The following is a 144,179-nucleotide window of genomic DNA, read 5'->3' on the forward strand; positions in this document are numbered from 1 at the left end:
CTTCCCCTTTGCAAGGTGTTCACTGAGGTTCCCCATTGTTTTCTGTACAGACTCTCCTGCAGCCATGTTTTGCTCACGGTCTGTCCTTTCATTCTGTAGTCTATTCACTGGGCTCCCAGGGACCTTAGTTTTTCCTAGAAACCATCCTGTCCAGAAACTCACCAGACAAAGGCTTACTCTCTGTTCTTACACATTTGTTTGTTTACTTTTGTATGTGTGTGCATGCTCTGCCTCAGTGGCACACGTGTTAAAGACAGAGGACAACCTAGTGAAATTTGTTCTTTCCTCCCACCCTGTGGGTTCAAGGGATCAAACTCAAGCCATGAAGCTTGGCTGCAAGCACCCTTACCCAATGGGCCATCTTGCAGGTCCAAAGGTCCTTTTTTGGAGATAATTGATTTCACAGGGAGTGTTTTTATTGTTGTTGTTTAATAATTTATTTTTATTTTATGCTTATTGGTGTTTTGCCTGTATGTATGTCTGTGTGAGAAGCCTGGAGTTACAGACAGGTGTGAATTGCCATGTGGGTGCTGAGAATTGAACCCAGGTCCTCTGGAAGAGCAGACAGTGCCCTCAACCACTGAGCCATCTCTCCAGCCCCCTACAAGGAGTGTTTTGTTTTGTTTTTGCTTTGCTTTGTATTTTAGTATGGGATTCCTATCTGGTTGCCTCTGGTCTCCTAGTGTATGCTCCATGCTTTAATTCATTAGGGAGTGGAAACAGTAATACTGAACCCATCATTCCTGTTTATTGACTTGTTGGAATACTTAGAAAGTAAGTCTTCACAACATCTGTTTAGTTACCCCATAATATTAGTGTTTGCACATGCACACATGCACACACACACACACACACACACACACACACACACACACACACACGTGCAGAAGGCAGGGAGATAGTAAGGAAACTTCTGCTCATCTCTTCCTTCATTGAGCTGGTTTAAAAGGTTGATTCCTTGGTATCTCCCAAGGGTATTTAGTGGCTTTCTGGCACTGCAACAAAATAATAGACATATGAAGAAGAAGGCGGCTTTATTGGCTGTATTCTGACGTACTGTTTCAGTATGTGGTCAGATGTCTGCATTCTTTTGGGGCCTGTAGTGATATGTGATAGCACGGTGGAAGCATGTAGTGGACTAGAACTGCGAGAGAGAGAGAGAGAGAGAGAGAGAGAGAGAGAGAGAGAGAGAGAGAGAGAGAGAGAGAGAGAGAGAGAGAGAACGCTACAATCCTTCTCAAGGGCATGCCCCCAGAGACTGGATGGTTTCCCACCTCCTAAGATTTCCACTACCTCTCAACTACACCAACAGAGACCCAGCCTTTAACACGCAGCTTGTGGGGGCCTCTTTATATCCAATCTATTGCAGACTAATTGTTTTTTGTTTTGCTGGTTTTTATTTCACAGTTGTTGGGGCTTGAACCCAGAGCTTCCTATGCACTGGGCAAATGCTGCACCACTGAGCTACACTCCCAGCACAATCTGTTGCTTTTATAGGACAGGATGCTGAGGACTTAAACTTGGTTCACGTTCGTCCTTGAGCATTTGCATGTTTAAAGTATGCTCTCTTTGACCAGTGGGAGTCGCTTCAGCTGCCAAGAGTCCTTTGACTCAGTCCCAGGCATCTTTACATGCACATCTTTCTTGCACTTTCACCGTGTACATTGCTCCCACTACCCACCAGCCATTTCTTTAATATATCCTGATGTCACTTAGAGAAAGAAATGTGAAGGTCTTAATCTGCGCACAGGGTATGTGCCTTGGTCCTTCGCTTGTTGTTTTGTGGCCTTTCAGTTAGAAAGGTAGGTTTTGTTTGTTTTTGCCTTTTTAAATTATTTTTATTATTATTATTTTTAATCGATGCTGGAGGCCAAACCCATGTGCTGTAACTCTGAACTCAGGAAGCTGGAACCTTTAGAAGAAATAAAGTACCCTTTGTGCTCCAATTGAGACTTTCATTTACAGTTGAGGACCACACGGTATTAACTTGTTCTATCTGCATCTGTATTTTCTTCTCCACTCACGGAGACCCTTTCTATGACTTTGGCTGTTACTCTAGCCACACTGAGGATTGAACCTGAGGTCTCATGCATGCTGGGTAAGTACAGTCCCAGCCCCCACTTGGTTTTTAACCTTAGCCTTTTATTTTTAATTATTTTTATTTATCTTTTTTTAGGTTTTAAAAACTTTTTTTTTTTTTTTTTTTTTTTTTTTTTGGTTTTTCGAGACAGGGTTTCTCTGTGTAGCTTTGCACCTTTCCTGGGACTCACTTGGTAGCCCAGGTTGGCCTCGAACTCACAGAGATCCGCCTGGCTCTGCCTCCCGAGTGCTGGGATTAAGGTTTTTAAAACTTTTTAAGTGTTCTACCTGCCATGCACGCACGAGCATCATTGCATGCCTGCTGACCACAGAGGGCAGAAGGCGGCATCAGATCCTCTGGAACTGGAGTTACCAACGGTTGTGAGCCTCTATGTGGGTGCTAGGAACTGAACCAGGTCCTCTGGAAGAGCACGAAGTATCCTTAATTGCTGAGCCATCTCTCCAGCTCCCTTAACCCATTTTATTTTGTTTTGTTGTTGTTTGTTTTTTATTTTTTGTTTTTGTTCTTCAAGATAGGGTTTCTTTATGTAGTCCTGGCTATCCTGGAACTTGCTCTGTAGACCAGGCTGGCCTTGAATTCAGAGATTTGCTGGGAGTAAAGCCATGTGCCACCACCACCTGGCCAACCCTAGTTTTTTAAAAAATAAGGCACCTGGTAATTTCTTCCAGGAGAGGCCAGAGAACTTGTCCTTAGTGGTGTGTTGCCCACACACCAGTGAACAAACCACAGAGCATTAGATGAGCAAAGAAAAGGGGAGAGGCAGGAATTTTTTTCCTGGTAAGAATTTTTTTTTTGAGAATTTCTTTTTTTTTTTTTTTAAAGCTTTTGTTTGTTTGTTTTTGTTTTGTTTTTTGTTTTTGTTTTTCGAGACAGGGTTTCTCTGTGCAGCTTTGTGCCTTTCCTGGATCTCGCTCCGTAGACCAGGCTGGCCTCGAACTTACAAAGATCCGCCTGCCTCTGCCTCCTGAGTGCTGGGATTAAAGGCATGCGCCACCACCACCCGGCTGAGAATTTCTTAAATACATAGAACATGCTGCGGTCAAGTCCATCCCTCATTACCATCCCTCCAGTTGCTCCTCTATTTCCCCTCCCCAAAATTCCCCATCCCCAGTTTCATGTGTTCGTTTTTCTAACCCACTAAGTCCACTTAATGCTGCCAATATGTACACGAGTGTAGGGCCATCTGCTGAGCACGGGCAGACTCTCAGGCTGTGTACCTGAAGAGAACTGACTTCCATTCTCCCAGCAGCCATCAACTGCCAACTAACTCCTCAGCTATGGGTGGGACTTCACGACCTTTCTTCTCCATTCTCAAATTTCATCTGGCTTGATATTGAGGCGTTGTGCGTGCTTGTCACAACGGTTGTGAATTCATGTGTGCAACTGCCCTGTTGTGTCCAAGAAGCACTCTTGGCTATAGTCATCCCCTGCCTCTGGCTCCTATAATCTTTATACCCACTCTTCTACCATGATCCCAGAGTCTTGGGGAGGGATGTCTTTGTGTGTATGATACAGATGTTCCATTTAGAGTTGAGCACTCTGAAGTCTCTTATGCTGGCAATGATGACCAGTTGCGTGTCTCCATGTTAATTACCATCTACTGCAAAAGAAGCTTCTCCACGGAGGGTTGGGAGATGCACTAATCTATGGGTGTGGCAATAAGCCATTAGGACTTGGTTTAATACTATGTCCATTTAGTAGTTGGAGTTCTCCCCTAGAGTCCATGTTCTACCCTGTTAATGGTGCCATGTATGAGTTTCATCTTGTGGAGTGGGTCCTAAATCCAAATAAAGAAGTAGTTGGTAACTCCCATAACAATCAAGCCACTTTTGCGCCAGTGGGCATATGCCAGGTTGGTCATTTTTGCAGCTCCTAACATTCACATCTGGGTAAGACTATTGATTACTTTTCTCCTCCGGTAGCACCTACAAAAGCTAGCCAATAGGGATGAAACTTCTAGGTCAGTACCAGTTTAATTTCTCAATGTCCTATGACTTAAGTATGTGGTACCTTCAAAAAATAGAGTCTTTACCATTAAGTTCTGGAAGGTAAACAAGAGAATGGCAATAGCCTATAATGTTTGGGAGGTCTATAGAACCCTACTGGCCAATAATTGGAAAACATGTAACCTATACCTTTATTTCTGAGACAGGGTCCCACTAAGTAGCCTTGGTTGGCCTGGAGCTCATTATGTAGACCAGAGCTGGCCTCAAACTAATAAAGAGATCTACCTGCCTCTGCCTCTGAGTATTGTGATTAAAGGTGTTTGTCACCACAACTGGCAAACAGTATCTTTCATTTGATAGCCTATGGTATCTAGGAAAGGCTGTTTTCCTGTTAAAGGGTAACTCTTAAAAAGAAATAATAATACAGCTAAGCGAAGGTGGCACACACTTTTAATCCCAGCACTCAGAGCCAGGGGGATCTCTCTGAGTTCGAGGCCAGCCTAGTCTACAGCGCGAGATCCAAGACAGGCACCAAAGCTACACAGAGAAACCCTGTCTCGAAAAACCAAAACCAAAAACCAAAACCAAACAAAAAAACCCAAAAAGGAACTAAAAAAATATACATATATATGTCTATATGTATTTTAGGAAGCCTCTACAGTAGTAGCTTTCCATATGGCATTTTCAGGAGTCTTTAGTGTAAGTCATCCCTCCCTGTACTTACTCTTCTATCCTGCCTTCCCACCCTCCACCCTTCTAATTCTTGTTTCACTTTTCATGGCTGGGGATAATCAAATGATTCTAAGGGAGTCACACAGTGTCTTGGAGAGCCAGAGAGGCAAGAGGGGAAGAAACAGCCAGGAACAAGGTCCACCACACTGAACTGCTCCTACCACAATCCATCACAGAGTCCAGAATCTGGACACCAGCCAGGATGCCATTGCTGCCCACAAAACCAGGTGTTTCCTCCTTGACTCTGGGAAAGCAGATTCCCTGAGCACCTGAGACCTCTTGAAAATCTCTCCTGGACATGTCTCACTGGGTCTGTAGCCTATACATGTAAGCCAAGAACTCTGTCTAGTCAGGACTCGGTGCAAATTCTCCCAATAGAAGAGGACAATTTGAAAGCCAGAGTTGAGTCCAAAGCTATATAAATGCACATACACTGATCCATGGCTTGTATTGCAAATGTCCCCAAAGGCCCCTGTGCTGAGGCATGATTTCATTTTGTGGTGCTATCAGGAGGGGTGGAACCTTTGGGTGGTGGGACATAGTAGAGGCTAGGCCATTGAGGCACGCCCTTGAAGGGAATACCGGGACTCCAGCCCTGTTCTCTCTCTCCTTCACTTTCCAGTGAACAGGTTTCCTCCATCACACACTCCTGCCTTGACGTACTCTGCTGCTATAGACCCAAAGCACAATGGCCAAACAACCACGGGCTAGAAAGTTCTCAACCTGTGGGTCGTGACCCTCTTGTGGGTCAAACAACTTTTCCACAGGGGTTGCATATCACATACCACAGTAGCAAAATTACAGTTAGGAAGAAGCAACGCAACAGCTTTATGGTTGGGGGTCACCACACCATGAGGAACTGTACTAAAGGGTCGCAGCGTTAGGAAGGTTGAGAACCACTGGGCTAGGAGCTCTGAAACCATGAAGCAAAACAAGGCCTTCCTCTTTTGAAGCTGTTTCATCTGGAGCATTGTCCCAGCAGAGACTGTGAACACAGCTGCAATGCTCACTTGGGATCTGTTCTCAGAGCCTGTCTAGAAACGCATCTCACCCCGGGCGATTCCACATTACCCTTCTCTGATTTCTCCTGCCCCGTCTACTGCATCAGTATATCTAGGCTCATCCTTCCTACCATGCAGTATGTGCAGCTATGGTGTAGCCTACTGTCTGGTCCACAGTGCCACGTAGGCTTTATTAAAATCAAAGTCCACTGAGTCACTCGCTCACATGTTTCAATCAGTGCTTAGGTGAAAATGCTTATCATTTGATAAAAACATGGCCAAGCCAGACAGTGGGGTGGCGTATGCCTTTAATTCTTGCACTCGGGAAGCAGGCAGATCTCTGTGAGTTCGAGGCCAGCCTGATCTACAAAATGAGTTCCAAGACAGCCAGGACTGTTACACAGAGAAACCCTGTCTTAAAAAAACAAAAAACCAACCAAACAAACAAACCATGGCCAAGTCATTTTTTACCATTTTATTTATCAGATATATATATATATATATACACATATATGTATATACGTATACACACACACTTTTGTCTGCATACATGTCTGTGAATCACATGCATGTCTGAAGCCCTGTAGAGGACAGAAGTGTAGTGGGTAGCTGTTCCAGCTTTGACCTGGAAGTACTACCCCCAGTGAGGCTTCCGGTAACTGTCAGGCCTACCTATGACTGGCCCCTAGGCAGGGCGAGACAGGAGCCCTTAAGACCCGAGATCTGGATGTGCCGAATGGTTCCTGGTAATCCTGGCTGCTGGATGGTAGACTGAGCCGAGTTCTCCAGAGAACCCAGCTGGACTGAATCTCTCCTCTCCCAGATCCTGTAACCAACCCCTTTACTAGCTGTAAGTTACCCCCCCAAAATAAGCCTCCTTTTTAACTACGTGGAGTTGCTTTAATAAATCCCCCAATACAGAAGGGCATGTTGGATACCCTGGGACTGGAGTTACAGTTTTAAGTTACCATGTGGGTGCCAGGAATATTATAACCCAGGGCCTCTGGAAGAGTAACTAGTGCCCTTAGCTGCTGAGCTATCTCTTTAGCCCCCAAATACTTTTTAAACCATGAAGACCCTGGAGCTTTCCTGACAGCGTCCCCCCACCGTATCCTCAGTTTCCCTTTCTGACATTTTAGTTATCCTTGGTCAACTGCGATTTGAAAATACAACAATCATTTAAAATTGTACACCATTTTGAGCAGTAGTCTTTCTACTTCATCCCACCTAGGATATGAACCATCTGATTTGTCTTCAAACTTTATTTACTCATGCAGGGTTTCAGACAGCCTAGGCTGGCCGCAGATCTGCTCTGTAACTGTCCTCTGCCACTCAGGGGCTGTAATGACAGGTGCACACCACCACGCCTAGTTTATGTGGTGCTGGGAAGTGAGTCCAGGACTTCCTACAGACCAGGCAAGCACTCTACCAACCTGGCTACATTCCCAGCCCATGAGTCATCCAACTGCCCACACACTAATACTGTGTACACCACTTTCCCACTGAGTTACTTAGAGCAATCACCAGTGTATCACAGTGCTTATGTTAAAGGAGCCCTTACCACTGTCATGGTGCCCACACCATTGACCGCACAGGCACTGCATTATGTCACATCATCTCAAGAGAAAGGGTGAGCCCAGTACTGAGAGAATATCAGTATAACTAATTATATTAGTTATAACTATTCCATTCTTATCAATCTCTTACTGTACATAATAAATTGAACCTTTTCCCCCTTTTAAAGTTTCTCGAGACAGAGTTTTTGTGTGTAACTGTCATGGCTATCCTGGAACTCTCTTTGTAGACCAGTCTGGCCTCGAACTCACGGAGATCCACCTGCCTCTGCTTCCCAAGAGCTAGGATTAAAGGCGTGCGCCACCACTGTCTGGTATAAATTGAGCTTGATTATAAGTATGTTAGGCAGCTTTCTATACTGTGATAAATATCTGGATATCAACTTATAAGGAAAAAAAGGCAGCAAATTGAAGAAAAGGCAAAATTGCTCAACCACGACAAGCCAGGGAGAGAAAAACAAGGAAGCCAATCCCCACAATCCCCTTCAGGGGCAGCCCCCCTAGTGACATAAGGACTTCCCACTAGACCTCTTTTGTTTTTGTTTTTTAAATTAAATTTTTTTCATTTATTTTACATACCAACTACAGTTTCCCTTCCCTCCTGTTCCTTCCCTCCACCTCCCTTCTATCCCTCCCCCATCCATTCCTTCTCTGTCTCCATTCAGAAAGGAGCAGGACTCCCATGGGCATCAACAAAGCATGGCACATTAAGTTGAGATCAAGCACCTCCCCCTGCGTCAAGGTTGGGGAAGACAACCCAGCATGGGGATTGGGTTCCCACAAGCCAGTTCAAACGCCAGGGGCAGTAGACCTCATTCTTGAGGATTCCATCACTTCCCAGTACTGCCAACCCAGGGACACATGGCCTTGGAGAGATATAAAGATCCAAACCACAGCAACAGGTATGTGTGGGTAGGAAGCGTTTTTGAAATGTGTTAGCATTATCTGTGGTTTCAGGCAGCCACTGGGGGTCTTGAACTTACTCCTCATGGATAGCAGAGTACCATACTGTTGTGCATATGAAAATGTATGTTGGACCTGAAGGTATAACTAATAAGGTTAACATCACTAATAAGGCTTAAAAATTAAGTGCCCCAGGGTGTAATGGCCCCATCTCTGATCCCAAGCACTCAGAAGCAGAGAGACACAGATCTTGGTGGGTTCCAAGCCAGCCTGGTCTACATAGTAAGTTCCAGGCCAGCTAGAGCTACATAATGAGACTCTTGAAAACAGTACAAAACAAAACAAACGAACAACAACAACAAAAAAAAAAACAAGTGTAGAATCTTTATTATCATTGTGATCGGATCTCATTAAGTTGCCCACGATGGTCTCCAACTCCTGGGCTCAAGTAAGCCTTCTGCTTCAATGTTCCAAACAGCTGGGACTAACAGGTCCACACTATAGAGCTCAGCTTCACTGTTTTTAAACACACACACACACACACACACACACACACACACACACACACGATGAAACAGGTTCTCACTAGCAGTCCTGGCTAGCCTGGAACTCACAATGTAGATCAGGCTGGCCTTCAATTCGGGATCAGATCTGCTTCCCGAGGGCTGGGATTAAGGCATGTGCCACCACCATGCCTGGCTTCACTATATTTTTTTAAATAGACTGGACTTGACCAAGAAAACACTTTACAGGGTCACCTCGTGGTAAAGTGTTCAAGGTGGTTGAGTTTCCAGGTGTTCAGCTTACTTTTCTCTTGCTGTGCCGAAACATTATGACCAAGGCGGCTAAGAGAAGGAAGTACTGAATTGGGCTTGTGCTTTCAGATGCCAGAGCAAAAGCATGATGGCAGAAACGGCTGAGAGCTCACACCTTGATCCACAAGCAGGAAGCAGAGAGGATGCTGGGAATAGCACGAGTCTTTTGCAATTTCAAGCCTTTAAAAAGATACTATTTTTAATTCTGTGCGTGTGCAACGTGTGCATTTGAGTGCTTACAGACGCTAGAAACGTTGGATCACCCAGGCTGTAATAAGAAACAGTTGTAAACTGCTCGATGTAGGTGCTGGGACCTGAACTTGGATGCTCTGCAGGAACAGTTTGTGATTTTAGCCACTTAGCCATCTCTCCATCATCCCTTCTAGTCTGTCTTTGTGAAGTACCCTGTTTTTGTTTTGAGACCGGGTCTCTAGCCCAGGCTGGCCTCAAGCCCCCTACACAGCTAAGGAGGGCCTTAAACTTCTGACCTTCCTGTCTCAACCCAGTGCTGAAAATACAAGCATGTCTCACTTATGTGGTGGTGCCAGTGACGGGACCCACATGTTCTTGAATGCTCTCTATCGCCAGCACTTGTTTACCTTAAAAACAGGAAGCCAGCTTTATTGAGTGTTGCAGTTTAAATATGAAACGTCCCCTATGGGCTCAAGTGTTTGAACATTTGGCTCCCAACTGGTGGTGCTGTGTAGGCATGTTCCCAAAACTTTAGGATGTTATGGAATGTTATGGAAACCTCCTTGCTGGAGGAAGTATGCCACTGGGGTCAAACTCTGGGGTTTGTTTTTGATATGGAATCTCACTGTGTAGCTCTGGCTGGCCTCGAATTCCCAGAGATGCACCTGCCCCTGTCCCTCAGGTGCCAGAACTAAAGGCATGGACCACCATGCCTGGCTGAGTTTGAGATTTCACAGCCTGACTCCATTTCTGTTCACTCTATTTCCTGACTGCCTTCCCCACAATGGATGTCATCACTTCTGGAACTGTGAACCAAAGCGTTTCTCATCTAAGTTATTCTGTGTCTGGGTACTTCGTCACAGCAACAGAAAAGCAAGTAATATATTACAGAATTACTCATACACAATAAAATGTGTATGTGTCTAAGTTCTGACATATATGATACCCGTGGAAACACTACCACCACCTAGAATGTTCTTTCAGTTTTGATCATCATCAAGTACAGCATTGCAACAACCTGACCTTAGAACCAGGCTCTCCAATTGCTCTATTTCAAGGTGTCAAAAACTCAAGTTAAAAAATAGTAAGAAGTGCACAGTCAGCATGATATCACTCTTGACAAAATACCGACTGGACAGCTTCTACAGAGGAAGAACTACTTTTGTTCAGTTTTAGTCCATGCTCACTTGGCCTTATGGCGGGACAACCCATCACATTGGAAAGCATGTAGCAGAGGAGGTCTGCTCACTGCCTAGAGGCCAGGAAGCAGCAGGGTGGGAGGGGAAGGGGTGTATCTCCCAAGGGCATTTCCCCAGTGATCTACCTTCCTCCTCCCAGGCCTCAACAGTATCACATGCTGGAGATCAAGCCTGACAAATGAGCCTTTTAGGATCCAAACTCGACAGAGTTCTCACCAACCAAGCATAAAGTTCAAGGTTGATCTCCAGATCTATATAAACCTGGAATGGTGGAACATGCCAATAATTTTAGTACTTGGGAGGTGGAGGCAACGGAGTTAAACATCTGTGTAACAAATCTGAGGTCAGCCTGAGCTACACCAGACCCTGTCTCAAACTCTCCGGCCCTTTTCAAGCCATAACAGGAGCGCTTCCTCTCCACTCTAAGTATGGGCTACATGTAGCAGTATCTTCCCAAAGACAACATTGTGGGGCAGGGTAAAGAACTTTAAAGTAGGTAAGACTGACACCACCAGGCCACCCACTGATCAAGGTCACCATCAACCGTGATGAGTCCTGTGGACAATATAGTTTTTGTCTCAAGCTCAGAGAGCTGCATTTGTTTAGTGTGTACAAGGTCTTGGGTTTGATCCCAAACGAAGAAATTAAAGTAAAAAACTACACACACACACACACCACCCCCTGAAGCTTTTTACAAGAAAAACAGACACACTCCAACAGTGGACCACCTTACAAAATAGCTAACCAGTACTCACGTGTCAAGACCACCAAGACAAGTCACATTCTAGGACAGAAAGGGGGCAGTAGATAAAAACCAAGGAAACCCACATCAACAATGGATCAGTGAGACAGGGAGAGAGTGCGCTGCGGGGGAGTGCACCGCCTCATACACACGAGAGTGAGCCCAGGAGCCTCTGGCCACCACCGTGTGTAATCTCACCACTGGGGAGGCAGGAACAAGTGGATTGCTGTGAGCTTGAGGCTAGCCTGGTCTATGTAGCTTTATCCTCTCTCTCTTCCCACACACATGCAAGCGCACGCACGCACGCACGCACGCTCGCACAATATGTTACTGGATCCAAACAGCTTTATCACCTTAAGTAAATTATTTGGGAAAAATTATTTCATCTCTTTTCTGTCTCCCAGGTTTCTACTTTGGATACGGGACATACATACTTTAAAACTATGTAAATATTCACATGGTTCTGCTTACTAAAAAATTTCATTGATTCTTTTGGTTCTACTCAGTTACTGACTTAAAGTGGGGAGATGGGAAATTGGTTGTCCAAGTGCTTGCTATGGGAGCAGGAACATCTATCTGACTTTGGTCCCCAGTGTTTCCACAGCAGCAGCACACACTGATCCCAGCACTGGGAGGCAAAGGATTTCCCAGGCTTATTGACCAGTCTAGCCAAAGAGGGGAGATCTAGGTTCAGTGAGAGACGATGTCTCCACAAACGAACAAACAAAACAACAACAAACTCAGATTGGGCTAATGTGCTAGCTCAGCAGTGACAAGAGCACTTGCTGTTCTTCCAGGGGACTGGAGTTCAGGTTCTAGCATTCATGTTGGGCAGCTCTCAAACCCTGTAACTCCAGCTCCTAGGTGTCTGCAGACCTCTGCAAACATGTACACAAGGACAGCATACACGCACAGCATCAGGCATCAAATGCTGGCCTCCATTTGCACACATATACACATATGTGTGCACACACATTCACACATGAACATATGTACAAACACCCAAACACATACTTTTTTTTTTGACAGGGTCTCCTATGTAGTCCAACTTGGTCTTGAACTTACTATGTAAACCAGGCTGGCCTTGAACTTGAAGTGGTCCTCCTGCCTCAGCCTCCCAAATGCTGGCATTATAGGGGTGGACCACTGCAACCCAACATCTGACTTCAAAATTGGGAACCAGAAGCTGGATGTGGTGGCTCACACCTTTGATCCCAGGAACCAGAGGCAGGCGGATCTCTGTGAGTTGGATCTCTGTGAGTTGCAGGATAGCCAGAGCTGTTACACAGAGAAACCGTCTCAAAAAAAAAAAAAAAAAAAAAAAAAAAACCAAAATAAAAATTGTTATCCAGACCTGGATTTTCTTGGCCAGCAATCTGCAGACTTCTCGAGTCATCTCTAACCCACGTCAAAGATTTTAGAGAAAAGGTAATGTCTCTCTAATCTCTGGGCTGCTGGACAGGAGAAGTAACTAATGAAGTCTGTGATCGACAGCATGGAGAGGACAGAAAAGACATCCCTATTTCATAGGCAGAAAGGCAAGAGACACTGGTCTATTTTATAAAGACCACTCTGCTCTTTGTCCTGGGGTCATAATCAGACTTGGGTTCTGCGTCTAGGTGCAGGTGACATTGTAGTTGTGTTTCAACTAAAATCACTATGTCCCCTTTACTTCTGCTTTGTCCTTGTCCATGACTTCTCATAAGAACTTGACAGTGGCCGGGCGGTGGTGGCGCATGCCTTTAATCCCAGCAGATCTCTGTGAGTTTGAGGCCAGCCTGGTCTACAGAGTGAGATCTAGGACAGGCACCAAAACTACACAGAGAAACGCTGTCTCAAAAAACCAAAAAAAAAAAAAAAAGAACTTGACAGTATGTTCCTATGAGTGTGCCCCCTTGGACCCTCTGGAATCTCAGAGACTCATTACAGTCTAACCTGTGTCTTCTAAACTAAGAGGATCCATTGTCACAGCAACTGAAAGCCCACAGACCATCCACACACCTGGGTCTGGCACAGACCTCAGCTGCTGGTCTTGGATTTGCAGTCGAGAGCTGACAGGCAACTAGGACCTTCACACCTACAGAGCAGCCAGCACCTGAGGCTCACTGCAAGGTGGGTAGGGCCACATTCCCCAGAAGTCACAGCTTAGTCATCGAAGCAGAAACCAGGAGATGAGTAAGTTTCTTTCTATACCCACAAGGGAGCTGTCCTCCTAGGGAAAGGTCAAAGAGCAGGTCCTGATTTACATTTCTGTGGGTGTTTCCTTAAAAAATGTAATCACTATATGGCTACCATAAATACAGCTACCTCTATAGTTTAAGGAGAATTCGATTAAATGAGTCCATGCCCTGCTGAGTGCAAAGTAAATCTGTACAGGGTTAGAGAGACAGGGGCCTAGCTGCAATAATTCTTGTGTTCTGATCCGACTTCTGCTGTAGCCAATCCATGCGGGTCGTGCACTGTCTGTTCTCTTACGAGCTCTAAATGTCTCCCAAGACTATGCCACTGTCGGCTGAGTGCTGGTGAGAAGTTCAGAGAACTCACCAGTGGGATGGAATTTGGACAGGGGTTGTTGGTTTGCGAAGATGACCGAGCACCACCGAGCTTGAGAATCAGTGGGCAGACAACAGGCACCAAATAAACAAAGCTCATCTGCTGTATTTGGAATCAGATCATGAATGGCAAAGCTGCTTCCCAGACAGCAATAGAGGGTCCAGGGATATCTCTTTAGAGTGCTCTGAGAGAAACTCACTCCAAATATAAAGTTCTCTCTATGACTCTTAGGCAGCAACCTGAGGGGACGTCATAGGAGAGGCAGCTGGGAGGTGTTGGCTGTTAGAGAAGCGGGGTGCTGAGAGATGCAGCCAAGGTGCTTCCTGGCTTAGAAACTAATACAACGGTCGCTCCCTACCCCAGTGTCCAGAGAAAGATTGCTCATGTGTATGTCCACATGCAGACTACGTGGTATGACCCTAATAACTACAGGTATCATAACATGTATTGAGTCGTGGAGTAGCCGAGCATTGAAGACCGGGTGCTAACTAACAGTGCTCTGCACAAAAAGCTCTGTGAGCAGCTCTGTGCAGCAAGCAGCTAACACCTAAGTCAATGAGCACAGGAGGCCTCCTAGTGGCAAGTTACTTAAAGGCAGAAACCAAAGCCATAGACATGTTCCCAGGAAGTCTTATGTCAGTATTGACAGCCTGACTTTAGTTTTGCATAGGCAGGCTTTCCTTCCTTTTCCTCTGCTCTCCAGATTGCTACGTGGCCAAGGTTGGCCTTCAACTCAACAGTCCCAAGTGCTGAGACTAGAGCCACAACATCCAACTTCCTTGATTGGGGGAAAAAAATAGTCATTTTATGTGTATGAGTGTTTTGCCTGCATGTATGTGACATACCATGTATGTGCCTGACGCTCATAGAGGCCAGAAGAGGGTGTCGGATCTCCTGGAATTAGTTAGAGATGGTTGTGAACTGCCTACGGGTGCTGAGAACCCAACCTGGGTCCTCTGGAAGAGCAGCCAGTGCTCTTCTTCACTGCTGAGCCCTCTCTCCCGCCACTTTCTTCTTCTTTGAACAAAAATGGAGCTCTTGGTTTGACTTACTATGGCCTCTGTAATTCAGGCTGTAATTCTTCACAGAAGGAAGATGCCCTTCATCCCCAAAGCAGGACCAGAAAGTCCCATCATCGAAGATCCAACGCCAGTCAGTAACACAGGTGCTCGGGGGGAGTTAAAGTGTTTATTGATGTGGTTACGTTCTGTACATTCTCCACAGATCATACTAAGGAGTCTGTAGGTGAAGTTTCAATCTGTGCATAGTGGGAGGAGGCATGGCTAGGGCCAAGGGGGAGGAAGGAAGAGGAGGAAGAAATCACAGAAAAATACAAAACACAACAACAACGAAACAGAACCCCAAAACAAAACCAAAAACTTACAACAGGTTACCAGAACCTTCAGATTAAAACAAAACAAAACGAACAACAAAACTCCAACGGTTATGAGCATCAACATCAGCTATAAAAGCATTACAGACTCATGTGAAGGAAACAAAAATTTTCAAAGATTTCCACAGTGTCTACAGATCCAGTTTCATGTACAACCCAGAACATTCTCCTTTCATATAAAGAAGCCTCCTGTGAACTCTCCTGGGTCCTCAGCCACATATTATGGTATTCTCTGAGTGAACAGCAAGGGCTGGGGAGAGTGTTGGGAGTGGAAGTGAGGTACAAGGAGGGCAGAGGGTCAGTGCACTGGAGGGAGATGTCCAGAGAGGAGGGGGCTGCACATCTGGACGCACTTGGTAGAGGAAAGTGGATGGTAACGAGCTACAGTAAACACCAGTGGAATAACAGCACACACTAACTACAGGCTGGCTGCTGTGGAAGAACTGGATTTGAAGGAAAGCACAGTGGATCTCTGTACGCACTGGCCTAACCCCACTTGGTGACAGCTAATACAGAAGCACCCAGACACCCAGCACTGGAAATATCAGGCTTCCAAAGAAACTATACTTTTAAAATAGTTCAGTAACTGTACCACAATGCACTTCAGTTCCACTTAAGTAGCTCAGCAACCTGAAAAGGGGAATACTGCCTTTTTACATAAAAACAAGTAATAAAACCAGCACAGCAAATGAGCCTGAAGAACTGACTTACGTAACGGGGACAGCCTGTGTATATAGTCTATCATCAAAAAATCAACATTTTCCATTTATATAGAGCATGTGTGAGACAATACAATAGAAGTGGCATTTCTAATTTAAAAAAAGAAAACTACATCCATCAGATATCTGCAATAGATCATTTTTTTTTTCATTTCACTTAAGGTTTATATATCATATATTGTTATATTAACATTTTTTAACCCATTTAAAAGAATGGAACTTGCAATCCTACAGTAGTACTTTATAGTCTTAACGATCCAGGAGAGCAGGATGTACGAGGAGGCCTTCCGGCACCACTGGTGGTCAGCAGTCAGGCACAAATGCTGAACCTCTTCTGGCCCACCTGCACCAGCCTCCAGCCAGGGTGTCACACAGCCTGTCCTTAAATCTGCATCTGCTCCAGGTACTTGTAGGTTGGGTTCTCATAACCATGGTTCTGCATCTTGTTCAGGTGACGCTCTTCTGGGGTAAGCATTGGGTCAACCTGTAAGAACAAAGATTGCAGGTCACTGTGGCAGACTAGAGGCCAGCAGAGTGCCAGGACATCAGGCTATTCACTGTCCAATCCCGTGAGACTCAAAGCAGCCCAGCACCCTTTTTTACTGGACAGACCAAACAAGTCCTGGTATCAAGGACACAGAGAAGGGGGGTAAGAAAAAGGTCAGAGAGGTAATGCTTCTCTCTGAAAGCAGAGCTCTGAAAACTTGCTCCAAGTGAGAAAAACAGCTCACTGACAAACTTGACAATTTCAGTTTGGTCCTTGGGATCTACAGGGAAAGAGAAAGACCCCTTCTAACAGTCCTCTGATTTCTATATGCACATCATGTGACCTCACCCAAACGAGCAATTTACAATGACAGGCCATTCCAGAGGCTGTCCCCGGTAGGCAAATCAGTTCTTCAGGCTCATTTGCTGGGCTGCTTTTACTACTTGTTTTTATGTAAAAAGGCAGTATTCCCCTTTTTAGGTTGCTGAGAAACTTAAGAGGAACTGAGGTGCATTGTGGTAGTTACTGAACTATTTTAAAGGACCAGTTTCTTGGAAGCCACAGTGATAACCGGCCAACACTTAGTTTTTGGGCTATTGGAGGCAAGTCATGTCATGCTCAGTTATGAAATTAAGAAAGGGGCCAGATGGTCTGTAGTCATTTCCAGCTTTGGAACTCTACAGCTAAAGCCAGGCTCCAGTACTAACACTTGCATGTCTGCTGTGGAATAATTCCCTTGTACACTGTGAAGATTTGTCACTCGGATTTGTTTAATAAAACAATGACTGGCTGGTAGCTGGGCAGGAAGTTAGGTGGGAAATCCAAACAGAGAATGATGGGAAGAGGGCGGAGTCAAGGAGTTGCCAGCCAGACACAGAAGAAGCAAGATGAGAATGCTGAACTGAGAAAAAGTACCAAGCCATGTGGATAAACATAGATAAGAATTATGGGTTAATTTAAGTGTAAGAGTTAGCAATCAGCCTGAGCTACCAGCCGAGCATTTATAAGTAATATTAAGCCTCTAAGTCAATCATTTGGGAAGCAGCTGCTGGGCATTTGGGAACAGGCAGACAGGAGAGAAACTTCTGCCTACACATGTCTACAGTTTTCTTTGACAGTGCATCATATTCCTTAGTGTATTTATATAATCTAGGAGCAAGAAACATTTTCCACCGTCCACTGAAAAATGACCAGCAAACTACTCCCATTATGCATCAGCAGAGACAGAAGAGAAACAGCTTGCATTTGCTTTTTGTTCCCATCCCCAGCCATTATAAAAGACAGAAAGGTCTGCGAGTGTAACAGAGTACATGCCTAGCATACCCAAGGCTTCTGGCTCGATCCCCAGCAACATAAACAAGTGTGTACACACACACACACACACACCCCTTTCTCACTTTCTAAAAAACACACCAGGGAAATAGTAATATTATTTTTGCTTTCTGAAGCATAAAATGTTATGAACTTCTGATATTGAACCATTTAACTGATTAAAACCCAAATGGATGCGGAAAGTTGGTGACACTCCCTTGAAACAAGGGCAACACAACACAACAATGGCTGGTCTCCAAAATGTAACCCAATAATCCAACGAGTGACACAATTGTTGCCAGCCGCATGTCCAACACAAAACACTCACCCCACCCACCCAACAGTGCAGACCCTCATCAGCTTAGGCCAAGGCAGAAGGCAGCCCAGTCCTTACCTCCACAATCCCATGGCTGATGGTGCCATACTGCCTCTTCCTCAGCATCACCAGGCTGATAACAATGACTGTAGCAATGGCCACGGCAATAACCAGCAAGCCAATAAGGGCACTGCTGCTCAAACTGAAGTCCTCTCTCAAAGGTCCCACAGATTCCTAAAACAACAAGGCACGTAAGAAACCAAGTCCTGGTAACCACCTGGCAGCGTGAGTCAGGAAACCCAAAGAGGACCAGGTGCCTCTCAGCCTGATTCAAAAACTCAGGGCCACATAAAGATCCTGCTTTGTCCACATCATCATCAGATCAGGGAGGATGCCCACTTTTCTAATTTCCACTGAAATTTTCTTTTCTTTTCTTTCTTTCTTTCTTTCTTTTTTTTTTTTTGCATTCTTACGTAGAAATTCGGGAAATCAGGCCAAGAGTCCCTTATTAACTTACTACCAGGGATCTTTCATCTCTACTTGAGCTAAGATGACCGAAAGGAAAAAGAATGAACACTGCCCTTCTGTTCTGGAGTAAACACATACCGGCTCCTCCTCTAGGCCTCCAACTCTCTCGGCATTGAAAATCATTTCCTTAACATCCAGAGTTTCGTCGATGACCTGAAACAGTCACAATTATTAGCATCTACTCAGAAAACGGGAGAGAAATGAACATAAATGTCACTTCTTTTCTATTCCATATGGTGTTGGGAAGCTGTTTCTTTGGTCACACTGATCCAAATCTACTCTCCAAATCTCCAAAAGGAGGGTACAGTAAGTACGGGCAAAGGTGCTGTAAGGTGGCTAGTCCAGTCAGGCTCTTTTTTTGGGAGGGTCGGGAGTGGGGGCGGGTTTCGAGACAATGTTTCTCTGTGTATCCCTGGCCGTCCTTGAACTCTAGAGCTCTGCCTGCCTTTGCCTCTGCCTCCCAAGCGCTGGGATTAAAGGTGTGCACCACCATGTCCAGCTCCAGGCAGCTCTTTATCTGAACTTTCCTCCAAGTAACTGTGGTAGAGACAAAGCTCAGGACAGACAACTAACAAACTACATTTAAATACTGAATCAGGCCAGCAAGACAGCTGAGCAGGTCAAAGTGCTTGCCACCAAACTTGACAGTTTCAGTTTGGTCCCTGGGATCTACACAGAAGGAGAAATGACTCCTAATTGTCCTTTGGCCTCTGCATGCACATGGCATGCATGTGACCACCACCCAAATATTAAAAAAAAAAAAAATTCAGCTGAGAGCAATAAAAAGGAAGTATACAGAAAACACCAGGGAATGCAAGGAGGAATAAGAACAGTGTAAGAAAAACAACAAAAAGCTCCATTTTATTCAGTTTTCTGCTTCATTTTTACTTACTTGAAACTAGCCTCTGATACGTTATTTATATCTTTAGTTGCAGATGAGTTTTTCTACCGTATAGTAAGAGGTGAAGCACTCGAAAAAAAAGCAGCTTCACTGGTCCCCTCCCTTCTACTCTGTGGAGAACTGGCACACACATTAGCCTGGAAGTCCCAAGCACCATGCACCTGCTCCAGTGTACAAGAGGAAATGTGCTGTGCAAAGGACAAGCAGCTCACCATATTTTCATCCATCTTATTCTTACTGTTAATCACTTTTTCTTCTGCACCAATCAGTCCTCCATCTTGCTCTGCCATTCCAGATCCTGTGTAGAAAACGTTCACAGCTGAGTGTGTAGGCAGCCCACCTCAGGCCAGTCTCTCAGAAGCAGCAAATCCCTGCCTGAGGCCCACGACTCCATATGTCACCGCACTGGCATGTCTGAGAATGCACTGTGCTTTGCAAGGATGAATGGTACAAGCATTGCAAAGGACTGATGAAGGAAGACAGGGTGCCTACTGCTCTCCCACCTAGAGGGATGGAATGTAAGTCTTTGGAGAAGCTGAGCGTATCCAGGATGGAAAACATACTCCAACCCTTACATTTACATACTGTAATGAGCACTAGCTATCCAAGAGCACAATTCTTTGGTATCCAGATTCTACTGCATGGATGAAGGAATGCTACCTGTATGTGTGCTTTGAGTCTAGCAGTTTTCTCCATAAGAAATTGCTTCTGCTTTAAATATCAACCCTTGCCATCTTCCACCCTCAAGTCCTCCTATTTGCCCTTCAAGTTTCCGGTTCTCTGGGGAGACATTTCCAGGTTGTAGCACTTAAAGTCAGTTTGTATCTATCTCCTTCTATGTCTCTCAGTGGATTTTCTCCCCCAGACTTCCTACATAGTTACATCCTAAATGATAAGCCTGGGTGAGCACGAGAAAGCAGTTCATCAACAGAGAACCGTAATCGAGGTGGAAAGAGCAAGGATAGCAACTGTCCTTTTTTCAAGGTCAGAAATGGCTTGAGCCAACATCACTGTGTGGCACATAGAATGGCAGCATGTCTGGATTCTGCACAGACGCAGAGAGAGAAAAATCCTTTTTATTTTTAGTTTCAAGCATATGCGTCCTAGCTACCACAAATTTCTTATTAATAACTATATTTAGTTTGTATAGATCTATGATTTGAATCTTTTATAAAGAGACTTGGTAACCAACTTGACGTGCTAAGGTAACTGCCTGCAAGTGAGTGGATTCCAATGTGAGTTTACATTGAGCACTGCGGTCCCGGAGCTGCCAAAGGCAGGCAATAATACGAGGCCCAGCCATAGTGAACTTCTTCATTTCACACCTAGACTTGTTTTCTTAACACAGACCAACAGGAGATTAATAACAATAGACAGCCATGCGGCTGCCTGAGCTTGCAGCCTAGTTAACTTATTAACTCATTACACTATAGCCAAAATGAATCAATTTCTCTCTAAAGCGTCTACTTCAAAAGAAAAGCACAACTTGATACCAGGTAAATCACGGCTGGCTTTGTGTCTCAAATGAAACAACACTGCCTGTCTACCATTCAAGACAGAGGAATCTAGAAGGTATTGACTTACTTAGCACGGATGCTCATAATCAAGACTACTAAATTCTAATTCTGAGCTCTTCCCACCTCATAGTTTTAAAAGCCATAAGGGCAAGATTCTCAGAACACAAAGGGATACTAAACCAACTCATCTAAGGGCTTGCCTTGGTCCGGCTGTCCTAAGGCTTGTCAGTGCTGTAACTCAGGGCTCTTCAACACTGCCTAAGCTTACTTTGGTTTCATAATGCACACAAGTGACTTCAAGAGACCAAAGTTAGTAGTTATATTGTCCCAAAACATTCTTTTAAGTAGGAAAGCAAAAGCCAGTCAAGCTTAACACCTAAGACATACAGTTGAGAGGAATATTAGCATAGTGACTTGCAAGAGGAGGAGACAGAGTTGAATAATACTAACATGCAAAGAATTTCTGAAGAGTTAGATCATACTTTTTGATTCTAAAAATAAAATATGGCATAAATCAGAACACCAGATTCTGAGCCAGGGAATCTCACTTGGTCCACCCATGACCAGACTGCCAAAGCTAAGAGAGTAAGCTCCTAAACTACACGAAGAAGAGGCACTACTGTCAATGACCCAAGAGAGGGACTAGCTAACCATCTGGGGGATTCTGCAGCTGTCACTAGCAACTCAGGCAGTAGAAACCACATGGGCTGTGAAGACAGCCTTGGGTCCAGACCTGGGTCCTCTACTTCTTAAACCTGCCGATTTAGGAAGCAATACCTCAGTGACTTTTTCACCTGCTTAATCTATTAAAACTGAGCAAAAACTCCTACCTAAGAGGGCAGTTTGGCAGGTCAACAAGATGACAATGCAGTTGGTAGAGTGCTTTCCACAGCACACACTGTCTTTGAAGACTGGGGACTCACTGCACCTAGAGTGCCTCTGTCTCTACCTCTTTCCACAGCAGCATCTTGTGTTTAAGGAATACTACAACTCAGGAACATGAGACAAGGGGCACGGATGGAAGGTAAAGACAGCTAAAAGGGGGAAAGGCAACTGGTAATAATAAGAGAAAAAAAGAGAGAGGGAAATTCACAGTCTACCTGACTGTAAAAGTTAAACATATTCTTACATAGACTAGTTATACACAACCATTTGTTAAACTGACATACTTTTTTGACATTGACCCAGACAAAGACTTAGGGAAGCATCTGTTTCCTGGACATCCCCAAAGCCAAGCTTGGGTGGTCACACAGTGACTAGACTCTGCACACTCGGAAAGCCAGGGAGCTTGTTAGTAACATGGAGGCAGGGCTACTCTAGCTCCACTCAGCCATGGCTGAAGAAATGAGGCGGGGAAAGTCAGATGATGGTATGAAACATAAAATGAAACTTCCAACACACTGGGGAAGTGAAAAGGAATGGAGGTCTTAAGGGAACATCTTTGACAAACCAACCTTTTTTCATTGGGTGGTACAACTCCGGCTGAGTGTCTAGCAGAAAGGAAAACAATAAAAAACAATAGCACAAAAGGAGATTAAGAAAGAAAATGGTTTCCTTCTAAGTTCCTCTCTATAAAGTGAACAAAAGGCATTTTTCCTTAAAAAAATATCCCATAAACAAATAACAGTAATCTAAATAGGAAATCACTAGATGTGTCCCTGATGAGAGAGAAAAGTGGGAAGTCAGGATTAGGCCTTTTAAGAGAAATTCTGAAAGAGTCTCATTATTATTTAGCTGACCCCACAAACTATTATTATTTTTAGAAAACAGCAAAAAATGAAGTTAGTATTGATTGTGGTTCGCTGACAGAGAGACAAGGTACTATTAGGCTGAGCTTCACCCATACTGCCCCAACCCAAACAAGCACAGAGAAGGTGCACAATGTGTGGCCGTCCCACAGCCTCATGGAGGTTGGGATCTAGAGTGAGAGTCAGGAATGGAGTGACACCACTTGCCCCACTAGTCTCTTGAGTCCTTAGTACTGGAAGGTCAGGAGCAGTGCAGCTGAACCTCTGAGCTAACGAGTCATGAAGGCACTTCTGTTCAACTCTAAAGGCGGGTTGGATACACATCTTTCCACTGTCTGGTAGCTGCACTAGGCTACTATATCTAATCGGTTATGTGACCATATCCCAGAAGCTGTAGGAACTGAACTGTCAGTGTGGATTCAATTCCACTTTGAATCTAAGCTACGTGACACCCTGGACAAGTATTTAATCTGCTCAAACCTCAGAGTCTCCAAAAGGGACACCCACAGTATCTACCTTCAAAGAGTGCTCTGAGGTCTGAATGAAAGGCATCCAAGTTCAATGCTTAACTAAAGCTGGCACAAAATTAAGATCCCAAAGCCATGGGCCATTTTTATCATTACCACCCTCACCATCAGCAGTAGCAGGAAATAGAATCTGATTATACAAACTAGTCTTAGGGCACAAGTCTCAGCAGCTTGTTTATTTTTGGTACAGACTCTTGATTTTCAGGGACACTTTTAGATCCTGAGAACCAGCAAGAGAATAAAGGAAAACAGGCTTGTGAATCAAAGGATACAGCTTCTCCTCCACCTCACATCAGAGATGGGATCCTGAACCAGTTAGGGCACCTCTTCAGCCTCTCCCCCTAACCTGCCTCCCAAGACTGTTAGGGAAGATAATGATGGAATGTAACTAACCCAAAGGGACCTCATGTAAAAGGGACATCACACAAGAGAAAGCTTGCTATAAAGTGTGAGTAATCAACAAAATGTGAGAAATCTTTCCGATTTCCCTGATATCAAGTGTACTACTTCCTCACAGAACCCAGCACAGTGCCCATATACAGCAGGTGCTTGGGAAATCCATGCCCCCCCCCCCCTCTCACAATGACACACCCTCCCCAAGTCAAGCAGATTTTTAAAAAATGTATTCCATTTTCTAATTTCCTTCTCCTCGCCTCTGCTCCTAGGGATGGCTCTGAGGACCATACATACCTTCATTTTCAGACAGAGATGGGAAGGGATGGAAAGGGTGGAACGGCGGGATCTCCTCACTCTCCTCAGAGCTCACCCGGACATCCACAGGGCTCTCTGAGATGGAGGAGGTGAACTGGTCCATATCTGCTCGCTGTTCCTGAAGGAGCTCATCTAACAAAAATACAGCAGGGAGCAGAGAAGCAGCGTTTGGAAGCAAGTCTAGGCACAGGACCAGCACTCTCAAAAAGGCCAATTCTTGTCACCCCAGAGCTCAAGACCTGGCAAGAGCCCCACAGTCTGCGACCCACCTCCTGCCTAACTCCTGCCCCTATCTACCTCCTGCCAACTGCCTGACTTTATGTGGTCCATCTCTAGAGAAGTCATCATACATAACTGCAACTTCACACTTTTTGGATTATTTCACTATCTGTATCTCTACTTCCACAACGAGAATTCAAGCAGATATTGTCTACTGGTAAACCACTTTACCCTGGAACACACAACAGAAGACAGGATGATATACAGAGTAAACTGGTAACAGGAAACACCCCAGGCCTCTGCAATTTCACACTCTAGAGTTTCTTCCGCTAATAAGAGTGAAGGTCAATGAAATTCAAGGCTCTGTGGCTCCAGGCCAGTACATCTGTCTTCGGAGACTCTGCAGCCTTGTCATGTAAACCTCTAGTCAATTTCAGACTTTCTGAAACCACGGTGTGCTGATGCCTACCTCACCAGCCTTGCTTACTCCTGCCATCACTCCTGAGCCTCACCAAGAGTCCAGTCTGGCCTTGATATAATTGGTACCCACCGATTTCCTCCTGGATTTCTTGAGCCACATAAGGAACTTTGTACAATAGAGAAAGGCTTTGGTTCCTTCTTTCTTCAATTACATGAAGGTGTGTCATCACCTAGAAGCAAGCACAGTATGGAGAAAGGCCTTGTCACTGAAAACGATGAGGTCAGGAGAAAAACACCCACATATAGTTCCAGAGACCCAAAGGCTCTATTTGCTACTGGACAAAGCAGAACAGCTGGAAGAAGTAAGTCTACTACTTTCCTTGCCAGACTAGCAAACCTCTAAAGCATAAGAGAGCACATAGTGTGAGTGATAGCCATTTATCCCCAGAGAGGACAAATTAGAAAAAAGTCATTTTTAAAATATGGTCACGAGGAGCTGCAGAGACGGCTCAGTGGACATGAGCATTTGCTGCTTTTCCAGAAGACTTGTATTCAATGTGTAGCACCCACATGAGAGTTCACACAGGCTGTTAATTCTCCTTCCAGGGATCAGAGATCCTCTTCCAGCCTCCACAGACAACCAGGAAGGCATATAGGCAAAACATTCATCCATATAAAATTTTAAAAAAAAAGCTCACTAGTCAGTTGATTTGGTTTTTATACAAGAAAACTACAATTGTCACTAACTATAGTGAGTAAAGGCCCTGTTTTCTAGGGTGCTAGACTTTAATAAAAACTTCGCTGAGTCTGAGAAAGAGGGGAAGTGCCCGTCACTTTTTTCCCACTAGGAAAAGTCGAGCAGGTACACACACAACTGGACTACTGGCAGGAAGGCTGCTCGTGGACATGGCTTGGTGAAACAATTACCTAAAATTATTAAGGTGAAGACCAGGACTACAAACAAACAAACAAACAAACAAGCAAGCAAACAAGCCAGGTGGCGGTGGTGCAGAGCCAGGCGGATCTCTGTGAGTTTGAGACCAGCCTGGTCTACAGAGTGAGACCCAGGACAGGCACCAAAACTACACAGAGAAACCCTGTCTCAAACAAAACGAAACAAAACAGACCAGGACTAATTTATTCCTATTTAAATTATGGTTCTTTAAAATAAAATTCATAAGGCACGAATAACCCATTTTCATGTGCTCAAGAAAGATTTATCTATGCTAGTGCATTACTTTTCTGAATGCAAAGGCTGTTAATCCAATGATAACAACAAAAGCATCCAAGGGAGGAAAGACAGGTGATGTGATTCAAAGACACAGTAGAGTTCTGCTGCAGCAGCTCAACAAACTCCCGACCACATTACCCCTCCAGCCTAAGCTTGCACTTCCTGAGCTGCTTCTAAAGGGGGCGCTCAAAACTAGTGGACTGGACAGCCCTGAAGCCATTAACATGAAGGGTCAAAATGGAAAAAATTAAAGATGCTTTTACTGTAGATTGATGTGCTTCTGACCTTTAAAAGCAAGATGGAAGCAATTTAATTTTGTATTTGCCATTCTGCCAATCAAATAAATTGATGGGGAAGCACAAGTGTGAGGGCCTTTGCAAAAAATGCAAATGGAATTGCAATGTGCTGCCCGGAGTCCAAGCACATGTAGATACCATTATACTTCCTCAGATGAATTAGGGAGCCATTTGAGAGGACAAGAACCACAGGGTGGAATAGTGGGAATCAGTCATTATAGAAACCTTTGCGCTAAAGAGCCTGAGTGATAGGTTCAAAACACAGGAGCACTAAAAATATATGCAACATAAACCAATTCAGGCTTAAATTTGGGTCAGACCAAAGAAAAAATATTTTACGAGATTGATTTATTTTATTTTATGTGTATGAGTGAGTGTTCTGCCTATATCTAAGTCTGCATATCACATTTGTTCTTGGTACCTCCAGAGGCCAGTAGAGGGCATGTCCCCTGGAACTAGTTAAAGATGATTATGAGTGGATATATGGGTGCTGGGAATCAAACCCCGGTGTTCTAGAAGAACAGCTAGTAATCTTAACCACTGAGCCTCTCTCCAGCTCCCAGGAATCCCTTATTATGTACATAGTAAACCTTTTTTAAAATATCTAATCAGAGATACTTCTGGTCCTAAATATTTGGATAAGGGATACTTATCATGTAACACACTGAGTGTTTATACTGAGTGCTCAGGCAGCACAGGGAACAAGCAATGACAGATGTAATTCAGTGGTCCCATTTCCCTGACATCTCACAAGCTGAGAATAGACTTACAGTTCCCAGGAGAGTTAGGTTTTTCCACAGAATTGCTAATATGGGATGATGGTGTTTTTCAGTTTACTTGCTGTGGATCTTTGTCTCAGGAATTTGCTAATAAATTATCAAATCAGGCTCACAGATGTGTAGCTCAGCTGTGTAGACTATACGCCTAGAATGTGAAAGGCTCCGGATTCTACCTTCAGTACCATAACAAAAAGTCGCTCTCCATTATATTATATTATATATAATAAATATTCCCTCAAAAATATATTTAATATATACCTGAATATATCCCATACAAATTTAATTTAATTTCATTCCTGTGACCCCCTGTAAGATACAACAAAAATATACTAAAAGATTTGGGTCAAACCAATCCAATCCTGACAAGATTCATTTTTCCACCTGTCTTCCAAAGACAGTCCAGAACTCCTGGTGTTTTCCCCCTTCCACTCCATCTAGCGTGAAATGAAACCTTAACACCAGACCTCTACTAGGTGCTTCCTAGGGCCTCGGAAATATCGCTGCCCATAGTCCCACTCTTCAGGCACCGAAGTTCTTTAGTTCTTTCCAACATCCAACTTCTTTTTGTTTTTTGAGACAGGGTTTCTCTGTGTAGTTTTGGTGTCTGTCCTGGATCTCACTCTGTAGACCAGGCTGGCCTCGAACTCTCAGAGATCCACCTGGTTCTGCTTCCCAAGTGCTGGGATCAAAGGCATGCACCACCACCACCCGGTCAAACATCCAACTCTAATGTGAACTCTGTACCTTGGAGGAAAGTAATTCTTCATTTCCTAGTTAACAAACTTAATTTGTATGAGTCCTTGAGTCAAAGGATTCGACTTCATTAGACTCTGTAAAAAAAAAAATTTTTTTTTTTTTTTTTTGGTTTTTCGAGACTGGTTTCTCTGTGTAGCTGTTTTTGGAGCCTGTCCTGGAACTCGATCTGTAGACCAGGCTGGCCTTGAACTCACAGAGATTCACCTGCCTCTGCCTCTCAGGTGCTGGGATTAAAGGCATGTGCCATCACCATGCGACCTGTGAAATTTTTTTTTTTTTAAAGATTTATTTATTTGTTATGTACACAGAAGAGGGTGCCAGATCTCATTACAGATGGTTGTGAGCCACCATGTGGGTGCTGGGACTTGAACTCAGGACCTCTGAAAGAGCAGTCGGTGCTCTTAACCTCTGAGCCATTTCTCCATCTCCCGACCTGTGAAATTTTAACATGCAGATGGTAACACAAACTTCTGCCTAACAAAGGGAGTGAAACTAAGCTCTGAGATCCTATGACTTTTGGGTAAATTATTTTATGATTGTACTCTAAGAAGCTGGGAAGAAGAGTTTCTGGAAGGGCACTCACTCTAAGCACATCTCATGCATATGAATACTCATAATCTGCATGGCTTTCTATTTAAAACAGAAAAATAAAACAAGGATGATGATGATATTAAAGCATCCTCAGAAAAATCAACGAACTATTATATTTGACTTGGCAGTCCTATGCACAGCTCACAGTCTAGGAATACATGAGAAGATTTACTAACATACGGACAAGTACCGAAATAAGAACTAGAAAAACCTGTACAAACGACAGTGGGGTAAACTAAGCTTAGCACAGGACAAACTCACAAATGTGTCTGTCTGAATAAAACTTCAATGGGTACAACAGGAAGTAAAGTGCTGTTTTGTGGCTTTAGAAATCCAATCCCAGGACTCAGACACACTGGGCCAATGTTCCTACCAGCAAGCAAGATCAACGTTTAAGACCCATACAAAGTAATTGCCTAGAAAAGGGTTTCACATACTAATTCAGGTGATAAGTTGAATCAGAAATGAACTGACATAAAAATTTGATTTGGAAACTGGCTTATCTCTTCCTGGCAAAACTCAAGTGGCATACTAAATGTCTTCTAACGAGCACAGCAGCAGTGTGTCTCAGCACCTACTGGAATCCTGTCTACTTTACCTGGGATTTCATCTGGGCAGCCTTTTCTGGGTCAACAGCCAACACGTGCTGGTAATGACGAATGGTATGTAGGCGGTCCTTATTCTCAGCACGGACGTAACGACGCAGAGCTTGTAGAATACGATGTGGCTGCCAAGACCAGAGAATTCAAAGTAGGTGAGGAAAACAAAATCCTCAAAACTGATTAGAGAATAAAAGCTCTACTTGGAAACAAGTAAAGAACTATCTTTCTTGGTAAAAAACCAAACTATGTTCCAGATTCTTCAGCTCAAGGTCCTCCTGTGAACTAATTTTTTTTTCCTGGTGTGGTTTAAAACCTAAATTGTGAGCGAGGTGGTTTTTTGTGTCACTCTAGAGAGAAAGGGATTTCAATGGCATAAATCAAGAAGGACACAAATATTCTCCTGTCAAATACTTCTTAATTAAGAAAAGAATTCCTAGCATGTGTATATCGGAGTCTGTGAGGTCAGTGGGTAATTCTGTGGAGTTTGCTCTCTTCCTCCACCTCTGTGTGGGTTCTGGAGACTGAACTCTGGTTGTCAGGTTTATGCAGCATGTGCCTTTATCCTCTGTGTCACAGCACTGGCTCCTGTCCAGTACTTTCTATGGCTCTCAAAGGAAGAGAGCTTTGATTTAAACACTAAAAAAGCTTGAGACCACTTACTCAGGAGTTCCACTCTGATTATTTTACCCTTTTCCTTTTTTGTTTACTAGGTGGCCCCAGGCTTGCGACTCCCCTGCCTCTGCCTCTGCCTCTGAAGGGCTCAGATTACAAGTGTGCACCACCACTGCCCACATCTTTCCCTTTCCTTTAGAAGATGATTTTGAATGAACTGTTTCAAACTCTTACATTCAGAGGCATGTTTTCCTTCTTTGAAAGTACGGGTACCACAGAGAATCCAGAACTGTAGAACACTAAGTTCCCTGAGCTTATGCTTGTCCACTTGTATATCCCAGGCGGCACACGCAGGCACACCGTGATGGAATGCTACCAAGCTCATATATCCAGATACTAGACTCAGTTCCTTTTCTTTTCTAATCTTTACCTTCAATTTTGTCAAAACTTGTCTTAAAAATCTAATTTTTCACCAAGCTGTATGTTCCATTAAGTACACGCTTTAAACAGGCAACAGTAAGAACATGACTTGGCTTTGAGTCCACTCTGACCCCAACTCACCCGAGGAGGGTCAGACTGCAGGGCAGCCAGGTAATTCTCCAGAGCTATCCGCCGGCGGTCATTCAGCATGGCTTCCACTCGGGCCAAGTGAGTTTCCACAAGCTGCTGCTTCTCGCTGGCTGCTTCCTTCTCTAGAGCTTTAACCATAGCTTGGAAGTGCTAAGCCAAGAAAGAAGGAACAACATGTAATTCATGGCACCAGTAGGAAGTCTAAAAAAGCACCCTCAGGACCTAATACTTTTCTTTGCCTAGTACCTCTGTGTCTCCATAAGACAGTAACAGATTCAGAGTGGCATTAGCTCTGATTTCTATTTAAAAAAAAAAAAAAAAACAAACCTAAATTACATTTCTGTGTTAGAGAGACTTGAGTTTCTGTAGCTAAAATTACTAGGTTTGTAATTTCAACATCTGGTTTTTCAGTGTTCACTATCATCTTTTCCATGTTCTAACAGGACACCAACTTCTAAATCCTGAAGCAGTAACTACCAGGACATGTTTTGAAATAGTTCAGCAATGAATGTGCTGGCTCACACCGGGTTATACCTACTAGAGCTGTGAAGGGAACATTATCTGTGAGCTGCCTGGCCATGTTTACTGGCAGCTTAATGTTGCTGAATCAAATACCCCTATAGAAGATGAAATTGCTTGTGTAAGAATCAAAGCTCTGAGATTTTGAGAGACTGATTAAAAAAAGCCAAGGTCCTCCAGGAAATACACCAGTGATAAGGAGAGAGTTCACCTGATATATACTGAGTTTAAAATGTGTGCTTAGTCTGGGTGGAGGGTCTTTGTTCAGCTTTCAAAGGTACTCTCCCACACACACATAAAAAAATTACAGCATAACACGATCCATTCTCCAAAACCCAGTCAGTCTTATGAACTGCTGTTTCTATCACTAACCCAGCCTGTCCACTGAAGGAGTACAATAGCAATAAATCTGCTGCTAGGATTTTGAGGTTCCGTCTTTACAAAGTCAGGGATAAACTTGCATTCAAGAGCCGTGGTTTTGCCTTTCGGCTTGTCAATGAGTCTGTCAGTTTCTTTTTAATCCAGTAGTGTTGAAAAACAAGTCACAGCCCATGAACAAGATGGCAGAGGGCTTTTGCCAGGAAAGCAGAATTAAGCAACAGCTAAGCCAAGGTTACTTCCTGCACAAATTAGGTGTGCTCTGGGAGAGGGTTTGGTTTCTTTCTACCACGGGCAAGCAAAACTACTGGCGAAAATTCAATGGGAAAGACAGGAGAAAGGAAGGAGAAGGAGAAGAGGGAGGGGGAGAGGGAAGGGGAGGGAAGGGAGAAGAGAGCGGGAGGGAAAAGAGAGAGGGAGGGAGAAGAGAGAGGAAGAGAGACACAACTTCCTTGTAACTTAAGTCCTTGACTAGAAGGAGGAGTTAAATTCAAATTCCTGGGAGTTTGGCCTGACTATATTTGCAGCAGGTCACACTGGACCCTATGTCGCCTTGTCCAGAGAAAGCATCCTACCTGAATTAGGGTCTGTCTCTCTGCTTTGGGGAGGTTCTTGGCTTGAAGCTCTGCCTCTTCCCATTCCTTCTTTACCTAGAACAAAGATCAAAAACACTCAGAGAATAAGCCTCTGAAACAACTTCGCCATTTTCTAAAAATACTGATGGGCACTGAATCCAACTCCGGAAATTGTGCAAAAAGAAACCACATCATATGATCCCTGAGATCAGACTGTTACTCAGAAATGTCTAGGCCTTGGTCATCCCCAGACCTAACCTCAATTCCACGACCTCTTTGTTATATGCCTTGGGCAAGTTACTCTTATGTTTATTCCTCCTTCATTAAAAACTAAAATTAATACCGAATGTTATCAGAACTGATGTCAATATAAGATAATGAGCATTTTGCTAAGAGTAAGTCCAGTGTATAAGACATGAGAGTGGAGCACAAGCCCATCCCAATTCCTCCTGTTATTGCTGTTCTGAGACAGTCTTACGCAGCTCAAGCTGGCCCCAGGCGGCAGGTGCAGCCATGGATGACCTTCAGTTTTGACCTCCCTGCTGCCTCCTTCAAGGGCTGGGTAACAGGTGTGTCCCTCTACCCTGTTTTGTATGGTGCTGGGGACTGAGCCCAGGGCTTTAAGCATGCTAGGCAAGCACTCTCTGAACTGAGTCACATCCAAAGGCTCCAGGCAAGGCCAACCTAGGTTAGACTATGCGTGACCCTGAGGAGGATGTACTAAGGATCTCCTTGCTTTAACTTTTAGAATGCTTCCAAGTAAATAAACATTCCTGAGACTTTAGAATCTTCCCTCTGCAACTAGAAAGTATTAGTAACTATTTTACTTCATCTAATCTACTTTTACAATTTCATAACCCAAGTCTTCATTTCGACAGTGACAAAAAATTGAATTTTTAAAAATAAAAATTTAAAGTCAGCAAGAGCAAAAGAATAACAAGCAAGTACCAGTACAGGACATGTTCAGAAGTGTCTGCGACATCACTGAAAGTAATTTCATAACATGAGAGAGGAGGTGGAGGAAAGGGGTTCATCCACTAGAGGTAGCTCCCCAGAACCTCATGGCATTTTAAACAGCAATGTCCTACTCTTCAACTATAAAATCCTGCCTTGCAGACCAGTTGCCTAGTGTGTATCAGGTCCTGACCCAATCCCTAGCACAAACCAAAAACAATACAAGCACCATTACCCTATCCATTCGATTGCGATGCCGAATTTCCAGTTGTTCCTTAGCCTTCTGGAAGCGGGCGTGCTCATTATCATCCGCTGAGGTCTCAAAATACACATCAACATCATTGGTTGGCAGGGGAGTTGGGGGAACTGAAACAAAGTCACAGAGGGAGTTGTCTTGGGGAGTCAGGCAGATAATAAAGCGCAGGACCCACAGGATGGACTCGATTAGTCTTGTGGCTTTGCTAGAAAGTGCAGGGTGCTGCCGCCTGCCAAGACCCCATTGCTAGACTGCGATGGGCAACCTTCTTGGCATCCTAGTCACTAACCATGTTAGTCCATGTTAACACAGCAGTTTATTGGCAGCCCAAAGCCCTAGCATCTTCAGCACCCACAAGGCATTTTACCTAGGACTGAAGGACAAAGGAAAAAAAAAAAGAGATATACCTGCTTCTACAATCTTCCCTTCAGAGCTTGAAACCTAAAAAATGCCACCCTACTGTTTATTGCTAATGGTATCTAAATGGAAACCAGAGCTGAAATTAGACCTCATGGAGACATTTCCACAAAGGTCTCCACTTTTAAGGAACAGTTTCTTGTCTTTTTTATGGCAATCTTTGGGCCTTAATTTGGAGAAACTGGTTCAAGTGTGCATTCTTTACATATAGGCTGGTGAAGAAAGTCCAAACCACTCTAGTTCTGAAGGACTCTGAGGCCTCTGTCCAGTAACAAGGCTAATGAAGGTTAAACTAAATTTCTTTATTTGATGAGGACACTCTCTACTGATGGGAAGAATGCTTTGGTCTTATTTGATTCATGACAATGACTGAGGATGCTTCCAGGTGTCCTCCAGAGCACAGATCCAGTAAAACAGAAATCTCTTACCACTGCTGCTTAAGCATGAGCTGTTATGGACCCAAGGCAAGTGATTATGTGCATAAAGGACTGATGGGCAAATTCACTTTGTTGTAATGCATAATTTTAACCCATAGAGTAAGGGTGAAACTGCTTTAAAAAAAAAAAAAGCTAGAAATCAGCCAGCCATTCCACAAACTTCATCAGAAGCCACTTTCCCTGCCCCCTTTTAATTTAGTAAGCCTTATAGCTGTAATCTTGTAATACTTTGTCTCTCTGTAATTTGAAAAAGGATCTCAGTATCTTACGTTCAAATGAATTAAATTACAGTATGGGTTTTTTTTAAAAAATTTTTTGGTGAATTCTTATTTATCTTAATTTATTTATTCTTTTTTAATGGTGTTTTGCCTGTATATCTGTGTGAGGGTGTTGGATCCTGGACTTACAGACAGGTGTGAGCTGCCATGTGGGTGCTGGGAATTGAACCCAGGTCCTCTGGAACAGCAGTCTGTGCTCTTAACTGCTGAGCCATCTCTCCAGCCCCAGTATGTTTCTTAGTAAATCATATTCCTCTAGTGTTTATTCAAAGTTCAGTGAAGAATTTCAAATCTATTTGTACCACTCCATACACAGTCATCAGCAACACACATCAGAAGTATAAAGGCTTTCAGCCTGGCCATGGTGACACACGTCTTTAATCCCAGCTCTTGGGAGGCGGAGGTAGGTGGATCTCTGTGAGTTCGAGGCCCGCGTGGGAGTTTCAGGACTGCCAAAGCTACACAGAGAAACCCCGTCTCAGAAAAAGAAAAAAAAGGCTTTCATGCGGTGTGAATGGTTCCAATCTCTGGGCTGGGAGAATGCAAACAGTGAACCTAAACACTCCTCAAAACTAAAAACGAAAAGCACAGCACTTTAGAGACCTCCTTCTAGAGACATGAAGTACAGGTGAGAATCATGACAGGCTCAGCCTACCCACTCACCTCAGCCTCCTTAAGAGACACAATGTGATCACAGAAAAGCTGCTACCTGTAGGTCTTCAAGGTTCTCTAGCTCGAAGTACATACACCACTGCTTCTCCTCAGCAGAGCTCTCCTGATGCACAGGAAACTTCACCTTGTGACAAAGCACTGTCTGAGCTTTGGGGACACAGAGTATCTCCACATTCAGTGAGATCATCAAAGGGCCTCAGCTCTGTAAGCATTAGCCCAAAACAAGGTTTGTACGTTCTTAGATGAGTTCTTTTCAAAAGTAGTAATCATCACAAGAATTCTTATATCTAAATCTTTCCTAAATAAATTTGTGGATGGAAGTTCCCATGGCTCATTTTTTTTTTTTAACGTTTTCAGGACTATTAAATAAAAGTAGTCTTCTTTCCCCAGTATAGCTGGGATGGAAGCAATAAAAGCACACCACAATACATTAAGATCTTAAACATCTTTGGGAAGAGGAAGAAGAAAGTCTGTGAAGATATCCAAATGAAAAACTATCAGAGGCTCCAGCAAACACCAGGGACAGGCAGCATGATGAGTTCCAGAGCAGGAGCCAAGGGAAACTGCCTGGTCTGAGGATTTTCCTGGCACATAAATTCACACTACAAGACAAGATCTTAAAGAAAGTACTAACTAGAAGAGAAGAAAAATTTGCCCTGTTTAACACAAGCCAACTCAACTGAAGCATTGCCCTTCCTCCGAAACCAAAACTACACACAATCAGAAGTACACACTTCCTAGAGCCCTGCAAAACCCATGTAGCCACAATATTAGCAAAGTGGAGTCAAGAGGGTTGGGGCACAACTCTCTTTGTGCACTAGAGTGCACAAAGGAGGTATTTTAATTCTCTGGAATCCCGTAAGTATTCCTGTTGTCAGTCCTTTGGAAGGTGGGGGTCCTAACAGGCAGCATGCTGCACAGGGGTCAGCAGCAGGTTTAGTCAGAGTCAGAACAAGAGGCGAGGCCTAAGGCACATGACTGAGCAGCCTTCAGTGCTACCATGCAATTGCTCTAGGGTCCCTTTCAACAACAGATGACCAGAGGACACAGCTGCCTTCCTACTAACACGAACCCCCACTCCCACAGCCTATGAACTCTACGTCCATGAGAACGAATGAGGCCTGGCTGTGCCACCCACTGCACCAGGGTGGGCATACCACCACTATCAACCATCAGTGGACACACAGGGAGCACAGGACACCAAAAGCTGAGCTCACAACTGCCAGCAGGACACAAAGCCTTGGTCTAGAAAGCACAAAGATGGGGGAAGGACTGACAGCAGACACCTGAGTCAGCATAAACATGACAGATGCAGTCACAAGGACGGCAGGAGACAGAAGGCGGGACAGGATGGCACTGCTGTGCAGGGCCAACACAAGGCGGGACTTACTCATCGCTTTACACACAGCCATACAATAATCCTCAGACTCAAAATTGTTCCTGTTGCCGCCGCAGCCGCCATATATAAAGCGTACGCACTTTCCCTTGGAGAGGTCGAAGTACCAACGAGGCATCACAGCCCGGCAGGGCCCCGTCATCGCCTCCTGGGAGCAGACAGCTGTGTGAAAATGGTCAGAGTGTCAGCAGGGCAGAGGCAGTGCTTCAAATGCTTCACAGTGCTACAGGCCAGCCGGGGCAAGGTGGGAACCACAACTGGCCTAAAAAGTCCTGACTAGCCTCACTCACCAATCCAGGCAGACAGAATCACCTTCATGTGATGAAGACATTTAGGGAGAAAGATAATTTGACTTTTCTGGTCTTTTGCATTGAGTCTAGATTAATACCACAGGCTGATATAAAGGATCTGCTTGTGAGCCTCACACTTCTGAGCTGTGCAGTGGTGACAGGTGCCTGCTTTGTTTGTTCTGAGAGCTCCTAGGATCAAAGGAGTCAGCGTGAGTAGAAAGGCCATTTGAAGTGGTAATTCCTGCAGCAGGGACTGAAGCACTTGAAAGGATCAGTGTTTCCACTGTCACAATCTCCAAAGTAAATCGCACACTACTAGACAAGTATTTCCCTCCAGCCGAGTCCTAATTCTTCAGATCTTACATGGTTTCAAACATACAATCAGCAGTGATTCTATGTAATGGCTCTGGAACCATCATGGCCTTTTCTCGTTCAATTTTATCCTACCCACTACAAACGCCTGACCAGAAGGGTAGGGTAGCCTACAGACAGGAACACACATGGGGAAAGAAAAACCAAGCAAGTCATTCCCTTCTAGAGAGCCGGTTCTTGAGCAGCACCCGAGCGGAGCAGCCCCTGGACGACAGCACATTTTAAGCTGGCTGTGGAAGAATCCCGAGAGTCGCTGCTTCTTTCTCTCTAATTAGAGCCTGTAACGCCAAATTCTGCTTTCTGGTTCCATTCTGGCTCTCTGCTGGGCCTACCCAGCTGCACCTGCTGACAGCTCCACTGCCACACTAGAGAAAACTGCCTTCCTGATGGTGCAGACGCTGCTTTGCCTTCTGAGACTTACCCACGGTGAGTGACGAGACCACCACAACTTCCAAGGAAAGAACCATGTGGATCTTACAGCTTTAGACTGAGTTACCTTTCACATCGTGAGCAATGTCCTTGTCTGAAATAGTGCCATCGCTGCTAGGTTCAGTTGGGTTCTCCTCATTGTAGTCGTCTCCTTTAAAAGAGTCATAGTAGTAATCACGGTCTTCCACCACTTCCCCTTCCTCCTCTTCCTCATCCTCCTCATCTGCAGCTGCTTCTGTGAAGTCTTCCAAATCTGCTTCAGTAGGAAATTCACTAGAGGCCATAAGCCAAAAAGGAAGGTTAGTAGCAATTTCTAAACACAAAGCATGATTCCCTTCCCTATTCTGAAACACAAAAATAGAGACAGGAAATAAGCTCATCTCACAGCCCTCAGCCCAGCTTTACTGGCAAAAGGGAAGTTAGTGAATACAGATTGCATGAACCTATGGAAAATAATGTGGTCCAGGGGCTGGAGATGGTTCATCGGTTCTTATTGCTCTTGCAGAGGACCTGGGTTCAATTCCCAGCACCTACATGGAGATTCACACCATCTATCTCTAACTACAGTCCCAGGAGATTCAGTGGCCCTCTTCAAACTTCCAAGAGCACCAGGCACACAAGTGGTGCACATACATGTGTGCAGGCAAAACACTCATACACGTAAAAAAATAAATCTTAAAAAAATAATGTGGCTGGGTGGTGGTGGCACATGCCTTTTATCTCAGCACTTGGGAGGCAGAGGCAGTTGGAACTTGAGTTCAAGGCCAGTCTGATCTACAGAGCAAGTTCCAGGACAATCAGGGCTACACAAAGAAACCTTGTCTCAATAATAGTAATAATAATGATGATGATGATGATGATGATGATGATGATGATGATGATATAGTCCAAAGACAAAAGCCACAGGTTTTCATATATTCAGGTTATGACCAAAATAAGAAGCAAATGGGATGAAATTTAGCACAAGGGCACAAGGGGATGCCCACTGTCCTGCTTGTTGGGATTTTTGTTGTTTTGTCAACCTGACATAAGCCAGCTATGTCAGGAATCTGGGAGGAGAAACCTCATTAGATAAAATGCCTCCAGCCAGACTGCCTATAGGCAAGTCTGCAAGGCATTTTCTTGATTAATGATTGATTTGGAAGGGCCTCGTCCACTGTGGGTGGTGTCACCCTAGACAGGTGTACAGGGGTACATAACAAAGCAAACTGAGCAAGCCAGTATGCAGTACTCCTTCATGGTCTTTGCTTTAATTCCTGCCTTCGGGTTCCTGACTTCCCTTCATGAAGGACTGAGAAGCTGTACAGTGAAATAAAGCCTTTCCTCACCAAGCTGGTTTTGGTTAGTGTTTTATCACAGCAATAGAAATCCAACTAAGACACTAACCTTATCTTATCCAGCAATGAGGGACCAACAGCCACTTTTACAGAAGCGCAAAAAAACAGGCCAGTCATGGTGTTACAGAACTTTAATCCTAGAACTCAGGAGGCAGAGGCAGGCAGATCTCCAGCTCAAGGCCAGCCTGGTCTGTGTAAGGAATTCAAGGCCAGCTAGGGCTACATAGACCCCCCTACCTCACAAACATACACTTACCCTCACCCCCTATTGGGAGGCCCTGATAGTCAGAGGTTGCAGTCTACCATGGCCTGGCAGCTCTCTCTGAGCTCGGCAACATGGAGGGCCATCCTTTTCCCCCGGATGGGGCTTTCCATTCTCTACCCGAATTATTTGGAGAATGTCTATAGGCCTGGATGCCCAACTTATCTCTAGTGTGACCCTTGACACAGTTCCCTGCGGAAGCTTTCCCCTTGCTGCCCATGGTAATTAGACATTGCACTAGGAGCTTTGGACAGGACCGTGCTTCCACATATGATAACTCAAACATTGCACTAGGAGCTTTAGACAGGACCGTGCTGTTTAATGCATATTAGATAATGCCCCTGCCACTGTCCCCATACTTTGTATCTCCCTTCACTCTGGAATACAGTTGCACTGTCTCCAGGAAGGCTATTTCCACTGTGCTCACAGGCCGTACACAAAGCTCTCTGTCGCCACTTCTGCCCCTTTGTCCCCTTGGACTGGTGACCAAAGGACCGTGAGGAAAAAGGGGACCCCAAAGCCCCCAATCAAACAAAATCAGGAAAAACGAGTTCAACACTCTAAACAACAGTTTACCTTTTATCAAGATCATAGTCTTCCTCTTCCTCCTCCTCCTCCTCCTCTTCCTCCTCTTCTTTGGACATAGTAGAGTCAGAGTCAACAATCTTTGTCTGAGGGCAGCACACATACTCGGTACCGTGGAACTGGTCTACCCCACAAGGCAGCAGCATGCCGTAGCTATATAAGGTCATCCCCTCAGTCAGACACGCCTACAAGAAACCCACAGACCATATCAGGACATTTCCATAAGCTCCCTGGATCCCTAGCTTCACCTAAAAGAAACTCTTATCAAAACACTAGGTGGTAATACATTCTCTTCTGGACACAATAACTGTTTTATAAAGAAGTTATCACGCTATTATTTTAAGGAAACTTTTTACTTAATGTATAACCTCATGTGAGCCAAAAACTGAAAGACCAAACTTAAGACGGAAGGAACAATTTAAAGAGTTTCAGGAATTAACAACAGTTAAGTCTGTCCAATGCCATTACTCCTGGGATAGCCACTACTTGAGAATCTGACCAAAGACAAAATGACTGGAGGGCAATCAAAGCAAGAAAGGGTACCTCCTTACCAGAAGAACGAAATGGCACCCAAGCTTGCCTTGCTGTGTTTGTGTGCATGCACACACCTAGGCTGTCTAGAGTTGGCTAGTTCTGCACTGGCCTCAAGGGCCAGGATGCCTTCCTGGGAGCCCTGCTGACAGCACACATTATCAACTGTCTTTTAACACCCCCCATCCCATTCTGTGGCTTGCACATGCTAGACAACTGCTCTTTTACTAAGCTGTATCACGGCCCAAATGAAAGAGGAAATACCACTAAAGTATTTGTTCCTTTTTTGGCAGTCCGAGGAATAAGTGAAACCCAAGGCTTCAAACATGCTACATAAGAGCTCTGCTACCAGTTTATCTTCTTGGCTCATTGACAGTTTAAACTCTAGGAACAGACTTGCTCATGCTGTATCTCTGCACAAAAACATCTATTCTTCTCCCAAGTGTTTTTTAAAATTATTTTTACTTATGTGTTTGTCACATATATGCAGGTGATTGTGGAGCCCAGATAAGGCCATCAGATCCCAGGGACCTGGTGTTACAGGTGGTTGTGAGTCACTTGATATGGATGCTGGGAACCAAACCCAGGAGGGCAGGAAGCATTTATACCCAGTGAGCCTTGTTCTAGGTATTTTAATTTAACACAGAAATACCCAGATGTGGCAGTATACCCCACTCTGAATTCCAGCATGAGGGGGGCTAAGGCCGAAGGATTATGATGAGTTCCAGGTCAGCCTGAGCTATATTTACCAAGTACCAGGCCAGCTAGAGCTACATAGCAAGAATCTGTTTTAAAAAAAGATAAAAAGTAACTGAAAAACATGATGTGGGTGAACAGAAATGCTATCTCTTCTGGGGAACGGCAAGTGCCTGTTCCACATGTGTTCTTACCTCCTTGACTACGGTGTGCCAACGCTGGTGCTTCTCACACACCTCCATCCGCTCTTGGTGGAAAAACTGGCAGTTTTCTGGAACCAGCAGAACATCACTAACAAACTCACCCACTGGGGGAAAAAAGCCTTTGTCAGAAGCAAATCTGGTTGTGATTCAGGGCACAAACAGTCTTCAGTACAGATCTTCCTAATAAGGTGTGCACAGACACCTGCACAGCCAGGCACATGTAAACACATGTGGGCACCAGAAGAACTCCCATCACACCAGGGACTCCGCCAGTAACATTTCCGGGCTACAGTCCTGTGCAGGAACTACAGGAATACCTTTCAGGGGAGATTTAAGCAGGACTGTCCTTCACGATCACCCCAAGTACACATATAACCACTTCTCACGATCAGTGTGTTGGTACTTTCTTTACACAACCATTAGAACAAGTGATGCAGGTAAAATTTGAAGTGAGTGATTAATCACCAAAGAGAAAGGAACCTTTACAATGGGAAACTGCCAAAACCTGGTCACCGAGATAATGTTCCAATTATGGACAAGCTGACATCTTGTCCTAAGAGTAATCAGTATCACCTACAGTATTTCTGCCAAAATTAATGGAATGTAATCCTAAAAAACAAATCCAAATTCAGAGATACTCTACATTTCAAAGGGTTTTTAGAAATCTGTAATATATGTTGTTACTGAGTATGTGCATATGCACAGGTATGTAGGGAACCCCCTGGAACTAGAGTTACAGGCAGTTTTGAGTTGGGTACTGGGAACCAAACTCTGGTCTTCTACCAAAAGCAAGTGTTCTTAACTGCTGAGTGAGCCATCTCTCCAGCCCTTAGGAGTGCTTTATTAAATGTGGTGGTTTGAATGAAAATGTCCCCCAAAGGGTTATAGGGAGTGGCGCTATTAAGAGGTGTGGCCTTGTTGAAGTATATGTAGCCTTGCTGGAGGAAGTATGTCACTGGGGGTGGTGTCTGAGGTCTCAGATGCTCAAGCCAGGCTCAGTGTCTCACTCTCTTCCTGCTGTCTGCTGATCTAGAGTAGAGCTCTCAACTACATCTCCAGCACCATATCTGCCTGCATGCTTCCATGCTTCCCACCATGATGCTAGTGGACTAAACCTCTGAACTGTGTGTCAGCCCCAATTAAATATTTTCCTTTATAAGAGTTACCATGGGGGCTGGAGAGATGGCTCAGTGGTTAAGAGCACCGACTGCTCTTCCAGAGGTCCTGAGTTCAATTCCCAACAACCACTTGTAATGAGATCTGGTGCCCTCTTCTGGCCTGCAGGGACACATGCAGGCAGAATACTGTATACATAATAAATTAATAAATCTTAAAAAAAAAAAAAAAAGTTACCATGGTTATGGTGTCTCTTCACAGCAATAGAAACCCTAACGAAGACATTATACAAATGGTCTGGACTCTGCCGGGCGGTGGTGGCACATGCCTTTAATCCCAGCACTCGGGAGGCAGAGCCCGGTGGATCTCTGTAAATTCGAGTCCAGCCTGGTCTACAAAGTGAGATCCAGGACAGGCTCCAAAGCTACACAGAGAAACCCTGTCTCAAAAAAAAACAAACAACAAAAACAAATGGTCTGGACTCAAAATATATTATTGTCATTGAAGATAAGAAACTCCCCTGGGTCAAATATAATGTGTGATTCTTTCGTTAAAGGAAACTATAGCCAGGCAGTGATAGCACATGCTTTTAATCACAGCACTGGGGAGGCAGAGGCAGGAGGATCTCTGTGAGTTTGAAGCCAGTCTTATCTACAGAGCTCCAGGACAACCAGGGTTACACAGAGAAACCCTGCCTCAAAAACAAAAAACAAACAACTCAAAAAGGAAACTTAAAAAGGAGATTATTTGAACATTTAGGGAAATTTCTTAAAGTGTGGTAACTGCATTATCATTATATAGTAGACTGCTCCTGCTTTCAAAAGCAAGCTTAAGTTATTTAGAAGTGAGCTGTTTCAGTGTCCCAACTTACTTTCAAATGGTTTAGCAATCAAGAGTGTATGTGGGCCAGGCAGTGGTGACCCAAGCCTTTAATCCCATCACTCGGGAGGCAGAGGCAGGCAGATCTCTGAGTTCCAAGCCAGCCTGATCTACAAAGCTAGTTCTAGGACAGTCAAGGCTACATAGAGAAACCCTGTGACAAAACAAAACTGTATGTGGGAGGTGCTGAGGGGCTGGGAGAAGTCAGGAAAAAAATTTAAAAAATCTAGGCAAAGGGTAGAGATGTTCACTGCTAATTCTTTTCTCTTTAGGTCTCAACTTTGGAGGGATGGAAGGAAGTCTGGCTTGCTTCCAGATACAGTGACAGGGACTCCTGCACTGACTGTTACACAGATGGGAAAAAGATGGATGTGAAGATTAATATTACTAATTCAAATATTTAGATATGTTTATTAATTTTCCAAGGGAGAGAAAAAGAGAGAGAGAGAGAGAGAGAGAGAGAGAGAGAGAGAGAGAGAGAGAGAGAGAGAGAGAGAATGAATATGTAACTGAATTACTGCCCAGAGGTTCTGATTAGGCCATGTAAGGGTGGCCTCAGTAACTTGATTTCCAGGTGATTTTGATTCATCTGTATGTTCATACAGGGTCTAAGTGGAATAAAATAAAGAGGGGCTATGTGTGCTTTCTTTGCTAGGACAAAGATCAAGTAGGAATATAGGAGAGCAAACAAGCTAGCCTGAGGTTAGGTATGGGAAGTGCAAAAAGAAAGCAAAGTGAGCCAGGCGTGGTGGGTGATGGCATACCTTTAATCCCAGCACTCTGGAGAGAGAGGCAGGTAGATCTCTGAGTTAACAGGCCAGCCTGGTTTACTACAGAGGGAATTCTGGGATTGCCAGGGCTATCAGAAACCCTGTCTCAAAAAATAAAGAAAAGAAAAAGAAGAGAGAGAGCGCGCATGGACACAGTATACTAAGAAATGATGTCTGGCTTAGCTCGGAGAAAGACTATGCAGAACCATGGCCAGTTCTGACATCACGCCTGGGTCTGTCAGTTAAGAAAAGGGGAGTCACTCATCTACTAAGTGGGCTGCGGGGATTTGGAAGAGAATGGCTCCCACAGGCTCATACAATTGAATGTTTACTCATCAGGGAGCAGCACCACTTAAAAGGATGAAGAGGTGTGGCCTTGTTGGAGAACTGTCACTGGAGGTGAGCTTTGAGGTTTCAAAGGTCCAAGCTAGGCTCTTTCTTCCTGCTGCCTGTCGATCCAGCTGTAAAGCTCTCAGTTCCTCTCCAGCACCATGTCTGCCTGTGTGCTGCCATGCTTTCCACCATGATGATAAAGGACTGAACCTCTGAAACTGTTAAGCCAGCCCCAATGACATGCTTTCTTTTATAAGAATTGCTGTGGCCATGGCGTCTCTTCACAGCAAAAGAAGAGGGATGAGCCTGTGCCTTTATCCTAAGTTTCAGCAGTAAGCAGTCTCCCTGCATGGGAAACAACGTTACACATGACTACTGGCTTTCACAACACTGTTAAACTCAACTGGACAGGAAAGTAGAACACCAAGTGAAGTTAGAATGCTGCTCTTTGAGGACCCTCAAGACCTAGGCAAGGTAGAACCTATATACAGTAAGAGTCAATTCACCTTAATTCATAACCTCTACCTTTTTATATATAATTGCAACATCAGAAAAAAGTGAAGTCAGCAATTTCACTACTTCATGTATATTCTATAGAAAACAAACATATATAAATGCCTATATGATAGAGTATTGTGTGTGTATCAGGCTTAACAGAATTCCCTTAATCTACTTATATAACATCTTGGATAAACTCCCAAATGATGTCAAATGTACCCTGGTAGTGGTCACTGTTAGAATTCTGCCCTTACTCCAGTTGCTTGACCGTACATGTGCAGTTCAGGAGTTGAGCAGAGGGTCTTGTGTCTTAGGTCATCAGTGTGCGCTGGTGATCACGTAGGCGTGGCGACGCAGACCCCACCCTCTCTCTGTTCTGTCTCTCCTCCACCATCTTTCCCTCTCACCGCACATGCTCCTTTCCCAGGCCTGGTTCTCCTCCCCACCCCTCTTCCTCCTAGTTAAGCTCTAAAACTAATACTGGGTTCTGTTGTGACTGCGACCTTTCCACATGGTAACCAGCGCCCACCAGTGCCGTTTATCATTCATTTCAGTTACCTGCCAGGGAAGGAGTAAAGCAAAGCAAGGACTGAACTTTCCAACATTCTCATCCATGGGGGCGGGGCAGAGAACGCAGGGCAAAACATTAAAGAACTGTTTTTAAACAGGGCGGCAAGTCTACGAATATCATTTTAACTTTTCAGGATGCTTGAAATATTTCAGCATTAAAATTTAAAATAAAATTCTTGTAAATATCAAGTCTTAAAATAAATAAATGGCATTATAAATTAAACACCATCACTTTTTAGCTATTCAATAAATGAATCAATCTTTGAAAAAAAAAAACAGAATAAAGTTAAATTTGAAAATACACTGAACTCCTATTTTGAGGAGTGGGGGTTGAGACAGAGCCTCACTGTGTAGCCCTGGCTGGCCTAGAACTAACTATGTAAATCAGGCTGGCCTCAAATTCATAGCAATCTATCTTACTATGCCTTCTGAATGCTGGGATCAAAGAAAGGTATGGGACCTACTATAAACTAAGCTCTTAAAAAGAAAAAGAAAACAAAAAACTAAGTGATTCCAATTTAAAAATTTTACCCTAAGGAAGTAATAAAACAAATGAACAAAGATATCTGTTTCAGTGTTATTAATATAAGAATAGTCACCAAGAAGAAATTAAATGATGGTATCTATACATGATAGAATACTATCATAAGCAATACAGTTGTATTTAACATGGATTTTCTACCATGGTTTGATAAACTTTCAAAATTAATAAGCAAATGCTAGTTGGGGCAGCATACATCGTGAGTCCTAGCACTGGTGTGCGTGTGTGTGTGTGTGTGTGTGTGTGTGTGTGTGTGTGTGTGTGGTTTTTTTTTTGGGGGGGGGAGGTTTGCTGGCCAGGGCCACACAGTGAGACTTGTCCCAACAAAACAAAACAGTATCATTAAACAAAAGCAAAGAACCTACTCTGCATCCCTACTCCCTTCAAGTTGGTTAACTTAAGGCCAGGCTGTCTCGGGCAATGACAAATGTAACTCTAAAAGTAGCCCAAGGTCGATTTTTAAAGAGCCTAGGCAATCTTATCTCATTTAGGAAAAAAGAGTTAAGCATATACATGTGAACCTGAAGGAAACTTCCCATTTATATAACAAAATGTTCATCATGGCTAACTGAATCCAGAAACTGGAATTGACCATTTTTACTTCCTACCCCATTGCAAACTCCTTTTTACTAAAAAACAAACTTTCCAAACAGCGAACTTCGAGGAAATGCATCTGAACTCCACCAGCAGCTCTATCCTCTCACTGCTCCACTTTGCGTTTTTACAGTAATTTGCTAGAAGACTCTATGGGGAAAACTTACCTAAGCAGATCATTATTTGTTAAGTTTTATAAACACTGAAAATTCTTTGTCTCACTTTAAAAGTTTGTATCTAGCTTTGTAACAGTCCTCAATTTAACCACTTCCAGTATAATATAGTGGCCATATATTTCCTAAATCATTGTACAAACACAGAAGTAAACTGTTTGGGATGTCCAACAAACAGCCATACACAAAACCTACCCTGATAAGCTGCAGTTCTGAGTTGCTTCCAACTCAGCTTTCCTTTTTTATCATTTCATTCAGCCCAGTCAGAAAAAACCATGGCAGGCTTCCAGGTTTTCCAAGACGCTGAAATTCCTTTTAGAATAACAAGGGCTGTTTACCACTTGGGTAAGACCCCAACATCACTACCCATGTAAATAAATCTACTGCAGAAGTACTGCTAGCTGCAAGGAAGAACCATTTATGGGGCTCGGCAGGCTATAGCAGAAAGATAACATAGTCAAGTCTGGCTGGTAAACCCCTGGCAGACATCTCTGAGGTCAGCAGGGCTCTATGGAATCAACTCCAGATTCCCACTGCAGAAACACTAACCTTGCACAAGGATCCATTCTGGCACCAGGGAGAACGTCTGGGGGCTATGGTAAATTCAAAGGCTAAAAGACTTGAAAAGGAACACCTGTAATGATGCACAAGCCATAGAATGTCAGATATGACTACACTCATCCCCCAAACACCTGAAGTTTTACTTTTTCATGCAATTCTGCCTCACTTGGGTCTCTCTATGATGTTTTATAGTTAAACAGAAGGTTCATTTTGAGGCAGGAAAAGATTGAACTGTGCCTTCTGATTAAACATACCGCATATCATCTAAACAAGTCACACTGGTTAACAGCATGGATGCGAGATGCAGTGAACAGACAGACACCTACTGGTAGTGCAACACTGGACCTGATGCAATCCTGCTAGCAGCTCACTTTCAATTTGTGATCAAGACACTGCCCTTGGCACTGGAGATCTAACTCACTTGGTAGAATGCTTGTTCAGCATGCAAGAAGCCCTAGGTTCAGTCTCTAATACTGCCCCCCCCACACAAAAAACCAAAACCAAAACCAAACAAACAAAAAAAAACCCCAAAACTCAGGTATGTGGCATGTGCCCCTGATACCAGCACAAAGGAGCTGGTGACAAAGGATTATAAGTTCAAGGTCATCCTTGGTTACATACAAGTTTGAGGCCAGCCTGGGCTGTATACACCCTATAACAAAACAAAAACAAAGGAAGAAAACTAATTCTTTTCTTTAACCTACCAAAAACAGTAAGAAGTAAACACTCACAGCAGACAGGCACAGCAGCCCCTCCCTATGCTGCTTAGGGCACTGTGTGGACAGACCCAAATACACATTCAACTTTCAAATCCACAAAATGGCCACAACAAAACAAAATGGAGGGGGAGGGGCCTGGAGAGATGACAGAGCCTTTGAGGAGACTCAGCTCTTCCAGAGGACTCAGGTTTAATTCTCAGCACCCACTAAGTGGCTCACAACTGTCTATACCTCCATTTCCAGGGAATCTGATGTCCTGTTTTGGCCTCTGAAGGAGGAACCAGCCACAAAGGTGGTGTGCACACACAACGCACGCGTGCACCCACACACCCACACACACCCACAGGCAAGGCATCCATACACATAAAACAGAAAAAAGAAGACAGAGGTGAGTTGGAGAGATGGCCAAAAGTGTCTATCGCTCTTACAGAAGACCTGAGTTCAGTTCCCAGCTTCCAAATCTGGTGGTTCACAAGCACATCCAACTCTTATCTAGCTCTATAGGGAATCAATGCCTCTGCTTCCAAAGGTACCTGCATTCATGTGTACATTACTCCCATACCTAATTAAAAGTTAAATCTTAAAAAAAAAAAAGAGGTAAGAACTTCAGGATACCCAGACCAATTAACAGAGGTGCCTAATCAATATACAGCTACTTTTCATTTGTTCTCTCTATCTTCTTCAGATTTACCAGGCAGAAGTTTTTTGAGTTTTTTGTTTGTTTTGTTTTGAGTCGTGGTCTCTCCATGTAGCCCTGGCTAACCTGGAACTCACTATGAAGACCAGGTTGGCCTGAAACTCAAAGAGATTCTCCTGCCTCTGCCTCCCAAGAGCTATGATTAAAGGTGTATACAACAACGACTGACTTTAAAATATATATATTTATTATTACTTTGTGTGAGAGAGTGGGTATGTGTAGCAGTCAAAAGACAACTCTTGGTAGTGGGTTCTTTTCTTACACTGTAGATCCCATGTCAAGTGCTTTTGCCTGAGACATTGTTGTTCCTAGGCAACATTATCTTTTTCTTTTTTTAAAGACAGGGCCTCAATATGTAGCCATGGCTGGCCTGGAACTCACTATGTAGACCAGCCTGGCCTCAAACTCACAGAGACCCACCTGTTTGTGCTGCCACCATGCCTGGCTTGAGGCTGTAACATCGTAAGGGAGATTTCAGGCTGAAGCCAACCTCTTTCCTATCATCTCTCTACTCCAATATGCAATGTTCATCTCAGTACATGTCAAAGGACCCGCTGTGACTCTCCGGGTCAATATGGGTATAGGACTGACTCCACTTTTTATTATAGTCTCACCCTTGACATATGGTGTAAAAAGAATTATCAATAGGAGCCAGAGAGGAGGCTCAACAGGCGAAGGTGCTTGCACTGAGAAGCTTGTTGCCTGGGTTTGATCTCAGAGACATGGAGTGGGTAGCTGTTCCCGCTTTGACCTGGAAGTACTACCCCCAGTGAGGCTCCTGGTAACTGCCATGCCTACCTATGACTTGCCCCTGAGGCAGGGCCGAGATGAGAGCCCTTAAGACCTGAGATCCAGATGTGCCGGCTCTCTTGGTTCCTGGTGATCCCGGATGCTGGATGGTAGACCAAACAGAGTTCTCCAGAGAACCCTGCTGGACTGCACTTCACCTCTCCCCGATCCTGTAACCAATCCCTTTACTTGTTGTAAGTTACCCCAAAATAAACCTCCCTTTTAACTACGTGGAGTTGCCTTAATAAATCCCCCATTAGAGACACCTCCCAACAGTGGAGGGAGAGATCTACAAGTTGTCCTCTAACCCTCCCTACACATACTGTAAAAATTAGTAATAGTTATTATTTTCTGTGGGTGGGTAGGTTATTTAGCACATAAATTTTATCTTTTCAAACCTATTTTTTAAGAAACAGAGACTGATTATTCATGATGCATGGAGCAGAATACATGGGAACTGGCTGGCACACTCACTGTGAGCTTATCTGGTATCTGTGTGGTGCACTCATGTGTATGCACATATTCAGGCCAGAGGTAATGTTGGAGGTCTTCCTTTTGTCTCCACCTCATTTTATGAGACAAGGTCTCACATTTAAGGTAGAGCTCACTGCTTTGGTTAAGACTGGCTGGCCAGTAAGATCGCAGTCTCCATCCCAACCCCAGCCCCAGCCCTGGAGTTATAGATACATGCTGCCATGTCTAACTTTTATGTGGGTGCTGATGATCTCAATTCAGGTCCTCAGGTTTTGCAGCAAGCTTCACTCACTGAGCTCCTGATTTTTAATACATACAGAGGTCTATATGGAAATACAGATCTAGGTCCATGTATACATAACACACATAACATATTTCTTAGCTCTGTTGGACAAATGGGCCAAGAAACAGTAACAGCCTTGACAGAACTAAGCTACAACTAATGTCTACCATCTCAGTTGCTAAATACCATCACCACTCAAACCAAGGCTAATTCTTGAAGAAATAGCTAACTTCAGGAGAGAAAAAAAAAAAAATCACAAGATGTGCATGTTTTATACTAGAGAGCAGATCCTCAAAGAAAGATAAAGACATGTTAAAAGGACACAGGAACATAAATCAGCAGCACCTAATGACATGAACACCAGCAACATCTTAACCAGCTGACAAGTTATCAATAGCAGCATAGCAAATTAACATTGTTATTGGGAGTTGTGTGATGTCAATTTTGACACTGCTCTCAAAAATACATAAACCAGAGGTGGACAAGATGGCTCAGCAGGTAAAGGCGCTTGCTGCACAAGCCTAGTAACCTGAGTTCAATTCCAGAACCCACATACAGGTGGAAGGAGAGAGCCAACTCCACAAAGCTTGTTCTCTGACTTCCACATGTACACTGTGGGACACGCCGTCTCTGCCCCGCATCATTCACACACGCAGACAACACTAATAAATGTTTTCAAAAAAGCAGGAAGGACAGACAAACCCAAGCCGTCCAATGGTGACTCAGTGGGAAGCAAAGACCAGGCAGTGCAGATAACGGGCAGGGCTAAAGGAGGGTCAGATCCTGGAGTTTCTAAGTCATGCTAAGGAAAGAGCTCCAGCATTATCTACTTGGATAAAGGAGAGGAACTACCGAATCTTATGCAAGGACACACTTGATCTTCACCTTAAATCTCCAAAGGCAAAAAGCTGGGAGCACGGCTGAGAAACATGCATGCACGCTGCCGTCACAGCCTAGACAAGAATGACAAAAAGCTGAACACGAGAAGAGCAATCTGACGGAAAAAGGTGTACGCCAGAAATTCACATTTTGATTGTCAGCATCCTGGGTGTCTTAATGTTTTTGTTTTTTCACAGCACCTCTGAACAAACCCAAGCTTTAAAGGTAAGTAGTTAGGCCCGACAGCAGCTCACTATCAGGGCCTACCGCCTTAGCACATGCTGCGCACTGTACAACTAACCTCCACAATGCACGCAGACTGAACACTGCCACTTTCATTTCATCTCAGATGATGCTCATGGGACTGACTTTTTACTCACAGAAACCATGAGAAACAGTGTTAGGAAGAGAGGAGGTTGTTCAAAGACTCAAGAATGATCAAACTAAGCTGAGCGTAGTGACACATGTGTTTAATCCGAGACCTTGGGAGGCAGGCAGATCTCTGAATTCTAGGCCAACCTGGTCTACAAAGAGTTCCAAGACAGCAAGGGCTATACGGCTCCAAAAAACAAAACAAAACAAAACAAAACAAAAAAAAAAAAACTGAAACTGGAAACATCCAACGTCAAGTGTTTCAGTTAACGTTTGAGAATTTTACAGACAGATTTCTCGACGCCAAATGAAGGAACACTGTCTTAAAGCACATCATACAAAGATTTTAGCACACTCCACATTACACTGCAAGACGTTCAGATTGAAAGGAGATGGCTAAGCATACACAATGTCCTTCTCCTTTCCACTAGCGAGTGCTATACAGCAACCTAAAGCTGCTGCAGACTCTGTGCAGTTCTTGGTCTCGTTCTTCCTCTGACTTGGCCACTCTTTCTCACTACATGTAAGTCTAATAAAAGCAACCTACTCATTTTGCTGATGTCTGTACTTAAGGGGAAGTTTTAATGAAGTGAGGGAGAAAAATCTATTTTTGCTTTTTGTTTGTTTGTTTTTCAAGACAGAGTTTCTCTATGTAGCCCTGGTTGTCCTGGAATTCACTATGTAGACGAGGCTAGCCTCAAAGGAATGCACCACCACCACATGGCTGAGAGGAATAAACTTTGCAGATGGCTCAAATTAGATCTAAAGAACTCCTCAGGTGTCAGAGTTAGTCTCCCTCCCCTGTGTTAATACTATTTTGGACCAACTACAAGTGTTCTACACTTATGAGCATCTGTGACCCAATCTGTTCTTGAATCTTGCAGACTAGAGTTATTCACATAGGTCAGGCAAGAAAAGGCTAAGACGACTACATTCACTAAGTAACAACCCTGTTTCCGAGGAACACACTGTCAAGCTGGCACTAAATGTTAGCACCAGCAAAAACGTGGCAACACTTGGGTAAAGCCCCAGCACTTCAGAATGGCAGGTCCATACAGCATCTGGCCCTGGCACCTGGCCACATGCCATGAGTCATTTTCCTTTCCCGAGAACTACCACTAATCTGAAAACAGCCAATTTGAATAGGATGAACTGTAGGGAACAGTTTTCCTTGGCTGCTTTCTTTAGTGCCGTTCTCCACTATCTTTCTTAGCATTGATTTCAAATGGTTAATGTTAAGGGTCAATCTGCTTGCTTTGCAGGAAATGCTTCTCTTTGGTGTCCTGGAAAAGGCTTATCCTCCAGAGACAAGAGGTTCACAATGGGAGAGGCAGTAAATTCAGAGAAGTCTACCAACAACACAAGGAGGCACCAAGCACACATAGGAGAAATTCCTCCAGTAACTTTATTTTAACAGATGTAGAGCTACTTTACTGGGAGGCGAGAATAAAGCTTACAGGATGGGGAGGAACACTTCTAAAAGGCAACCAAAGACACTACTCACCAAGACACTTGAACGGAATGACGATGTGACTCTTGCACTGTTTTCTGTCCCTTCGGCACCAGCCATCAATACTGACTGGCTGGTTTGCTTCCATCACATTTGTGATCTGCAGCTCTGGATAGATCTGTTGAAGAACAACAACAACAATTGGTGGCACACACCTTTAGTCCCAGCACTCAGGAGGCAGAGCCAGGCAGAGCTCTGCAAGTTCGAGGCCAGCCTGGTCTACAGAGCGAGATCCAGGAAAGGCGCAAAGCTGCACAGAGAAACCCTGTCTTGAAAAACCAACCAACCAACCAACAAATAAACAAAGAAAAAAAAAAAAAAAAAACTACACTATTCTATGTTCTAACAACAAAAATAAAAAATACTCAACTATTAGTTTTCCTTTGTTGCTGTTTATTTATAACAGATTATTCAATTTCCTCTAGTCAAAAGGGTTTTTTTTTGAGACGCCATCAGCCTTAGCCAATTGGAGAACAGAATCATCTGACTTGAGTATTTTCTAACAGCATACCTTTTAAACTGATCATTGAACCTGCCTGTGACTTGTCAATCTTAGCCACATTTATCTGGATGGACATGGGGTCCCTTGGCACCAATGATGTGGTTGCTCCCTGAGCATTTCCACAGCATGTGCAGGTCCACAAACTTGCCAGCGTTGTTCTGCATGTGGAGGCTGCATCTGCTCCCTCCAGTTCCAGTAAGAGCAGGACAAAGGCTAGCTTTCTTTTGATATCTTGTATTTCTGACTCCTCCCATGGACTGCATTTAAAAAGGGAATCTGGACTGGGTGTGGTGATGCACGCCTTTAATTCCAGCACTAGAGAGGCAGAGGCAGGCGGATCTCTCTGAGTTCGAGGGCAGCCTGATCTACAAAGTAAGTTCCGGGACAGGCTCCAAAATCTCCACAGAGAAACCCTGCCTCAGAAAAAGGGGGGGGGGGGGGGCGGGCACGGGGGTAATCTGTATGTAAGGCAAACGCAGCAGGCTTTCAACCCAAAACAAATCTGACTGAGTATCAAGCTCACACACAGGATGTGTGTACACTCCTGAGCTCTTGAAGTGAAACATAGAGGCAAGTCTATAAAGTATCTGCTAATGGAATTAAAACCATACTTCACCCCTGGTCCTACATGTGAGGCTTCATAAGAAGTTAAACTCTCATTTTTTTGTTACTGAAGCAAAGGGTTAAGTTGACTCATAGCTAGAGGATCCTTCACAACACTGGCAGCTTTCTATGAACAAGCAAAAACCACAAATATACACGTGACATTTTGCTCTCTATCTTCCTAAAACAGAACTAGGTACCTACCAACCTTCCGCAAAGAACTGAGCTCACAACACAAATAAGCAAAACCTCAGCAATATCTAAATTCGGAAACGAAAGGGGGTGGAGCTCCAGTTCTTAGTACTTTGGTCTTGGGCAGGGGAACACATGCAACCCTGACCCAGAAAAAGCAGCGGGTGTTAACTTTCTGGCAACACTTACCTCCTGGCAGTACTGAAGAACTTCTTCCTTTGTTCCAAGGCAGCTCTTGGTACCTGTTGGGTCAGGCTCCCATTTCCCAGTCTGAATGTTCACATGCATGTTCAGCTTCCCACAAAACATCGCAATCTGAGGCTCAGCAACAGCAAAGCCCGTCCCAGCATTGGCTGCAAGAGCCTAGCAAAAGACAAACCGGAGGTTTCAGGGTTAGTCAAAAGGTATGCGGACAGGCACAGCCACTTCACAGTGAATACAGGATCAACATCTTACAGCTGAACTACTCAGTACAGTTCTGTTTGTTATGCTTCAAGATCTGAAAGCTGAAAAAGAACCGAAGGGTGGATGGAAGCTGCTGAAATATGAATCCTATGTGGTCTGGAAAAAAAAAAAAATCACCAAGATGGCTTAACAGGTAAAGGCACTTGTGAAGACCTGAGTTCGATCCCCAGGATGCATGTGGTGGAAGTAGAGAACTGACTCCTGCACATTGTTCTTAGGCCTCCATGTGTGTCAAGGCCCTTGCATCCACTCAAATGCCACCCACCTCTGGGGAGAAGGAAAAAACATACTAAAATAACTACCAAAAACTGCATAGACCTAAAGTCCTTTCAAGTTTCAAAGTTAAGCATTTCAAGACAAATAAAAGGAAACTCAATTTTGTATACATAGAAACCTACCCCTAAATATGAACAGGTTGTGCTGACTGACTCCTGGGATCCAGGCCAAGCTACTGTAAATTAGAGTATCTGAATATCAGGAAGGACGGCCAGTCTCTAACAGCACCTCTACTGGTCTGTTTCAAACTACAGTTGGTAGGAATAGGTATGGTTCAGTATCAACTTTTGTTTGTTACCTCTTTTTCAACGTGTCTTATAATCTCAGGTATTTACTTTTTCTTTCTGCCCTCTTTCAATCTAGGGTCTCAATCAAGCTGGGCGGTGGTGGCACATGCCTTTAATCCCAGCACTTGGGAGGCAGAGGCAGGGAGATCTCTGTGAGTTCAAGGCCACCCTGGGCTACAGAGTGAGTTCCAGGAAAGGTTCCAAAGCTACACAGAGAAACCCTGTCTCAAAAAAAAAAAAAAAAAAAAAAAAAAAATCTATCTAGGGTCTCACACACATGCTAGGCCTGCAGTCTGTCACTGAACTCTAGCCTTGCCCCTTCTAGACACTTTTTATTTTGAGACAAGGTTACTCAGGCTTGTCTTGAACTCTTCCTGCCTCAGCTTCCTGAGGGACTGAGATGGTAGGCCTGTGGTACTTTATATAAACTAATTCTTGTCCCAGGAAGTATGCCAGAATTTTAAAAGGATCTTTGTATATATATATGAAGTGAAAAGCTAATAGGAAATCAAACTCTACTACTGCCTACTTGTAAGACATTGAATATGACTGCTATCTGTTCTAATACAAGCTACCATTCCTTCACACACAAAACATGAAAACAGAAAGTAGTCAAAACTTCCAATAATTTATTTAATTCACTCATGCAACAACAACAAAAAAAAAAAACGTCATCAAGCAACTGTATTAACAACGTGCTAAAGGCTCAGTATACAAGCATGAGCAAAAATTCATGACCCCACTTCCTCAGTCCTCCATCTAGTGTCAAGTCAAAACTTACACCAAAAAAAAAGTGACTGGATTCACAGTCCTAGGAGGAAAAGAATACAGCCTGAGAAAACATTAAAAAGAACATGACCTCAGTTTGAGTAGAGAGCTAATAAAGGAAGCTTCCAGAGGAAAGTGAGGCTAGTGGGGAGGTGTGGATGCTACAAAGGAAGAACAGCCCTGCGGTAGAACCAGGTCTACATTGTCTGGCAGCAGGAGGATCTCAGCCTTCATTACTGGAAGTGCTGAGAGATTTTAAGCCAAAGCAAGACATGGTGATAGATTAGACATGGAGAATGAAGAAGAGGACATCAAGTTGGGTTATTTTCAGGATGCCCAGCATGCAAGGCTCCTCTCAAGCAATGTGTCCTTGAAGAACAACCGTGCATTTAGTGTTACAGTGGTCCTTTATCCATGGAGCTATGTCCCAGGAACCCCAGTGGATGCCTCAAACTATGGAGTACGCTGAATTGAGTATGCTTTTCCCATGTCATAATAAAGTTTAATGTATAAATTAAGCACAGCAAGAAAGAAATAAACACCAAAGGGCTGGAGAGATGGATCAACAGTTAAAAGGATCCGGGTTCAACTCCCAGCACCCACATAGAGGCTTACAAGCAGCTGTAACTCTGGTTCTAAAGAAATGGGCATTCTCTTCTGACCTCTGCATGCACTAAACATGTATACAGTGCACAGGTGTACATGCATGTAAAACCCCCATACACATAAAATTGACACTTCTCTAAAGGGGAGAAACAAATTCAAAACTGTTTCTTCAATCAACAAATGAACTAGAGTTATAAGATTAAAAATTCTTAATGTTTCAACTATGTATGATCTTGTATGAATACTTTAACATTGAAGGCAGCTACTGAACACATAGGATTCGGGGTACCATATCTAATCATTTGGAAGACTAGGATGATAGGGGATAGTATTTGACCCTTAAGTCCCCCAAATGAACATACATGAGAAAGTGTTGATTAGCTGTGTGTGCTCACTGAGCCATGACATTGAAACAGTCAATTCTAGCGCATTCATCAGCCAGGACTACGTTCCACATGTTACTCATTATGGTTGTTGGCTACAAGACCACAAGAGTTTCAACTGTATAAATGCTCAGTTAATGGGTCAACCACGGAGGTCAATACATCAGTGTAAGTGCATTTGATTTCTGCACTGAGATGGTCAGTGTTATCTTCCCTAAAGAGTCTAAGGTATCAGAGGTTAAAGCAACAGGGAGGAGAGCAAAACAGCCAGCTCCTCACATCAGTTACCACCAAGAAAGAGAGTTACTGGAATCAATCCAGACAGCTAATAGGATACAGTGATTCACTTCTGAGTTCAGAAAGATTAATCCTTGTGGTCATGAGAGACTCTCAAGACAGTATCCTCTGAAATATAAAAGGCCTCTGTGGGCCACATCTAAGAATCAACTAATCAAACATACCCCGACCTCACCTAGAATGTGACAGGGTCACCGTTCTATGATGTTTGTACTTCTTTACTTGGAAATGCTCTTATTTAATGTGCTCTCCATTTTCTTAAGCACCGACTGTGCCTTGATCCATTACTTCAACATATAAATCAATCTGCATCCTAATCTAACATGTTACAAATGGGACTTCACTGCCAAGTCAGCACTTCTGACATCCTGTGAACTTGGAATCCTCTATGAAAGAAAATTAATGCCCCACGTGTTGGCACTTAAGCCAGTCCCTGTGATCTATGCACACGGCAGCACTTTCAGGGCTCTGAAAACAAACTGCATCAATTGCTTTCCATCCAGTGCCTCACTTTACTTAATAATTCATCCTTAATAAGAAATGCCATTTTATTAATTTGGCTCAGAAAGGGTTCAGCTATCCAAGGAAAGGAATTCAACTTAGTAGAAGGTGCTCCTAATAATCTGAAGCAGCTTAAAGCATTTACAGTCAATGTACAAAATGTAAGTCTGAGCCTGCAACAAGTCTGTCCGTCCTTGATATCACTTCAAGAGCCCAACCCCTGGGTGGAGCTCATAAGCTAGCTGTCTTCCTTTTCAAAGCTGTTTGGGACCAACGCAGCAGCTCTCCTACCTCAAAGCTTGTGCCTGAACAATTACTGCTTTCCTCACTAAAGCCACTGCCCCCAAATCAAATCAGGCCCTACAGTTTGATTAAGAGCCTATGTACCATCTTCCCAAGGGCAGGGTTTTCTCCTACAGCTGTGGGAATGAGGATTCCTTAGATGGAAAGGTGCTGTTTACAGCCACACTCCACCTAGCTCAGCTCGCACGGTTCTGCTGCATCTAGCTAGGCTTCCAGGCTAGTGATAAGACACTCTTATTCAAATGTCCTTTCCGTTACACCTTAAAATCTTTAAAAAGAAAAATTGGGTAACAATCAAAATTTGAAGAGCCTATATCATTTTCACTCCTGTTCAAGTGTTGAATAAAATTTCATGATCCAGAGGCTGGAGAGATGGCTCAGTGGTCAAGAGTACTGGCTGCTCTTCCAGAACCCAGGTTCAATTCCCAGCACACATGTCAGTCACATCTGTTTGTAACTCCAGTTCCAAGACTTCTGACGCCCATGACATTCATGCAGGCAAAACACAAATGAACATAAAGTAAAAATTAAAAACAAAAAACAAAAACTTTGTGATCCACAAATTCTAACGACCACACCTTTAATCCCAGCACTCAGAAGGTAGAGGCAGGCTGATCTCTGAGTTCCAGGTCTACAGGGAGAGTTCCAGGATGGCCAGGAATACCCAGAAACCCTCTCTCAAAATATAACAATTTAAATCTATACCCACAAATTTTTCACCAAAGATTTCTTATCAAAAGAGAGAGCCAGGCGGTGGTGGCACATGCCTTTAATCCCAGCACTCGGGAGGCAGAGGCAGGCGGATCTCTGTGAGTTCGAGGCCAGCCTGGTCTACAGAGTGAGATCCAGGAAAGGCGCAAAGCTACACAGAGAAACCCTGTCTCAAAAAAACAAAAAAAAAAAAAAACAACAACAACAACAAAAGTGAAATACATTCTGTTCTTAGCACACTTCAAGATATTTGTTCTCAGGAGAAACAACATGAAGTTGGGTTGGGGGAGGGGGATCCGGAAGCAGCTGGGGAAAAGGATATTATCAAATTATAAGAAAAATTGAAAAACTGTGGAAGGATAAAGAGCTCTCACAAGCTCTGACTAACTACAAAAGCAAGGCAATCAGAGTGAGGACAATAAGAGGACACTAGTGTGAATGTCACCATCAACAAGACATTTAAGGAAACCGGTCAAGAAAAAAACTCCAAACGGTTACAAATCAGCAAAGACCAGGCACAAACAACGAATGAATGCAATGTGGGAGCTTGAGCAGGATCCTGGGACAGGAAAGGGACATCGGTCAGGGGAAAGCCGAGTAATCGTTTGCATAAGCTGTGCTAACACACGCCCCTGTGCGTGCTCTATGGGTTATGTAAGGTATTAATTCCACAGCCAGGCAGAAGAGAATTCAGCAGTATTGTCAACTTTTACTTAAGGCCAAAAACTCAATCAAAATAAAACTATTTGAGAGCTGGCTTAGCAAAATAGCACCTGCTCAGCATGCATGACAAGTGAGATAGAGCCCAGTACCACCAAAAAAGCAAGTGTTTTTGTTTTTAATCCTGATCAAACTGCCTGGATTCCACTTTGGAGGGCACAGCTTCAATTTTACAAATCCAATCTGTCAAAAAGAAGACAAGCTGGGTCTGGTGGCATGTACCTGTAGACCAGCTACTGGAAAGGTTGAGGTGGGAGGACTGTTTGAGCCCAGAAGTTTGAAGAAAGATTGGGCAACACAGCCAGGTTGTTTTCAGACACAATAGCTTGTACAAATAACCTCACTGTTATTAGAGCTTTAAATATTAAAGCAGAAATGAAGTATCATTTCCAAGATTAAAAATGGTTTAGACTGTCTCCAGGGCTTTATATAGGAACATGGTAATTTGTCCAACTGGATTATATTGGTAAAAATCCAGGCACCATAATCAAATAGAAGTCTTTTACTTTCCAGGAGATGGAAACTGAGTCTTTCAAAGAAAACTGTAGAAAATATACTGATGCTTAAAACTGGTTCCTGGTTCTGCCTAGTTGCTGTCGTAACACAGAAGTCTAAGAAACGTATTTCCAAGTGTATAGAGCCACTCAGGACCTGTCTTGGATAAACAGCCTTCTCACTGCGTTCTGCCTCAGAGGTATGCATGAGATGGTAGCTAAGAATGTGACAGTAAGTCCAGTTCCATCACCAACTACTTGTACTACCTCTGAAGGTTACCTAGCCTCCTAAGCCTACTTTTTCTATTAAAATGATAGACCAGGAGGGCTGGAGAGACGGCTCAATGGTCATGAGCACTGTTCTTCCAGAGGACCTGGGTTCAATTCCCCAGCACCCACATGGTGGCTCATGGCTGTGACTCCAGTTTCAGGAGATCTAATGCCCTCTTCTGGCCTCCACAGACACCATGCACATACATGGTGCACAGACATACATCCATACATATAAATTAAAAAATTAGAAAAAAGCTTTTAAAAGCTAAGCCAAGCATGATAATTTATACCTGTAGATCTAGCACTTGGGGCAGGAGGGGGTAGGGCTGAATGAAGAGGATTATTACAAGTTCAAGGCCACTGTGGACTGGCTACAGTGTGAGACTCTGTGGGGAAGGGTGTGAGCATGAGGATAGGAGTTGAACAGACTGCATGAGAAACATTACTCAACAGCAGGGGCTTGTACGCCAGTGGTGGTGAAGCAGACAGGAGGGTTCCCATCAAACTCAACTGTGAGCCCCAGGTTTTAGTGAGAGACGCTGTCTCCAAAAAGGGAGAGGCTGGTCAACTCCTGAGGAATGGCACCCAAGGGGAGGGAGCCTCTGGCCTCCATAAGAGTGCACATCCACACTCCTCTGCAAGCCTACTCCTGACCTCCACACACACATCATTTAAAAACAGCAACAAAAAACCATTTGTGAGATTACACGAGCTTATGTAAAACATTTACCAGAGAAACATAACAGATCTACAATAAATAATGATTTTAAAATAAAATTTAAAACAAAGTGCTTGAAATATTACTTATCACACAAAAGGAGTTTGAGTGCTGGTGGCCATTTTATCAGGATTTACATTTCTTCATCTGGAGAACAAGGCTACTAATAGACCTACTCCTCTCTGGCCCGTTGTGGGGATTAAATTAAGATAATGCACAGAAGCATTAGATGCAATGCCTGCTGCAGAACAAGCACCATTATCACTGTGCTCGCTCCTGAAGATTTAGTTCTCTCCTGCTGCAATTACACAGAACTGGGCTTCAATCAGAGGTACTCAAGTGAAGAATACATAAGGATCCCACATGATATCCATCCTTCCAAAGCACAGGCTGGCATGACACAGGTTTAAGAGACTGCACTTTTTTAAAAATGTTATTAAATTTGGAAATGGATTTAAAAAAAAACAAAGAAACAGGTTGCATTATTGCTCCATACTTTATTTTGTGGGAACTCGGTCATCAAATATTTATGTGAACAGCCCTGTCATTTTCAAAGGAAACTACCAGAACTGCTGGTTTCATGGCTCTGAACCTCTTTCCAGATGAATCAGAAGTGAGGTCAAGATGGACTTGCTGCTACGACCAAGGCACACCTGAGACTGGGCTATTACAGCGGCTGGCGGGATGGCTCAGCAGGCAAAGTGCTTGCCACAGACCAGATGATCTGAGTTCAATACCCAAAATTCATATAAAAGAAGAGATTTACTCCACAAAGCTGTCCTCTGACCTCCACAAAAGTACTATGGCCTCGCCTCCATACACACATACAAAATATTAACAACAGCACTCTAAGTTATTTCTTTATGGTTTTGTTTTGTTTACCTTCTTTGTGAGCTTCAAACATATACACGATGTATTTTGATCATATTCACCCCAAATTTGTTTTCTTGATATTATTCATCTACTTATTAGCTAGTTTATACTAGATGAGAAACCACAATTCAAAAGGTGAGCTTCTGTTCACTCAGTAACAGATAGAAGTCTACTTTCTCAAGGAATACCACTTAGAAACTCACTAAATCACACTTCCCTCTGACGACACAGCAGCCATTTACCAAACTCTGCATGTCAGCTAACAGCACAACTCAGGATGCCAAGGGGCTTCTGTATTAATATAATAGGATCTTAATCATGTGAACTCGGGCTTCATCTACTAGCTCTTGGGCATTAGCATTACTTAGGTTGTTACTAAGAGCTGTGTGTGCAAGGTTAGAGAAAATGTACAGGAATGGATTTACTTAAATCTTAATGGGGAGAAAAGATTTCAAGTAACAAACACCCAGGATATGCTATGGATTAAATTTTCATAATGAAATACGTTCAATCTAAATTATTCTTAGTGAGTCACATAATAGAAATGATGGAGTATTTTCTACAGAATACCCAAACACAAGCCTGGCAATCCTCTTACATTATAAGCAGCCTCTGGCTGATCCTCTAGGATGTTTTGTTTTTATATGAATCAAATCACCATCAATCAAGTAATTCTAAGTTCTTATAAATTGTATTTCTTAAAATATTCCACTTAACAGATTTCACTAAAATGAGTATTTAGCTTGGAGATGTTACCAAGGTTGAGAAACTATCCAACATTCAGTTTTAGCTAAAACATATGTAACTACACAGTGTCAAGCCTTCAAATATGGATAGACAATGTGTCAGAGACTTGAAACTGATTCTACACTGACTCACTTTCCCTTTAATATAGCTGGGAAAAGGGAAGAAAACTAATCCATCTAAATGGAAACACTGATGATTTCATATACAGGATTATTGGGGGGTGGGGAGCTCGAGACAGGGTTTCTCTGTGTTGCCCTGGCTGTCCTGGAACTTGCTCTGTAGACTAGGTTGGCCTTGAATTCACAGATGTCTGTCTGCTTCTGCCTCCCAAGTGCTTGGATTAAAAGCATGTGCCACCACCATCACGTTACAGGATCATTTTTTATTATTTATTTTCATGTGTATGAGTCTTTTGCTTGCTTGTATGTCTGTGCACCATGACATACACTGCCTGCACAGGCCAGAAAAGGGTGTTAGATCCCTTTTGGAACTGACATGGAACTGGAGTTAAAGACTGTTTTCAGCTGCCACATGGGTACTGAGAATTGTCTTCTGCAAGAGAAGCCATCTTTCCAGTCCCTAGGATCATTTTACTGATGTTTTAAAGCAGATGTTCCCCCAGACACCTTCTAGAGAGCTAATAAGGTTCACAACAGGTGTTTGGTGACACCCTGAAAAGTGAGAAATATAGAGTAGTTGTGTAGCTAAGTGGAAGGATGCGTGCCTAGACTGCATGAGGTTCTGGGTTCAAACCTCAGCCCTGCACCATAACAAAAAGCTGGAGATAGTGGGGGTGAACACAACATCGGGTACTAGTGTATGCACACAGTATGTAAGGACAGATTCACTGTCCTCTTTTGAGACCCAGTGTCTTGAATTCCAAGATACCTTCCTTCTTTTCATCTTTTGTTATTAAAGTCATAAAATGACAGCAATGATAAAGTCATAAAATGATAAGCAAGTAGGCTTTCTTTAAAAAATATATTCTTTTTACAATGTGAAGTAATTGCAATCTTATCTACCCCAAACTTCCTTGTTGGGCTCGTGAGAGCTCAGGGATAAGGTCATTTGCTGTGAAGCAGAATTTGGCCCCTGTGGTCCACGTGATCAAAAGATAGAACAGACTCTCTCAGGATGTCTCTGGTTGCCACATGCACACTGCTGGCCACAAAATAAATACTTTTTAAAAAACATTAAAAAGGAAAAAAAAAAAAAAAAAACTACTGGCAGCCACAGACTAGCTCTTTATTTCCAAGAGTCTATGATGCAGTGAGTCACCTGTATTTTTCTTTATAACTAAAAAAAAATAATAAATAAAAAAAATGACTAAATGGTTTTCATAGGACAGGAAGAAATTTAAGAAAGAAAAGAAATGTTTAAATAGTTCTGATAAGTATTTTCCTAAGTACAATCAATATAATATATCAATCTTGATTAAAAAAATTTAAGTTAATATCCATCAAAACTGTGAGAATAAGAAAAATATGAAATTGCTCCACCCTCTTCAAGTTCAAACCAAGTCAAAAGACATCTTTCTTATGGTTTATGTAGCGTTTAAATTTAAAAGTAAATAGACTGCACTATCAGCATGCACCAGATCTGCTCTCAAACAATAATTCTTCCTGCCTTGGACCAACGCCCATGTGCATTACTGTAATTATCAGCAATTAAAAAAATAAAGTAATAAAGCTAATACACTCCAAAAGTCAGTATGTTTACTGCTTGCCCAATGGGCCATTAATTAGCCTTTCTTGATACAAGCCACCCTAACTACCAAGCAAATACCTCAAGGGGAGCAGGAAAGGTTACACTCAAGAAGAGAAAGGAGTAAGTAAGGGTGAGACACAGTGAACAGCCCACTCTGCACAAAGTGCAACAGCACTCTAGTTCTGCTAGTCAGGTGGCCACCAGGGTGCTGGGTCAGCCTTTGCCCTCCAGGATCCTGTCTCCACCCAACTCTGGCTCCCAGAAACAGTAGTTTGTTCCAAAAGATCAACAACATGGCTAGTATGGCCTACAAGACCCACAGTGGAATAGTCCCTGATTGAGTCCATCTTCCCACACATTCCAGACCACCCTCACTGTTAGGCCGAGCCACGGTGCCTCATCCCAAGTCTTCCCTTTCCTGGCCTTCCCAAAGCAGCTGTGCTCTCCCCTTTCAGGAGTCTCTCCGTGGACATCCTCAGAGGCTGCCTGACAGTCCTGGCCAAGTAAAGGTTCCTCCCCAGCGTGCTGATGTGCTTGCCATGTCCATCTCACAGAGCCAGAACTGAAGTCACTTTTTCTAACCTCTATCTAGTAATAGTATCTAGAATATAGCAAGTAATCAATTATTCCCAGAGGAGAATCAGGCTCTAAATCCTGAGCCCTTGGATTTTGTTTCTGTATTTCCCTAAAGTACAGTCAACAGTGATTTCGAAGTCAAAACAGCATTAGCTTGTGTATCAGCTTATCAACAAACAAGAACGATGTGCTGAAGAGATGGCAAAGGGTACTTGCTGCTCATGCAGAGTTCTAGCACCTGCAGCAGGTAACTCACAACCACCTCAACTCCATCTCCAGAGGATCAGATACCCTCTTCTTGCCTCCACAGGCACATGTGTGTATGTGACATAAACTCAGACATACATACGTACACATTTGTTTTAAAAAAAAATCTTTTTAAAAGACACTAAGCAAAAATAAATGGCTAAATAAATAAAAAGGAAATCTATGCAGAACGGCAAGCTTCAATTTTAAAAGGCATAATCTTTTCCATGATACATGGTTTGAAAAGCTACACAATACAAGGCAGGAACAATCTACTAGACATATACTAACTCAGCCCAACATGAGCACAACACTCAGAGGTACTTCAAGGCTGCCGGCCACTCAAATCTGTTCACCTCCTCTTTTCTTAACACATCCTTCTGAGACCAGACATAAGCGTTGTGTTTTGTAATTTGAAAATGTCATGTTTCATTTGTGGGACAGGGCGTTTGTGCCATGACACACACATGTAGAAGTCAGAGGACAACTCACAGAAGTCAGCTCTTAAGTCACGGTGGAGGGATTGAAGCTGGGTTGTCAGGCTTGGCCCTAAGCACTTCCTTTACCCACTGAGTCATCTCCCTGGCTCTACATTTTAAAAGTTTTTAACTCTCAAGCCATCACACGATCTTAAAGCATCTACTCCCTTGCCCTGTTGGTTGGTTAAAGCAGTACTCCTCCATAACATACATGTGGGTTACAATTTCTTTCTTTACGACTTATGTTTATTCTACTTTGCCTGCACGTACTTCTGTGTAGCACATGAGTGTCTGGTACCCACAGAGAGGAGAACAAGGTGTCGGATCGCCTGAACCAGAATTAGAGATGACTGTAAGCCACCATATGGGTACTGGGAATTGAACCTGGGTGTGCTCAAGACATCAGTGATCTTAACTGCTGAGCCATTTCTCCAGCCTGTACTTAGGTATCTGTTCTCCCTGGATGTCTTAGCTAGTGTTCTATCTATTGCTGTGAAGAGACACCACTACCAAGGCAACTCTTATAAAACGGCACATTTAATTTGGGGTTCACTTATAGTTTCAGAGGCTTAATCTATTATCATCATGGCAGGGAGCATGGCAGTACACAGGCAGACAAGGTGCTGGAGAGGTAACTGAGAGTTCTACATCCTGATCTGCTCACAGACAGCAGAAGAGGGAAAACTGGGCCTGGCATGGGCTTTTAAAACCTGAAAGTCCACCTCCAGTGACACACGTCCTCCAACAAGGCCACACCTCCTAATCCTTCTCAAATAGTGCCTCCCTAAAGACAGAGCATTCAAACTCATGAGCCTGTGGGGGCCATTCTCATACACAGCACCACATTAGAGTTACCAACTGTGTCTTTCCTTTTACCTGCTTGGTGCCCCACACACGGACCTGACACTGCCAGAAAGGTCCACAAACACCCTGCAGTGCACACACTGAGGGCTGCTGCTTTCGCTGCTTTCTTTCCTGAAGCCAACACCACCCCCACTCTCCACCTCCGTCCTCCATCTGGACCCTCTGTTCTCTAGGCCTGAGGTCATCAGTCCTGAGAGTCCTTCCTCTTTCCTCTGGTTTCCTCACTATTTTTGTCTTTCTTGACTGATTTCCGTTTTAGGAGCTCACAGCTTCCTCAGAAAACACCTAAAAATAGAAAATTTCAAACATAACAGATCTCAAAAGGGCTTTTATATTATGCACACACTTTATGGGTAATGTACGAAGTACTAAATTGTGGCTGGAAATCACATTTTCCCTCAGAATTTGAGGTCTTCCCATACTGCTGCTGATAAACCAGGAGCCCATCTGACCTTCTGTGCAGGCCTGTTTTCCCTGTCTTCCCGATATTTAGCACTGTTAAACCTCAACCTAGTGTGCCTGCTGTGGCTTCTGTGGCCGTCACCAGACCTGGTTCTCAGTGGGCCGTGCAATTTCCCACATGCAGTCTGCTGTCTCCAGTCCTTAAGAGTTCCCAGACCAAGCCTCCAGTTTGTTTTGTCCCCTCTTCTTCCAGTTCATTCCTACTGAATTTTTTCTCAGTGGTATTAGAGGCCCTAGGTTCCATCCTCAGCATCACAAAAAGTAGAAATAAAGAAGTACCGGTAACTCATTTCTAATTTTTCCAGTTGAAATTGGCACTAATGTTCGATGATGGATGCCTCATTGGTACATTTTCTAAGACAGGTCCAGTGTCTTCACCACATTCATCATATACACAAATTCACAACGGCTCTGCTTGGTGAGGAGCTTATCAGGCTTGAGCCCATGCTTTATATTCAATCTTTTAAGATCAATACTACAGATATTTTAATCTGTCCTGAGTATCATTTCCAGTGCTTTAAAAAACACTGAACACCATTCAGTTTCTATGACTTTTGTCAATTCACAAGATTAATCGTTCAAAATAATCACAGCAGGATGTGTATTAATGCAGATCCCGAGGAAGTTAGCAAAGCCTCAAAACACCATTTCTCTACTAGTTTCTGTAAAAGACGGGGGAAGATTTGTTCTAGTTTCCTTCAGTTATGATTAACAGCACTCTGACCAAAAGCAGCTTAGGGGAGGAGAGGACTTATCTGGCTTACAATTCCAGATCACAGTCCAGCACTGAGGGAAATCAAGGCAGGGGTTTGAGGCAAGCACCTGGAAGCAGATCTGCTTGCTATTTCATGCAGAATTAGCTATGACCTCTGAACTCACTCACAGCCTAGGGAGTACAGTAAGAAACCATGATCACTCACAGGAACATGCCTGACTAGCTTTCTTACAAAGCCAGGACCAGCTGCCTGGCTAGCCCTCCCACATCCATTAACAATCACGACAATCCCCCACAAACCTGCCCACAAGGCAATCTGATCTGGGTAATCCCTCAACAGACTCCCTTCTCAGGTGACAGTGGGCTGTGTTAAATTCACAGTTAGAGCTAACTAGGACGAGGTTGCTCTAAAGAAAAAACATGCAAGGTTAAGCAGAAACAGTGGTGGGAAGGGGATAAAGAAGTCACCAAAGGCTCTGCTATAAATTATGGCTCAGGTAGAGCCCATGCCTAGCTCTACCAATTCAGTGCACTGCAGAATGAGAAAAATTACCAGCAGCTCATTACTGAAGTTTCATTTTCCATGGTTTCCATTATCTACAGAGAACTGTGGGCTAAAAATATTAAAAGAGAAATTCTGGAAATAAACAATTCATAAGTTCTAAATTGCTTACCATTCTGAGTTACAAAATGAACTCTGTCCCACCTAGAGCACAAACCATTCCCTTGTCCTATGTTGCTACCCACCTAAGTCATTTAGTAGCTGTCTCAGCAAACTGTTCCAGCAACACAGCATGTGTGTTCAAGTAACCTTCACTCCACCTAATACAAAAGCGGTCATGGTGGCACCTCAAGCCTGCTTGTTCTTGCTTCCTCCCTCCGTTCACTCACGTTTTTGGTATAGATTAAACCTAGGACCTTGTGCATGCATGCACACCATAAAATGCTTCTTTCACATACCATATTACACTAACACAAGGGGCAAGTCCAGTTCACAAGATACGTTTATGCTATCTTAATCACAGTACTGTTAAAACTGTCCTTGCTTATTACTTACTAGTATAGCTTACTGTGCCTAATTTATGAATTAAGCTTTATCACAGGCACACACATACAGGAAAAAACAGCAGATATAGAAGAGTTCAGGGTTCTGCGGGTTCAGAAATCCACTGCACATTTTGGAACAGACCTCTCACAGGTGAAGGGGACCATGAGATCATGTCTAAACCAACTCTTCCTCTTTCCTTTTTAACAAGGGTTGAAAAGTCAAATGCCTATCCGTACAAACAGAAAACAGGATAGGTGGACCACAGCATTTCTTCCCGGACTAAAAGAAGCCTGTTTCGACTTGGCTCCTGCTGTCAGATAGCCTCGTTTCTTCAAAACCTGGCAAGAATTTTTTGCATTGAAACGCCTATTACTTGAAAATAGAAATTTACATTTAAGTCTAACATGGCGAGGGCAAAATAAAACAGGGACAGGCCACACACTGTTTGTAGGCTGCATTCCCCCCCCCTTTTTCTTTTTTCTTTTTTTAAACCTAAATTTAACATACTAGGCTTTGGAGTAAAGAGGACTGACAATCTAAAAGGACAAAATTTAGCAAACCCAAAAGGCAAAGTATAAATTAAAATTTGAATGATCCTGTCAATTACAAAATTATTATAATGATTAACTTTAAAGACCTTAGCATTTGGGCAAACGATGTAACTCAATAGCAGTGGGTATGCTTAGAATGCACAAGGCCCTAGATTCATTCTCAAGACTGAAAGATAATTTTGGCATTTGCTGATGGGAAGACTTAATATTGTTAAAATAACACTACTACCCAAAGCAATCTACAGACTCAGTGCAATCAGAGCTTTTTGAGGAAATAGAAAGGCCACCATAAAGGTCATTATGGGATCTCAGAATTTTGAAAAGGAGCAGTTCAGGAGTAAACCGTATATATGGCCAAGTGATTTCTGACAAGGATGTCAAGACCATGTAACAGGCAAAGGATAGCTCCTTGAAAACCAATGGTCCAACTAGACAGCAACCTCTAAGAATGAAGCTGGATCCCTACCTTAAATTCTGTACAAAATGGAGGGCCTAGGGGGCTGAATCCGTGGTAAGGGCACTCACTGTGAAAGCAAAAGGACTTGCAATCTCACCCCCAGCTTCCACACAGAACCTAGGGCACAGATGAGGCAGGCGGATCTCAGGAGTTTGCCAGACAGCCAGTTCAGCTGAAACACTGAGCCTCAGACTCAGAGGGACCCTGTCTCAGAGGAAGGGACTATATGTCCTTTGGTTTCTTCAGGCACACATGTACACACATTCTCACACAAATTAACTCAAAACTATGGAACACCTAAACTTTAAACTACAGCTCTCAGAAATCTTAAGGGGAAAGCTCCATGACAATAATTTCTCAGATATGACATTAAAATAGGTAACTATAGAGAAGAAATGGAAGATTTTCACTTAAATTAAAAAACTTTGTACATCAAAGGGCATTATCAAGAGTGAAAAGACATGGGACAGAGTATTTGCAAATCACTGCTCTGATCCATATCCACAAAAATAAAAGGAACTCCTGCAATTCAACAGCATCAAACTGTCTAGTTTGAAAACAAACATTTTGAAAAGACATTTCTTCAAAGAAAAGCCCACATGAAAGGACAATTTGGCACCACTAGTTATCAGACCAATAAACACAAACCCACCACAGCAAGATGCTGCTCCAGTTAGAATGCCTGTTATTGAAAATTAGTAACTGTGAGGGGAAAGAATTATTGTCAAGGATATGGAAAGCCTGGAACCCTTGCCCACTGCTAATGGGAATGTGAAATGTACAGTCACTGTCTAAAACAGTTTGGCAGTTTCTCAAAAATGCAAACACAGAACTGTCAAAGCCCAGCAATCTCACATAGGGCTACTTAGCCCATGGACCTACAGCATGATATGGACACTGCTCACTGAAGCACCAACATGCAAGACAGGGTACCCCACTAGCCTAGCACCCACAAGGCCCTTTTTCAATGCCCAGCAAGAAAAGCAAACAAGAGATAATTAAAACTTCAGGCCTGTAATCCCAGAACTAGGTGGCAGGAGAATCAGGGGTCAAACAGTAAAAAGGGGAGGGGGAGTAAATGAGAAGGGAGGGAGGGAGAGAGGGAACCCTGGCTTTGTAACAACACTGATGAGCAGGGAAGACATTGTTGCATAAAATAAACCAGTCAGAGGGCAAAAACTGAATGATCCAACTAGAATATGTCATCTGAAATAGTATAATTCATAGAAACAGATCAGAATTGTGATAACCAGAGGCTGAGGGAGGGAGAAAAAGTTACTATTCAACAGGTTCAAGTTTCTTTATAGACTACCCATAAGTTCCAGAGATCCACTATACAACCCTGTCCAATATTTAACAGTGTATTGTGTACTTAAAATCTTAAGGGGGTGGGCAAGAGAGTATGGTAGGCAAAGTGAATATTGCACAAGAATACAGACCTGAGTTTGATCCCCAGAACCCACATAAAAAATGCCAGGTCCAGTACCGTCCATTACAAATCCCACACACAGGTGTGGGGACAGCAGATCCCTCGAGCTCACCGGACAGCCCACTTCTCCTACCTGGCATGCCAATGAGACCCTGACTCAAAAAACAAGGTGGAAGGTGCCTGAGGAACAAGGCTAACGATCTCACACGTGTACTCAGACATGCGTGCATCAACATATGAATCTACATCCATAGATCTCACATTAAATGTTACCAACAACAAAAAGTTTACTTTCAAAATGATAAATTCTCTATTACATATATCGTACTACAAACTCAAAAAGACGTGGATTTTGAATTGTGTGATTTAGAGAATTTTTGCATCTTTTGGCTGACATGTAAACTATTACGAAATCAGTAAAGAAAGGGGGATAAGATAGAGTAAAATACCCTATATTAAAACACTGATGAAGCACTGACTCTCATTTTGCCCACAGAAGTGTATTTTTCACTCGTCTCAGGAACTATAGTGCCTTCAGCTACACTGTCACAATACCTTACACAGCAGTTCAACTCACGTTCACTAGCAATGATTAACTATGCAGAACTTCAAATGAACCGATCACCATGCCAACACCTTCAAGTTTTGCAGTTATAGCCTGAAGTGATTTAAAAGAAGTTGAAACGTATCTTTTATTTTGTGTGTGCCTGCTTCTCAGTATGTGCACCATGGGTGCAGATGCCTTCAGAGACTACAGGAGGGTGTCAAACCCCCGGGAACTGGAGTTGCAAGTGTTTGTGAGCACTCCCAATGTGAGTGCTGGGACTGGAACTCGGGTCTTCTGCTAAGTGCTCTTAACCACTGTGTCATCTCTCCAGCCCTCCAGACAGTCTTTTAAATATCAATTTAGGCTATAGCTTAAAGAATTTTAAAACTCCACTACATGCTATTTTTATTAGAGAAATATAAAAACATGTAAGATGGAGAAATGGGTCAGTAACTGAGAGTACTTGCTGCACAATCACGAAGACTGGTTTAGATCCCCAGAAGACACGAAGCGAGCATAGAGCAGCTACCTGCAATCTAATTGTCAGGAGAAAGGGGGTGGTCCTTGAAGCTCACTGGCCAACCGATCTAGCTGAATTTGAGAGCCCCAGGCTCAGTAAGAGACCCTGTCTCAAAAATACGGTGATGAGTGACTGAGGACGACATCAACTGGTCCCCACCCCCACCCCACACACCCCAACACAAATAAAACAAAACACTACATGGTCAAATTACAAAGATATGCATATCATTTAAGTCTTCTGCCATTAGCATGCTGGTAGTTTACAAATCTCAATTACTTCCAGTGGGTTTTTTTTTTTTGGGGGGGGGGGATCATGCTTGAAAACTTATTTACAGTTTAAGATATCCCTATATAATGTGCCCATTAAACGTAATCACCAAAATTCAAAAGATTTCCATCTAGAAAGCACCAAAAAAGCAACAATCTATCAAACAAAGTGCTTTTTATTGGTATTAAAAAAAAAAAAAGCACCTTTGCCTGTCATTTTCTCACACACTCTTAAGATGTGTGCAAAATACATCAAAATATTCAAACAATGGTTCCAATATCGCCACTAACAGCCAACTACTGGACGGCGGCAAGGCCTTCTCTAAAACTGCACTCAACCTATTTTGGCAACAGTGCATGCACCTGAATCCAAACAGAGGGTATGAAAGGCTACTTCAGAGGGTGAGTACTGTCCACTTAAAATTTCAGCAAGTCCAAAATTCTCAGACCATGAGGGTGAGTCAATTAAAAGTAATCCCAAACCATGAGGACAATTCAATTGAAAGTGATGCTTTAAAATAGTTAATGCCCTGCAAAGTTATTAATATGGTAACTGGAAAAAATGGGTTGCAAACATATAAGGGGACTCTACTATTTGAGAAATAAAGATGGACAGAAAAACAAAATAGGTGTTTATCTGGATGGCAAATCCCTTTTTTTGTTTTGTTCTACTTACCAGTATTTAAATTGCTTACAGTGACTATATAGTTCTTCCTTAATGGAATTTATAGCAAGTCACCACAAAAATCATTTGTGAGAATCTATTTTTTAAAATTTTTCATGTGTGACAGGTATGTGTACACCCAAACACCATGAAGCAAGCTTAAGCATGCTAAGCACACACTTAAGCTCATGCTAAGCACTGAGCTACAGTGATCTAGTCCCTTCAAGGTGTTTATAATAACACATTTTAAGAAGCAAGTATAGCCGGGCGGTGGTGGCGCACGCCTTTAATCCCAGCACTCGGGAGGCAGAACCAGGTGGATCTCTGTGAGTTCGAGGCCAGCCTGGGCTACCAAGTGAGTTCCAGGAGAGGCGCAAAGCTACACAGAGAAACCCTGTCTCAAAAAACCAAAAAAAAAAAAAAAAAAAAAAAAAAAAGCAAGTATAATCTACTGAGATACTTCACTCATGTTCAAGTAGTATTGTACAACTACTGGAAACCTGATTCCCAACATGCTAGCGGATTTGGTGAGTAAGAAATACAAGAAAACTGTCTCTTCCCTTCACTTTGTATGACTAATGATTGCCTAATGATGAGTGCCTAATGGGTAGGCTTCTCCAAATGTCTTGGTACACACTCATCTGAGATACACTTCCTCAAGGATCATCTGTCTTCCTGTCAGCACAACTTATACAGCACGTTCACACTCACTCATCTGGACTGGTTAAGTTACTATTCAGACATCTGTAAAATAGATAATCATAACTCCTGTCTTAAAACGGTTGTCCTGAAACTCCAGTGGACACACAAAAAAAAAAAAAAACACCAGACATTGTAACTGCTCCAATCAACACAAGACTGTGCTTATCAATTCTTCTTTCTTAATTACTTAAAGATCCACAGGAGTACCAGCCCCAACACACATACACCATAATTTCAGACAGACTGTCCAAGGCATCAAAACATGTTCAAAGACAAAACACAATATTGAGAATTTCAACTGTGTACTGGCTGGTTTTGTGTGTTAACTTGACACAAGCTAGAGTCATCAGAGGAAGGAGTCTCTCAGTTGAGGAAATGCCCCATGAGATCCAGCTCTAAGGCATTTTCTCAACCAGTGATCAGTGAGACAGAGCCCAGCCCATGGTGGGTGGTGCCATCCCTGTTTGTGGTCCTGGGTTCTATAAAGTGGGCTGAGTGAGCCATGGGGAGCCAGCCAGTGGGCAACTCCCTCCTTCAACAATGAGCAGCAATATGGAAGTGTAAGCCAAATAAACCCTTTTCTCCCCAATTTGCTTTTTAGTCATGGTGCTTCATCTCAGCAATAGAAACTCTAAGACAAACTTTTCAATTATAAACAATACTTTCAATTATAAATTAAGAATTCACAATGGGGGCTGGGCGGCGGTGGCGCATGCCTTTAATCCCAGCACTCAGGAGGCAGAGCCAGGTGGATCTCTGTGAGTTCAGGCCAGTGACAGGCACCAAAACTACACAGAGAAACCCTGTGTGTGTGTGTGGGGGGGGGGGGGTATTCAATGGATGAACAGGGCTGTGGTGGTACAGGACTTTAATCCCATCACTCAGGAAGCAGAGGCAGGCAGATCTCTGAGTTGGAGGGCAGCCTGGTCTACAGAGGAAGTTCGAGAACAGCCAGGGCTACATAGAGAAATCCTGTCAACGGAAAGAAAGGAAGAGGATTCAATGACTAGAACTGAGGACAGAGCTCAGACGGTAGAGCGCCTGCCCAGCACGCACCAGGCCAGGGTTCACCCACGGCATGGCACAAGCTAGGCACTGTAGCGTCCACCCTAGGCGGAGGCAGGCGGATCAAGTTCAAGCTCACCGTGGCAGCACAGAGATGATGATACCAGCCTGGCCTACATGGCCGCCTGCCTCAAACAAAGAGGAAAAAAAAATAGCAACATTCAGTGGGGCAATGTCTTAAGATACTTTTTGGAGTCCTATAGGAAAAGAGATAATTAGGCAGAAGCAGTTATTTAAATTGTATTTAGACATTTTTAAAGAGGTAATGACTGAGAACTTCCTAAAATTAATGAAAGACACCAAATCACACATATTCAAAGAGTTCCACATGCAGAACTAAAAGCCAGGTGATAGAGGACACTTGCAATCCAGCCACTGGGCAGCAGAGGAAAGAGGAGCCATGCACTGTTATCCTCGGCAACAGAGTGAGTTCAAGACCACCCCAGGCTATGCAAGATTATCTTCAAAACAAACAAATACATAAATTGCACTTAAGTACACAGTAGTAAAAATATTTAAAGGCAAAACTCAGCAAAAAACATTTTTTGTGAAAGAGTGGAAACATGAGGACAAAGTATTGATAAAGGAGTTGGGGAGATGGCTCAGTCAATGGTGATTTATGTCAGTGATTTGAAACATTCAATAACAGGAATTGACTATGGGCTTTAAAATGATGAAAGAGCTACCACACCTGGTACCCAACAGTTCTACTGTACTGTTTTTAACATCCGGTGTATGCCTGTGTTACGTGGATGTGGATGGGTGTGTGTGCCATGGCATAGGAATGGAGGTCAGAGGACAACTTCGAGAGTCTGCTGTCTCCTACCACGCAGGTCCTGCAGGTCATGAAGGCTCAGTGGCAAGCACCTTTACTTGCTAAAGCACTGAAACTTTCGCTGTTGTTGTTAAAATAGGCTGGTGACAGAATTTCTATTTATCATTTTAAATTATTGTTGTGTGTATGATGAAAGGGATGCACATGTCCTGGAACGTCTGTGGAGGTCAAAGGACAACTTTGTGACGTTGGTTCTCCCCTTCCAACTTTACTTGGGTCCTGGGGAATCAAATTCAGATTGTCAGGCTTGCACAGTAATAAGCACCTTACCCACCGAGACATCATGCCAGCTCTTTTTATCATCTTAAAGATCATATTTCATTTCTGGGTATTAAAGTTACAAATCACTTATTGAGGTGAGCTGTTACTATAGTTAATTCTTTAAACAGACTCTGTAGCTCTTTGCTCTCATTACTTTTAAGCTGTTCTTGTAGAATCCTGTTTTCAGTAATTTTCTGCAAGCATGAGGACACGTGTTGAATCACCAGAACTCACAAAAAAAGGCAGGTGTGGCCGGGCAGTGGTGGCACACGCCTTTAATCCCAGCACTTGAGAGGCAGAGGCAAGCAGATCTCTGTGAGTTCAAGGCCAGCCTGGTCTACAAAATGAGTTCTAAGACAGCCAGGGCTACACAGAGAAACTCTGTCTCAAAAAGCCAGGAAGGAGAAAAAAAAAAAAAAAAAAAAAAAAAAAAAGGCAGCTGTAGTGACGCATGCTTGCGATCCCAGCACTGGGAAGCAGAAATAGGAGAATCCCTGGGGCTCGCTGACTAGTCAGTCTACCCGAAACTGTAAACTCTAAGCCCCAGTGAGGAACCCTATCTCAAAAGACAAGGTGGACAGCTTTCTCTTTCTGGAAAAAAAAAATGATGCTTGAGAGCTGGAGACATGGCTCAATGGTTAAGAGCACTGAACTGCTCTTCCAGAGGACTCAGGTTCAATTCCCAGCAATCACAGGGTGGCTCACAACTATCTATAATAGGATCGGATGCCCTCTTCTGGAATGCAGGTATCCATGCGGAGCATTATACATAAAATACAAACAAAATTTTAAAAAAGGAAAAAAGAAATGATACTTGAAGCACATGTGGGCGCATACAAAAATGCACATATGCTGGGCCGTGGTGGCGCATGCCTTTAATCCCAGCACTTGGGAGGCAGAGGCAGGCGGATCTCTGTGAGTTCGAGGCCAGCCTGGTCTACAGAGCGAGCTCCAGGTCAGCCAGAACTTTTTCACAGAGAAACCCTGTCTCAAAAAAAAAAAAAAAAAAATGCATATATGTATGCATCTATACACACATGTTCAATATTTTTTTGAAACTGGTAAAGACAAAAACTTATTAGGTAGAAAGCGTTTTTTAAAGATGAAGGCATTTTTTTCTTCCAGGAAGAGAAAGCAAAAGTTGTTAAAAATAAGAAGGGGGGCTGGAGAGATGGCTCAGCGGTTAAGAGCACTGACTGCTCTTCCAAACGTCCTGAGTTCAATTCCCAGCAACCACATGGTGGCTCACAACCATCTGTAGTGAGATCTGGTGCCCTCTTCTGGCCTGTAGTCATACATGCTGTATACGTAATAAATAAATAAATCTTTAAAAAAAAAAAAAAAAAAGAAGGGGAGGGGTGGTACATAAATCATAGCAGTGGTGGGGCTGGAGATGCCTCAGTGGTTAAGAATGCTTGGTAGTCTTCCAGAGGACCCAAGTTTGGTTCCCAGCACCTATATCCAGCAGCTCATAAGTGCTTCAGCATGGACTCCAGGGGATCTAGTGCTCTCCTTGGACACCTGGACACACATAGCATGCATACATACATACACACACACACACACACACACACACACACACACACGGACGGACGGACGGACGGACGGACGGACGGACGGACAGACAGACAGACACATAAACACACAGAGGAAAAAGAAATCTTAAATAATGAAAAATTTTAAAATACGCCTTTTTTAGTTACAGAAAATTAAAATACGCTGAGCAAGGGTGGAGCATACCTTTAATCTCAGCACTCAGGGGGCAAAGCAGAGGCTGACGGATCTCTGCAAGTTTGGGCCAGCCTGGTCTCCAGAGCAAGTTCCAGGACAGCCAGGGCTACAGAGAAAGCCTGACTCGAAAAATGTGTGTGTATGTATGTACATATGGCAATAATCCAAACAACATGAAAACAAGATAAGACCATGCATAAACAAAATGTACAGCCTCTCTTTGTGAACACAAGGAAAGAGGTTTTTTTGTTTTTTGTTTTTTTTTTTGTTTGTTTGTTTGTTTTTTTGTTTTTTGAGACAGGATTTCTCTGTGTAACAGTTCTGGCTGTCCTGGAACTTGCTTTGTAGACCAGGCTGGCCTTGAACTCACAGAGATCTGCCTGGCTCTGCCTCCCGAGTGCTGGGATTAAAGGCATGCACCACCACCACCCAGAGAAAAAAGAATTTTTAATATATGTTTCAGGGCTGAAGAGATAGTTCAATGGTCAAGAGTACTGGATGTTCTTCCAGAGGACCAGAGTTCTATTCCCAGCACCCACAATGCAGCTCACAATTGTCTGTAATTCCAGTTCTAGAGGATCCAACACTCTCCTACAGATGTACACGCAGGCAAAATACCAATACACATAAAAACTTTTTTAAATGCATGTGACATTTCAAAGGCAACAATCAAACTGACAATAGACACTCTGACCATAATGCAATTAAGCTTAAAAAAACAAAGACAACCCAAAAACTCCACATAGCTGGAAATTAAGCAATATATTTAAATGAGAAGGCTGGTTTTGACTGACAGGTTCTATGTCAAGCCCACTTTGGGGCATGAAGGCAAAATCCTAGACAAAATTTTAGCAAACCAAATCCAAAAAAAAAGTAGAGGGAGAGAGGAAGACTATGAGCCCATAAGTTTGTCGGGGAGGAGAATAAAGGACATTCACAGGACTAGAGAGATGGCTCAGTGGTTAAATCACTGGCTGCTCTTCCAGAGGACCCAGGTTTGATTCCCAGCACCTACATGATGGCTCACAACCATTTATAACCCCAGTTCCACCCTTTGCTGGTTTTTGCAGGCACAGCACATACATGATGCACATACAGACACACAGGCAAAACACCCATTCATACCAAGCATCTTTGTAAGCTTACAGTCAAAGACTGCTTATCTGGGATCTCTAAGTATCATATAAATGTAAACACAGCCTCCTGCTGAGACCAGGGATAATAGATACTCTATCAACTCTAGCTTTTCCACCTACATAGCCCATTTACTAGTTCTCTAGCCAGTGCAATTAAGCAAGAAAAAAAATGCTTATATGGACTGAACATAATAAAGCAGTCAGAAATCACAGAATACATCTTCAAAAATTTCCAAGTTACAGGTAAATTATTAGAATCTGGACACAAGCAAAGTTGTTAACGAAAGGGTAATTTTACAATATCAACTGCAATTGGGGAAATGTCAAATTTCCCCAAATGATCCATAAGCTCAGTGCGATCCCAACAAATTCCAACAGGTATGTTTTTGGTGATGTAGTAAACATACAAAGAAATGGGTTTAAAAAATCAGATAAAATAACCAAGATGCAAAGGGTTTGTTCTAGTAAACATAACACTTATTACTTAGCACAAGAGCAGAGAGGTCAATGGAACATAAGAAATTTAAAACAGAATCACAAATAAAGAAAATTTAACAGAAGTGGCACAGTGGCGCACAGACCTGTAATTCTAGCACCCAGGAGGCTGAGGCAGGAGAATCACAAGTTCAAGGCTGTTCTGGGTACCTTATCAAGACCCTGACTCATAATAAAATATGAAAAGATCTGAGACAATCTCAGTCACAAAGCACTTGCCTAGCACACATGTAAAGCCTTAGGTTTATTATCCATCACCACCACCACCTCACCAAAAAAAAAAAGGAGAAAGGTCAATGTTAACATTAAACAGCAGGCTCACTATCTGTATGACATGTGCTGGACACCTAAATAGAGAAAAGCAGAACTTCTTCTTCAAAAAAAAAAAAAAAAAAATTATTAAGAGAGTAAGGGGTAGGTTGGAGATGGTTCAGTGGTTAAGAGAACCTAAGTTCTAGCCCCAGCATCCACATAGCAGCTCAAACTAGCTATACCTTCAGTTACAAGGGGTCTGACACCCTCTTCTGGCCTCAGAGGGCACTAGGCACACAGAGGGTGCACATACACACAGACAAAACACACACATAAAATTTAAAAATAAATCCTTTGAGGGGGGATGATTAGTTCAGTGGTAGAACATGTGGGTAGCGTGCTAGAGGCCCTGGGTTCAATTCCCAGAGCCTAAGAAAACAAACAAATATGCTTTCAGTAAAGCCAGGGGAAAGTACATCTTAACTCCAAGTGAACACAACTCAAGCGTCTGTCCAAGGGCAAAATAAGTTGTGGTTATTCAGACACTACTGCAACAGAAGCCGATGAACCACACTTCCACTCGGTACTCTCAAAAACATGTTCAGTGAAAGACACCAAATACTCAGGAACAGATTGAGTGATTCCATTTACGTGAATCTTGAAAAAATAACAAAGGAAATTTTAATGAGGCCATCTGCTAAGACTACAAAGAAAGGCAAAGAACACATATGTAAAGGCTGGGGGACAGTCACCTCTGGAGGACAGGAAGAAGGCATGGTCTGCTCTTTTTTGACCTTGGAAGTGAGTCAGAACAAAATGCTTGGCTACTTTCTTCCGTCCATTAGCAACTTTGAAAGCTCAAAAATAAGCATGGGACAGCCGGGGCACCATTTCAGTTGGCGGAGCGTGTGCCTAGCATGGCCACGGCCCCAGGTGCCATCCCCACCACAGTATGAACCAGGCATGGTGGCACACACTTGTAATTCTAGCAAAGGGAAGTAGAAGCAAGAGGATCCAAGGCCAAAGTTAAACACAGCATGGCATTTCACATCTTTAATCCCAGTACTGAAGAGGCAGAGGCAAGTGGGTCTCAGTGAGTTCAAGGCCAGCCTGGTCTAAAAGGGAACTCCAAGCCAAAAGGGGCTACACAATGAGACTTGGTTTATTTATTTTTTTAAAAAAAAAGTGTTGTGGACTATTATTTTAACTAGGCAAAGGTGTGTTGAATTTGTTTATGCTACCTTTGTTAAAATGTACAGATGTGTTACATTTGTTTGTGCTGCATTTGTTTAATTATGAAAAAATGTGTTGCTGTTTCACCTTGCCTGCCTAAGGCACCTGATTGGTCTAATAAAAAACTGAAAGGCCAATAGTTAGGCAGAAGGGATAGGTGGGGCTGGCAGACAGAGAGAATAAATAGGAGGAGGAGAAATCTAGGCTTGAGAGGGAAGAATGAGAGGAGAAAATGAGAGAGAAAGAGAAGGATACTCCCAGGGCTGGGCAGCCAGGAAGCCAGCCAGCAAGGAAGCAGACACAAAAATAGAACATACAGAAAGAAAACATAGAAAGCCCCGAGACAAAATGTAGATGAAGAGAAACAGGTTAAAAAAAAAAAAAAGAAAAAAAGCTATCCAGAAACAAGCATAAACTAAGGCCGAGCATTCATAACTAATAATAAGTCTCTGTGTCATGATTCTAGGAGCTGGTTAGCGGCCCAAAAGAAAAAGCCTGGTACAAAAAAAGTCAAGGTTATCCTCTGCTACAAAGGGAGTTCAAGTCCAGCCTGGGCTGAAACCTGGGTTGGGGGCGGGCACAGCACTGAGATGGTCGAAAGGTAAAGGCACTTGCTGCTGAGTGTAATACCCAGGGATCCACATCCTGAAAGAGAACTGATCCTTGCCCCCCACCCCCTTGCACACATGCACACAGGTACGCTGGAGCTCTCTCTCAAAAAAAAATGTTAAAACAACAAAAGACTTGTGCAAAGCATTGCTAGGGAGGGCAGCAAGTGAGTGGGCACCTTGACATGTGATTTCCACATTCTTATCTCATGAAATCCTCACAGTAGGCTCAAATAATGAACACTGCATCAATGAACAAAGTATTAGATCTCAATAAAATCCCCAGCAAGTTATATGAAAACATGAATCGGAATAGGCATGCTAAACAATCAAACTCAAGGAAGAGTTACTTCTGGCAAGTTCAAAAAATAACTTCATTTGAAAGCTTTAGTTCTGTCTAAAGTGAGTTAGTCTTAGTTTTGTTGTTCAAAGCCCAGGCTAGCCCTGAGCCCCTGGTCCTGCTTCCACCCGCCAAGTCCTGGAATCACAGAGGTGTGCGGTATGCCTGACTTTGGGGCTTTAACTTTCTATCCTCCTGCCTGAGCCTCTGGGGTGCTGAGATTTCAGGAGTATGCTACCATGCCTGGCTAGTCGTCTTCAAGGCCAAAGCACTTAAGTGTTAAGATGAACAAAACCAGATGCTGGCTCTAAGTAGTTTTAAAGGTACTTTGCTGTGATACTTGTAATTAAAGGAGGTAAAATAAATGTTGCCCTAACACTTCATCTCTCAAATAAAAATCATATTTCTGCCATTCCAAGTCATTTAGCTTTCCAGAAAAAAAAAATTTTTTTTTGAAAATGTCTTTGGTTTTACCACACTACTAAATCTTGTGTTTTCTTCTTCATAGGCAAGCTATCTCCTTCAGTTTATCCAAGTCCATTTGTTTATAATCCTCCAACCACTCTGCTGTGTGGGACATCTCTCAAGTATAATGGGGATGGAGAACTGGCTCAGTCAGTTCAGTCAAAGTTATCTGCCATGCTAGCACAAGGACCTGAGTTTTCTCCCCCAGCACCCATGAAAGTCAGGTGTGGTGGTGACATCTGAACCCCAGCTTGGAGTCGGAGGACAGAGACAGGTAGCTGCCTGAAGTTTCCTGGCAAGCCAGCCAGGAAGTCTAGCTCTGAGTTTAGTCAGAAACTCTACCTCAAAATAAGGTGGAGAATAACAGAGATTGGAAAATGCCTGAGGTTGGCTTCCACCATGCACACTTGTATTTAAAAGGAAGTGGAGCAATGTAACGTGATCAATCTCATCAGCTAACTTTTAACCCAGAATAATTCAGCAGGGAGGAATTACTTGTTTCTCTTTAAGCCAACTCTCATACAGAGCTTCCCAAGTGGAGAGTGTCCTCATAACAGACACTGGATTGCTACCATCAATATCTCTTCAAAGCAAGCCCAATTTGATTCAAGGCTGCTCTACTCTTCTGCAAAGCAGGTCCCAGGGATCTGAGACTACTGAAGTGGGACTATCCCTCTTCCACACAGCCTTGCAGTGGTTAAAAGCACACAATACTAATTTTGGCCAGACATTTAGGGAGTCTCTTGCCAGCAAACTGGGAAATGTTTCTTCACCACAAAAGGAAACATACAAGGCAATTTCCTCCTCTGGACATTACCATCTTCAGAGAAGTGAGTCTCAAGAAGGCAGAGTAAAAAGATCACTGGTGAGTTGCTCAATTAACTAGCTTTACAGCTATTCCATGCCAAAATGTAACTTTTTTCTGAACCTCAATCTACTAATTACACAGCTCACTGATCAAGATTTATAAAATACATCTGGAGCTGACAGCCTCTTCCCTGAATAATGTCATACCCCTGATTCTGATACAACGACCCTACAGGGAATAATATCTTAATTTGTGTGTGTTAGAACACAAAGATAAAACAAGTTTACTATAAAAGAGAGCTTGCACTTTATAGAAAAAAAAATCACTGAAAGGTTTTTATAATCAATGGGAAATGTAAAATGGCAAAGTCTTCCATAATATTAACAATTACATCAAAGAGTTAAGGTTGGTGTGTATCAGTTCATAATATAATTTGCATGAATTTACAGAAACCTTCAGCCAAAAAAAAAAAAAAAAGGGGGGGGGGAAGAGCAGTGGACTTAGAATGAGACAGATTCATGCCCTGGCCAGACTGGATGACCTTCAAATCCTGGAATCTACTGGACTTATTTTTAGTTGGTAATGAGAATACCTATTTCACCAGACTACACTGATGTTAGGAGCACCGCTCATTTGGTGCAGTTTTTCCCTAATTTCAGTTACCTGAGGAGCTTTTGAAAACAGCATCCAACGATGCTGCCAAGGAAATCCTGGAGTCATATGCAAGTGCATTTGGACAGCAGAAGCAACTGCTGCAGCTTCCAGTGCTCTACCACTTGGCATCCTGCACAGAACCAATGAGAGGGTAGTACTAGCTAGACAAATAATAAATGAGTAGTCAGCTTTCTAATCTTCCCATTTTAAAACAGATCACAGGGGCTGGAGAGATGACTCAGTAGTTAACAGCACGGGCTGCTCTTCCAGAGGACCCAGGGTCAATCTCTAGCACTCAGAGTGATTCACAACCACTCAGTTCCCAAAGATCTGGCGCCATAATCTGGCATCTTCGGGTACAAGCATGAACATGGTATAGATATACATTCAGGCAAAACACCCATACACATACAGTAATAGTAATAATAATTAAAACAAATACAATTTAAGACAACCTCATTTAAATAAAAAACTTCAGCTGGAGATGCAAATCAGGGTAGAATGCTTGTCTAGCATGCTTTTAGGTCTTAAAATTCACTTCTCGCCGGGCGGTGGTAGCGCACGCCTTCAATCCCAGCACTCGGGAGGCAGAGCCAGGTGGATCTCTGTGAGTTCGAGGCCAGCCTGGGTTACCAAGTGAGTTCCAGGAAAGGTGCAAAGCTACACAGAGACACCCTGTCTCGAAAAAACCAAAAAAAAAAAAAAAGATTCACTTCTCACCAAAAAAAGATTCACTTCTCAGCTGGCTGTGGTAGCATGCCTTTAATCTCACTACTTGGGAGGCCAGAGAGAGCTCTGTGAGTTTGAGGCCAGCCTGGTCTACATAGCAAGGTTCTGGGCCAATCAAAGCTATATAGGAGGAAACCTGTCTCCAAAAAAAAAAGACTTCTCAAAACAAAATATTTCATGATGGTTAAGTTATTAAAAAAAAATTATTCCCTCGGAAAAGGAATTATTTGTTGTACTTGATACACAGGACTGGAATCCCTTTCTATCTGAATGCAACTACATGGTCCACTTTCCAATTTAAGCTATAAATCAAGGTACAGTATACTAAACTCAATTAAGCTGTGAAGTAATCTAGTTTATCACACTAAAAAACAACATGAAAATTGAATTAGAGGCAATTTAGAATTCTCTTCTCAACTGGCCCTTCCAGAGCAACTGCAATCAGAACACAGATTAGCCCCTAACCGTTAGTCACACAGAAAAGTTATTTTCTGTAAGTAGTTCATTTCAAGAGAATTAAAAATAATAAGTGCTGATACCAGCTTCAATATGCTATATGTGCCACTTTTACAAAACTTCACCAAACGTAAACATCACCAAAATTTTTCCAGGTTTCCTTGGATGATATAATTTCAGGCTACTTTTCATTTGTTTTGTTATGTTTTTAAAATCTTACAATAAGTATGCATCACCTCTACAAATTTTCTTTTGATGGTTTAAAGAGGAAAAAATGCAAGCTGGGTATGCTGGCACATGCTGGAACTCCCAACTCTCAGCAGCCTGAGCCAGGGGGATTATGACATTTAGGTCAGCCTAGAACACATAGTAACAAGACCCTACATCTCAAATAAGCAAGAAATGTGAAACTGGCCAGGCAGTGGTGGTGCATGCCCTTAATTCTAGCACTCAAAGAGGGCAGAAGCAGGCAGATCTCTGTGAGTTCGAAGCCAGCCTGGTCTACAGAATGAGTTCCAGGACAGTCAGGGCTACACAGAGAAACCCTGTCTTGAAAAACAAAAACAAAAACAAAAGAAAATAACAACAAAACCACCAATCAAAAAACAGAAAAAGTGAAATCCTGAGAATTCAGTAAGAATGAATAAAGAACCTTGAAAAGTTATGTTTTAATCTTCCAGAGTCAAAACACTATCAGATATGTTAAAAATCTGACCTTTATATTTGGAAAAGTTACATAACCTCTCACATACTAATGCCAATAGCTCAAAAGCATTTTAGCTTTTTTTAAAAAGTGACCAGATCAACCAATAAACTGATATACAGACAGAACACAGAACACTGTATCAATATTAAATCTCCCAGGTTCCATAACTTTCCCAATGTTATGTACGAGAATGCCTTTGCTCTAGGTTTTCAGGGGCAAAGAGGGTGGGTAATGTATGCAACGGATTTTCAGGCAGATCAGCGACAAATACAATAATGGTAATAGAACAAATGATACATCCTTTCTCCACTCCAGGGTGCTGGGCACTCTGCCACTGAACTACAACTCCACATATGAAAGCAAATTCTAAATATTCAGAATGTTGATGCTGAATGCAGGTAAATTTCATAAGAGTTGTTTGCACAATTTTGCATTTTTGTAAGCTTAAAGTCATTTCTAACAATTTGAACTGAAGAGAAAAGTCAACAAGGGAAAAAATAACATTCAAAATTGTGCTTAAAAAAAAAAAAAAAAAAGGGTCACCCCATCCCCCGCCCCCCTCCAAAAAAAAAACCAGGGCTCATGTCAACAACTTGAAGTGAGACTATTTGGGGGTAGCATGGTAATACACCCAAAAGTTGTGCTAACAACAACACGTGCAGGACCAGCAGTGAGCAGCAGCTGAGCAAACCTGTGCACAAGAAATACAAAGGAGCTTTCACAGGTAGGGGTCAATTTTCTAGCAGCCACATCAGAGCACAAAGAAACTGAAAAAACAACGTCAACGCATTAATATAAAGTTGATATACTCGAAGTTTTTCATACTAAGTCTTCACATCCTTCTGTATGTCACACTTCATAGGACATCTCAATTCAGAAGCTACAGCTTCATAGAAAAATACCTGGTTGCATTTTATCTCCTAAGATGAACTTTTTTTTTTTTTTTTTTTTTTTTTTTAAAGATTTATTTATTACATATATAGCATATATGACTGAAGGCCAGAAGAGGGCACCAGATCTCATTACAGATGGTTGTGAGCCACCATGTGGTTGCTGGGAATTGAACTCAGGACCTTTGGAAGAGCAGTCAGTGCTCTTAACCTCTGAGCCATCTCTCCAGCCCCTAAGATGAACTTTTAAAAGCAGATTCACGAAATGAAGTTGCTTCAGCGTTTGTTTTCCCAGTCAGTGAGATGCCTCAGTGGAGAAAGGCATTGGGGCCAGGCCTGACCAATTGAGATTGCTCTACAGGGCCTACACAGTGAAGCGGAGAAGTGACTCCCACACTGTCCTATGACCACCACAAGTGGGCCTCCATACAACAAATAAATAAATGAACAGAGTCTTAGGAATATTTTAAAGAGGGCTGGAGAAGTGACTCAGCTGTTGAGAGCACTTCCCGCTCTCCCAAAGCGCCCGAGTCTGGAGCCCAGAACGCACATCAGGCGGCTCACGCTCATCCACCTGTACCTCCAGCTCCAGAGAACCCAACAACCTGTTTTGGCCTCCAAGGGCCACACGCCATACACTCAACACAGATAGATACAACACACACACACACACACACACACACACACACACACACACACAAACAAATAAATTTTTTAAAATATTTCAAAGGTTTTTCTTTTCAAAATTTCAAATATAAACTCCAATGAAGAATGCCTTCCCTCAACCATATAAAGCATGTAGCAAACAGGATTCCACGTCACTGGTGGCCACACTATGTGACTGTTCTGATTTAGATGGGAATGAAATAAATTCCTTCTACAAAAGAGGACCAGATTGCTAAGATTTAATTTAGTTCCTGTTACCAGCAGTGTTTTTAAAATACAGGTGTAACAGAAGCATTACCTTGATACAACTCAACAGTCCCACACTACCTTTCACAAACACCTCAAAGCCTTTCCACCTTTGTGGTTGTACTTGAGTTTCCTGGACACAGCCCGTCAAAAGGTGGCTTGCAGACGTAGCAGAGCAAATTCAAGTGCTGGGTCTCAGAAGCTTAGACACCCACCACGGTAAAGGGAGCAGTTTGGGCACAAACACAAACCCTGTGGTTCCTAAGTAAGACTTAAACACAAGAGAACTTGCCCTGGGATTTATGAAAGGAAGTGCCCGAGCAGAGAGGTAGTTAAAAAAAAACAGGTGTAAGAGATTAATTCAGTCAACACCAAGCAACACTAAAGATTCGCCAATCAATAATTCTGTGCCAAGCAACTTGATCGGGGATTTGGCCAGAATCCCTTTGGCTAATCTCAATAAGGGCCTTCTCAAAGACATCCTGATTTAAGCCATTCTCATCTAAATTAAGGCTTTAGCAATCCTTTGCCTGACAGTAAATACAAATTATACACGTGAATAAAATTCTGCCAGTCAGCAGAAGTAAAGACCACTTGAAAAGATGATAGTGTGAAAAAAACAGTTCCAAGGAAACGAAGTTTCCACAAAACACCATTTTTCTTTTGTTTTTGTTTTTGTTTTTTTCGAGACAGGGTTTCTCTGTGAAACAGTCCTGGCTGTCCTGGAACTTACTCTATAGACCAGGCTGGCCTCAAACTCAGAGAGATTCACCTGTCTCTGCTTCCTGAGTGCTGGGATTAAAGGCCTGCGCCACGACCGCCCAGCCACAAAACACCATTTTAAAAGCGTTTTGCAAAAACGTTTACTTTGTTTAGCCAGACTTTTCAATTGAACAGTGTGGCTAACAGTCAAAATTAATCCATAACAACAAATTCTGATATTGGTATTTTTCCCCCTGGAGACCTGTGTTAAATGGATTCTTTAAATAAACTGATGAATCCTTTGTTAGCAATTCACTAATGTCTAAAGTTTCTCACACCAAGGGAAGTGAGGCTGAGTGTGAACAATGGTTTTTGACACCCTGACCCATTACTTCCCACCTAATATATAAAACTTAATTTCCCCACCCCCACCCCCCTTCCCTTATCCTGCTTTATGTAGCTGTTTCCACAAGACAGCTTATCCGAGATCACACTACCTATTGAGCGGAGGGTAAAATAATCTAAAAGTTGGTGTATATAAACATTAACTATTTCTACTTAAGACTTAACAACCTTTTCCCCACCTCAGTCAAAAGTTTTAAGCAGGATGAATATAAAGGTTTTCTTGAGCTGTTCCATCCGGAGGGTTTTTCCTCATTAGATCTCTTCTACCCGAAGAAATATTTACACATTCTGTACAAATGAATACATCCTAAACTGGGGTTTTGCTCACCAAATTCTCAGGTAATCCCTATTTAATCAAATGCAATCTCTGACATTAGCTCAACACGCAGAAAACCACGGTGATTTTTAAATACAACGAACAGGCACAAGAAGAAATAAACTGCACCAGAAACACACATTCCAGGCCAACGGTTCAAACACTATTTCGAGAAAGCAGGTAAACTAAGTCCCACGTCTCCCTCGGCGACAGAGGGTTCTTGCGGGGGAGGCTAGGTGCAGAGCACGCCGCAGTACCCGTTCCACGCCCGCCTCTTCCAGCGGCCTGAACTCCCGCCAACCACCAGGGACCCCGGCCACTTCACCGGAGCAAACAAGAGATGTTAACAGGGGTGACCTCTGGTGCAGAGCAAACCGTGGGAGACAGTACCCTTGCAAGGCTTTCCCGATGTATTGGCGAGTACCTTCCCTAAAGACTCAACGTTCGCGGGAGCAGGAAAGCTGGGCTCCCTAGTTTGCCAGACTTGGGCAAACGGCTGGGAGCGATGGAGGGCGCAGAGCGCCCCACTGTCCCGGCGGCGTCTCCTCGCCCGGCTCCCTCGGCATTTCGGCCGCTCGCCAGGGCTGGAGCCGCATCCCCACCGCCAAGTCCACCTGGCTAAGCAAGGCTGCGCGCCGGCCGCCAGGTGCGAGCCGAGGCCCCGCGATCGCTGCGGGGACCAGGGATGGCGCGCCGGCCGCCCCCATTTAGAGCGCCGCGGAGCCGCAAGGCGCACGGCCGAGGCGCACACCGTCCCGAGGGAGGGAGGGCGCGCGGTGCGGTGTCCCCGAGGATGCGGCGGCGCCGCCGGCGGGTAGGGGGCTGGGGCGGCCCCGCAGCCCCGACGCCTTTCATTTGGCCTCTGCGGCGGCGGCGGCGGCGGCGGAGGCAGCCCGACCTCGGCGCTAAGCTCTGCGCAAAGCTGAGGCGCGCAGGCGGGGGGTTGGGGTAGGCAACCCGCAGCAGCGCCGAACCTCGCGCCGCGCCCCCCGCCGCGGACCCACGACCGCCCGCAGGCCGCGCTCGCCGGCGGCCAGAGGAGACGCCGCTCCGGCGCTCGGCCGGTCCTCACCTCTATGTAGCCAGCCAGAGCCGCGGCGGGCGCCGTAAGCCCGAGCAGCAGCAGGACAAGAAGCTTGCCGGTGGCCTCAGCGGCCGCGGTCCCTGTGGCCGCCATCCCTCTCCGGGTAGATGTGGCGCTGGACTCTCCCGCTCTCACGCACAGCGGGACCAGAGCGCTTTTCGCACCGCGACCCAGAAGCATCTGAAGCCCGTTCGCCGCCGCCCCGGGGGTTTTACACCGACCGGAACTGACTTCACAAAACCACGCCCTCCTTCGGCGGGGCCCAATACGAGCCCGCATAACTGGCCTAAGATACCGCCCCTTGCTCAGCCCAGATCCAATCACGGCATGGACGCACTCGCTCCCCTCCCCGCCCACCGCGCGCCCCCGCATGGCCCCGCCCCCATCCGCGGCCAGCCCCGCCCCCGCCCCCCGGACCCGAGGCCGGGGGCGCACGAGTGCTCGCGGGGCGGACCGTGGGCTGCTGCTCCCAGGGCGGGAGGCTTCCGTGCGGTTGTCTGTCGGTGTGGCTCTGCCTCATCCGCCCTCAGCCTCGGGATTCGGGCACGCCCCACTCCCCGACCCCGGCGGGGTATTTTTTTCATATTCCTTTGGGTACCGCCCTCTTTGGGGGTTCTGGAAAATGTTTTAATTAAAAACAGGATGAATTGTTAGGAGTCCCGGACGGTTTGCAGAGGACCGTCCCCGAGGCCCCGGGAGGATGAAAGCCGGCATTCTCATCTCCCTAACGCTTCACGGGGTGTGCTCTTCCCCCAGACCGCTGCGCCCTTGCTTCGCCCCTGAACCCCGCAGTGTCTGTACGCTGTTGACCTCTGCACCTTAGGTCCTTTCCCAGCTCCTTCTGCCTCGCTGCAGCCCTTGCAGCACAGAGAGGCCTTCCGCCGAGGCCAGTGGCGCCAGGACCACTGAAACACAAGGCCCCCCTTCTCATGTGTCAGGATAGGTTCTGGCATCGTTTTTCTTCAGTTTAAGATCTCTAAAGCAAAAAACTCGCTTTCTCTCTCTTTTCATACTCCTCAGCATCTCGGCTCCTGGGAAAGCGGCCTGCTGCCCCATTTCACAACTGGCACCTTGTCCTCCCCATCACGAGGGCTCTGCCGGCTTTGTTTCCTTTCCATAGCGGGTGATTTATGTACCACCCTCTGCAGAGACCTGGACTTCATTTCTTTAGCTTCAACCAAATAGAGAACCGGGTTCCTCCCCACAGGAAACTCGTAGTGGAGACGGAGAGACAAGTGTCCATGGTGGGTAGAGTAGGACAGTAAGAACCCTGTATTTTACAGATGTATTCTGCAACTGCACGCCAACGTGAGCAGTCCCGCTGTGGTCAAACTGGCTCTGCCTCCTTCTCCAAAGATGCCAGGCACCTTTCCATTGCACAGCCCTTCCTGCTCCTGCTCCATTTCCCGCAGGCCTCCATTATCCACAGGAAACATCTTCACTCTTTCACAGAGATGTCTTTTCACCCACCTCAGAATGCGGAGGGGGCTGTATCCCACTGTGGCACTTTCCCCCAGCTAGGTCTCTATGTCTCTCACATCATTGACAAGACTTGTGTGTGTTGTGCCCAGTGCCTCTCCAAATGGGGACCTCATCCAATAAATGTTGTTATTCAATCCAGAGGCCATAGAACTGGCATGAGTTTAGTGCTGAATTTGCTATCGCTCTCATTTATACATTGAACGAATGTCGTGACATTTGTCCATGGAGCCTTTGGAAGGTAACAAGGTTTAGCTGAGGTCATGGATGGGGGGGGGGGGCGTTTCATGATGGAATTAATGGCCCTTAGAAGAGATCAGGGCACTGAAGAGCTTGCCCTCCCCCTTTCTGAATATTTCTCCTCTCTCCTGTCTCCCTGCCCTTTATGAAGACAGTTAATGGCACCTAGTGTGTGGGAAGGGAAAGGACATATAGGAGATGACTTAGGGGTCTTTAGCCTAAAACAACTTGGTCCTGAAAAAACTTTATTTGCATTTTCAGGACACGAAAGAGTGTTCATGAAAAGTGATTGACACATTCACCAATATTCTGGACTCTAAAATGTTACTGTTTTTATTAAGTGATGCTGTTGGAATATACTTGGTCTTGAAGCTCTCATATAGTAAATTTTCATCCCAAATATGTTCATGTCAATGACCAAGGTTTAAGAGTGCCATATTTTAGTTTCTAATTATCTTGTGTGCACAAAAGTAAAAGGTCCTAAGATAATCTTTTTATTCTATTTTCACAAGAATCAGACTTTCTCTTAAAACAGTTATCTCCCATGTACATTTAAGGCATGTGCATTTCTTTGTTTAGAAAAAAAGCCCAAAGGTCATGGTGCTACTTCTAACTCTAGCAGGAGTCTTCATCTGTCGTGTGTGTATCCAACATATATGGACAATGCAGATTGTCTATGACTGCTGCTCCCAAGTGATGATGTTTTCCAGAACCAACTAAGAACTTTATTACAAAGAACCCAAACCTCCACAGGCAGTGGTGGCACACACCTTTAATCCCAGCACTCAGGAGGCAGAGGCAGGAGGATCTCTGTGAGTTGATGGCCAACCTGGTCTACAGAGTAAGTTCCAGGGCAGCCATGGCTGTTACAGAGAAACCTTGTCTCCAATACTCCCACCCCCCACCCCACCCCACCCCAAAAAGAACTCAAACCTCCGAAATTCTTACTCTCTCCGTCTAAGATGATCTAAGGGAATCAAAACATGCATATATTTTTACAACTTCCTAGGAAAGTCTAACCCACCAGTGTTATTAACTCTGGTAACCGAACACAAAGTTTTGAGCATCCTAGGCACGTAACTTTTGGGAATACTCTATCTTCAGCTGCATCACCGACCCACTGGTCCTTTTGAGAATCAGTGCTGTGCTAGAACAGGACAGGATCATTTGTACTCTCCTGCTCCTGTTTTCCCATGATCCAGCTGGGTACATTTCTGGTCAGTGATTCCAGGCTTTAAATAATTTGTAAGTGTTCAGTTTCTACACTTTATCATCTGCTAGGAATTTAAAGGAAAATCATGTTCTCTGTTCAGCTGTTAATGCTAGGATCCATATTTAGTTTTGTAAGCTTTCCCCTGCTTTTAGCTTTGTTTGGGTTTTTGGCTCATGGATTTTATTTCTGTTTGTAACTAAGAAATGTAAGAAGGAGAAAAAAATTAAGAATTTTAAAAAACAGATGAGTTTTAAAAAAAAAAGACTCAGTGCTCCAAAGTAATGGTTTCTCCATTCTTGGATATGGTGGACAGGAATAACAACAATAACAGCGACACCCCACAACATTGAAGTTTTGTTGAGACACAAGTCTTTTCTGCAGCTCAGTTAGGCCTCAGATTTGTGACTCTCCTGCTTCTGCTTCCCAAGTACTAAAATTTTGCAGGCCTGTCCTACCAACCTCAGAAAAATAATTTTAACTGGAAAACAAATTTGCTGATTTTTTTTTTAGCTTTCTAAATTGGAACATTAAATTAATTACCATACGTGACTTGAGCATAGGGGGCCATCACTTGGACTTGCAGTTATTCAGAAGGCTGAGGCGAGGCATCCGTTGACTCTGAAATTGAAGGGTTCCCTGAGCAACATAGAGACCCTATTTCTTCAGAAAAATATTTTTTATGAATAATATTGACATCACATTTTTATTACAGAGCAGCTAACAACAAAAAGGTAAGAAAAAAAATGTACTTTCTGGTAATTCCTTACATGCCCTTGTTGTTTATTACAATTTTGTGGATGCTTCTAATGGAAGAGTCCTGTTTAACAGCTGTTGGAACCATTGCAGTAAGGGAAATACATGTAAATGAGTAATATTCTTCGGCTAATGCTGGTAGCCTTCACACACCTGCTTCTTTCTACACACTGTCTTCTTCCTGATTATGTTTGGCTGACTCAGTATTTAAGACTTGGTTCATGTATTGTTTCATTGGGGTAATTTGGTCATTGTCTTTTTCCTTGCCGAATTTAGAACACCTTTGTGTCTCCCTAAAGAGCCGATGCACACCTCTGCTACACTATTTGTAGAAAAACTATAACCATTTGTTGTACCACAAGCCCTTGAAGGAGCTACCTCCAGATTCTAGCATAGGGATTATTCTTTTTTGTTTTCCTGAGACAGGGTTTCTCTGTGTAGCTTTGGTATCTGTCCTGGATCTCGCTCTACAGACCAGGCTGGCCTCAAACTCACAGAGTTCCGCCTGGCTCTGTCTCCCGAATACTGGGATTAAAGGTGAGCACCACCACCACCCGGCTGTAGCATAGAGATTATTCTTAATGAGCATTCAAAGAATATTTGCTAGGCCAGAGGCATAGCTTTGTGGTACAGCATGTGCTTAGCAAGGATGAGGCCCTGGATTACACTCCAGGCACTCCTTAAAAAACTGTTGAATTGATGTATAGCTAATTGAGCTTTAAGATCTGGCAGAGAGAAGAAAAATTAAGCACGCATAAGTATTGTACCAGGTGGAAAGTCATAACCAGCATAAGAGGAAAACTAAAGTGTCTTAAGAGAAGAGTGTGAAGGAGGAGGATGTTAGTCACACCTGTGTTGAGAACCTCAGCCAGAGATTATAAAAGAGGGTGCATGAGATTTCCTGGGCATGTACAGCAAGCATGCACACAGGATGGACATAAGCCATGTCACAGAAGAACAAGAAGCCTGGAAGAAACAATGCAAGCAAAGTGTGGCCCTGGGAAGCCAGAAAATGTGTAAAGGAGTGTATGAGCCTTTCACGTTACTGGAGAAGAGAGTTTATAATACATAGTTAAGGAAGGAGAGTTGAGGGGTTTACCGAAGAAAGTATAGATAAGAATGCCAGCCTGGTCTACAAAGTGCATTCCAGGACAGCCAGAACTACACAGAGAAACCCTGCCTTAAGAAACCAAAACAAAACATAACAAAAAAAGAATGCAATGGGAGCTTTTCTTAGATTTATTTATGTATGTAGTTTATGTTTATTTGTGCTTTGTGTGCACGCACACCTGCACACCAGAAGAAGGCATCAGATCCCATTATAGAAAGTTGTGAGCAGCCAGGTGAGTGCTGGGAATTGAACTCTGGAAGAACAACCAGTGCTCTACACCACTGAGCCATCTCTCCAGCCCCCCAGAGCTAGTTTTTCAAGCCAGAGTGAATGTGACAGCTACATAAGAAATCAAGTAGAGGCTGCAGAAGAGGCAGACATCTACTGTAATTCTGGGGAAGGAATAAGCAGGCACAGATCTGATAAAAATGCACTGGAATTGGATGGAGACAGGTACAAAGGGAATCTCTTGTCTTGGCCAGTTGCTGCCTGACAAGTCACAGTATACAGTGGAGTTCAAGAAGGGGGATAAAAAGAACTTCAAATGTCCAAACACAGTAGCTAGGAAAATGTGCTGCTGCCGATGCCATTGGCAGAAATAGAGAAAATATGATTATGATATGGGAAGAAGATGATGGGAAATCACAGGGACGGTACCTATACAAGGGGCCTAAAACACTTGGGGGACCCACGGCCAGGCACCAGGCTGAGCTCTGGGAATCCAATTGATGAGAGAGAGGAGAGATACTGCAGGCAAGGGACGTCGAGATCATGATGGGAGGACGTGCAGAGACTACCGGCCACACTAGTGGAAGCCCATGAACTGTGTGGACTGGTGGCTGTAGAGCCCCCACGGGACTGGACTAGTCCCTATGGATATGGAAGATGGTTGTTTGGCTCAAACTTTTTGTGGGGGACCCGGGCAGGCTTCTGGAATCCGGTGCCTGTGGTGTGACACCTTGCACAGCCTTGGTGCAGTGGGAAGGGGCTTTGACCTGCCTAGGCTCAGTGTGCCAGGCTCTGCTGACTCCCCATGGGAGACCTTGATTTGGGGGGTGTGGGGATGCGGGGTGGCTTGGGAGAGAGGGCTGGGGGATAGAAGGAGGGAGGAGGGGGGATCTGTGGGTGGTATGTGGAGTAAGTAAAAAATTTCTTAATGAAGAAAAATAAAAAAAGAAACAAATACTTGGGGGACAATGCTCAGAGGGAAGTTGGAATGGGGTTAGACTTTGGGGAGTTACCTACTTAAGTGATACAAAGTTTATCACTCAAGTCTGTGAGATAGCTAAGAGCAGGAAGAAACCAGAAAGATGTTATTTTTCTACCCAATCAATATCAAGCGGGGTGGCAGGGAACAGAAAACTAGACAAAGTCAGGTAGTATGAAGACTAGGACAGGACCACTGACCGTGGAGACTTGATCACTAGTCATTTCTCTGTAAGGAGAAAAGCTACTTGTAGGAAATGAAGGTACACGTGGCCGTTAGTGAGGAGAGCTAGAAAGTAGTGTCATCTCTTAGAGATGGTTTTTGATCTGTCAAAAGATACTTTGATAAATCCCTCAGTGGGCACATGAAAATATATCAATGGCTTGCCTTCCTTTTCTCTCACATTTTAATACGGCTTTGTGATATTCTGTAAAATCACACTTCTAATAATAAACAGAGAAACCACTATAAAGATGACTCATAGCTTTGCACACTGACAGTATCACAGCCAATGAGGTTTCTCCCAGGAGTGATTACTGCTAATTAAAAATGTGACTCAAGAGGCGTTAGAAAGCTATCTAGCTAGCTTATCTTTCTCTCAGGCTTAGAAGGCTTCTGTACTCTCTCTGCCACTAGGCTGAGCAGGTGGAATTACTTCTCAAGGAAACAATGGAGCTGCTTGAAGCAGAACAGGTTTGGCCTTATGTGAGTCACAGCTTTACCACATGAGTGGATAATTATGATGTGACGATTTTAATTTACAAAGTCTTTCTTCTAATTCCTGCTGGTCTAAACTAAAACAGGGATTTGTCAAACAAGACAAATAGAGGACAAATATTAAGTGCTTTTTTTCAGAGTAGAGCCCCAAATTTGAGGCCCGAGAGTAAACATGTGAATATTGTTTGTTTTCAAAGACAACATTGCTAGTACTAATTAGAATCTAAATATAATCTAGGTATGTAGGTATGTCTGAGATCAAACACTTGAAAACAACACTTAAAACATTCTATGAATGTACTGTTTTGTTCCACTAGAACGCTGGCTTGCAGGCTTGAAGCAAACGGATTTGGTTTGGTCTGGGTTTTAAGGCATTTTGGGCAAGACTACTAGGACTCTCACCAACACTTTAGGGGAAAAAAAAAAAAAAAAAAAAAACTTGGGCAAAAAAGCAGCCTTGAAGCTTAGTGCTTGCTAGGTCTACAGGAAAAACTGCCTCTGGCTGCAAGTGACGTGGGGGGTGTGGTCCATGTGGGTGAGCCAGTCAGGCTGGCTTCCTTCATCTACTGCTGTTCCCCAGTCAGGCTGGCTTCCTTCATCTACGGCTGTTCCCGAGTCTCCTTTGAAAGGAGCTGGCCCAGGCTTTATACTTTAATTAGTCTGTGATTATTTTTCTCAGATGTCCATAACAAAATCATGGTTTTTTGTTTGTTTGGTTGGTTGATTGTTTGGTTTTTTTGGTCCTTCTTAGAATAATTCTTCAGCCTCCAGGGCAGAAATGTAAAATACTGATGAAAATGTCAAAGGCAGGGGCTGCCTTTTTGTTACTTTGGTCATCCCTATATGCCACTTGCTTCTCAGAAATACCAATGTGAAGACGCTCACTTTGAGATACCCAAATCAAAGAATTGGAAAACGTTTAAGTCATCTTTCCATCCTGTGCAGAAGTCCTTTCTACAATATCCATGATAAAGCTGGACTCAGAAGTGAACACCAGTAATCTTGTCAGGAAGGAGACTGAGAGATGAGAATCACTTGATTCCAGAAGTGCAAGACCAACCTGGGTAATGTCTTGAGACCCTAATCTCAAAAGTAATGAAAAGGTGGGAAAACTCATAGCTCTAATACTAAAACATCTCTCTTTTTCTTTCTTTCTTTCTTTCTTTCTTTCTTTCTTTTTTTTTTTTTTTTTTTGAGAAGGATCTCATTTATCCTTAGTTGGCTAGAACTGATTATGTAGCTGAGAATGACCTTGAACTTTTTATCTTCCTGTCTCTACATTATCTCAGTGCTGGAATTACAGGTTTGTGCTCCCACACCTGGTTTATGTGGTGCTCAGGACTAGACCAAGGGCTTTTGGGTGTAAGGCAAGTATTCTACATGCCCAGCCTCCAAAGTTTTGTCTTTTTTTTTTTTTTTTTTTTTTGGTTTTTTGAGACAGGGTTTCTCTGTGTAGCTTTGTGCCTCTCCTGGAACTCACTTGGTAGCCCAGGCTGGCCTCGAACTCACAGAGATCCGCCTGGCTCTGCCTCCCAAGTGCTGGGATTAAAGGCGTGCGCCACCATGCCCGGCCAAGTTTTGTCTTTCTATTGAGCAGATATTCCTCATATATCTGAAGCACTGCTGTTCTCCACTTGGCCTCCTCATGCTCAGAGCCTTTCCTTTGCTATAAATATGGCCCCTTCTTTAGCTATTTTGACTGTGATGATGTCTCCAAATACTCTGGTTATCCTTATAGCTCTACATACTCGCTTTCTTTCTTCTTCTTCTTCTTCTTCTTCTTCTTCTTCTTCTTCTTCTTCTTTTTATTTTTCAGGACAGGGTTTCTCTGTGTAACAGCCCTAGATGTCCTGGACCTAGCTCTGTAGCCCAAGTTGGCCTTGAACTCACAGAGATCCACTGCCTCTGCCTCCCAAGTGCTGAGATTAAAGGTGAGCGCCACCACCACCCAGCTTCTACATACTTTCTAACCTGCTAATCATGACCTTAAAATATGAGATTTAGAAAGTACAAAGTCATCCGTATAGACATTGACATGGGACATGAAGCAGCGTGACAACACATGGACGAAGGAGAAGAATCCCGAGGGACAAAGATTTTGCCATTTATTTTGACAGCTATAGAAAAACCATTAAATGACTGTCAGATGTGCAGTTTAGAAAGATCACTCTGGGCTAAAGAACGGATTAGAGAGATTGCACAAGAGATTGCAATAACCTAGAGAACATGTAATAAGAATCTGAATCAGGAGAGAGGAGTGACGGGCATTAGAAACTGTCCCTACTCTGTGTCTTCAGGGATACAGAAGAAATGCAGGGGCTAAGGGTTTAGTTGGGAGCTATGTAGAATGCATGGTGGAACAGCAGGTGAACTTTAGATTCAGGTCAGTTCAGAATCTCTGTCCTACTCTGTCATTCCTGGCTGTATGTATTTTCAACGAAGGTCAGCATCCCCTTCAACCCGCAACCCCAGAGAAGGGTTTCCCTGTGTAGTCTTGGCTGTCCTGAAACTCACTTTGTAGACCAGGCTGGTCTGGAACTCACAGACCTGCCTCTGCCTCCTGAGTGCTGGCAATAAAGGAGTGTGCCACCACCACCAGGCTGGCATTCTTCTTAATAGAATGATATCACCTTTTAAGCAAGGGTTTCTTTCATAAACACTAACCACAATGATGGAGAAAGTGCTTATGTTGTTTTGTGTAACTCTCCTAGCCAAGCAACTACCATCTTGGGGATTTCAGCTAAGTCAGTCTGCAAAAGAATTATCCCTGCTGGGCTTGTTGAATGTCTGCATCCCCTCATGGAGGGTGGAAAGGGTCACAAGACCCTCACGTGAGTATCTAGCATCTCCCTACTACTTGTTTATTCGACTCTGCCTTAATTGTACATGATCTTGGAGAGCAGTTAGAGTGACTAGGAAGATGAGGGGAAGAAGAAGGGAGGTGTTGTATGATACACCTTTTCCTGAGGAGATGCAACACACACTTCTACTCACCCCAGATAGGGAACCCATGACAGACCAAAGTATGGATATATCACCAAAGTCCAATTTGATGAACCAATGACTTGTATTGGGATTTACTTACAGGAGTATGGGTGAGGCGGTTACTTAGAGGAGCAGAAATGATTCCAAGAGAGCTGCCTCACTAAGGCCCACCTCAGCATCGTGACAGCCTCACACACACAGCTGGGAACCTGGAGCACACTGCACAGCCTGCAGAGAGCTCAGCAGTTGGGCGAGTGTCCTCCCCAGAGACCTGGGTTCATCTAAACCTCCTCCTCCCCAGAGACCTGGGTTCATCTAAACCTCCTCCTCCCCAGAGACCTGGGTTCATCTAAACCTCCTCCTCCCCAGAGACCTGGGTTCATCTAAACCTCCTCCTCCCCAGATACCTGGGTTCATCTAAACCTCCTCCTCCCCAGATACCTGGGTTCATCTAAACCTCCTCCTCCAGGCAGCTCAGTGGTCTCAGTCTTTGCGGCTCAGCTTCTTTCTGTCTGAGGCGGGGACTCTCAGCTTTTTCCTGCCTTACTCTGGCAGGGAGGGGCCTAGTAAATCTGGTCAGTTTCAGGGATTTCCTGAAGCTATTCTGAGCTGCTTAAGGAGCTTCCCTGAAGGACAGAATGTTTCAATCTGGGAGGAGACTGTTAACCGGCAGGAGAGGAGGCTCCATCTGTCTTCCGGGAAGCGGTCATCCTGCTAGGTAAAGGCTTTCCAGCTGCAGCCTGCTGCGGGAAAGAGTACCCACACCCCTCTTAGTATATCTCACCTATGCTCCAAAGGAAGCACAATGAACCCATTGGGTCCCCAGAGTTAACTTGGCCATCATACCTCTGGTTGTCATTGAGACTTCAGGAAGAGGGGGTAGATCTTCTTTCCTCAACCCAAGGGAAGGGATTTTTTTTTTTTTTTTTTTTTTTTTGGTTTTTCGAGACAGGGTTTCTCTGTGTAGCTTTGCGCCTTTCCTGGAACTCACTTGGTAGCCCAGGCTGGCCTCGAACTCACAGAGATCCACCTGGCTCTGCCTCCCGAGTGCTGGGATTAAAGGCGTGCGCCACCACCGCCCGGCGGGAGGGATTTTTAGCTATGTGTGTTTAGCTCAGAACACAGTGCTTAGTAAGTGCTTGGTACAGGGTGGTAGGGAGTCATATATCATCGTGTGGGAGAGTAGAAAAAGGAGTCAGAGATGGCAAAAGAACAATAATAGCTCATTTTGATCAGTGATTTTCAATTTATAAATTTCTTTTGAACACACTATCTAGTTTCATATTCATATATACCCTGTACAGCTCACTTACTTCATTTCCAGGACTCCATCCTAAGAAAGTAATCTAAGATGAGAATAAATGTTTAATAACAAAGCATTTGAGAGATTAGTTATTTACTTACTTTTTTTGAAGTAAAAGACAGAGCCCAGAGCCTCTTGCAGTCTGGGCAAGCACTATGCAAGTAAGCTCTCTCCCTAGTTCTTAGTTTCCATGAGACACAAGTCCTGTTATGCAGCCAGGCTGTCTTTGAGCTTACTGAATAGCCCAGGCTGTCCTCAAACTCCTGTTTCTCCTGCTTCTGCTTTCTAGTGCTAGGATTATAGGAATGAGTCACCATATCTGGGGAGATATGACAAACTATTTTAAAACATAATATAAATTGAATACCTGGAGTATTTTTAAATATGCATTTAAAGTAGACTAGAAGAAAATAAGCTAACATATTAATTTATCTGGATAGTAGGATTATCAACAGTTGCTTTAGACTCCTCCATATTTTCTATAATGAACATGTATTCCTCTTATAATATGGGGAGTAATGGATCCCTTCTCTCTCACTTTTCTTTGTTTTATTAACAATCCACTGTTAAGTAGAGAGAGCAGTTGCTATAATTTCTATTTAAAATACTAATGCTGCCATCAATGTAATCACTATAACTCTTTTTGGAACTTTCTCATGCCAGCCATTATAACTCTGTTAGAATGAATTTGTTAGGATCATAGCTAGCCCTGTCTCATTCGCTGTTTCAGTACAAATAATAGTAAAGGTCTACTCAAACTGACTTAAACAAGAATACATGCTGAAGTGTAGCTCGTTGGTTCAATCCTGGAATCAATCCCCAGTATTAGGGAAAAAGAGAAAAATAGTATTCATGGACTTACTTGTTGGAAAAATCTTACTTGAAGGAGAAGAAATCAGGCCTGATTCCAATCAGGACTTTTGTTCACATCTAAAAAGAAATTATTATAGAGACTGGAGAAATGACTCAGCAGTTCAGAGTACTTGCTGCTCTTAGAGGGGATCCCGGTTCAGCGCTCAGCAACCATATTGTAACTCTAGTTCCAGGCGACCTGACACCTTTAGGCCTCCTCAAGCACCAGGCACACACAGGAAAAACACTCAAACACATTAAATAAATAAACAAATAAATAAATAGATAAATATATTCTGTCACTCTGTGTGTGTGTGTGTGTGTGTGTGTGTGTGTGTGTGTGTGTGTGTGAGAGAGAGAGAGAGAGAGGCAACATCCTCATTTATGATGGGCATGTGAGCAGCTCCATGAGTGGGTCTCTCTTCCCACCATGAGAGTCCCTGGTGCTGAACTCAGGTGGTCAGGCTTGGCAGTAAACACCTTTACGGGCTGAGTCATCAGCATCTTTATTATGATCCATTTGCATCGTTATTACGATCCTGCTGGTAATTCTGGCGTGACAGCTCCTGGTGTGAGAGCGGCTGGTGTGGCGGGCTGTGTGCAGTCTCAGGTCCTGCTCTGTGTCCTCACAGGAAATTGTACAGAACAGACAGCTTCTTCACAGCCTTCTAAACAAGTCCTGAGATTTTTCTGGCTGAACAATTTAGGTCACATGTTCACCCCAATCAATATCCAGGGTTTGGGGTGGGAGGAGAAGGTGGAAATAAAATGTACTCCGTATCTTAAGCTTTCTAGATCCTCTCGGGAATTGGAGCAGTGTGGGGGAAGGGTAGATGAGGGAATATCAAACAGGGAGGATGCATTGGGAAAGGAGGCTAAACAGGCACCAGACCGTGTAACTCATGCTATCTCAGTATTTCCTTTAATTTGGCACTTATTGGTCAAACAGGTGTCACTCCTACGATCCTTAGTTTTTCGTTTATTCTGTGGTCACTGAATAAACCCGAATTAAGTAGAGTTTACAAAACTCCTGTGCTTTAAGTTACCTTAGTAAATCTTCAACTTGAAGATAAGGCGTAGAATGGTTAGCACATAATTGTCTTTTAATTTGGGTTATTGGTCAGCTGCAGGTGTTTGTTAGCTGTTTTTATATTTATGTTACAACATCTCCATTGCATGTGTATGGGTGTTTTGCCCACATATGTGTCTGCTCACCACGTACATTCCTTAATGCCCGTGGAGGCCAGAAGAGGGTGTTGGGTCCTCTGGAACTAGAGTTACAGATGGTTGTGAGCCACCATATGGATGCTGAGAACTGAACCTAGGTCCTCTGGAAGAGCAACCAGTGCTCTCAACCAATTAGCTATCTCTCCAGCCCAATTTTACTTGTGTGTTTGTGTGTGTATATATGTACTTTTTAGCTGTCCAGCCATCTCTCCAGCCCCTTAACTGCCAAAATGTTAACAGCAAATTTCATACTCACAAAATGTTCTAAGGCTTTATAAAAATGAAATAATTTGCCAGGCGGTGGCGGCACACACCTTTAATCCCAGCACTCGGGAGGCAGAGGCAGGCGGATCTCTGTGAGTTCAAGGCCAGCCTGGGCTACAGAGTGAGTTCCAGGACAGGCTCCAAAGCTACACAGAGAAACCCTGTCTCAAAAATAAATAAATGAATAAATAAATACATAAAATAAAATAATTTGTTCTACCTTACACAGAAAGTAAGTGAAACCCTGGATTTGAACTCAGGTCTGCCTCTCTCTAGAACCGCCTCTCCAGCATTAGACTATGTAGCAGGGTCCTTGCTGTTGTTCCCTTTGTGGGTGGGGGCCAAGTAGGTGCAAAGTCAAACTACACAGACTCCGGGAGAATGTCAAAACAACAAGCTCAGTTTATTCAGGAAGAGGCAAGCCTTATATACCCTCCACCCCACCCTGGGGGGAGGTCTGATGAATATGCATCAGCTGGTGTGAGTGACATGGCTGCCTCTCATTGGTCCAGGTCATCTCCAGATCATGTTTCAGCTGCCCTTGCTAAGACCATCAGGCAGACCCAGGCTGGTCCTCAGAAAGTATCTTTTTTACTTGTTTGGGCCTTCTGGCCCTCAAGCCCGTTAGGGATGAGTCACCCCACAAGACTAGACTCATGCTGTTTTTCCTGGTTTGCTTTCTGTCGCAGTGAAAAACATCAGGATAAAAAACCAACTGAGGGAAGAAAGAAAGGGTTTGTTTCAGCTCACAGCTTTCAGACCATCCTCAAAGGAGGCAGGGCAGGAACTCAACACAGGAACCTGGAGGCAGGAATTGAGTTAGAAACCATGCAGGAATGCTGCTCAGCTAGTTTTTTTTTTTAATGCAGGTCAGGCCTGTCTGTCTCAGGCATGTGCAGGTGCCTACAGAAATCAGAACACACCAGAGCCCTCCTATGTCAATCAGCAATCGAAATATCCCCTAGCCGTGCCCACAGGCCAGTCTGATGGAAACAGTTCTTTAATAGAGGCTCCTTCTTCCCAGGTGTGTCACGTTCACAACCAAGATTAGCCATGAAAGCCTATTCTAAACCACTTCGCTGTTACGGTTCAACAGTGGCCTGGTTTCTAAGCTCCGGGGGGGCTTCATGTGGCTCTCCGTGTCCTGACTGCTGAGAAGAACGGCTTCAGCATCATGCTTTCTGGCACACCTTCTCAAACGCACAGTCAGCAGCATTCAGAACAGCCCTTGGACGTCTGCCCTGCAGAGACTTTGATGGTGGCTGTACTATTTTGAGATGAAAAGAGTTCAACATCCAGTGGGCCAGAAACATATTCCAACGTCAGCTTTTTAAATCTGCCGGGACATTGTACACAATGGAGCTTCAGGAGGCCTGAGCTGTTTCCAGTTCGACTACAGGAAGGTGGGTCTCACCCCAACAGAGGTGAGTTGTAGGTTAGGCAAAGCATTGGTCACCGTGGGGTGACCAGCACTACCATCACACCTTCAGATGTTACTGGTCCTGGGATGCCTAGATTTCTGCTGGAAATTTTTAGAAAAGCAGAGGTATCATCCCCTGTGTTGTGCTTATATTCACATCTAAGTTACACAGGTATAGTAAAATATGGAATTAAGACTCATCTTGAGAATTTAAAAAATATGTGTATGTGGCAGAGGGAATGACTGTGCATATGTGTGCATGTGGGGGCCTGCAGAAGTCAGAAGAATGCATCAGATCCCCTGGAACTGGAGTTCCAGGCGGTTGTGAGTCACCTGGTGTGGGTGCTGGAAATCACCCTGAACTGCTGAGCCATCTCTCCAACTCTCTCACCTTGAGAACGTTTGTGGACTTTGTTAGTTGAGACAATGTACTATAGTTATGTGATAAAATAATTTGTCCCTGGGGTTTCTATCCCTGTGAAGAGACACCATGACCACAGCAACTCCTATAAATGAAAACATTTCATTGTAGTGGCTGGCTTACAATTCAGAGGTTCAGTCCATTATCATCATGGTGGGACATGGCGTTGTGCAGGCAGACATGATGCTGGAGAAGTAGCTGAGAGTTCTACATCGTGCAGACAACAGGAAGTGAACTGTCTCACTGGGCGTGGCTTGAGCATGTATGAGACCTCAAAGCCCACCTCCACAGTGACATACTTCCTCCAACAAGACCACACCTACTCCAATAAGGCCACACCTCCCATTAGTGCCACTCCCTTTGGGAGCCATTTTCTTTCAAACCACCACATACCTTTTTCCCCTTTTGAGATGCATATTAAAAGCACGCCTTTAATCCCAGCACTCGGGAGGCAGAGGCAGGCGGATCTCTGTGAGTTCGAGGCCAGCCTGGCCTACAAAGCGAGTTCCAGGAAAGGCGCAAAACTACACAGAAAACCCCTGTCTTGAAAGCCAAAAAAAAGCATTTATGAAAATAAAGAGTAAAAGCTTGCCTTTAGAAGAAGAGCCATAGAGGAGCTGGGGAGATGACTTGGTGCTGGGCTCACTCACTGGCATTTTTAAATTAAAAAAAAAAAAAGATCTGGGGAGATGGCTCAGTGTTTAGGGCCAATTGTTGTGCTAGCATAAGGACCTGAGTTCAGGTCCCTGCCCCCACGTAAAAAGCTTCACACGGAGTGCTGGGTGTGGTGGTGCATGCCTTTAACCCCAGCACTCAAGAGAAAGAAAGGTAGATCTCTAGGAATTTGAGGCCAGGCTGGTCTACACAGTGAATTATCTAGGCCAGCCAAGGCTACATAGTGAAAAACAAAAAAACAGAATATAACCCCAGTGCTGAGGGGGCCAGAGAGAGGAGGATGATTGACTGCCTGCCTAGCTCCAGGTTCCATGAGAGACCCTTGTGTTAATATTCTGATCCACTCCTTGAAATCCTGCCCCTTGGTCCGCCTCTTCTCTCTCTCTTCTGCTTTCCTCCCATGAGGTGAGCACCCCCCCCCCCGCCCTTCTTTCTCTTTCCCTCTTTCTCCCCCCCACCCCCTCCCCCACCCCCCGCCCCAACCAAATAAAACTCTTCACTGAGCGCTGTCTGCATGGCATCTCTGTCTCTCACCGGATGTGGGGCACCATGGCTCTACCCTCCATGACGTCCTGCATACACTGTCGTAACACTTTGTCTCAAGAGAGTAAGGTGGAAACTGATGGAGCTGGGCATCTGATATCTTATGGCCTCCATGAATACTTATATATATATATATAATATATATATAATATATATATATAATGAATATACTATATTCACATACACATGGGATAGAGTTGGGGAGATGGAGAGAGAGGGGGGACTTTAAAAGGGAGACAAGTGAATATTTAATACACATTTAAAATGTATAGCTGTTTCTTAAATCACTCCGATGATTTAAGAACCACCTTTCAAATCTGGTAGAAATCATTTGCATGGGAGCAGAAGGACAAACGATAAGGCACACATATGGAGAACTACACATATTAGGTGAAGATAAGTGATAGTGAGATATCTCAAGATCAAGTTAATGTCATCAGATAAAAAGATGCTTGCACTTCCGAGTCATAAAGACTGATGTATGGAGCAATAGCCCATCCTTCAAAGGGGAGTTATTCTCCGTGCTGATTTTAATCTCGAGTTCTTGGCTGCTTCCCTAGATAGATTAAGGCTGACGCTTTCCGCATCTGTGAAGTGGAATCTACAGCGACAAAGGGCGTAGTTCCAGCAGATGTGAGGAGTTTTGTCTTTAAAAATTGATAAAGAATGGCTTCCCGTCCAGTTCTTCATCTACTCTGCCAACTTGCTTATTCCTGGTGAACAGTTCTCTGGTGTTCAGTCTGGAGTTCTCTTGGTTTCTGTGAATTATGTTTTGTGTTGATTATAACCGAGGGACAAAAGTGCAACCATCCATCTACTTCATGTGCTGTTCAGGACCTCTGTCTTAGTTTCTTGACCTACTAACCTTCTTTTTAGGCATTCCCTTGAGGAAATGCCAGCACAGATTTTTTTTTTCCCCCAAGTCTATTTTACTCCTGTTTGAGCAATCATGGTAAAAGGTCATTTGGGCCAGTTGAGAAGAAGAAACACACAGCTCTAAATGAAAACCTCACAGAGACAATTATGTAAAGTGAACTTCGGAGGATGATTGTGGTTTTCCATTAAGGAAGTTCTACCTATTTATTTATTTATTTATTTATTTATTTATTTATTTATTTATTCATTCATTCATTTTTTTTTGTTTTTGCTTTTTGTTTATTTGTTTGTTTTTGTGACACAGTTTCTTTGTGTAGTCCTGGAATTCATTTTGTAGACCACGCTGGCTTAGAACTCAGAGATCCGGCTGCCTCTACTTCCCAAATTCTGGGCTTAAAGGACTGTACCACCACACCTAGCTGGAAGTTCCGCCCCTTAACAAAGGAAATCAGTGCCATTTGTTTTGAGAAGATCCAATAAATCTTTTAATATGGCCTTAGAGTTAGTGTTTATTTCTTCCTGCCATTTAGTCTCTTCAAATCATTAGGAATTAATCAACAGTAAGACAGGGCATGATACTATACTCAAGAGATTGAGGCAAGAGGATTGTGAGTTTGAGGTCAGCCTGGACCACATAGCCAGACATCAAAAAAAAAAAAAAATTAAGAAAAACTGGCAATTTTCAAACTTTCAAGCAATTGCTGATACCTTAGACCAGTGGTCCTCAACCTTCCTAATGCTTCGACCCTTTAATACAGTTCCTCATGTTGTGGTGACCCCCAATCATAAAATCATTTTCATTGCTACTTCATAACTGTACTTTTGGTACTGTTATGAATCATAATGTAAATATTTTTGGAGAGAAAGGTTTGCCAAAGGGGTTGAGACCAATAGATTGAGAACCACTGCCTTAGATGCTGATAGATTACAGAATATTTTGGGGGCTAAAAGTATTCTCTATTTGATGTCCAAATATGGTGGCACATACCTATAATCTCAACACTTGGGAGGTATCAGGCAAGACAACCAAGTGTTCAAGGTCATCTCAACTATAGTTCAAGGCTAGCCTGGACTATAAGAGACTCTGTTTCAGAAAATAACAACAAAAACTCTACATTTTTATTGATTGTTTTTCTTAAAGCTTAAAACTGGGATATATGACCTGATAATGAGATGAAATATTCTAAGAGGTATTTATTTTATGTATATGAGTGTTTGTATGTATGTATGTGTGCCACATGCATGCTGGGTGCCTGTGGAGGCAAGAAGAAAGCATCAGATACCCAAGAACTGGAGTTATAAATTCTTGTGAACTAAGATGCAGGTACTGGGAATAGAACCTGGGTCCTCTGCAAGGGCAGCAAAAGCTCTTAACTACTGAACCATCTCTCCAGCCACTAGAGCTGAAATTTTTAAAGAATTTTAAAAATGTTACATGTATGGGTGTTTTACTCACGTGCATGCCTGTGTATACCATGCATGCTTGGTGATTGCGCAGCCAGAAGCAGTTTCAGATCTCTTGGAACTGCAGTTCCAGATAGTTCTGAGCCACCCTGTGAATGCTGGGAACAGAACCCAGATCCTCTGGAAGATCCTCCAGAACTCTTAACTTCTGAGCCATCTCTTCAGCCCGAGAGGAAACGCTTTAAATTAGAGCCTTTAGCTACCGAGCATTCTTGACAGTTGTATTTCCCATTGTGCTCCTTGTTTATAATTGCTTTTATTATTGTGTATTCAGCAACTTTGGCCTTAATCAAACACTTCCACTAAGAAGGGAATCAATAAGAAGAACATGTGTTAAAGAATAAAAGAAGTCTAAAATTTAGTGATGCAAGAAAACTGAAAATCACAGTGTTGAGAAATGTAATATTCTTCCATTAATGGTAGGCCATTATTTTTAATAAGCCTTATTTTGGAGCAGTTATTAGGCCATTTAAAAATTGCTTTATAATTCTGGCACATACGATTTGCAAGAACAAAAAGACAGGAATGTAATCTCCCTGTATTCAGGACTGTAAAGATTACAAGTAGAGTACTGTGTGTAATTTTGGTTCCTAATAGAAGAAAGATGTGCATAACTTTGGAATAGTCTCAACCAACATATTCAGAGGCTAGAAAACAAGCCACATGGAATTTATCCTATGGATACACTCACACAAATGGGTACTAATGAATGAAGCTCAGGCACTATAACAAAAGCAAAAGATTGGAAACCTTCCATGACTGCTAACACATCCATATAATGAACTCACCTCAGATAGAATTCTTTTTAAAAAAAATGAGGAGTAGGGGCATGGGGGTACACATCTGCATTCCTAGTCTTGTCTAGAGGCTGAGACAGGAAGGGCCAGAGTTCAAGGCCAGCCTGATCTACATATCAAGAACCTACTTCAAAACATTAGAAGGTTCCATTACAAAAAGGTCTCCAAGATTTATTGTTAAATGAAGCAATAAAAGCACAGAACTTGTATGCAGGATGCTACCACTGTATTCCAAAATGAAAGGGGGTGGCAGTGAGATGGCTCTGAGCACAAGACACTTCTTGTCAGGCCTGACAACCGGAATTTCATCCTTAGGACCCACATAGTAGAAGGAGAATAGCAATTCTGACAAGTTGACTTCTGACCTCCACATGCTCACATACACAAAACAAAATAAGTGCAATGCTTACTCTTAATTTAAAAGGGGAGTCTCAGTGGTAGAGTCCTTGCTTAGCATGAATGAGGGAAAAAATAAAAATTGGGGGAGTACATGCAGTTATTATACCTGTGTATAATAAAATGAAGTCTGAACATATACACATGAAATCAATTAGTGATTTTCTATGAAAGGGGTGGAAACTAGGTGAATGGGTAGGAGAAAGAAAGTGATGTTTTCTTTTAGAGCTTTGTATCTTTTTGACATTTCCTAATGTATTATTTATTTAAAAAAAACAAATAAATAACATTCAATGATGAAATGAAAAGCAAAAAACAAACAATATGAAGAAAAATGGCAAGAGGGGTTAGGTGGTGGTGCACACCTTTAATCCCAGCACTCAGGGGGCAGAGTCAGGAGGATCTCTGTGAGTTCGAGGCCAGCCTGGTCTACAGAATGAGATCCAGGACAGCCAAGGCTACACAGAGAAACCCTGTCTCAAAAAAAACCAAGGAAAAAAAATGACAAGAGGGATGAGGGTTTAAATTGTGTCTGTACTTATGAATGGTCCTATATAACTCATGAGAGTCTCAACAATCCCTGTAAATTACCACATGGTTAACTCAATTGCAAAGACAATGAATGGATTGTTCCACAGTAGAGTTCACTCATGATTCAAACATGGTCCTAATTCACGGAAGATAATATTGAATTAGTGGCTGTTTTTTGTTTTCTGTTTTGCTTTGTTTTTTGTTTTAAATGATAAAGCATTAGTCAGTAGAAGAATAATATAACTCTCTACTCTCTAGACTTAATGATTGCAAATTTATTGTTTATAAACTGCTTTCTCATTTAATCCCTCTTTATAAAAACCATTCTGTAGTGCATAGGATAGAAATTTCTATTTTCTGGTCTACAAAGCAAGTTCCAGGACAGCCAGACAGAGCTACACAGAGAAACCTTGTCTCAAAAAACCAAAGAAAACTATTTTTTTTCCTTCTATTTTCAAGTTGCAGATAAGAAATGGAAATACGAGGGCTGGGAGATGGCTCAATGGATAAGAACCCAAACACGAAGACCTGAGTTCAAATTCTCAGCACCAGCGTAAAGCACAGCATGACCATAAATGCCTTTCACCCCAGCATTGCAGGAAGGAGACCAGCGGAGCCCGAGAGCTCGCTGGCTGACCAGTCTGGTCAAAATGGGTGAGCTTCTGGTTCAGTGAAAGGCCTTGTCTCAAGGCAATAAGGTAAACAATGGTAGAGGGAAGCACCCAGTGTCATACTATGGCCAGGCATGCAAGCTACACACTCATGAATACACTACACACACACACACACACTGGAAATATGAGATGAAAATTTGCCAATGGTTCCAACTACTAGAACACAATTTTGTTCAGTTTTGTGGTCCTAGGAATGGAACAACCCTGGACCTTCTGCACCTAAACAAGCTCTCTACCACTGAGCAACACTCTCAGCCCATTGAATATGGTATTTGAAACTGAGACTAGCTTGAAAATAAGAGCCAAATCATCACCCAGGGCTTGCCAAATCACTGAACTCTCTAGAAGGCCTTATACTGTTACATTGTGCCTGCTGCTCCTGTTTCTGGCCCTGAATTATTGCATAGTTACTCTTTTTTCTTTATTCTGATCCAGAGATTTTGCTGAATTGCTAACTTGATTCTTTATAGTAAAATATAAAGAATTATATTATGGCAGTGGTGTCATTTACTCTCAGCACTTGGGCGGGGAGTTGGGGACAGTGGCAGCCTGGTCTGCAAAGTGTGTTCCAGGACAGCGAGGTTACACAAAGAAACCCTGTCTCAAAAAAAGAAAAACAAACAAAAGACTTTATATAGTCAATCTTAAAATTTAATGTGTTTAAGACTTCGAGGCCAGCTTGGGCTACAGAACGAGTTACAGGAAAGGTGCAAAGCTACACAGAGAAACCCTGTCTCGGAAAAACAACAACAACCAAACAAACAAAGAATTACAAAGAAAGCTTATTAAAATGCAGATTCCAAGTACCTCTCTCTAACAATTCTGATTGACTGGGTCCTGGGTGAGGCCTGGGAAGGTGCCTTTTACAAGCACACAACTGTTCTTATTCAGGGGAAATGGGTGCTGCCATAAAAATATATTCAACAATGAGATTATTTGTAACAAGTGACTCGGCATGGCTGATTAAAATGAGCACAGCGTCTCAGAAGCTCTCCTGGAGCTCATTATTGCTAATACAAAGAGGCAAAGACGAGGAGCTGGTGATGATTAGCCCCAGAGGGCTGAGAAGAGGCCGTGGTGAGGCATACACCATTTATTTGTCTACAGTTCAGAGGAAGACACGTGTTAAATCACTTGAATCTTTCCTTTACCTCTGAAACTCTGTGAGTGTGCACTGAAGTGTCTTTGGAAGTACAGGGGTCAGGTGGTGGAGTGGTGGGGTGGTGGGGTGGTGGTGGGCAGTCAGGAGCACTTGCCTGTTCTCTTGTTTCAAGTTGACAATGCTAATTAGAGACCTTGGTGGTTTGGGATCCCGTTACCCAGTGACTGCTGTCTCCCCCTGCAGCCCTGTGCCATCTGAGATTTGAGAGTACATCTACCTGTGTCCCCGAGGTCCCCTCCAGAGGCCTCACTCTGGACAGCCTTGTTGACTTCCCTGCCTTTCCACTCCAGTCTTGGTGAAGCCCCAGCTTGGCTTCTTTTACAGTTGGGCACAGCATTTTCTTTCTTCGGTTGACCTCTCTGGCCGAGAGTATTTTGTGAAAGCAACTTTAAAATTATTTGAAATGGCTTAATGCCTAACGCACACATTTGTCATTTGCTGAAGGGTTTTACAGTTTTACATAACTTCCTGAGTGTTTTTAACTTTGCCCTTATGGTCCAAGGCAATTATTGCAAAGGACACACTTTTATTAATTGAAATCATAAATACTTTGTAGGTGTTCTAATCAAATGAGGTGATTTAAGGTTTAAATGGCAGATTGAGTCATTCTCGAATAGCAGCACAGCCCACCTTGGTAAAAGCCAATGGAAAAATACAGAAGGAGAGTGAGAAAAGTTAAACAGCACCTCACAGAGGTCATAGGAAATGTCAGGAGTTTAGTTTGGTTTTTAGTTTTGTTCTTGCTGGGCTTTTGAGATGGAGCCCAGGATCTCACGCATGCTAAGCAGTCCTCCTATCCCTGAGCTACAGTGAAAACCTCTCCTGAAGTTTAGAAAGATATTCTCACTGGAAATTTCATTTGCCAACTGTTTTTCCTTGATGCAAAGATTAGCAGGTGTTAATTTCTCAACTTGTTCCACCTTTTGGTAGAGCATGCCCTAATAGGAATGACTATTATGCTGTAACCACTTACTGGCCTTTTAAAATTACTTAACATTTATTGGCCAATTCCTGCTTTCTATATACTGCATTGGTGAGAATCATTAATTTATTTTTCAAAAAGGAAATACAGATGCACTTTGATAATATATATCCCCATAACTCCAACACAAATTGAAAATATCATCTGGGATAGGGGTATAAATCTGTCCATGGCGATATGCTTGCCTAGAATCTGTGAAGCCCCAGGTTTGATAGCCAGAACTGCAAAAACAAAAACAAACACACAAACAAATCACCCATAAGTGAAAAGTGCATGTAGAGGGCTAGGTATGGCAGTGCACACCTATAATCCCAACACTTGGGAGGTAGAAGCAGAGGATCAAGAGTTCAAGACCAACTGGGCGTGGTGGCACACGTCTTAATCCCAACACTGGGTGGTAGAGGCAAGCAGATCTCTGTGAATCTGAGGCCTGCCAGGACTACATAGTGGGGCCCTGTCTAAAAAACAAAAACAAACAAACAAACAAATAAAAACAGTTCAAGACCAGCCTGAGCATTCCAGCTACTTGAGACTGTGTTTTGGAAAAATAGCATATCCGTTTAGTGTCTGACATGGTAGCACACTGCTATAAACCCGGTACTCAGGAGGCTAAGGCAGGAAGGGTGCCTTGTTTAGCCTAGGCTGTACAGTATGTACCAGGCCAGTTAGGACTACAGAGTGATATGCTACCAAAAAAACAAAAACAGGGCTAGATGGCTTAGCGGGTAAGGATCCTGGCCATCAGATGGCTTAGCGGGTAAGGATACTTGCCACCAATCCTAGCCATCGGAGTTGAGTTTGACCCTCAGAACTCACATGTTGAAAGGAGAGCCCTAAGGACTGAAACTTGTCCTCGGACCTCTGCCCAGGTGCTGTCATCTGCATGCATGTATATATACTCTAAGTAAATAAATGTTAAAAATTAAAAATATACGTTTAAAGGCAGGTATGGTGAGATGTGCTTATAATCCTAGCATTCAGGAGGCCAAGGCAGGAAGATAGCAAGTTCAACCCCATCCTGTGTTACTTAGTGAGAACTTGTCTCAAAAAATGCATTTAGTGTACATAATGTGCAACACGACACAGCTTTGCTCAGGGGTAGAGTAAACAATAGAGTTTAGCGGCTTCCTCTCCTGAGCTCAGGCTGACTAGGAGCTTTGCTGGGCTGCTGTTGCCCAGATCCACAAGAGAAAACAATACCATGAATTGTTAGCTTGAGAAAAGATCAAAGTTTGGATTTCAAAGTACGGGCCTAGGATGTAGCTAAGTGGTAGATACTTGACTACCATGCCAAGGCCCTGGGTCCTGGGTTTGGTGTCCTGTGTCAAAAAAAAAAAAAGAATAGCCACCTCTAGGGAAGATCAGAGGGGCCTCCAGTAAGCTCTGCCTTCATCCCTCATGTTCCTTACATCTTCAACCACAGTGAGACAGCAGAGGTTTCCAAAGCCAAATGAAAGTTGCATCGTCTGGGGATGTAGCTCAGAGGTAGAACATGTAGTTAGCATGTGCAAGGACCTGGGAACGGTCAGTCCCCAGCACTAATCCCAACAAAGAGAAAAAGAGAAAAAGGAAAAGGAATAGGCTTAGTGTGACTTAAGAGCTGAATTTGAAATTGTATTTTGTTTTAATGGATTCTTCCACCCATTCATTCATTTGGGGGTGTTAGAGGTCACACCCAATTCTTTGGGCATGCTGAGCAAGACACAGCACCACTGAGTTATACTCCAGCTCTGTCTGTTGTTGTTTATTTGTTTGTTTGTTTGGTTGGTTGGTTGGTTGGTTGGTTGGTTGGTTGAGGCAAGTTCTTAATGTGTAGCTCTGGCTGCCCTCACACTCACAGAGATCTGCCTGCCTCTGCCTTTCCAGTGCTGGGATTAAAGGTGAGTGGCACCATGCCCAGCAAGTCTAGTTTTAATGACCTTGAACTTAGCTAGTGACTACTATACTAGCCAGCGAAGGGAAGGTTTCCACATGCTGAGCACCAAATCTAGACTGTTTGACTGAATTTCCAAAACTTAACCTTGGATTTGCACTCAAAGTGGAGAAAGTCGATTGTTAAAAACTCAAAGAATGGAAAGAGAAAAAAAAGTCATTTATTATTTAGGTAGGAGGAAAATCACATAAAATCATAAGCCGAATAGCTAATAAGGAAAAGTGTGGTTGATTGTCAGAATATTTGGTATCTGTACACCACAACAAACCATCCCCATTCTCTCCCTCCATCCCTTCCTTCCTTTCTTCCTTTCTTCAAATAAATGGAATGGAGTGAATTGGCAGATAAATTTGGCACTATGTAGCATGGTGAAATATAAATGAATAACAAACACCAGAAGGCCTAAGTGGATGTGGATTAAATTAAATATTTACACACTACACAGCAGATCTTTTGTGAAGGGCAAGTCTGTGAACCAGAAGCTTCAATAATAAAGGGGGTTGGAAATGGTTTTGTTTGTATGAGGCCTGCTGTTTGACACCTGGGCCAAAGACAATCTAACCCAGCTGCCAGCAGGTAACCCAGGTATCACAAAATAAAGTCATCCAACTGTTCTAAAACTGCATTTATATCTGTGGATGAAGAAAAAAATGAATAATGTATATGTCAGACACATCGGTGGCGATTATTTCTGTTACGTTGGGTGGCTGTTGTTACTATTGGTAACCCTTCATGTTTTCTCCAGATTTTCAGCATGGAGCTGAAGCTAGTTTTATTGTGTTTCTCGAAACAAAGCTTCAGTACATGTCCAACCCTAGCCTTGAGCTTGCTGTTGCTTCCACTCCCAGAGGGCTGCTTTCACAGGTATGTGCCATCAGGCTGAGCCTTGAAACACGTTTTATGGGGATGGTGTGAGGAGGTGGGTTGGGGGTTGGACCAGGAGGACTGCTCAGTGGGTAAAGTGCTTGTATACAAACGTGAAGAGCAGAGTTCAAATCCCCGACACCCGCATAAAATAATCAATTAAGTAAATGAAGCCAGTTATGGTGACGCATACTATAATTCCGGTGCTGGGGCTATGGAGAGGTCTAGCTAGTTGGTGAGCTCCATGTCCAGTGAGAGACTCTATCTCAAAAAATAGAGTGGAGAAGAATAGAGGAAGACATCCAGTGTCAATGTCCACCTTCCATACGAGCATACACACAAAAATAAAATATTACTTTCAATAAAGAAAAGCAGAAAAGAGGCTCATACAGTGAACACTCAACACACGCAGACTGGATTAATAAGTCCTAATTTGTCTTATTTGCTTTGAACATTTCCCTCTTCTCTCTCTTTTTTCCTCCCCCCATTCATCCATTCCTCCTTCCTTTCTTTCCTCCCCTCCCCCCTTCCTTCCTTCAGCTAAAGTAGCTGAAGTCCCCAGCCCATCTTCACTGCCCCTTCCTCCCAGGAGTAACCATCAACACGAATCCCAGTGCTTTCTAACCATTTAAAGTGCTTCTTCTGACATATGCATGCACTTGTGAGCAAAAACATGAAACACATGTACACTTTGAAAGTCACAATGGATTATATTGCATTTGGGAGCTGGGGGGTTGTTTATTTTGAAATGAGAGTCATGGTGTATAGCCCAGTCACACTCTTGAGACTCCTGCCTCTATCTCTTAAATAGCTGGAATTACAGGAATGTACCACCAAATTACTATTTTTCATTTAATTTTATGTCTGTAAGATGCTGAAACACATTAGGGTGTGTGTGTGTGTGTGTGTGTGTGTGTGTGTGTGTGTGTGTGTGTGTGTGTTTGTGTGTGTTCGAGACAAGGTTTCTCTGTGTACCTTTTGGAGCCTGCCCTGGATCTCACTTTGTAGACCAGGCTGGCCTTGAACTCACAGAGATTCACCTGGCTCTGTCTCCTGAGTGCTGGGATTAAAGGTGCGCGCCACTACTGCTCGGCAGGATATATGTATTTTTTTAAATGCTCCATCAAAACCACTACCAACCCAGTGAGATAGCTCAGTGAGTCAAGACACTTGCTGCCAAACCTGATGACCCAATTCAATCCCTGAGTCCCAACATGGTGGAAGGAGAGAATTCACACAGCCCCTAGGTTGTCCTCTCACCTCCAAACACATGATGGGGTTTGCACATACAGTAAGTAAATAAATGGTTAAAAGGGAAAAAAAAGCTTAGGAATGAAATAAAAACAAACCACTAAGACAATAACAAAAGGTGCCTTTTTATTGCTCTCCCTTGGGATAAGAGAGTAGCTGGATGGAGAACATTTGGTTAGCGTTTGCAAAGCTTTGGTTTGATCCCCAGCACAAAGGAGGTGGGACAGACAGAGAGACAGAGATAGAGACACAGACACAGAGAGAGAGACAGAGACACATAGAAAGTCAGAGACAAAGACAAAGAGACAGAGAAAGACAGGGTTCATATATGTGTATACATGGAGGCCAGAGGACAACCTGGCATTATAATTCTCTTTTTAGAGACAGGGGCTCTTCCTGACCTGGAACTTGTCTAGTTGGGTGGCCAGTGAACCCCAGAGAGCCACTTGTCATCATTTCCCCTGAGCTGGGATTACATGTGTGTGTCACCATGACTGGATTGCAGAGCAAGCCCCTTACTGACTGAGCTTTCTTCGAAGCCCCCCATGACTTTTCATTTTACCCTTTTGCTTCCAGTAGAGAACAAAAGTGCTGGGCACAGTGACTCCTTGCTGAACAAAGGCAAGAGTCAAGAAATGAGCTAGGGGCTAGGCATGGTGGCACACACTTTTAAGCCCAGCATTCTGCAGGCAGAGGCAGGAAGAACTCTGAGTTTGAGGCTAGCCAAGGCTACACAGTGAGCCTCTGTGGTTATTTGTTGTTGGTTGCTTGCTTGTTTTAATAAAAGCAAAAATAAAATAAAAAGGAGGAGGAGAGGGAGAGAGCAGGGGCCCTGGCATAGCAATGCACCAGTGGTCCCGACTCCCGGAGAGGCTAAGGGAGAGGGCAGTCTCTGAAACAGCAAGAACTTGTCTCGAAAGAAAGAAAGAAAGAAAGAAAGAAAGAAAGAAAGAAAGAAAGAAAGAAAGAAAGAAAGAAGAAAGGAAGAAAGGAAGAAAGGAAGAACAGAGAAGAAAAATAGGACTAGATAGAGAAGAAAAAGGGGAGAGTCGGGTGGTGGTGGAGGTGGTGGTGCATGCCTTTTATCTAGCACTTGGGAGGCAGAGGCAGGCAGAGCTCTGTGAGTTTAAGGCCAGCCTGGGCTACAGAGCGAGATCCAGGACAGTTAGGGCTACACAGAGAAACCCTGCCTCAAACTGAACAAAACAAAACAAAAAAAGAAAAAGCAATAGAAATGGAGGGTAAATTAGCTGGCACACTCTTTTCAATCCCAAGCACTCGGAAGGCAGAGGCAGGCAGATTTTGGAGCTCCAGGCCAGCCTTTTTTACAGAGAGACTTCCAGGATAGCTGGCTATACAAAGAAACCCCGTCTTGAAAAAAACAAGAGAAAGAAGGGAGGACAAATTAAAGGAAAAGAAAATGTCCATTTGGACCAAGCCTGGGGAGGTACAGATGTCCACAGCTTGGGAAAGACACACCAGAGTTTATGGAACTTGAGAGGAAGCCTAGATGTTAGCCTGCCCTTTCATACCCCAGCTGGTAACCCCAGGGTTAGAGGAAGGGCTGAAAGCAGATCTTCACATCTCCTAGGACAGTGTCCCAGAACACTGAAGCCACCAGAGATAATATCTGTAGACTGTTGGGGTCAGAAAATGGGTTCTTTTGAAAATGTTTAATCCTTATTGACTGAGTTTAACGAACACTCCAAATGGAGCAGAGGAACAAAATGAGCCCGTGAGCCATCCTGCCACCTCGGCAGCCCTCAGTCTCTCTCCTTTATCCTCAGAAGGAGAGATTACTTTGTTTCCCAGTGTTTCCCCTACTGATGGGATATTACTAACTTGATAAAGTAAATTTTCTTAGTTACGCCTTGGGCAGAGTCATAAATGTCAGGACACTTTTAGTTAAAAGAAAAAGTCAATTACTTGGTATGATGATGCATACCTATGACCCTAGGACTCAGGAGGTAGACACAGGAGGGTAGGTGTGAATTCAAGCCAACCTGATCTACATACCAAGCTCCAGGTTAGCCAAGGCTATAGAGAGAGACCTTGTCTCAAACAAACAAAATAAAACAAACAAAATGTTTAAAAGAAAAGAAAAGTGCAGTCTAATTTACCAATGCTGTTGGCGGTGCTGGAGACTGAGTGCTGGTCTTTATACTCACTAGGGAATGATTCCACCATAGAGCTAGTCTCCTAGCCTCTCATATCCAAATTAATGTTTGCCTCTTGCTTTCCTCTAGTCCTCTAGTTTCTTTGCTATGAAATGGAACAAACATGTCCTCCATAAACATTTGATCTTATTAGAGAAGTGCCATGTGGCCTTTCCTAGCTACATGACTCCCCCAGCCCCCCTCCCCCTCTCCTGTGTTCATTTGGATGTGTGCATATATGTGTGTGGGTCCATATGCATGTATGTGTGTGTGCATATGGAGGTCAGAATTCAGTGTTCGATATTTTCTTCTACTGTCCTCTACCTCATCTTTTATTTTATTTTATTTTATTTTATTTTACTTGTTTTATTTATTTACTTTTTTTTTTTTTTTTTTTTTTTTGGTTTTTCGAGACAGGGTTTCTCTGTGTAGCTTTGCACCTTTCCTGGAACTCACTTGGTAGCCCAGGCTGGCCTCGAACTCACAGAGATCTGCCTGGCTCTGCCTCCCGAGTGCTGGGATTAAAGGCGTGCGCCACCACCGCCCAGCTTATTTACTTTTTTGAGACAGTTTCTCACTGAACCTGGAGCTCACCAATTGGCTGGACTGGCCAGAGAGCAAGCACCAGGGATCCTCCAATTTTTCCATTCCCAAATGACTTCATCCCAGTAACATAATACCCAGCTTTTTACATGATGCTGGGGATTCATCTGAAGTCCTCATGCTGTGTGGTAAACACTTTACCAACTGAGAAATTTCCCCTGCCTGCTCTCATTGAGTTTTTTAAAAGTACATTTATTTATTTTTACTAATGTGTATGAGAGTTTTGCGTGCACTCATGCATGTGTACCACATGCATGCCTGGTGCCTGTCAGGGACAGAAGAGAACACTGAATCTCCTGGAACTGGAGATGGTTATGACTGGGAACTGAACCTGGTCCTCTACCAGAGCAGCAAGTGATCTTAACCACTGAGCCGTCTCTCCAGCCCCTCTTTGGACCTTGATGCCTTTTTGGTCTTAGGTATCTGTGGTAGTTTGAAGGAAAATGGCCCCCATAGGCTCATAGGGAGTGGCACTATTAGGAGGTGTGGCCTTACTGGAGGAGGTGTGGTTTGTTGAAGGAAGTGTGTCTCAGTAACTTCCTGTTGCCTTCAGATACAGACGCAGAACTCTCAGCTACCTCTCCAGCACCATGTCTGCCTGCATGCTGCCATGCTCCCTGCCATGATGATAATGGACTATACCTCTGAACTGTAAGCCACCCAATTCAGTGTTTTCCTTATAAGAGTTGCTGTGGTCATGGTGTCTCTTCATAGCAATAGAAACTCTAAGATGGCGTCTAAGTACCCACTCATTCATGTAAGTGTTGGGGCAAGGCCTTCAATGGGACCCATATGATTCCTTGACATGGGAGAGTCACCCCAGCTTGACCATATCAACTGTCCTAAATTCCCATTTCCAGGGCCCACGAATAGAATTATATACACATTCAAACTTCAGGGGTGCACACCTGGCACACTCGGCTTCACCTCATTCGCTGAGACAGGATTCTCTTTCTTGCTGTCTTTGGTTTGAGCTCTGAACCTCCAAGTCATGCTATCTCACTCCTGTCCAGGTCTGACGCGCCAGGACCCTGAGTCTTCTTAGCAGGCCTGGAAGCATCTGGACAGTCCACTTCCAATGATGGTGACAGAGAGCAGAAGCGGCCTCAGGCTTTTGTGACAAGCCTTACACAAGCACCTCCCTCTATTGTTATCACCTCTGAGGGGAAGATGGGATTGCTGGAGATCCACTGTTGGAACATGGAGTCATGTGAGGAGAATTCTAAGTGCTTGTGAGAAAACGCAAAGAAAACAAGAGTCTCGTGACCTCAGTTTCTTCAAAACACAGAATTATTCTTGGAATGTGCTCTAGTGCCCCTCCCAGATGTAGCAGATAGGAGTGAGTTCACTTTAGATTATTCATTACAACTGAATTTGTTCATATGCCTTTATGGAAAAACATGTTTCTGCAACATGTAGCTAGTCCTTGTGGTTATAAACTTTACTCAGGTGACTCTTCTTAACCCTCAGAGTAGAAATTGTCTGATGCTCTGAATAAAGTTGGTTGTTGCATGAGACTTTAGTCCGCCTCAGTTTTAGGCTCCCACTCTCCCAGGTTCACACCACCAACTAGAGCGGCAAACAATCTACTTCTCACTGTTGGGTGTCATCAAGTCCTGATGACATCAGAGAGAACTTCTCCCTTGTTGCTAGTTGAAATCACTCCCCCAATCTCTGTCGTTGTCACTTACAGGAAGCAAGCCTTCCCAAGGCCACAACATTTAGTTTCAGATGGGGACCTTGAGCCTTCTGAGCGTGTTTTCATAGCTTATGTAACTTACAGCAAATGTCACTGTTTCTCCATTACCATGGTGACACTAGGTTACACTCACTTGTTTATTTTTTACAGTGCTAGGGATGAGATCCTAAGGACTCACCGTGAGCTCTGCAACTAAGTCCTGCCCCCAGCGCTTTGAACTTCTTAGTAAGTTCAGGAGTAAGCACAGTGGTTTCAATCAAAATCATAGGTTAACAATTGTACAGGTGGCAAAGGTAAATGCGGAAAAAGAGTGAAAGTGGCCCCCTTTGCCTGCCTGCTCCTCCTCCTGCATCAGGACACAGCTCTCAAGGCAACACTGGGGAAACAGAGAGCAGCCCTCACCAGACACTGAATATGCCAGCACCGTGATCTTGGACATGATCTTCAGATTTCCAGAATCGGAAACTAAATAAGTAGAAATAAATGAATACTCTTTGTATATTTAAAAATAATGGATAGCCAAAGTATAGAATGTCTAACCAATGTATAGAAGGAAGTAGGGTAAGGGACTGGAGAGATGGCTCAGTGGTGAAGAGTGAGTGGTGTTCTTGCCAGAGGACCTGGGTTCGGTTTCTAGCATCTACGTGATAGCTTACAACTGTCCGTAATTCCGGTTTCAGGCTCTCCACAGGTGCTAGGCATGCAGGAAGTACACGTATACATGTGGGGGAAATACTCATACACAAAAAAATATATAAACTTCATAACATATAAACATGTATAACAGGAAGAAAGGGAGAGAGGGAGGAAGGGAGAAAAGGAAGATGAGAGGGAGGAGTGAAACTGAGCTAAGGGATGTATCATGCTGAAAGTAACCCTTGCTTACCAACACATGCTTATAGAATGTTTGCTATTCACTGTAGCACTGAGCGCTTACTACGTACTAGTGAGTTTTTGTTTTGTTTTGTTTTGTTGTTGTTGTTGTTGTTGTTTGAGACAGGGTTTCTCTGTGTAGCTCTGACTGTCTGGGAACACTCTCTGTAGAACAGGCTGGCGTCAAACTCAGAAATCTTCCTGCCTCCACCTCCCAAGTGCTGGGATTAAAAGTGTGTGCCACCACTGCCCAGCAGGTTTTTAATTTTTCTTTTAAGATATTTTATTATTTTGATCTCCACAGCACAAATGTGGAAGTTAGAGAACAACTCCGAGGAGTCAGTTCTCCTTACACCACGTAGATTCTGGGGCTGGAACTCAGATCCTCAGGTCTCCTTACACCATGTAGATTCTGGGGCTGGAACTCAGATCCTCAGGTCTCCTTACACCATGTAGATTCTGGGGCTGGAGCTCAGATCCTCAGGTCTCCTTACACCACGTAGATTCTGGGGCTGGAGCTCAGATCCTCGGGTCTCCTTACACCACGTAGACTCTGGGGCTGGAGCTCAGATCCTCAGGTCTCCTTACACCATGTAGACTCTGGGGCTGGAACTCAGATCCTCAGGTCTCCTTACACCACGTAGATTCTGGGGCTGGAACTCAGATCCCAAAGCATGGTGGCAAAAATCTTCCCCTGCTGGGTCATCTTACCTCCACCCGCCTTGCATGGCTTCATTACAGTATAATCTATGTACCCTAGGATCTCACCACTTTTACTAAGGTATACATTCACATCCATCACCCCAGAAGGATCCCTCAAGGCGTTTGCTGTCACTCTCTGTCCCTTGTCCCCAAACCTGTTGTCTTTTCTATGTAAATGGACTCCCAAGGTGTGTGTTCTTTGTCTGGTTTCTTTCACTTAGCTTAGTATTTCTGCTGCTTAGCTATAAATAGGTATGGACATTCACACACAAGTCTTTCTGCGTGTGTGTGTGTGTGTGTGTGTGTGTGTGTGTGTGTGTCTGTGTGTGTGTGTGTGTGAGAGAGAGAGAGAGAGAGAGAGAGAGAGAGAGAGAGAGAGAGAGAGAGCCACCTCATCTCAGAAGGGAGAAACCTGTGTCTGTAAGAGGTTAGCTAACTCTCAGGCAGCCCTTCTGCTCTGACAAAGCCAATGTTCAGCCTAATCTGATTCCATATCCCATCACCTTTTTACCCTGGGATGAGCTCGAGCTAGGTATTTGCCTTCTTGAGCAAATATGGGTGTGGTGTACCTGGAGGATGCTGCAGTGGACTTTCTTCTAGCCCAGGCTGTGATCTTGTAATAAATCAGGTGAATAATGGGGCCTTGGGCCAGGGAAAGAGTGCCTGGTCTTTTTGTCACCTAGTTCAGGATATCGAGCCCCGGAAATGACTCCCATGACTCATCTATTTCTTCGAGTTTGAGATGAGTCTTCAGTCTAGACTTAACAAACATGGCAAATGAGCAAGCTGGCCACTGTGAAGAGGCTCCCATCACTGCGGGCTTCGACAGTCTTGCAGGTCTCTGGCCAGCAGCAGAATGGAAGAAATTTTTACTTCCCTCTTGTCTCTGAGTCAGCAAGTCATTTCTGAAATCACATCTGCTAACAAGTCAAGGCAACCTCTGCATGGGTTGCTCCTGTCGTCTTGTGTTGTATAATTTGTCAAAACACCAGCAGCTGGGTGTTCAGACAGATCCTAGGAAGATTTGGGAAATGACATTGTCAGATTGAACAGATGGAGCAAAAATGTCCACTTTCTGGAATTGATCTGTCCGGGATTTTTAATAACAGCCTCATCTTCTCTGTTCACATCTGTCTGTACCACTGTCTCTAGGGGAAGTATGCGAGGGTATGCAAGCACGTGGCCTGGCATTTCCTCTCACTCATCGACACCAGGGCCTGTGTCTCTCTCGTTCAGCTTTGTCCTCCCACGGAGCATGGCATGAAGCCTTGTAACATCAGACCTCCCTCACAGCTCTCCTAAACTAGGGCAATCAATCAGCCTCTCCATGGCTGCTCTCTGTGCACCTTTCCTTGATCCTGTCTCGTTTCTAGGCTAATCTTAGTTATCTTTCTAATGTGCTTTCTTTTTTTAACTTAAAGAAAAATGGCGTTTTGCCATTTCATTTCAAATAAGTCAATGGCAATACAAGACATTTCTGTGTGGTTTATTTACTTTTGCAGGGCTGTGGATCAAATAAATCTAGGGACTATTGCATATGATAGGAAGGGCTCTGTTGCTGAGCTACATCCCTGTTGCAAATCAGTCTTTTAAAAAGAATTTTAATTAACTAACCTATGTATGTATGTATGTATGTATGTATGTATGTATGTATGTATGTCTTTTGAGACAGGATCTCACTAGGTAGCCTAGGCAGTCCTTGAACTCCTGATCCTCCTGCCTCAGCCTCCTCAGTGTCAGCATTAGGGAAGCATGCCATATGCCTGGCCCCAAACGCATCTTTTTTAATTTTTACTTTTACATCCGTAGTGCTGGCATTCAAATCCCAGGCCTCACATCCACTAGGCTGGTGCTTTACCACACTAAACTACACATTCCCAGCCCTAGCTGTGTGTTTTAAAGATGGCTACTGGCATATGGGATGACCCAAGGTAAACAAACAAAAAAGTTTAAGGCTGTCAATTACTGTGCAACAAAATCCATTTTCCTTAGCAGATTCTAAGCGACCTGACTAGCAACCTGCAGCTTGACATCTCACTACTCAGCTCCTCCTCCATTTGAAAGGTCATTTATTCATTCTTACAAGCCCTAGCATCCGCTTCAGGCCTGAGTGGGAAGTAAGTGTTCAACACAGGCCCCTTGTTAGACTGACAGCTGCTTTGACCCATCAAGAGCAGTGTTCATGCAGTAAGGCTTCCAAGGCTTCTCCTGATCCCTCCATCTTTCTTCTTGTCGGTGGAAGTTTAAGGATGGCAAATGAATGATTAATTTTACTCTTCCCCAAGTGGAATCACTGATTCATTCAGCCTACATCTTGACGTTTTTCTAAAGGTCAGTCTTTATTTTAGGATAGCAGAAGTGTCCGTGCTTCAGAATAGAAGAAATTCATTGACAAATACCAAGTAAGCTGGATATGGGGGTACACGCCTGCAGTCCTAGCGCTTGGGAGGCTGCAACAGAAAGATCATAAGTTCAAGGCTAGCCTGTGCTACACAGCAAAACCTTGGTTTTTGTTGTTGTTGTTTTTGTTTAAGAAAAAAAGAAAGAAGGAAGGAAGGAAGGAAGGAACGAAAGAAAGAAAGAAAGAAAGAAAGAAAGAAAGAAAGAAAGAAAGAAAGAAAGAAAGAAACAGGTTGAGCAGTGGTGACACATGCCTTTAATCCCAGCACTCAGGAGGCAGAGGCGAGTGATCTTCAAGTTCAAGTCCAGCTTGATCAACATAGTGAGTTACAGTACAGCCAGGTCTACACAGAGAAACCATGTCGGGAAAAACCAAAACCAAACCAACCAAACAAACAAACGAAAAACACAAACCACACACAACCCAACCAACCAATCAACCAAACAAACAAAAACCAAACCAAACCAAACAATAACAAAAAAGTGAAATAATAATAAAGTGCCAATATTCATAATATTGGTAGTGTAGTGAATGTAATTTGAAAGATTTTGCTGTTATTGTTGTTGCTGGATTTGTTTGTTTGTTTGTTTTTGGCTTTTTAAGACAGGATTTTTCTGTGTAGCTCTGACGCCTTTCCTAGAACTCACTCTGTAGCCCAGGTTGGCCTCGAACTCACAGAGATCTGCCTGTCTCTGCCTCTCGAGTGCTGGGATTAAAGGCATGCACCACCACCGACCGGCAGCTGTTTGTTTTTTACGACAGAGTCTCTCTATATAGCCCTGGCTGTAGTGGAACTTATGTAGACCAGATTAACCTGGCTTTAAACTCACAGAGATCTGCTGGCTTCTGCCTCCTGAATGCTGGGATTAAAGGAGTTCACCACCATGCCCAGCCCAATCTGAAAGGTTATTAATGGTCATTTGAAGTTGAACTGCTGGTTACTGTTGTTTTTTGTTTTGTTTGAGTTTCTCTGTGTAGCCCTGACTTTCCTGGAACTCACTCTGTAGACCAGGCTGGCCTCGAACTCAGAGATCTGCCTGCTTCTGCTTCCCAAGTGCTGGGATTAAAGATGTATGCCACTGCCGCTGCTGCCACCAGCGGCTTTTTTGGAGGGGGGGGCGGGGAGCAGGAAGAGGTTGGATTTTCAAGACATGATTTCTTTGTGTAGCTCTGGCTATCCTGCTAGTTATTGTTTTAAGAAAACAAAAATTGGACCTGAGGGTATAACTCAGTTGTAGAATGCTTGCTTAGTTGAGTTCAATCTCCAGTTTGTAAATAAATAAAGGAAGGGGCTGGAGCTATAGATCAGTGGTAGAGCACTTGCCCAGTACACAGGAGGCCTGTATAGAGTTTGATAAATACTACAAAAAATAAGTAAGTAAAGTGCTATGCTTTTGATATATGGTTTGACCCTCAAGGGTTCATATGCTGCAGGCTGAGTATTCCATGTAAAGTGTACTGAAAGGTGATGAAATCTCTCAAATGTGTAGTCTGTAGGAAGTAATGAAGTCATTGGAGGCTTGACTTTTGAAGGGATTAATGCCATGTCAGGGGAATTAGTTAGACCTTGGGGGGCTGAAATAGTCACTAAGAGGGGGCAGTGGTGGCGCACGCCTTTAATCCCAGCACAGAGGCAGAGGCAGGCAGATCTTTGTGAGTTCAAGGCCAGCCTGGTATACAGAGCGAGATGCAGGAAAGGCACAAAGCTACACAGAGAAACCCTGTCTTGAAAAACCAAAAAAAAAAAAAAAAAAAAAAAAAAAGTCACTAAGAGGATGGGTTATTGTAAAGAAGCCCCCTCCTCTCTGTTAGGCCCTCTGAAGGCACTGTTCCCAGCTCTCAGCCACACTCTGTGAAGATACAGCACAAGGTCTGTGATGATCAATCTGGATTGTCAACTTGATGCCATTTAGAATCAGCAGCAGAACATACTTCTGGACATGTCTAAGCTTTCTAATGAAAGATTATCTAGATTAAGTTAGTTGAGATGGGGAGACATATCCTACATGACGGTAGTGTTATTCCGTGGGCTGGAGTCCTGGACTGAACGACAAGGAGAAAGTGAGCTGAGCACAGATTGTTTCTCTGTCTGTCTGTCTGTCTCTCTCTCTGTCGGTCTCTGTCTCTGTCTCTCTCTCCCTACTGTAGACTCCATATGACCAGAGGTCTCCTGCTGCCACACCTTACACAATGGATTGTGTCCTCTGGAACCATAAGCAAAAATCACCCCTTCTTTTGTCAGGTACTTAGTTGTAGTGACCAAACAAGCGACTCCGAAGCCCTCGCTAGATCTGGGTACGCAAGCTTGGATGTTTTAGCCTTAAAAACTAGGAACCCAAATAAACCCCCTTTGCTTTTGGAGTTCTAGACATGGGTATTTTGTTATGGCAACAAAAATAATGTCAGGAAATATAATACAAAGGGCTTTTTGTTTGTTGTGTGTGTGTGTGTGTGTGTGTGTGTGTGTGTGTGTGTGTGCGCGTGCGTGCACACATGAGTTCAGTGCCTGTGGAGACTAGATGAGGGTGACAGGTTCCCCTGGAGCTGGAGTGACAGGTGATTGGGAGCTGCCCACTGTCAGTGCTGGGAACTGAACTGGGGTCCTCTGCAAGAGCAGCAAGTTCTCTGAACTGCTGAGCCATCTCTCTAGCTCCCAGGGAAAATCCTATACAGGTCTTCATGGGATGTTACAGGCTCCCTATAATTCACAAATCACAAGGATATACACTTAACAGTTCCACCAATCAATGATGTTCTGGGACATGGGCAGGTGAAACCAAGAGAAAAATAAAGTCTAGCCTGTTTCAGATGATCACGCAACCTGTACATTTAACAATGTGTCAATGGTTTTACAGTCATAAAGTCCTGTACTACTGTGTATGGCCAGCCATGTTAGTCTGTGAATTTAAAACTCCTGTAATTATAAAAAGATGTGTACTACTTAAAAAAAAAATGAAGCTGGGCAATGGTGGCGCACACCTTTAATCTCAGCAATTGGGAGGCAGAGGCAGGTGGATCTCTGAGTTTGAAGCCAGCCTGGTCTACAAAGTAAGTTCCAGAATAGCCAGGGATACGCAGAGAAACTCTGTTTTGAAAAACTAAAATAGGGGCTGGAGAGATGGCTAATTGGTTAAGAGCACTGGCTGCTCTTCTAGAGGACTCTAGTTCAATTCCCAGCACCCACATGGTAGCTCACACTGTCTATACATCCAGGTCCAAGGGATCTGAACCCTCATACCAATGCACATAAAATAAAACTAAATAAATTATTTAAAAAAGAAAAACAAAAATAAATAAGTAAATAAATAAATACATAAATGAAAGCATTCCTTTCAAACTAGGAAAAATAATTGTTAACAAATTAGACCAAGGGTTAACTTAGTGCTACATGGGAGCCTTTAGGGGGAGCTGGGCAAAAGAAGTGAAAACGGTACCAAGAAAGAGGCAATGTGACTGAGAGAAGCTGGGAAAGATGTTCAGTTCACCACAAATCAAAGTACCAGGCTTTTGTGAGCAGAAAAGAAAAACAAAACTAGTGATACCGTCTCACAGTGACATGTGACAAAATGCAGAGCCTGGACCAAGGTGATCCCTTACTTGATGGCCTGACTTTAGGTCCCCAGAACCTGTGTCAAGCCAGATTGCTAGTGCATGCTATAATTCCAGAACTCCCACGGCAAGATCAGAGGTGGAGACAGACTCCCACAGACGCTCTCAGGCCACCTCTTCTGGAGTATGCATTGCAGCAGTAAACAGTCAGTGAGACACCCCCTGAAACGCTATGGAAGCTAAAGACTGACATTTGAGAGTTTCCTCTGATTTCCACAAGTGTGCTGTGGCATGGCCACATTCTTACACAAATACATCACACAAAGACAGACACAAAAATAAATAATACCATTTTTTTTAAAGGAGGAACTCAGGGTCTAGTCCTGGTGTTACACACCTTTAATCCCAGCACTTAAGAGGTAGAGGTAGATGGATTTCTGTGAGTTTGAGGCTATCCTAGTCTATATAGCAAGTTCCAGGTCAGCCGGGCCTCATAATAGACCCTGTTTCAAAACACAAAAACAAACAAAGAAATAAAAAGTGATGTCTCAGTGCACCTTACTGCTTTTGTAGAGGACCAGAGTTCAGTTCCCAGCACCCACACTGTAAAACTCACAACCACCTGTAACTCTAGCTCCAGGGGATCCTTTGCCTTCAACAATACCTGCACTCATGAATACACACACACACACACACACACACACACACACACACACTTAAAAAACAAAAAAATAACCCCCCCACACACACCCCTGAGATAGAGTTTCTCTTTGTAGTTTTGGAGCCTGTCCTGGATCTCGCTCTGTAGACCAGGCTGGCCTCAAACTCACAGAAATCTGCCTACCTCTGCCTCCCAAGTGCTGGGATTAAAGGCATGCGCCACCACTGCCTGGCCAAAAAATAAAATCTTTAAAAAAAGTGTGTGTGTGTGTGTGTGTGTGTGTGTGTGTGATGTGCAGCATAAAAGTTGTACAATCCTTATGGAAAGCAGTGTCGCAAAATGTTTCCTAAGGTGTGACAATTTACTTCTGAGGCCTATACTTAGGGAATGATCCTCAACAAGGAACAAATGCAATATGCTAAGAGGTTATTGTCAGAATTTTGCTTCTGATTTCAAGTGACCTAAATATTAGACAATTAGAGAAAGCAATAGCAATTATTGTATGTTTCTTTGATGGGATATGAAATAGTAAATATGAATCAACCAGGGCAAATCCCACAAACATGCCTAGAAAGCAAGTTGTAGAATATATACTGTATGAAATGAGGTGAAAGGTTTGAAGCATGCAAATAGTATTATGTATTACTCAGGACCACATACATCCATAAATATATTATATGGTAAAGTGTTAAAAAATGCATCGCTGGATAGTCACCAACTTCCAGAAAGTGGTTAGTTAAGTGGGTTAGAGAAGGAGGGTTACACGGAGGTAAGACTTGCATGGGGCCGGGTGGTGGTGGCGCACGCCTTTAATCCCAGCACTCGGGAGGCAGAGCCAGGTGGATCTCTGTGAGTTCGAGGCCAGCCTGGGCTACCAAGTGAGTTCCAGGAAAGGCACAAAGCTACACAGAGAAACCCTGTCTCGAAAAACAAAAAACAAAACAAAAAAACAAACAAACAAACAAAAGACTTGCATGGGTAATGCCCCTCCCCCCACGTCTCTGTCTCTCTCTCTGATGAGGACTGCATCTAGGACCTTATATGTGATAAGCACACATGCTAACACTGAACTGCACCTCTAGACATATAATGTGTCATCTTATAATCTCAGTGCTGGTCATGGGTGTCCATTTTATTATTGTTTACAACTTTTCATGTATCTTAAATATTTTGTGACAAATATAGAGTATTAAGTGCTTGAATGAAAGGATTGTTGAATATTTTCACAATAAAGAAATGATGAAGCCAGCGGTGATGGCACACACTTTTGATCCCACCACTTGGAAGGCAGAGGCAGGTGATCTCTAAGTCGAGGCCAGCCTAGTCTACAGAGTGAGTTCCAGGATAGCCAAGACTACACAGAGAAACCCTGTCTCAGAAGAAACCAAAAAATTTAAATAAATACATACATACATACATACATAAATTAACTAATTAATGAAATGATACATGTTTGAGGAAGTAGGTTATTTCCCGATTTGAACATTACAAAACCTGTACCTGTATCCAAGCATCCCATGGAATACTATAAACAATGAAATTTTATGCTGTTATGAAAAGTTTAAAAAAACAAAAAAATAGGGTCCTAGAGAGATGGCTCAGCAGTCAAGGGAGCTTACAGCTCGAGCAGAGTACCTGAGTTCATATCCCAGCACCAATCCAGGGCAGCTAGCAAATCCAAGGGGACAGTCAATTCTTTCTGTCCTCTGTGGGCACCCGAACACTTGTATGCACACACAGAGACACAGACACACAGACACACATATAAGCACACACACAAATTTTAAAAATAATTTTAAAAAATTAAGGGCTGTGTATATAGCTGAGTGATAGAATACTCTTGCCTACTATGCACAGGACCTGGGTTTGATGGGGGGAAAAAATTAAATTAAAAAAAAAAGAAGCTATCAAGTAGTTCCACAGAAAAGTCAATGTACTAACATGGAAAATATCCAAATTATGACATTCATTGTTAAACAAATTACATATTCAAAACAAATGCAACTTTGTGAAGTTGCTACCAAAAAACCTTGCAAAGAAATATCCCAAAGCTGGGTGTGCCAGTACACCCCTTTAGCCCCAGCACTTGGGAGGCAGAGGCAGGCAAATTGCTATGAATTTGAAGCCAGCCTGGTCTGCCTAGAGAGTTCCAAGGACCCTAATATTTTCCCTCTTTGTATACTGTGTTATTACTTCCTTGTTCTTTTAAATACTTACTTTATGCTCTTCTATGACTGACCATGATTGATATTAATATAATTGAAAAATAAGGAGCCCAACTGAATATGGTGGTACATGCCTGTTATCCTAGCCCGAGGGAGCTGAGCTAGGAAGACGGTAAGTCTGAGAGCAGCCTGGGCTACACAGTGAGTTCTCAGCCAGCTGCTGAGCAACATGGTGAGATGCTGTCCCAAAACACCCACAATAAAAAGGCTTATTGGCTCCATCTTGTTACTTTCACATTGGTCCTTAAAAGTACAGATGTAGATGGAAATTGATGATGCTCTTGGTTATTTTGTTTTGTGTGTGTGTGTGTGTGTATGTTTGTATGTATGTATGTATATATGTATGTATATACAAGGGTTCTTTGTGTAGCCCTGGCTATCCTCGAACGAGGTCTGTAGACCAGACTAGCCTTAAACTCACAGAGATCCACCTGCCTCTGCCTCCTTCAGCAAATCCTACTGGCCTGTGCCACCAGAACTGGCTTGGTCATTTTTTTTTTTAAAGTTATTGTTGTAGCTGGGCATGGTGGCCCAGGGATGTAGTCCCAGTACTTAGGCGGCTGAGGCAGGAGGATAATAAAGCCACCTTGTGTTACACTGAAAACAACTGTGTGTGAGTTAAAGTGAATTTAGGGTAAGAACAGCAAGAGGGTGGGCTGGAGAGAAGGCTCAATGGTTAAAGTGTATATTGTCCTTAAAAATAATCATGATAAGCCGAGCGGTGGTGGTGCACGCCTTTAATCCCAGCACTCAGGAGGCAGAGGCAGGAGGATCTCTGTGAGTTCGAGGCCAGCCTGGTCTACAGAATAAATTCTAGAAAAAAAATTATGATACATTTGCTGGTTATGGAGCTATTTGTACTAGTCTATCATTTTATATGTCAATTGTCTGCTCTGATTAACATGAAATGAGTATCGTATGAGAGGTAGAAGGTTGATGGAAGATTAGAGAGAGGTGACCTTGCCAGGCTCTTGAGGAGGTTGATAAAGAGGAGGAAAGTACCTGGGCCAAGGATTCTAGAGGGTCTACAAAGGCTCTGGGCAGATGGTTAGGGTACTCACAGGTAACCCCAAGAAACGTGAATATGGTGATATTTTTATTGTGCTGAAATGTGATTTTATTTGTATGTTAATAAATAAAGTTGCCTGGAGATCAGAGGTAAAAGGGCCATTAAGCAGAAGTCCAGCGGTGGTAGCACATGTCCTTAATCCCATCTCATGGCAGGCAGAGTCTCTGTGTGGTCAAGGACACAGCCAAGCGTGGTAAGACTTTAATCCCAGTACCAACCATAGAGACCTGGAGGTCTGTATAGACAGGCAGTGGCGAAGTCATGTGGTTGGGTTTAGAGCCAATGAGAAGGCAGAACAGAAAGGCAATAAAAAGATAAGTCACACAGGAAGAAACTCTCTCTCAGGGGAAGCTACTGCTGGTGGTAAGCTAAAGGTAGTCGTGGCTCTTGCTCTGATCTCTTTGGCTATTAACTCTGTATTTGGCTCTGTGTTTCTTATTTACTAAGACTGTTTAGAATTTTTGTCTACACATGAAGTTGCTGGGCTCCCCATAATCACTATGCAGCAGAATACAAATTTACTTTGTTCAAAGAAAGAATACATGAATGGAAAGATAAGCCCGGACTCTTAATTCAAGTTCAAACATTGGTTATGGAGTTTGTAACCCACGGGAAAAGACCACAGACTCACATCTGGATTATAATTAACTAAATTTATTGAAACTGCAGCAAGACAACAGTTCCCAGCCAAACTTGAGATTGCAGGGTGAAGGGGGGTGAGGGAAGGAATTTTAAAGGTGAAAAACTGCAAGAAGATCGTGAATGTTTGCACAAGCAATCCAAGGCTGTTCTGCTGCCAAGGTTAGGTAGTCAAGGCAGCCTCAAAATAGTCCTTGAATGTCTGCATAAGCAGGTTACAGAAGCCCAAAAGGCAATTAGTCATCTCATAGCAAGTAGATGGTCATGGCTGTACATGGGTGGAAGTCACTGAGTCAGGGTTACTGGGAACTTACCTTATATATAATCTACATATATATACTATCTATCTATCTATCTATGCTTGTGTGTGAGTATGTACATTGAGTACAAGTTGGCCATAGACGTCAAAGAGGGTGTCAGATCCCCTGGACCTAGAGTTACAAGTGGTTGTGAACCACCTGATGCGGGTACTGGGAACAAAACTCAGGTCCTTTGCAAAAGCAATCTGTCTTAGGGTTTCTATTGCAGTGACACCAAGACCATAGCAACTCTTATAAAGGAAGACATTTAATTGAGGTGGTGGCTTATAGTTTCAGAGGTTTAGTCCATTATCATCATGGTGGGGAGCATGGCAGCATACAGGCAGACATGGTGATGGCTACATCTTGATCAGAAGGCAATAGGAAGTGAACTGAGACACTGGGCATTATTTGGGCATATACGAGACCTCAAAGCCCACCTCCACAGTGACATACTACTCCAACAAGGCCCCATTTCCTAATATTGCCACTCCCTATAGGCTTATGGTGGCCGGTCACATTCAAACCACCACACAATCCGTGCTCTTAACCACTTGCCCCACCACTCCAGCCTGGCCTCTTGCTGTATTTACCCTAATATTCACTTCCACTTACACACTTGTTTTCACTGTGACACAGGGTGGCTCTACAGTCCTCCTGCCTCAGTCTCCTAAGAGCTAGGACTAGATCCCTGTGCCACCATGCCCTAAAAAGGTGACCAGGAGCATTGTCACTATCTATATCTGTACTTGAAGGATTGACAGTGTTTTCTTAGGCTCCAGCAACACCAAATCTGTGTGTGGGGAAATAGAAGGAACTAAAACTTGGGAGTTTGGAGAGTCTTCATGATGCATGACACCCGTGAAAACAGCTTCAGGCTTTTCAGCAGTTGTGAGTAGTATTCCTCTCATGAATATATTCTGAATTTCTTCTAAGTGTGCCAGAAGCCAGTACTGATGTTCACTAGCCAGCCTTTCCTGGATGCTAGTGAGGTTAGTTTTCTGAATACTTTGAATCTTCATTAGCCCCTGGACCAGCAGTAACAGCATCACACTGAAATTCATTAGAAGTGCAAATGTCTAAATCTTAGCCTAGATGTTTTGAATCACAGTCTACATTTTTTTGTTTTGTTTTGTTTTTTCAAGACAGGGTTTCTCTGTATAACCGTCCTGGCTGCCCTAGAATTGGCTTTGTAGACCAGGTTGGCCTCCAAATCACGAAGATCTGCCTGCCTCTGCCTCCAGAGCCCTGGGATTAAAGGCGTGCACCACCATGCCCAGCTCAAAGTCCACATTTTAAACAGGGTTCCCACATGATAATGCTATTCAAACTAAGTTTTGGAAAGCAAACATTTGCCTAGCATACATGAATGCCTTGAGTTTAGACCCAGATATCACAAATGGAATGAAAGTAAGACTGGAAGTGATGACGAACCCCTGTAATCCCAGCATTTGGGAGATGGAAGTGTGTTGTGGAATATTGCTTTAGTTATATAAAGGTATGTTACATTTGTTTATGCTGCAGAATATTACTTTATGTAAAGGTCTGTTGCATTTGCTTATGCTATATTTGCTTGATTATGAAAAGATGTGTTGCTGTTTCACCTTGCCTGCCTAAGGCACCTGATTGGTCTAATAGAAAGCTGAACAGCCAATAGCTAGGCAGGGCTGGTGGGCAGAGAGAATAAGTAGGAGGAGGAATCTTAGGCTCAAGGGAAGAGAAGGAGAAGAGAGAACAAGGGAGAAAGAGAGGGAGACGCCCCAGGCCAGAAGCCAGGCAGCCACAGTCAGACAGACATAGAATGAAAGAAAGGTTAAAAAAAAAAAAAAAAGCCTTAGAGTAAGAGAAACAGGTTGAACTAAATTATAAGAGCTAGCAAGGACCATAAGATAAGGCCGAGTAGTCTTAACTAATAGTAAGTCTCCATGTCATGATTTGGGAGCTGGTTGGTGGCCCACAAGAAAGCCTGCTACAGAGGTGTGTGTGTGTGGGGGGGTGTCGAGGGATCAGGAGTTGAAGTCATACTTAACCACACTGCACAGGCCAGCATGGGTTACATAAGACTTTGTCTTAAAATGAAACCCCAGAAAAGGAAGAGAGACAGGAAGGAAGAAAAGAAAGGGAAGAAAAAAAATTGTTTTGCTGCATTAAGAAAGTTTATGGAGAGCTGGAGAGATGGCTCAATGGTTAAGAGCACTGACTGCTCTTCCAGAGGTCTTGAGTTTAATTCCCAGCAACCACAGGGCTGACAACATGCCCCTCATAGCCTGCAGGGACACATGCAGACAGAACACTGTAGAGATAATAAATAAATCTTTAAAAAAAAAGAAAGTTTATGGAGCTGGTTGATGGTGGCACACACCTTTAACGCCTTTAATCCAAGCACGTAGGAGGCAGAGGTAGGAGGATCTCTGTGAGTTTGAGGCCAGCTTGGTCTACACAGTGAGTTTCAGGACAGCTGGGACTACACAGAGAAACCTTGTCTCAAAAAAACAAAACAAAAAACAAAGAACAAAAACAAAACAAAGCCGGGCGGTGGCGGCGGCGGCGGCGGCGGCGGTGGCAGCAGCGCACGCCTTTAATCCCAGCACTCGGGAGGAAGAGCCAGGCGGATCTCTGTGAGTTCGAGGCCAGCCTGGGCTACCAAGTGAGTTCCTTGGCACAAAGCTACACAGAGAAACCCTGTCTTGAAAAACCAAAAAAAAAAAAAAAAAAAAAAAGAAAGAAAGAAAGAAAGAAAGAAGAAAAGGAAGCTTACAGAACCAGGCATGGTGGTACACACTCTATTATAATCCAACATTCTGGAGGCTGAGGCAAAAAGATTGTAACTCTACGGCTTGTACAGGTTACATAGAGAGAGACTCTCCCACCACAACAAGCAGGGCCGGCAAGATGGCTGAGCCTGTAAAGGTGCTTCCTGCACCATCCTGATGATCTGAGTGAGCTCCCTGAAGCCCCTGGGAGGGTGGAGAGAACTGACTGCACAGGTTGTCCTTTGACCTGCACAGATGCATCGTGGTGTGTGCACTGTCCACCCCCACACATCACACAGACACACCCCACCACCACCACCATCATAAGCAAAGTTTAAAACCAAGACTGAAACACACACATACACACACACACACACACACACACACACACACACACACACACATCAAAAAAATAAATAAGACCCTGAGCGTCTTCGGACTTCAACACTCGAGTTCTATCTATGGATTTTCATATGATAATAGTCTTTACAGGATCCTGGACATCTTGGAGACTATACTAGAAAGTATGAAGTCACTCATCAGAAGAACTGTACGCGTGACTTTGAACATCGTTATTTTCTGTAAGTTTTAGAGTCTGACTACAAGCCAGAGGCTTACTTTTTTCATTCGTGAACTTAGACATATGGCTTATGGATGGATTTTATGACTAGGCTGTGAACATAAGTTGTTTAGATGTTTATGTACGAGACTTTTGGAGAAGAAACAAATAAAACTAAACATATTTTCTCTAGAGACCTAGTGATTAGTATTTCTTCCTGGTTAAAAAAAAAGTTTCTTTTTTTTAGTAAAAAAATTTAATGGTGCCGTAATAGAATTTGAAAACGAAGACTTTTGCTTAGCTCTCAAGTTTTCTGAGGGTTATTTTAATGTGATACAGTTAAGGGCATGTTGGCTTTCTTCAACCGTTGGATAAAGTAAATAACAAAAGCTGTTAAGGAGAAAGGTCCTGCTTCCATTTAAATGCATGCAGGACTGGCTCGTTTGCTTAGGAGTAAAAAAAGCTTTAACAAACTTCAAAATCAAGCCCTGAGTCTCCGTCATCGTTAACGCACTGTGGGTTCCCTCTTTTTGTTTCTTGATTTTTCGTTCTTTCATTTCATAATGCTGGGCTGAAACTCAAGGTCTAGGCAGGTGCTCTACATAGACCGTGCCCAGCCCTGCCTCCTACTCCTAATAACCAGAGGAGTGTGGTCCTTGGGAACAGAGGACTTACTTCTGTAACTGATGTCACTTTATGTCCTCTCTGCCTTCAGAATTATGCATCCATGACCCTGTGACAGCATCACTATCTTTTCAGTCATCACAGAGGCTTTATTGCCATATGTGATGGAAAAATCCATCCAATTTTTTTCATCATTTGCATCAGTGATATCTATTTCTAAGGATTATTCAAGGATTACCCATAAATATTCAGAGCCCTGTTCCCGTGGATCTTAATCTCTGCTATATTTGGCTTAGGGTTTTGTTTTCTAAAAAAATTTTCCATTTCTTCTCTCCCTCTCAGCTTACGATTCCCCCTCGTTTAACATTTGGTCAGCCACTATATTTGCAATTTCCTGTGGCTCAGACAGAGCTGTATGCAAAAACAAGGCTGGACAAGCTGTGGGGCTTTATAAAAAAACAGAGAGTTACTCAAAATAGAGATACCTTGCCCTGCATTGAGTTTCAGAAACTAAAATTTAAATAAACTTTAAAAAGGATATCTCTATGCTTCGTTGATGAAAATCCTTAGAAAGTGTTTTCTTTTTCTTATAATTAATTTTTTTTTTTTTTTTTTTTTTTTTTTTTGGTGATCCCTGTGTATTTTTTATATGCATTGGCATTGTGCTGCACGTGTGTCTGTGGAGGGTGTCAGACCCACTGGAGCTGGAGTGACAGACAGTTGTGAGCTGCCTGTGAGTGCTGGGAACTAAGCCAGGGTCCTCTGAAGAGCAGCCAGTGCCCTTGACCTCTGAGCCACCATGCCTCCAGCACCGGGCAATGTTTTCTTTAAGGGTCTCTGGCGACCTTCTCCGCGAAGCTAGTCCAGCTAGTCCGGCATATCTTCTCATCCCACTCAGCGGAAGTTTCCCTTTGTTTTCCCGGTTTGCTCCCTCCCACTGCCTTTCTTCTTTTGTTTGGAAAGGAAACAGTCAAGCCGCAGGATCAAATCCTGCAGCTGTCTTTCCATCCTGTCCCAATCATTTCCCTCTGTCATTTCCCCATCATTGTTCAGCTAGAGCTGAAGCCAAATCAGACACAGAGGGGAAAGCTGACCACCGTTTGTTTAGTTTTTAAAAATGATTTTCATTTTGTTTATTGGTAGGGAGTGTGTGTGTGTGTGTGTGTGTGTGTGTGTGTGTGTTCCTGCGAGCACACGCCTGCCCTAGCATGCATGTGGAAGTCACAGGACAGCATTCAGGAATTGTTTCTCTTCTTTTACCCTGGGTTCTTGTGGAGGCCCACAATGGTTTCCTAGTGAGATCTGAGCTTGCTTTACCCAGCAGGGCTGCATTAGAGGATTGCTTGACCACATGCATGGTTACCAGGTGATTGGAAGGGTCTGCACTTGGCTGTGCTGGGGGGAGGTCTTTTGCTCCACCCCTTGGCATTCCTATAAATAGCCCTTTAGAAGAGACAGAAGGGGTTGGTGGATAATGATCCAGGTCCTCCCAAGGATACCCTGTGTTTCTATCTGTCTCTGTCCCCTCTGTCCTATCTAATGTATCTTATCCCTCACTCCTTAAGAGTACCCAGTTGTAAAATGTGGGAGCAGGTCTCCTGGTCTCCCAGCTGGGTTCCCACAGGTTCTGGGTAACTGAATTCAGGTTGTCAGGTTTGTGCAACCAACGTGTTTACCAGGTGAGCCATCTCACCAACTCCTGATTTATTTCACTATTTATTTATTTGGTTTTTGAGACAGGGTTTCTCTGGGTAGCCTTGGTTGTCCTAGAACTCTCTCTGTAGACCAGCCTGGCCTTGAACTCATAGAGATCTCCTGCCTTTGCTTCCTGAGTGCTGGGATTAAAGGCGCGTGCCACCACCACCAGGCTTCATTTATTTATTTTTTACTTGTTTATTTTATGTGTATGAGTGTCTTATCCATGTATGTCTGTTGTACCATGTGGGTTCCTGGTGCCTTCAGAGGTCAGATGATAGTATAGGATCTTCTGGAACTGGAGGTATAGATAGTTGTAAGCTGCCATGTGGGTGCTGGGAACCAAATCTGGGTCCTATGTCCTCTGGAAGAGCAGCCAGTGCTCTTAACTGCTGAGCCATCTCCAATTTCCCAGCCTCCGCTCTCGAAAAAACAAGCTTTATTAAATTAGTTTATATTTAACTTACTCTGGACTTATGGCTGAAAAGTGACCTCCAAGAAACAACCAGCACCCCAGGTACTCTAGTTTTCAGACAGACAGACAGACAGACAGACACACACACACACACACACACACACACACACCCCACACCACACCCCCAAAAAAAGCAGAAACATGGGCCTCTGAAATGCTCTTTAGGAACCACTGCCAAGGTTGAAACCAGAGAAAAGAGACTCACAGGCTGCTCTTTTGTGTTTCCAGCTGTCAGTGAAGGGTACAGAGAGGATCCAAAGTAACCCTGGCAAGTGAACAGACCCCAGAAAAAACTGATGCAAGCTGATTGTGCTATGGGAAGAAATGCTAACTGCTGCGCTCTGAAATGCAATCTTCATAGCTCGGTCATCTCATACATCTAACTAGACTCACTGTAGACACATATTTTTGTCATGACTGTGATCACTGTTGGGGGGGGGGAAATGGTTCATAGACTTTGTACTTGGTGCTCCCTTTAAATGGGAATATGGAAGTTATCTGCTTAATTAGGAAATGAAACTAGTTGCATGCTAAAGTTGCTACATAAAAACTACACCTCTATCAGTGAAACTGCAGAGGAAGAAACTCCCATGAACTCTGCTATCAGTTGGCCATGCACAAAGTGGCACACAGATAAGGGGAAGGTGGTGTGGACGGTATGACGCAGGGTTTCTCGTTATTTGCTTATAAAAATTAAACAGTCACTTGCTGGCCTTGTAGCTAGATCAAGTGCAAAGGAACAAGAAAAGCATTGTACCTCTGACAGCTCTGGAGGAACAAACAGGCCTTTTTGGTTATTCCATCACCTATTTGGTGCTGCTGCGAAGGTGTTTGGATATGTGTCTGAAGTCACAATCAGTTGACTCTAAGTAAGGGGAGCATTCTCGGTCATCACTCATTTAATGAGCTGAAAGGTATTCAGAGGGCCTGGGGATGTGGTGCTGTAGCAGAATGCTTGCCTACTAGGCATAGTGCCCTGAAGTATATCACAATACCAACCCACCAACCAACCCACCAACCAACCAACTAACCAACCAATCACCAACCACCCACCCAACCAACCAACCAACCACCCACCCACCCAACCAACCAACCAACCAATCAACCAATCACCAACCAACCAACCAACCAACCAAGCAAGCAGAAACAGACAAACTCTTAACAGCAGCACTAAGACATCTGGGAAGGAAAAGGAATTCTAGCTGAGGAGGAGCAACTTCAGTCCGTGCTGACTGCATCAGCTGCCCCACCTCCATCCTATGGCCCAGTACTTCAGATTTGTTACCCAGCCCCACCATCCTAAAAGTCCTTCCAGATGTCTCCATCTAGTTCTGTTTCTCCAGTGGAGCACTGATTCATGCAATATGCTTTTATATTTTGCACTTTTCATTCAACAGTATCTCTTGGAAGTCATTCCAAACCCATGGAGAAAGCAATAGATCATTATCTTTAACCACTGCATACAACTTTTGTAGCATTTTTTTTTATCATTTGATCATCTCTAATTTCATCCCACCCCGTTGTGGAAAATGATTCATTAGATGCTTTGTATTGGTGCTTTCCTTTTTCCAACTGAATTGAATGATTATGTAGATGTGGAGAAAAGGGAGATCTTCCCCCAGCTTTTTCTAATGATTTTCTGGAATGAGACAACAATGGAAGATTAATGGGAGAAAAAGATAAACACATCTATCAACATGCACGAGGAACAACCACAGAAGTGCCATTACCCAATAACCGATGAGGTCTAGATAATTATATTGCCTTCTTTGTGGGAAGAGGGAGATGGGAGAAATGACTGATTTGAGAAGTGGTAAATAATATTAGACAAATAAATGAACCCAATGCCCAGACAGTAGTTAGTGAAGGATTGTATTTGGGAATTGAATGGGCTTAGGAGATAGCCAATGGCTTGTGAAAATCTGTCCAGGTGTGATTACGTTCTTCTCTCGCTCTTCCTAAAGATATGGGGTTAGTTAATGAGAACTCAGCAAAGAAAACAAAGGTAATTGTATTCTTTGGAGAGTCTGGTTTTAGGCAGATAAAGGGATGTCAAAGTAAAGTCTCTTCCAAGACCATCTGTTCTCCAAGGACCTCTAGTTTAAAATAATAAGCTTTTTGAGTGCCATATTTTCAGGTGATTTAACATAGATGTCTCCTATAACATCTATATTCTTATAAGGATGATTAATTTTAATGGATGTTACTATATTGCTTTCCAAGGAGATTGAGCTGGTTCATAATGCTCCCAACATAAACCCAAGAACTCTACGGTAGGTGCTGCTGGTCTTAATTTTTTTTTCTCTCTACTAACTATAAAATGAAATCTAATTCCCTTAATTTCAGTGTCTATGATGCATAAAGTTTGAATACCTTTTGTTTGTTTGTTTTTTTGTTTTTCGAGACAGGGTTTCTCTGTGTAGCTTTGCGCCTTTCCTGGATCTCGCTCTGTAGGCCAGGCTGGCCTTGAACTCACAAAGATCCACCAGCCTCTGCCTCCCAAGTGCTGGGATTAAAGGCGTGCGCCACCACCGCCCGGCGAAGTTTGAATACCTTTTAATGAGAATTTGAACATTTATATTGTTTATTTTACCACTGGAAATATTAGGGAATTGGGACTGTCCTTCAGTGGTAGAATATGTGTTCAGCATGCATGATGCCCCTGGTCCAATCTTTATCACCATAAACATTTTTTTGTAAAAAAAATTACTCTTTGATCTCTATAGCACAAATTTAAATATATTGTTCATCAAAATTTAAGGCATATCTAGTCAAAATAACTATTTACATTTATTAAAAATATTCCTTCTGTGGTCAGGCATAGCGGCACATGACTTTAATCTCAGCATTCAAGAGGCAGAAGCAGGAGGATCTCTGTGAGTTTGAGGCCAGCCTGGTCTACAAGTCGAGTTCCAGGAAAGCCAGGGCTGTTACACAGAGAAACCTCGTTTCAAAAAAAACAAAAACAAAAACAACAACGAAAAATTCCTTTTGTATCCAATTTAGACCTCATAGCCACTTATAGTTCCTTGGTTTCAAATCTTGGTGGAAAAGAGAGTAGTACAACTAGATGTTATAAATATATACACATATACACACACATTTGGTTTTTTCTTTTTTTTTTTTTTTTTTTTTTTTTTTTTGGTTTTTCGAGACAGGGTTTCTCTGTGTAGCTTTGCGCCTTTCCTGGGACTCACTTGGTAGCCCAGGCTGGCCTTGAACTCACAGAGATCCGCCTGGCTCTGCCTCCCGAGTGCTGGGATTAAAGGCGTGCGCCACCACCGCCCAGCTCACATTTGGTTTTTTCTATACAGAGTTTCTTGTGTAGCCCTGGCTCACAACCACCTGTAACTCTAGTTGCAAAGGATCCAGTATCTCTGTGGGCTCCTGAATTTACATGCAGGTCAGATGGCTCAGTAGGTAAAGGCACTTGTTGCCAAACCTGAGTTGGATTCCTGTTACCCACAGGGTAGAAGACGAGAACTAACTTCTAAAAATTGTCCTCTGACCTCCACACCAGCATCATGATATGTGTGTTCCTCTCCCAAATAAATAAATAAATGTAATGATTAAAAAAATGTAAGGTGGAGAGTGATTGATTGTGGAAGATATCCACTATTGACCTCTGGCCTCCACAAGTGGGAACACACACACACACACACACACACACACACACACACACACACACACGACTGTTTATATGCACAATGGGCACGCAGGTGCCTGCAGAAGCCAGAAAAGAATGTCAGATCCCCTGCTGCTGGAGTTACAGGCTGTTGTGAGCCAGCCAAGATGGGTGCTAGGAGGTGAACCTCAAGTCCTCTATAAGAGTAGCAAGTGCTTTTAACCACCGAATCATCTCTCCAGCTCATATTTTTCAGTGTTTTATAAAATTGAGGGGCAATCTAAGAAATCTTAATACATCTTAATTGTATTACACATGGAGATGTAATTCTAAACTATTTTTATAATGCCCTTAGCTTATTAGAATTCTCAGAAATTTTAATGAAGCACTCTTAGGAGTAGAACATGCCTTAAACTGCACGTGAAAAGTGTACATATCACAAATCTGTCACTGCAGTCAAAGTTGTCTTTTGTGTTTGTTTGTCCTTCCTGCTTAGGCAAGACCTGGTTGGATCTGTTTGCTTGTTTCTTTCTCTTTTCTTTTCTTTCTTTATTTAGTGTTTTTTTGTTTTGTTTTGTTTTGTTTTATTTTTGTTTTGTTTTTTTGAGGCAGGGTTTCTCTGTGTAATAGTCCTGGCTGTTCTGGAACTTGCCTTGTACACCAGGCTGGCCTCAAACTCACAGAGATCTGCCTGCCTCTGTCAGTACCACCCGGCCCCCTGATCTGTTTCTTATCACAGCTAATCAGTTTACACTTGGTAAACTCCTGGTGCCGGCATTAGAAACAACTGGGATTCCCCCTATGTAAGTGCTGGGTAACCAAACTCAGGTCCCATGGACAAGCAATTAGTACTCTCA

At 43.4% G+C, this 144,179-nt stretch overlaps 1 protein-coding gene and 2 pseudogenes across 4 annotated transcripts; 1 reads left to right on the forward strand and 2 right to left on the reverse strand.

Moving 5' to 3' along the window:
- Window positions 1-14,927: 14,927 nt before the first annotated feature.
- Aplp2 (amyloid beta precursor like protein 2) lies at window positions 14,928-89,573 on the reverse strand. Of its 4 annotated transcripts, XM_059267560.1 has the most exons (18): window positions 89,364-89,573; window positions 53,824-53,997; window positions 52,332-52,455; window positions 40,571-40,683; window positions 39,141-39,334; window positions 37,033-37,238; window positions 35,869-36,036; window positions 32,654-32,784; window positions 31,465-31,539; window positions 29,984-30,142; window positions 28,807-28,935; window positions 24,686-24,785; window positions 23,896-24,048; window positions 22,385-22,420; window positions 19,626-19,711; window positions 18,591-18,665; window positions 18,063-18,218; window positions 14,928-16,354 (listed from the first exon to the last, which is right to left on the reverse strand). In XM_059267560.1, the coding sequence occupies exons 1-18, from the start codon at window positions 89,553-89,555 to the stop codon at window positions 16,253-16,255; spliced, it is 2,373 nt and encodes a 790-aa protein (XP_059123543.1). In that variant the 5' UTR covers window positions 89,556-89,573; the 3' UTR covers window positions 14,928-16,252. The 4 variants fall into 4 exon arrangements, with proteins under 4 accessions (XP_059123543.1, XP_059123545.1, XP_059123544.1 ...); XM_059267562.1 differs by lacking the exon at window positions 35,869-36,036; XM_059267561.1 differs by lacking the exon at window positions 22,385-22,420 and having other exon boundaries at window positions 89,364-89,571.
- On the reverse strand, window positions 52,759-53,003 carry LOC131914585 (small ribosomal subunit protein eS21-like; annotated as a pseudogene).
- Window positions 89,574-95,860: 6,287 nt separating the features above from the next.
- Window positions 95,861-95,991, forward strand: LOC131915792 (U4 spliceosomal RNA; annotated as a pseudogene).
- The last annotated feature ends 48,188 nt before the right edge of the window (window positions 95,992-144,179 follow it).

This window comes from Peromyscus eremicus, chromosome 7, assembly GCF_949786415.1.
Source record: "Peromyscus eremicus chromosome 7, PerEre_H2_v1, whole genome shotgun sequence".
Lineage (NCBI taxonomy): Eukaryota > Metazoa > Chordata > Mammalia > Rodentia > Cricetidae > Peromyscus > Peromyscus eremicus.

Coding starts and splice junctions, on each gene's coding strand:
- Aplp2 (XM_059267560.1), bottom strand. CDS start 89,555: ATGCTTCTGGGTCGCGGTGCGAAAAGCGCTCTGGTCCCGCTGTGCGTG. Junction 24,786..28,806: donor CTGCCCAGATGAAATCCCAG/GTAAAGTAGACA, acceptor GCTTGCTTCTAG/GTGATGACACACCTTCATGT. Junction 16,355..18,062: donor TCAGCCATGGGATTGTGGAG/GTAAGGACTGGG, acceptor TTGTTCTTACAG/GTTGACCCAATGCTTACCCC.